The sequence below is a fragment of the Parambassis ranga genome, chromosome 4, assembly GCF_900634625.1.
Source record: "Parambassis ranga chromosome 4, fParRan2.1, whole genome shotgun sequence".
In the NCBI taxonomy this organism is placed as follows: Eukaryota; Metazoa; Chordata; class Actinopteri; family Ambassidae; genus Parambassis; species Parambassis ranga.
In genome coordinates this window covers 11,193,111-11,337,289 of record NC_041025.1, presented here as the reverse complement: position 1 = coordinate 11,337,289, position 144,179 = coordinate 11,193,111, and the positions used below count along the sequence as shown (strand labels likewise).

The 144,179-nt window shown below is 41.3% G+C and overlaps 5 protein-coding genes and 1 pseudogene across 8 annotated transcripts; 5 read left to right on the top strand and 1 right to left on the bottom strand.

Annotated features, from left to right (window-relative positions):
• Window positions 1-4,521, top strand: part of LOC114434729 (AP-3 complex subunit delta-1-like) — a 17,700-nt pseudogene extending 13,179 nt beyond the window's left edge.
• Window positions 4,522-8,411: 3,890 nt separating this feature from the next.
• On the top strand, window positions 8,412-20,828 carry LOC114434151 (ubiquitin-conjugating enzyme E2 R2-like). 2 transcript variants are annotated; one of them, XM_028403123.1, is made up of 5 exons: window positions 8,412-8,748; window positions 17,178-17,264; window positions 17,451-17,548; window positions 18,293-18,427; window positions 18,520-20,828. In XM_028403123.1, exons 1-5 carry the CDS (start codon window positions 8,566-8,568, stop codon window positions 18,746-18,748), a joined length of 732 nt encoding a protein of 243 aa, XP_028258924.1. In that variant the 5' UTR covers window positions 8,412-8,565; the 3' UTR covers window positions 18,749-20,828. The 2 variants fall into 2 exon arrangements, with proteins under 2 accessions (XP_028258924.1, XP_028258925.1); XM_028403124.1 differs by lacking the exon at window positions 8,412-8,748 and adding an exon at window positions 16,624-16,693.
• Window positions 20,829-25,662: 4,834 nt separating this feature from the next.
• Window positions 25,663-31,611, top strand: LOC114434150 (C2 calcium-dependent domain-containing protein 4C). Its single transcript, XM_028403122.1, has 2 exons — window positions 25,663-25,779; window positions 26,477-31,611. The coding sequence occupies exon 2, from the start codon at window positions 26,526-26,528 to the stop codon at window positions 27,783-27,785; it is 1,260 nt and encodes a 419-aa protein (XP_028258923.1). The 5' UTR covers window positions 25,663-25,779; window positions 26,477-26,525; the 3' UTR covers window positions 27,786-31,611.
• A 33,720-nt stretch (window positions 31,612-65,331) lies between these two features.
• On the bottom strand, window positions 65,332-77,379 carry LOC114434049 (guanine nucleotide-binding protein subunit alpha-11-like). The gene is made up of 8 exons (XM_028402891.1): window positions 77,128-77,379; window positions 76,666-76,842; window positions 73,128-73,312; window positions 72,677-72,831; window positions 71,544-71,672; window positions 70,715-70,844; window positions 69,793-69,946; window positions 65,332-67,667 (listed from the first exon to the last, which is right to left on the bottom strand). Exons 2-8 carry the CDS (start codon window positions 76,814-76,816, stop codon window positions 67,462-67,464), a joined length of 1,110 nt encoding a protein of 369 aa, XP_028258692.1. The 5' UTR covers window positions 76,817-76,842; window positions 77,128-77,379; the 3' UTR covers window positions 65,332-67,461.
• Window positions 77,380-83,469: 6,090 nt separating this feature from the next.
• On the top strand, window positions 83,470-104,970 carry LOC114435068 (guanine nucleotide-binding protein subunit alpha-11). Of its 2 annotated transcripts, none has more exons than XM_028404593.1 (7): window positions 83,470-83,605; window positions 95,658-95,842; window positions 96,318-96,472; window positions 97,515-97,643; window positions 100,164-100,293; window positions 101,650-101,803; window positions 102,160-104,970. In XM_028404593.1, the coding sequence occupies exons 1-7, from the start codon at window positions 83,470-83,472 to the stop codon at window positions 102,348-102,350; spliced, it is 1,080 nt and encodes a 359-aa protein (XP_028260394.1). In that variant the 3' UTR covers window positions 102,351-104,970. The 2 variants fall into 2 exon arrangements, with proteins under 2 accessions (XP_028260394.1, XP_028260395.1); XM_028404594.1 differs by lacking the exon at window positions 97,515-97,643 and adding an exon at window positions 96,845-96,973 and having other exon boundaries at window positions 102,160-102,350.
• Window positions 104,971-108,014: 3,044 nt separating this feature from the next.
• Window positions 108,015-143,230, top strand: tle5 (TLE family member 5, transcriptional modulator). 2 transcript variants are annotated; one of them, XM_028404371.1, is made up of 7 exons: window positions 108,015-108,931; window positions 125,851-125,939; window positions 129,478-129,541; window positions 132,924-132,968; window positions 138,464-138,526; window positions 139,247-139,321; window positions 140,221-143,230. In XM_028404371.1, the coding sequence occupies exons 1-7, from the start codon at window positions 108,905-108,907 to the stop codon at window positions 140,443-140,445; spliced, it is 588 nt and encodes a 195-aa protein (XP_028260172.1). In that variant the 5' UTR covers window positions 108,015-108,904; the 3' UTR covers window positions 140,446-143,230. The 2 variants fall into 2 exon arrangements, with proteins under 2 accessions (XP_028260172.1, XP_028260171.1); XM_028404370.1 differs by having other exon boundaries at window positions 108,018-108,931; window positions 140,218-143,230.
• The last annotated feature ends 949 nt before the right edge of the window (window positions 143,231-144,179 follow it).

The window sequence follows — 144,179 nt, the reverse complement described above, 5'->3', positions numbered from 1 at the left end:
TGATCAAGTATCAGTTTCCTCGTAGCTGACTGTGCCAAATACTTGATTTATTCATGAAATAGAATGGTGTAATCTCTGTATCCATTTTCATGAATAGTAGTAAGATGGAGAACCTGTTGACCCTCACCCCTCTCACCTCCTCGCACTCCTCTCCCCCCCTTGCTCTTCTAGGTTTCGGATCTGGATTTCTGGCTCTCAAATGCTCCAGTGCCCTCTAACACCCAGGTTGAGTCGCCCCCCCTCACTATCTTTGTTCTCCCCTCATCTCTCACTTCAGACATTAAGATTTCATAACATTGTGACTTTTCTTACCACATACATTAGGTTTGCCACACTTTGTGTCTTTATTGCTTTTTCTTCATCTTGCCAATCTTTTTGGCAGTTTCCTCTCTTCCACAGGTCACACAACACTCTTCTCTCTCATTCCCCCTTCCTATATTCTAGCATGTGTGTGTGCACAGTTTGTGTCTATTTGTCTCACAGTGCCAGGGGCTTGTGTCTGTCTTGAGGTCAAAGTGGATGTTGTTGTTTTTCTTGTGGAAAAACGAGCAGAGGTCGGCAGGTTCGCTGGAATCTGGCCCTGGAGTCATTTCCTTCTATTTGAATCATGTGTCTTCTGACAGCTTCCCTCATGGTCACGTGTGGTCGTGCTTGCCTTGTTTGATTCCTCAAGTATCAGAATCCAACACAGAGAGACGAAGAATTTGTTAGTTGTTTCAATCCTTTTCCAATCTAGAGCACGCTTATCTTCTAATCTAACAGCAGTAAGCAAGTGAAAGTGCCACACTAACCATACAAAACACCTTTTGACATTTAACACAGATGAGCAGAGACTTCCCACTCAATGCCGTCTTATCTGTTGAGGCACAGTTTCAGTTAAAACAGGTCTGTCAGGCATTTTAACTTCTGAGAATTTTTGTAATTATTCGAGCTGTCAGCCCCAGAGTAAAAACTGACCTAGAAACATGCCTCCACATGTCCACCTTTAACATGTGTGTTTGTGTTGTCTGTCACACTAACAAAACAGTTCTCAGAGTAGCATACTCAATGTTTCTGTCACTCAGACATTATAGAACAGGCTTTTCATCCAACCAGTACATATCAGCAACACACAAACATGAAACATTTGTGCTTTATCTGGTTAGTCTTGCATGCGTGTGGAGAAAAGGGCTCAGTAGGCTGCAGATTATTATGGATGACTTGAACTCACTAACTTCACTTACCACTATTGACACAGAAATGGCAAACAACACTGTCTTTGCCTTGCTTGTGTGTTTATATGGTAATGTGTTTGTGTGTCTGAACAGGAAGCCGTAACAGTAGCAGCAGCAGCAGAAGCAGCCCCTGAGCCCGAGGCACCATCTGGCGCAGCACCAGACTCAGAGCCTGACGAACCCAAAGACACAGAAATGGAGGAGACTGTGAGTCACTATTGACGATGCGATAATTGCAAAATAGAACGTTTGGCTGCACTGCTCGAGATTCCATTTCACAATGCCCTGACAAGATACAGCACAGTGTCAGCTCTCAATCTCACAAGTTTGTGTTAATGATGTACCATTGAGCTGCCAGTTATGGTGGAGGAACCTCTACTAGCCTCTCTGGAACGATTCAATTTCAGAATATTTGTGATTGTGTGTTGGAAGAAAGAATAATTTGTCTGTCATTTTGGTTTCAATGATCAGAAGTCCTCCAAACACAAGAAGAAGAAGCAGAAAAAGGAGAAGGAAGAGAAGAGAAGAAAAAGAAGAAGAAGCATCATCACCATCACCACCATAGTGATGGAGGTGGAGAGGAGTCTGTTCAGAATGGCACTGTGGAGGAGGAAGCCTCTGCCGGTCAGTGTTTTCAGCCTAACCACAGCCAGATTTGAATAAAAACATTTAGAGTGTAGACTTTCATTTTTTGTTTAAGTGTTGGTAAGGTTTGATCAGGCTGTGTATTATAAATTTTAAATATAAATTGTCACCCTGATGTCAATCTGCTTCATCTTTAGTAAAGGGGAAAAAAAGCCACAAATAACTGAATGCTACATGTATAATTTATTCTCAGTCTTAGCTTAGCCGTTAACAACACACACACACAACTGCTTCACTTGTTATGTATCAGCCAGGTAGAACAGCTCCTGTTGCCTGGTTAGCATACTGAGTGACAGAGAATGCCTGACGTGACCTGAGCTCCTCTCTGCTTTCAGCCTATGTCCAATTACTGGCCTGCTGGCTGAGAACTCCTACATCAAGATGGTAAGTGATGTTGCCTGCATAACTGATTTTTACCACTGGGATTGGAAAGTTCAGTTTTTGGCATCAGTTTAGGTCCCGTGGACATGATTTTCCCTGATTTAATTTATATAGCTAAAGCTGTATTCATCATTTTCAAAGGGACTGTTCCCATAGTTGAATTAGTTTAAAAAGATACTCAGATATCAACAGCACATTCTTTATCTACCTGAGTTATTGATGTTAAAAAATATAAAATGATTTGCACAAGAACTGACAAGAACCAGAGCTGACTGGTTACTAAACAGGAGAAACCTCTGACTGACAAAGTGAAGTGATTTGTTCACCCCGTTATTGCCAAAATCCCTAATTTTCCCTCCAGAGTGAATTCTGATTTTTCTTTGTTGAAAAATGTAAACATTTAGGTTGTCAATATATGTGTACCTACACATACAGATATCTCCCTTCTCTCTCTCTTCAAAGATGATGGAGGATATTGAACAGGTATTGGTTTTGTTAGTGGCAGAATATTTTTTTCTGTCCTAGATGTGTGTCTTCTGTCTGCCCTGGATGCTGTTTACGGTACTCCAGCTTCTGTAGCACAGCAATATGGTTGCAGTTTCTGAAATGATCCTGTTCTTGTGACTATCTCTTGTGTGTTTTGGTGTTTGGGGTTATTAATTGGATTTTCTCTGTACTCTGTGTGCCTTCTCCAATGAATCATTGCTCATTTATTAAAATGGAGTGGAGATTAAACAATTTGAGTTTTGTAATTCAGAGATTTAATAACTTTTTTTTTTTTTTTTTTTTTTTTAAATGATTTCCTCAGGTCTATGACATCCAGGGGAACCTGCAGGATGGCAGTCAGGTGGTGGTGTCTGTTATATTTGAAAACAAGTGTGACAGCTTCCTCAAATCCATGGAGTTTAATGTCCTGGACTCTCTGAACTCCAAGCTGCAGAGGCCAGAAGGCTCAGGTCCACATGATGGCCTCACTGTCCCCTTCCAACTTCCTCCTGGTCAGTGATGATGTGTAGAACGCAGCCCTTTAATAGATAATGCTTTACCAAAACAGATTGAACAGCACTTAGACGTAGGAAGGCTGACTACATACCTACACGGAATGATGACGACTTACAGTACACATCTCTGTTTATATAGGAGTGTCCAATGAAGCGCGATTTGTCTTCACTGTGCAGAGCATTGTAATGTCACAGAAACTGAAGGGAACCCTCACTTTCATTGTTAAGGTGAGTAGAAGAACATACAACGATTGATTGATTGTGCTGCATGTCTGTTCATAGTCACATCTAACTAGAAGGGAATCACTGAGGTGCCATACTACTTTGATTTATTTATTTTTTTCTGCTCTGCTGCATTCCTACAGAATGAGGACTCCTCCACCCATGAAAAAACTGGACTTCAAACTGCACTTTACCTGCACCTCCTACCTAATCACTACTCCTTGTTACGGTTTGTGATTTAAGTGTCACTTAAACAATCATTCAATGCTTCTCAGCTCTCAAGCTTAGTTTTCCACACTAATGTCAATGTGCCCATTAGTGTAGGAGAGTTTAAAACAGTTTAAAACAGTTTCATTTTCAGGCAGCATAAATGGCTGTTATTTATCATGTAGCTTTGGTAAGTGAAAGTTTAACTTGATGATGTCAAAGGATCTCTAAAATAATTTTGAAGCTCCCTCTGGAAACCTTGAAAACCTTTCAGTAAACCTGTGTTCAATCTGTGGTTTTTTCCAGTGATGCGTTTGCAAAGCTGCTGGAGTCGGGAGACCTGAAGGGCAGCTCTGTCAGACTGGAGGGAGTCAACATGCCTTTCCACCACCTACTGCCAGGATCTGCTTCCACCACCACATTCTCTGGTATGTATGCAGCAGGACATTTCATTTTTTGGGGGGGATGGCACACTTGTCCTAAAACTGTTCAGTGGTAATCACAGGACTTACATTTGGCTTAATGAGCCTGTTTCCTTGTTCGATTAGTTGTAGAGAGGATCGACTCCTGTGCCTCCATGTACAGCAGGTCTATCCAGGGTCACCATGTCTGTCTGCTGGTCAAAACTGTAGGTCAATTTCCTTGTTTTCTTCTGTTTCAAATATTCGTACTAGTTAAAAATATAAAACAATGAATTTACTCCCTTTTCTCAGTCTGGTCAGACCGTGTGCATTGACGCTAAATGTGACTAGCCACACTGCTTGGGAATGTGCTGGATGAGATCAAGCAGACCTTCTCTCAGTGCTGATTGTGTCTGACAGCTCCAGGATGCCCCCGAACCCTCCACGCCACCTCCCTTTACTGAAACACAACATAATCATGTTACAAAACACTGCGGCTGGCATTTCCAGTATTGCCCTATTTATTAGTCCTCTGTTTTGCAAGATTTCTTTCCTCTTCACCTTCTAACTGCAGTGCCCCAAACGTCATTGTTCTCTGCACTCTGAGCTCTGTGATCACTCCCTAACACGTAATGTTGTTTTGCAGACTCATTGTGTACTTCTCCCACAACGCACTTCATTTTTACTTCCTGGTTTTTCCAACCCTGACTCTGGCTCTGTACTGAACTCCTGTTTCCGGATGCCTCTGCTCCTTCCTGCGTACCTTCCATCCTCTTCTCTGTTGGCAACTCAGTCTGTGACAGTCATGTAATGTATGTTGACAACTGGACTATTTGCTGTTGATGGTTGAATTGTATTTTTATTGTTTTGAAGTTAATGTTTTTTTGTCTTTGGTTTGTTTTTGTTTGTTGTTATGTCTTTTTTTGTCTGAAGCCTGTCTGCGCCTTTGTCTCACCCTTTCTTTCCGCTCACTAAACATCAGCGTGCTGCTCACTTGTGTAGGCCTGAGAAGGACCTTGTGAGTTGTTTTTCAGACAGTTGCTAGCTGGGAAAAAATGGTCACTCTGACCCGGTGGCCTGGAGAAGACTAGGCCTGGGCAACTGCAGTGTCAGTAGAGCAGACATGAAACCAAAGCTACATATAAGGCATGGGTTTTAAACTTGTATCGAGGCCGGTGCCCTACTTGCCTTTTGGCAAGGCTCAGAGCAGATCTGCTGGTGTTAGTTAAACAGAATTCTTGTGTGGCGCTGCGGGTGATTTGTACAGTAGTTTAGGTGGTTTGCTCTGTGCCTTAGCCTTGCAGTCTGACCTACCCCAGCACTTGTAGAGCCCCTCCTCTTATCTGAGTTTATCTGTAATTCTGCTCTATCTCTGGGGAGCTGCAGTTTCAACCCCCCCAAGACTTTTAGCATATCGTTCCTCTCATGAATCAAAGAAGAACTTGACAAATACAATGAATGGAGACACTCTGGAAGCAGTAGACGTGTACAGTTTATGTGAGATTTCTATTTCACCACAGGACCGCTCTGTCAGGTCAAAGCCACCTTTATTCACCTCATTACTCACAGGTGGTTCGGTGTTGTATAGAAGATGTTATATTATTGTAATAAATGAAAGGACTATTTGTATGAAGCTTCTGTTGCAGAAGGCCCTCTTGGTCACCTTATTGACATAATTAGAGCTGCCCATGTTGCTTCACTCTCCTGTCTTGCTTTCCTTGACTAGCTAAAGGACACCACAGTTACTCTATCAACCTGTCCTCCATTTTTAAAACCAGCTGGTTGATATATCAGGTTGCTGAAGTTGTCTTCTCTGTAAGCAGACACTTTAACTGGTCGGTGACTCAAAGCTCACTCTGAATCAGTATTAGTGGCTAAAGAAACATCCAGTCTGTCAACACCAGTTTGCAGTTTTCATGTAAAACATAGCTCCACCTGTGCTGGCTGACACACAGCCAACATGTACACCTGGTGTTTCCTTTTCCCTTCAGAAACTGCCTTGCCACTTTTTTCTGTGCATTAATGTGTTATGAAGATCATGAAAGGTCTTTTGTTTTCCACTCAGAGGTACTTGATGTTTTCATTTGTCATCTCAAGTCACTACCCCCACCCCCCACCCCCCACCCCCACCCCCGTCCAGCGTAACTGAACCTTGTAGTAGCAAGATATAATACTGACTTGGTAGCGTCTCTGGTCATGTATTACTGGTAAGGCCCCCCACCCTTTACATCAGTCTGCAATTGTAGATAACAACTATGATAATGATGTCTGTCGCCTGAAGGTCACGTTTGCCATTCCCACTAGATCATATTCAGTCCAGTAGTAAAAGTCTGATCCGGAGGTGATCAGCTGCTTTTCAGGAATGTCAATAGAAAATAATGATGTATGTATTTCCTGTTCCTGAAAAGGACTGATCTCAGACAAACCAAGAAACAACACCCCCTTCATAGTCATACATTGTCCTGATTCTTGTGCATATTAGATAAAAAAAAACATTTGTATATTGCATGATTAGGAATGTATACTTTTTATTTCCCTATTTTCTGTTCCATGGACATGCTTAAACAAACAACAAAAAAAAAATCATTCCAGTTTGTCCTTTTCTTTCTTTTTTTTTTATTACGTTTAACTTGACCATTCTCTATTTTTGATGGTATTTGTTTTTATCTATTCTACGTTCACACAATTAAGAAGTGATATCATTGAATGTTTTAAATTATTAACCATAGGGGGAAGGAAGAGGGTTCTTCAGGTAATGGGGGGGCTCCGATTAATGTGTACACAGGTCACGTAAAGCAGTGTACTGAGAGGCAACCCGCTCTGTCTAATTCACTGTCGGTTCCAGTTGTCGTGAGTTATTTTACCAGGTTTGGCTGTGACATTATACTCTAGTATGACAGATTTTGAAAAAGGTCCTGTCTTTTATTTCTCCATATTCAAGCTGTACAATGTCATGTTTTAAAGGGGACAACATAAATTATCAACATTCCCAATAAAAAGAGGTCCACCCAAATTAAAAAATAAAGGCTGTAAGAAGCTGCTGTAGTGTTTTTTGTGTTACAGTAAATAAACACATAGGCAAAGTGTTTAAAATGTTTCCTGTGTGGGTGTATGAAATGAAAGAGAAGTAATTTGATGTAGGGAACCTTTTTTAACCCTTTTATATTCCTACAGGACATTGAACACACCACACAGTGAATAATTGCATCCATTATTGACAACAAAAACTGAATAAGTGCAGACTGAGTGAAGACCGGAAGTAAAACAAACTGTTTAACAAAATAAAACCGGAAACAACAGAAGATGCCAATATTATAAAATCGTAAGATCATGAGTAGTTAGCCTTAGCGTTCACATATTGGCATCAATCTTTTGGAAGTGAAGATGATTGATTAGATGACAGCACAGACTGTGTGGCACGCATGGATGCACGACAGCTGGTTGACAGGAGGCTGACAGGCTGCTGTCGCTTTCTTGTAGGTTTCTGGTCATATATAGTGCTGAATGTGTCTTTTTAAGACTTTCTCGTATGTTAGCACTTTACTATCGTAAAAGTATTACCTCATTCCAACAATTTAACATGTTTTTATTGTTATGCCCTCAAATCCTTCTCGCTCATACTCACTGATGCAAAATCAGCATTTGAAGAAAATGAAAAGAATGAGTTAATATGTGTTGATGTCAAACTTTCAAACTCTAATAGCGCACACTACAGTAATTCAATATGTGACCATCATGCAGCGTGTGGATGTAATCGAGAAGCAATCGAGACCACTATTGACTGACAGCGAGCAGCTGTTTCAGAGACTGTTTAGCGAACTAAGCTGCAGTTTTGGTTTAATTGTTTTATGTGTAACTTGTTGACTGAACGCACATTCGGCCCCCTCGTCCTCCTTTTATGTTTGACAGAACCCAAACCGAGACGAGGCTGGCTAGCTTTCCTTAGCACACATCCAAGCTACCTGGAGGAAAAGGAGTTTCCTGTGTAGCCTTTCAAAATAAGACTTCCACCACGGGCGTTAGCTTTTTATTTTATGTAAATTATGTAACTTATTTAAAACAAACAGACAAAAATAAACACACAGCTCAATAATAATGTAAGGAATGAATTTGAAAGTTTAATGTTATGAATACAGTGTTAGGTTGCGTGTTTTAAACACATGAAGCGAGGTAAATATTGATTTTAAAAGGTTTGACCGGAATTCCTAGAGAGAAAAGTGTCTGACTTGACAGCAGTAGGTTTAGATGGGTCGTTAGTAGCTGGGGCTCCCCGGGATTGTTCACAATAACAGAGGAAGGCGCACCAGCTCTGACCAAATAAGACCCAGTCGTGGTTAAGATCCTGTTTCGGAACCGTACAAACGGAAACCACCGTTAACGCGTTCCTGTGCGAAGGGCTTCTACTCAGCTATTGTTTGTACCAAGCTAGCTTTGTCCTTCGCAGTCACAGCCGTGGTGGGTTGCTGATATATTTATACAAATCGGTTGTGGAATATGGCTCAGCATGGACATCATGTAGCCAGTTCCCAAAAAGCACTAATGCTGGAGATGAAAAGTCTTCAAGATGAGCCAGTGGAAGGTTTCAAGATAACTTTAGTGGACGAGTCGGACATGTACAACTGGGAAGTAGCAATATTCGGACCCCCAAATACACACTACGAGGGTGGTTATTTTAAGGTGAGTAGCTAATGTTAGCTAGCAGACGATCTATTGTTCTTTTAGCTGGTTAGTTTAGCCTACATTCAAGTAATGTAGGTCATAAAGAACAGCCCAGAGATAATAACATCTGTCTTTTTGTAGCTGTTTTAACAACAGCAGGTAGTAGTTACTCACGTTAACTTTGCTAATGGGCAGTTTTCTGTCTGTGAATATGACAGCTCTTTGTTCAACTTTAAATCAACTCTACTCAGTCACAGTTTAATTCAGTGGTACATGCTAGTGGACACGAAACTTTTAATGGCTTGTTTTTCCTCAAAATCTAAATGGACTGAGGCACCTTCCATGTGTCACTTTGCTTTCGGACCACGTTTGAACACGATTACTTTTATGTTAACATTAAACAAAAGGTTGTTAGCAAATCCGCCTCCAGCATACTCTGTGTGTGGGGCAAACTCATCAATTAGCTAATTCAACCATTTTTCCTTTGCGCTTATCATCACAAATTTAGCATCCACATGTTCGAGCAAGTTTTCTGTTTGTTCAAATGTACCAATCAATAATGTGCTGTAGGCAGCCTCGCTTCTGAAATGTAATCAGTGGTTGAATTTGTTCAAGCGAGTTACTTCCTCTCCTGAGAGTAAAGATGTGTTGTTCCTGTTTATGCGGATTGGTTCTTCAAAAAAAAAAGTCTGCCATTTGACACAGACTCCACCAGCTTATCTTACTTACACAGTGTCCTGTGGCTCGGACCCTCGACGTGTAATGGCTTATTTCTTTTAATCCAAAAAGTTCACAACAGTGACCAACACAGTAGCTTTGTATTTGTTGCATAGCATGCATCCTTCTGTTGTTTTCTCACAAACCAGTATGAAGAAATCTGCTTCAGATGTTGCCTAACAGTGTGAGTATTGTTCCAAGTGCTGTACTAATGTGGTTATCAGCCTGTAGAGCACTATGATTAATTTACTTTGTCCAGCAAAGTCTAATAAACTCCTAGTGGCTCTGCCTCAGACTTGGCCTAGATGCTTATTTTATTGTGCATCAAATAACAGATAATGGGCCTTTTATTGAAGGGGACACAATAGTCCTGTTTTACTGTGGAAAAACAGAAATGGTATAGGTTAGGAGGAAGGAACTTTAATTCATAGCAATCACGGCAAATCAAATTCTAGCCTTTCACAGCGGCTCAGCTGAAACATATCTGTACCTGTGATTGGATTGTTCCACATGTTGTGGCCGCTCCATGTTTCTAACCCCTCTCTTCAGTTGTTGCTTTGTAAATTCCAGTTCTTGAGGGGCATGTTTTTTTCCCCTAGCCTGTGAACACAAGCACAGGGCACCGGCCCCAGCCACCGTACTGTGTGTCTGTGTGGGTGCTGTGTACAGGATTCCTTTGTCGGGCCAGGAATGCACAGCCTGACTGTGAAATCCACCACATGGTCGTGACTCATTGTTCTTGTACCGTGTTTCCATCCAACCGGTTTGCCAAAATCTAGCAAAAAGGGAAAAAAAGTAAACACCTGTTTTGAACATGCTACCTAAAACAAACTGGTGGTTATGACGTGCTGCGGACGCCCATTCAACTGAAACTGACGTCACGAGAAACCTAGCTGAGTCAGGTGTTTGTTTCACGCGGGTGTAGCTCTCATATCCCTGCAGGCACAAAGGGGACGGAGACATGTTGAAATGTTATTCAGGCAGGAATAGATAACTGTCCTGGTTCCACAGTGTAGAAGTAAACAAACATATACAGTATCCTGATAAATTAACCTTTGACCCACAGGTTTCACATGTTGACATTTCATTCACTGGCCAGGGAGAGATTTTCAGGCTGCCTGTCTACTGCTTTGTCATGTGAAGTACCCCCCAGGCTAAGAGCAGCTGATGATTATTATTTGTCAGATTGTCCAATAGGGGGACTTCTGTTAGACTTTATGGGATGCTTGCACAGTGTTTTGGCATTTTCAATTTCTGCATAACATCTACTTTATATAGTCATGTATGTTAATAAAAATATATGTTAATATTCAAGATGTTAGTATCTCATCACAAAGTTTTATTCTAATCAGTTTTACTTGTTGAGCAAAGGTTGAAAAAAAGACTGCTCCTAACAACTTCAACATGCTGTGATAACCCATTTCTAGATTAAGTGACTCAAAAGTAATTGCTGTACTTTCTGACAAGGACTGGTAGCTTCCACCTCTATGCAGACGCAACCAATAGGCTTTACCTTACATGGTGTTAAGTACAGACATGTATTTCCATTAGTGTGTTTGAAGCTGATGGTTAGTTTATTGCTTACTGGGTCAGAATTCAACTTCATGTCTGTTGCTGAAACTAAATGAATGACTTTCCACTTTGTTAGAGTTACCGTTTTTATGTATGGTGTAAGTAGGAGTATGAGTATCAAACACCCACTATGTTTGTTGTGGTTTTTATTCCTACATCCTGTACTTGTGCAGCTCCAAACTCAGCTTTTCAGAACTGTGTCTTTGCTTTGTCTGGGACTGAGACTGTCGGTTCACGTTTGACAACATCTGACCTCTTCCTGCTCTGCTTTGTGTCGAGCACAACCACAGATAGTGACCTACTGTGCACTATACATCCATGGTTATGAGGTAATCTTGCTGTGTTCAGAGAGGATTCTCATGGTGACGTACAGATTGTGCTGTGTGTGTAACCGGGCTGCACTGCTGTGTAAAAACCTGGATCTTTGATGGATGGCTGTGTCATCTGTGTCCCATGCAGTTATTATGTATATCTATTGTGTAAACTGGATCTTTGCAGCTTATATTGCGAAAGAAAATACCTTTCATATCTCAGTCAAGTGGTTTTCTCGACTGAGCCGATATGAACAAAGGGTGTTGCCCTTTGGTTTTGGCCCGGGCCTGCCTGTCTTTTTTAGCTTTTGACAATCAGTTGACAGACACCAGTTCTGTAAAGCAGCTGACTCTGTATTTGTGCCTGCCTGTCTTCCTTCTATCTCGGGTGCATGCTACGTAATCTGCACAGGCTCCACGCTAGTGTTGCAGCAATGGAGGGGAGGGTACAGGCAGAAGGACCCAACCCAGCTGCGGAGAGCTTGGCTGGGCAGGGCCTGTGTGAGCTGCCGGAGTCATGTTTCCCCCTCTGGCTGTGACACAGAGAAACAGGAGCGGAGCAGAGAGGGGAAAAGAAGAAGGAGCACGGGATCACAAGCAGGCACAGCTCTTCATAGAGTGGTCCCCCCCTTTGAAAGGGGAACCTGCTGTGAGCAGAAGTGAGTGTAGGGCCCCTTTAGATGGTTATAACCGACCGTGCCCTGAAGCCACAGCAGTGTGTTCCTTTCCTCCTCCTGTTTGTGTTAGGAAGACAAACAGGAAGTTGTTTTCCAGTGTATTAATCATACCTCCCAGACATGGTTCTGTTTGGAATGAGGTCAAATCACCTAATCAAGAATCGGTTTAAAACTCCAGTTTTTGGTTCTTTTCCCTCTGCTCTGTGCCCTTCTGCTGGTTGGAGAACCAAGCTAATGAGGCAGGGGCCTGTTGGGTATGAACAAGATAATCTCTGGGACCTGTGTGTGTGTGTAAGTGTTGTAGGTTAAGGAATTTGTTCCACACAAGGACCTTTTCCCCGTAATTCAGGCTGATTGTAGTGTGTGTGTGTGTGTGTGGGGCGGGGGGGGGGGGGGGGGGGGGGGGGTGTTAAGGTCTGTAGAGACGGTAAAGAGGTGCACAGGGAGAACGGAATGATTTGTTCTGTTCAGGGTCTTTGCATTGACCTGGTTTACTTTGCCTTGCTGTCATTTTCCACAGGGTGGGGTGCTGTTCTCTGTTCAAGGCAAGTTTTTTTAGGTCACAATTCAGGAAAGATTTTTTAATAGAAAGAGGAAACGAATCTTGCATTCTGCATTCTCGGTAACGAGAGAAATCTTTCAGGCGTCTTTTTGTGCATGCTTGGCAGGAAATTGGCTGCACTTTCATGTCTCCTGCTCAAATGAGTTCTTCAAAGTGGACCACCTTTTGACTGTGGATGCTGTTAATTCTGCGCTCAATCCAATTATGAGGCATGATCTGCAAAGCGGTAGTATGTTGCAACAAATGCACTGAGGTTAGCACTTTGTCATTGATCTTGTGTGTTAGCAGCTTTATGTGAGCAGACAAAGCGGAGAAGACATGGTTGCTGTTCTGACTAAATCTACATCACCACAGTTTTTCTTTACACAGGATTTTAAAATGAAACATTTTTGCACCATTTAAGCAATGAAGGGCCCTTCATAACATTTTGACTTTGACTTCAAAAGAGCTGCATGCAATGCAATTTCCCCATTGTGGGACTAATAAAGGTTTCTTAATGGATTAGGTCGCCTGTAATTGATTGTCCATATTCAATTAACCCTTGACGCTATAGTTGTGTGTGTCTTTAGGCCTTTATATGCAGCTTGTTCAAGGTAGGACTGGATCTTGCTTTGCACCTCTACCACTGCAGAAGACACCGAACTAGATACTAACATAACAGCACCCCTCTGTTAACGGAACTCCACGAATTTGGTTTGTAGAGGCAGTAAAGCTGGGGCCATTTTTGTGGCTTTCTTTGCTGTTTGTTAGGAAAGGGAATACAGGTAATTTGAGGTTTATCTCCTTGTTTTCCACCTCACCTTTCTGTGTAAAAGGTATTTTGAGGGGTCACAGGACACAAAGGCGTAACTGTCTGAGCGGCAGCCATGCTACATCACTCCTCTGATTATGCAATGTAGAGAAAGATTCTGAAGGCTAATGTTGGTGTTGCATTACATCGACTGTGTTGGTTTGGTGTGAACGAGCAAAGGTGGCACTAAGACTTTAACATGTATGTCTTCTTTGCAAGGCATGATCTGTGTGTGTGTGCTTTGTTTTTCATCTAGTAACGGACTATGTGATAGGAGTGTTATGAATCATAGAAGGAAATGTGGTGACTGGTAAGACCTGTTAAGGAGGGGGTTGGGGTGTCTGCATCGCCATGTCCAAACACTCGGTTTCTTGTTAAGTCTAGAGACCTAAACATATTTCATAGTAAAAAGAGGCACATCGTTTCAAAAATCTGCCCTAATATTACAAGTAGTGTGAACACTAGGAGTAAATACAGAAAAAGTCATACATGTTAAAGTAAAAGCCTAAATATGTGGATAATTGACAGAGACTCACATAACAGTCTATTCAAATGAACACCTTACAACACGATCTCTGGAAACTCAAAGGAGAAAGGTGATATTTGCCTTTTGAGACCCTGCAGCATCGTCCTTGCTCTTCCTCCATGTGTTTCTTCTCCTCTGTCTGTTTAGTGTTGATGAGATGGGCTGCTCACTGGTGCAGAGCAAACAAGCTAACAATGCAGCCTGACAGTGTTTAGGCCAACTCCATCACACTTCTTTACTCCATGTATCATCTTCTCCTCTTTCCCCCGGGTCCCTCCATCCATGGTTTGCTGATGCTGAGTGTGCAGGTCAAGGGCCTCAGTCCTGGTTTGAAATCTATAGTTGTAGGTGCTAAAGTGTAGAACTGTGTTACTACAGTTTAAAGCTTCATTGTGAAATCGTGGTCGTACCTTCTTACAAGGATCAATGCTCATGCGTAGCATATCCCCGCCGTCCTGCTTTGCTGTCTACTATCTTACAGACCCACAGGATGTGCTAAATAAGCAATTGTATGGACAGTGTTGAAGCTTAAACCTCCCAGCAACAGACAAAGTGTGATATATGTGGTTTTGTCTGTTTAATGAGACTGTGCCATTTTCCTGTCAGGGTTTTCTTCCATATCTGCTCATCTTGTTATGGATAGGTTTGGGTAAAGCTGGCTTAACGGCTCTTTGCCAAAACTGAAATTAAATTTAATGGGGCTTTGGGATTTTTGCCATTACTCTTTTCAGACATCCACAGCTTTGAAAAGCTCATTAAAAAGGTTTTTGATCCACACACTGTTTCATGGAAAAGACCTGGAAGAAAAACAAACTTAAAACCTGTTCACTCTCTGTTTTTGAGTTTAGTTAAGTTTTGGCATAACGGTACATTCTGTTGAGTGCCATCTTGCACTGAAATGTTTCCATCTTCCTGAATTGGACCAAATGTTTTTTTTGAATGCTAGTGAGAACTAGCGTGGCGGTCGTCGCTGGTCGTTGCCAGCTCAGTGATTAGGTTCCAAATTAAAACAGACATTTGAGTGTCTGTGGGCATGCTGTGGAATCAGAGGCAAATGAAGGGCTGTTTTACTCAAAAATGCACTCTAAGGTTTCATTTGCCCACTGCTCTGTCAGTGGGTTGATATCATCTTAATGCTTATATTGTTTTGTGAGAAAAACCAAGCACTGAGTACTGCTGCATGGCTTCCTCCACTCCCCCGCCCCCGGCTGGCTGCTATGAGCTGAGCTCCTGCCAGCCTGTAATGTGTACAATGTTGGCTTGAACCCTGCACTCTGATGGGCCACCAGCTTTCTGGCAGGGGCAGTCAAATCCAGAGATTTCGTGCCCCCGCCCCTCAGTGTCACTGTTCCCTCTCTGTTTCAGAGCAAGTTTGTTCTGTTTGTTGGAAATCAGGTTGAGTTTTCACAGTTTGACAAAGGCTGAATTTATCTGCAGGTCAGGATGTACTGACACACAGCACAGTGAATCATGAACAGATCACACTTTCAGTGTTCTTTTGCTGTATGCGCTCACTTTGTTATACAGTCAACGAGGGCTGAAAGCTTATACTACATATTCAACCTCCTTTATTCTAAATTAAATTCCTCATTCCTCCTCCCACTCCTCCACCACCACCCCGCTCCCATGCAGCAGATACCCCCCCCCCACCTCGTTTTTTCACCGTGGCAAGGACCAGCTGACCATGCCGAATCAGCAACTGTGTGTGTGTGTATATATGACAAGAGGATCAGCAGAAGGTTTCCTGCTGTGAGCGGTGTGTGCGTGTGTGTAATCAGTTCAGTCGGTGTGCACTCCCCCTGTCCGTGGCTCTCTCATGGCACGCCTCATGGAAAAGGGAGGAGGGGTCCTCCACACACAGAATGTACACTGTGTGAGTGTTGAGGTGTGGTTTCAATGTGAGTGCATAGAATAGGAGAACTCGGGTGTGAGTAGTGGATTGTCTTGGGTTGCAGTGACAGCTGGAGAGGACAAACACAATGTCTTTATACACCCCCCCTTCAGTCACCGATGTTTCTCTGAGCTCCACACACTGTGCAGCTGAACGCACTCCCTTCCTCCAACACCATATTACATTACACTGTCATTAGCTTGTCTGAGCTCAGCCACCTCAGTACAGTTTGCAGTGACTCCACAGCTACTATTTATAGGTACCTCTCAATCATTGTAGAAGCTGATCAGCATGCTTGTATAGATCTTCATTCAGCAGCTGCTTGTTGACATCGGTGCAGGAAATATAGGTCTTTGTTAAGAAAAGCTTTGGCAGCTGTGTGTGTATGTGTGCGTTTGTACAGGTAAGACTAGCATTGTGAGGGCAAGTTTGAGGAGTGAGAACAGTTTTTGATTTATTCAGTTTTAGGGAGAAATCAAGGAAAATGTTCACACATTTATGCGTTGGATTCAGGTTAGGGTGTGTGACTAGTGAAAGGATTACAGTGAATGCCCTGTCAAAAATGGACAGACAGATGTTTGTTTGTTTTCTCTGCACCATTGTACGGACTTGCATTCTGGAATCTGAAGTGATTTTTAAAGTCAGGTAGCATCATGTATTTTTCCCAGCTGTTCCTCTCTCTAATCCCAATACTACAAGATTTTAAAATAACAGCACAACCCATGCGACAGGGTATTAAGATTATCCTGCCAGAGGAACCTTCAGGAAGAAATGCACAACATCACATGATCTAGTGTGTGACTAGATGTAAACAACTTGAAACTTGGAGAGCAACAGCTTGCTGTTATGTTAGTTTGCAGAACACCACATGAGTCTGCATGATCAAATCACTGTTGTATCTTCAACAAGAGCTTGAGGTGAGATTTTAACTGTCACTTTCAATATGAATCAACTGTAGTTTCCTAGCCAGTATTAGCATCAAGTGCTAGAATATTTAATGTTGTTTGAACATTGCTCAAACCCCTCTTCTAAAGGCAGTTTTGAAAGTGTTGACAAAGACAAAGACAGACTTCTGATTTTTAGCTCCTAAATAATTTAATGTTAACAGGACAGATGAGTCAGAGAGCACTTGAGGGGGTTTAAGACCCTTCACATTAACAGATTATCTGAACATGGGTATGGATTGTCAGGCAAGGTTATTCAAGGATAATCGGCCCAAGACACTGTGTGTGCTCGGTTTAAGCTGAAGGATTCATCCTCTCTGTGTTGGACTAATCGGTGGAAATGGTTCCCAAACAGTAACCATTTGGAATGAAGGAGTCATCGCTTGTCTGTTGGCATAGCAGAAGAGTAAATATGCTGCCTGCCATGTTGCTAACACGTGTCTTCTCTCACCGACAGGCTCGGATCAAATTTCCCGTGGACTACCCGTACTCCCCTCCTTCTTTCCGCTTCCTCACCAAGATGTGGCACCCCAACATCTATGAAGTAAGATTAGCCAAGTTTAAAAGCATGAACAAAACTGGGTGAAGAAAATGTCCCCAAGGGAAATGTTTGTGCCAGATATTAAAGAATGACTTATAATGTGCCTAGATAATGAAATCACAATAAGATAAATTAAAAGTTTTTTGTATCTGAATTGTTTTGTCTGAACATATTCTCTCATGTTCCTAGAATGGGGATGTGTGTATTTCAATCCTGCACCCACCAGTGGACGATCCACAGAGCGGAGAGCTGCCTTCAGAGAGGTGGAATCCCACACAGAATGTCAGGTACAACCTTTGCTTGTCTGAAACATTCATCCAACCCGCTGCAGCTTTACATTTTTTAAGATTTCCCTTTGATGCACGATGCTACCTGAATAAAAGAAATATACAATTATGAGCTGCCTGTAGCTGCCCAGAGCCCTGGCCTTGCATTGGGATAGAGAGGAACTGTTGAGAGAGCTGGTGGGAGATCACTTATTATAAAAACAAGACAATTGTTTGGGGCTTTTTTCCTTTAACTGCCTACCAACATGCTGCAGTTTAGATTCCAAAAACAACCAAACATCATGTATAATTCATGCTCCCTTTATTTCAGATATTTATTTGACCCAGATTAAATTATTCAGCCCCTCCAGCTTTCCCTGTTTTCTCTCTCCTTGTTTGGACACCACCCTAACTGTCTTCAGTAATGGGGTCTCTGTAGCCCTCAAGCTGATAATGGCAACACCAACAAATATCAAAACAGCCTCGTATCATCAACTGTGGTTGAAAGCGCTTGTATAATGTAGTGAACAACCCCTTTTCTGCCAGGTTTAAAACAAGCCGGCTGCTTCACTTTCCCTCCTTCTCAGTCTCTTCCTGTCCACGTGTCTTTCCATCTCTGTACATCTCTTTGTCCTACACGCTCAATGTCTCTTGTCTCATCTTACCTCCATCTTTGCTTCACTACCCCTCCCATCTCTGTTTTCCTTCCTTCTCCTCATCTTGTATTGCTCCTCTCTATTTTAATCTCTCTCCACTCTCCCTCAGGACCATCCTGCTCAGCGTGATCTCTCTGCTGAACGAACCCAACACATTCTCTCCAGCCAATGTGGACGCATCCGTCATGTACCGCAAGTGGAGGGACAGCAAGGGCAAGGACAGAGAGTACATCGAGATCATCAGGTACCAAGAACCACACAACCCACACTCTTGACATTTCAAATGGAAGATCCAGCCCTGTGCCCTCACCTCCTTTGTCTCTCTTTTTTTAACAGGAAGCAGGTGCTGGCTACCAAAGCTGAAGCGGAGCGGGATGGTGTGAAGGTTCCCGTCACGTTGGACGAGTACTGTGTCCGCACACAGGTCCCACCCACAGACGACGGCTCCAACCTCCTATATGACGACTACTACGATGACGAAGAGCTGGAGGATGAAGACGACGACGAGGACAACAACGAGGACTGTTTCTATGACGAGGACGACTCGGGCACAGAGGACTCCTGACCTTCCCTCCCTGTGACGTTGCCCACCACCCCCCACACCTTGTTCTCACCCATACACAGACGTACACAGGCCTCCCCTTGTCTGTCATGGACTGAACTTTAAATCCACCTCCCTTCCTTTACTTAGCACAGCCCCCCCCCCCCCCCCCCCCCCCCCGTTTACCCTGAGTCACATGTGCAGTCACAGTATGCACACTAAAACCTGATGCATTGAAGAAAGCTACAGAGTTGCTTTTGTTTGCGTCGTACAAGTTCTCTTTTATTTCTTCAGTGGTTGTCTAAGGTGAGGTTACACACATGATACACACACATAGCAGGACAACTTAAAGGTGTAATTTGTGCTGCCTTTGTTTGGAAACTGGGCTCCCTCTTCTTCGCCCCCTTTCCCTTCCCCCACCACACACACACACACACACAGCAAGCAGAGAGCATGTAGAAATGTATGTGTACAATTTATACCTTTAAAGTTCTGCCGTTTTCACTGCATTTGCTGATAGTTGGTTTAAATTTTCTCAAAAGCCTTTGGCAACCACACAGTCATTGTTACACTTAATCTTTTAAAACTTGCCCAAAGGTTGGGCATGCCTTTTCTTTCTGTCGTCAGTAGGCAGAAAAGTAATGCCATAGGTTAGATCAGAACATAGTAAAAAAAAAAAGAGGAGAGAGTGTTTGCAAAGGAAGCTAATATTAGGGACATACTGGCATACTGTGTGTGTTTCAGAAAGTCATTTCTGCCTCTGAGCCATGCGTTTGACCTCTGGTTAGCAGGCCGCCATGTTTCACCTCTGACCTTTTAAGCCCCAGGGCTTGTGCTGCTCCACACAGGGAAGTTATCCATTTAAAAAAAAAATAAAATCGACACTCCCTTGTGCCTTCCCTCACTCTGATATTTCAGATTAGATGACTCATCCTAAGATGGCAGAAGGGAAATATTTCAGGCTCACCTTCACGCCTCAGGTGGGGCTACTGTGCAGATAGCAGCCTCCTGATGGAACAAGTTTCAGCTTATTTTACAGCACCACCTCTTTTCAGATGTGTCTGGGGTGTATAGATGACAAAAGCGAGATCCAGCAGCTGAACTAAAGAATGGAATGTAGATCAGAACCCCACAGACATCCTCTCCTGACTGCCACGCAGCCTTCATCGTACAGGCACATGCTACTAGTGGCCTGGATGCATTAAGAAACAGCTAGCTGAGCCTCCTGCTGCTCGTGAAACTAAATGCAATGTACTGTATTTAACAAAAACCTATGCAGTCAGTGCTTGAACTTAATATGCAGTGCTTTAAAACGTGGCAGTGAAACTGGGCTTTGCAAAGGTCTGACCTAAACTCCACACCAGCTGTTTATCTGCGAGGGCTCCTCGGTTAGAGATGGACATGTGTAGTCTTATCAGTCTTTGTGTTTCTCTCAGAGTAGCACAAGTTTCCTGGGCAGAAGAGAGATCGCCCCCTGCTGGCGTGTTGTCAGCATAGCCTGCAGCCATCTTGACTCGCCTGAATCATCGAACCCTGTTACCTCAGAGCAGATCCTGTAGCAGTGTGAGTGATTCAGAAGATTGAAAATGGCCTGATGAATTTGTAGACTGACTGGGCGTCTGCTGTCAGGGCCCCTCTCCTAACTGCCAGGAGTGCTCTGCTGCACACTCACAGGACACATTGCCACCATCCAGCAGTATTTCCGGTTAAATCCTTCATATCGCTGTAACCATGTTTCTGTTTGTGTGTGTGAATATCCGTTTATGAGATGTGCTGAAAAGTGTGGAGAAACGCAACACGGGGAAGGTACTGGGTTTGTCTTTGAGCATGAACAGGAGAATGTGGTTCTTCATTAGCATGCTGTTATGACGTGTTTGTGGTTTTAGATCTGCTATAAGGGTCTGGATTAAAGAGGAAGGTCCTCAATTTTATCTAAAACTGTTGCATTGTGACCTGGCTGAGGGTTGTTTTTTTCATTTTGGTGTAATGTTTTTATTTCCAAATTGTGGTGTGAGCTGCAATATTTTCTGTCCTATATGTATTGAGATTATTAAGAATGTTGATTGTTTAAAAAAAAAAACCCAGGGGTCTTCATGGATTACACGTACCAACAGAAAAAGAAAATTGACACCACACAGAAACATTTACATAGCTGTGAATGCTCTGCACCTGACTGATGTTCAACTACATCACATGTGAAACGGTCCTCCGCTTTCCTTTTGATGTTTGGAAGAATGGAATTCCCTTCTTTCTTTCTTTTTTCCCCCGATCTACTGTTTTATCATCTCTCCTCCCCGTTCGATTGGTGGGCTCTCTGAGGAGAAAATAATCCAGCCGTTAAGAAAACAACAAGAACCTCAGGAAAACACCAACCACCACCAACAAACAAACAATTAAACACATCCTGTTCCACACTGAATGAAGGTGACCTGGGGGAGTCTCACTTTTTGGCTTCGAAGGACTGGTTACAATCTCGAGCTTGATATGCACATGTGCGATCACTTGATTTTTTTTTTCTTGTTTATATTTTCTTTTTTTCTTATGGTTTGTAAATCTATTTAAAATCTGAAATAAAGCTCTTTATTAGATACTGGTGGATTCATTATAATTTTATTTTAGTGCTGTAGAGTTGATGCACTGCTGTGGGTCTCACTAGTTTTCTGTGTTTCTTACAGACACTGACCCCAGTGAGTGAGTGAGTGAATCTACGGGTGAGAGGGGGGGTACACCCTGGGCAGTTCACCAGTCATTCTTTATTCTGCCCTGTGATGTGATCTTTATTCTTTATTATTTAATAAAAACCTCCAAGAACTTTGCATTAAATCAGCTTATTAATAATTTATCAAGCAACAGTGACCAACTGCTTTGACTGAATATTGTTACTAGGTGTGGTGATCATTGATAAATATGGACCAATCAGCTTGCAGTACTTGAGGAGCTTTTGCTGCCCTAAGCAAACATGTTGCTGCTTTTCATAACTCTGACTACAGATGGAATGGATTATGGACACTGATGCTTTTGCCTATATGTCTTTCTAGTCTTGCTCTTTGCTGTATGTCAAAATGTGAGTAAATCCTGCATCAATGAAACCTCTTCTGATGAGCAGGAGGAAAACTGGGGGCTTATAAAGGCCACCTTCTGCTGGGCAGTAAAAGTTAGTGTATTTCAGATTTATCCTGCCGCCAAACTGTTATAATAAACTGACCACAGTTCCTATCATGATGGAGTCTGGTCTGATCAGTGTGATCATAGATCAGACCAGATAACCAGGGTGTTTGTTGGACAAGAATACACCCACATTCACAAAAGACTAGGAGCTGCCAAACAAATATCAATAACCTGAAAGAGAAATGCCAGGAAAGTAACTGATGTTCCGTATAATTAAGAGTCACTTCCTTCTACATCAACACCTACATTAAAAAGAATTTTCAGTGTCCTATCTCTCGCTCTCTCTCTGAGTGTTAAAAACATAGTTTGATATTTTGAAAATAAGTGTTCTATACATAATTTACCAATGATTAAAGTGTGTTAAATCAGAGTGGGGGTGTGTGATGAGATCAGAAAAGGATTTCCTGATGCTCTCCTCCAGTTCAATTACTGCTTAGTTCCTCTAGAGGGCAGCAGCAGTTTGTTCTATTTTGGCTCTTTGTCAGTGGTCTGCAGCAGCCTGAGTATTCACAGGTTTATGTGTCATTAATATATATTATAATTAGATATATTTTATACTTTGAATTTCCAACACCAAAAAGTGTCTTTGTGCTTCCTCAGCTCACACCCCGTGTGATTCTTCAGTTAATATGAAGTTTTGTTGGTGGTGCTCTCAACCCCTGAAACAGAATATAGGTATAGACAACCTTGTTCCTGTAAGAGTTATATGTTAATATTCTATATGGCTGCCTGCCTAATGAAAATGATCAATCGGATACATGCCATGAAAAAAATTTTTTCTTTCATACATTCAGATCCATATACAGCTTGCCTTTAGAGCACCTGTGAGGGCACTGTTATCCTTTTACAAGCCCCCTCCTTACTTCATACACACAAATATATACCATCTCTACTGCAGGGTCCATCAAATTTGTTTCCTGTGGCGACAGGTCTGACCTTTTGCCAATCCAAATGCCAGTTCAGTGGACCAGAAAAAGCAAGATGCTCAAACGGCCCTGGCATTTGCAGAATTGCCTCTCCCTCCAGGTTTCATTCCTACTTAGCACAGAAAGGATCTGTGCATGAAACTGGCTGCAGGATCGGAGCCAGATGTTACACACCCCCCATCCTCCCTCTCTCCCTCCTTCCCTCTCTCCCTCTCTCTCTCTTTTTGCTTTCACACTGTGACCGTGAAACAAGATGGCAACTGAGTCAGAGCTCTCTGTGACCTGCGGAAAGCTGGACAGCTGGAGGGGGAACAAGCAAGCTGGGCGAACTGTAACAGACCAGAGAGGTGAAAAAATGTGAGATGAGTGAGAGGAGAATACAGAGTTTGTTATTCGGGGGAGGGTGCGAGAAGGGGAATCCATATGTCAGTGTATGAGATGTCTCCAAGGCAACACAACTTGTGTGGAGGAAGGAAGAAAGATGGATGACGACAATAAAAGGGAGAGGGTTAAAAATGGACCTTATGACGTTTTCTCTTTGTGTCTCCATAACCAATGACCGTACACGCTAAGTGAAAATACACACACATGCAAACACAGACAGGTGGACCCGGAGGTGCCTCTTGCTGAGCTTTTGTGCAGCCTTGTTTCTCTGTATCAAGCCCAAGTTCTCTTCTCTTTCCAGGAAGCCACTCAGCAGGGAGGACGCACAGTCTGCATGTTAGTGCGTCCGTCTGTCCTCAGACAGAACAAGCGTGCATTGACTAGGGGTCTGTATCGGTCAATGAGGAAGTGTGTGTGTGTGTTTTTTTGTATAGTCAGCTTCAGCGTTCTTCACATTTTCACACACACACACACAGAGAGTTGTAGTGTCCGGCCTTTTAATGAGAGCAGAACAGACACATTAACCTTTCCTCAGAAGATTCTCAGAAGGCACTCGTGTATTGATCTCATTGCTTTGTGAGGAAGCTGTTAACAGTGTCAACATGGAGTGATGTGACATTCAGATTTTCACCAGCAGACAGTTTCCTTTTGGATAAACTTTTCACGATTAATGTTTGTGCCTTTTTATTCTCTGATAAACTACAGGGATCACAGTCATTCATACCTCTGATATCACACACTTTATGTTCTTTGCTGCGTTTTTGTTTTCATCTAACCATAGTTTAGTGTAAGCTCTATAAAAAAATATGTATTTTTTTCACATCTTCTGAGCCTTTATCATTAATTTCTGTCAATTTGTGGAAAGAATCGTCTGTCTCAGTAAAGTGACCATCTGGACAGTCGTGCTCTTTAAAAACCTGTTTTTCTTAAAGAGCGTCACAGTTTGCAATCCTGCTTGAGAGCTCTGCTGGCTCCAGATGACGGGCAGCAGTGGGTAAGGGTTCAAATGTGCCTCTGCAATCTATATGGTAAGTGGCTCGTTTCACAGGTTGATTACATCAGACAGTGACCTCTGGAAAGAACTCTGAAGGCAAGACGTGTAATTATCTCTGTTCGGCTCAGATGGGCGACATGGTTGATGTGCCATGCCGTCCTGATGTGTGTCCATGTCCAGCCATATAGGCTGAACAATAACATCCGGGGTCACGTGGCAGCTCCATCCTCCTCATGCGCATCATGTGACGAGGATGTGTTTGCATGTGGATGGGTAAATATTAGTTGTAGTGCCTCAGGCAGTAGAATGTGATGAATTATACTTCATGGTTTCACAAAATTACCAAAACGAAGAAGCAAATAAAGGAGCAGTCTGTAAGATCTACAGGTATAGATTGTGTAAGATACCAGATTGTCATTTCTGAGCTACTGAAGAAAAAAAACATGTGAGAAGACCAACGTCAATAGAAAGATGAAAAAAAAATGGAACCAGCTTATTTACTGTAAAAGCTCTGCCTGACGTAATCTGCAAGCTCCCAATTAGCCGTGACAAGGGGGGCAACACGATCCAGAGTGAGCCAGAGACAGGCAGCCCTGACACATCCAGGTCTGTTAATATCTCAGCTAACCACTTGTGGTAAAGCCGTCACCAGACACTGTCAGCAGCTAAAATCTGCACCTTCCCTGCAGGTCATGTCAGTGCTGTTACATCTCTGTGAACCTAATATCTGATAAAGCAGTGGTCCTACAGCCATCACCCTGCTGGTTACACAGCACTTGACTTAAAACCAGGCAATCTGGATAAATAAAGTGCTTTTTGTCCTGCAGATCAATGAAGTCAGTGGGGCCTGTCCTATTTTGGACAAATATATTTGTTGCCATAGCAAAGTTTCCAGGGAAACAGATTAGTTGGTTTAAACCTGAAAACAGACAGACACAAAAAAGAAGAGGGATAAATTAAAAAAAAAACCTGTAAATTGAATTTGACCACACAACATGCAGGTGCTTATGCTCCACATGTCATTGTCTGCTCTGCAGTGTGTGTTTTTCCTGGTCAAATACGCTCAGCCTGATATATAATGATTTACTGGCACACAAACGCTCAGAGCTGTGCTGCAAAACTTGGCCCTTTAAAAGAGGTTTGGGCTGAGGAACAAAGTGTCATGTCTCTCCTGGATTTTAATGATGCTCTGTTCTACCAGAACAATTTCTTGCACTGAAGAACGAAAGCAAAACTTTGACTGACTCTTTGTTATGTTTTTCCTTCACAGCACTGTTTGTCTGTGTCAGTGTCTGCTCGGGAGCCAACCTGTAAGATTCCTGTGCCTCCTCCCAGATGTAACCAGTGCGCTTCTTCTAGCTGGTTCTTCTGGTAAACACGGAAACGCACAGTTTGATCTTATTGGTCAGCCGCAGCTCTGTGCCGTCTATAAAACGCACTGCAGGAGCCCCCGAAGCGGAGAGACCGTCTGAGGGCGCAGAGCGGCAGCGCGGAGCGCAACAGGCTTATCCGAGAGGAGAGCACCTGTTACTGACGGAACAAATGCAAAGGAGTGAAACAAGGCGAGCTCTTTCCATAGTGCTGTGAGTATATGATTTGCGGGGTTGTGTGCATATTGCGTTGAAATTGAAAAGGTTTTGGAGACGGTGGATCGTGCGCAAAGGAGGGAACGTTTGCGCACCTGTTGAGCTGGATTTTCATTTGTAACTTTGTATAAAATCCGGTTTTTCAAGAAGCAGGAAGATAAGTAGTTGTTTAATAATTCATATGACAAATTAATTATATTTACATATTTATCTAAGCTGAGAGGCAGAATTAAGTCAGAGTTGTGTTAGTTTAAACACTAAAGGAGCTTGGCACATTATGTGTTTAATTATAAATAATATTACTGGAAATGTAAATGTAAAGGAGGAGAAAAGACAAGCAGAGTCTTTGCCTTGTGAGTCTGTCTTTTACTCTGTAAAGGATGTAATTCTTTATTTCACATCATGTCAATGTAATATAGATGAATTCTAAGTGATTTAGTGTCATCTTTCAGTTTTCAGATGAACTGAAGCACGTCTGTCCCAGTGATTTTCCTCTTTTACATCTTTAATAAAATACTAACAGTAAAGCAAAGATTCACTTTTCTGTAAATTCTGTAAGCACTTGTGGATTAATCAGATTGCATTTGAGTGCTCGCAAGACTCAGGTGATATTTTTATCCCTCTTGTCTCTGTGGAGTGTCTCTTCTCTGATCACTTACCCTCCTCCCCCACCCGTGTGTGTTATTAATTGCAGACGCACCTGACTGCACCTACTCTGCATATCCCGCTGTCTGCTGGCTGCCATGTGGGTTCTGGATAAGATCCGTGGGTCGGTGGAAACCAGCGTGCTGCGTCAGGGTGAGAATGGAGACAAGAAAGTTGTCGCCCCAGCATACAGCAATGTCCTCACCCCTGACAAGATCCCAGACTTCTTTATTCCTCCGAAGCTGGTCAGCTGTCCCCCAGAACCTGAGGTTCCCAATGTGAAGCCCAAAGAGGGGCTGCAGCCATCCACATCCGAGCAAACTATCGGCAGTGGGAAGAAGATTAGCAGCCCAAGAAGCCCGCGTCTGGTGGCAAAGATTGCAGGAGACACAAAGAACCTGCTGAGAGCAGCAAACCGCCACATCATTCAGATAGAGAGTGCTGATGATGTTGTGGCAGGAGACACAAATGCAGACCCCCAGTCACAGACGGCGATGTCCTTGCCTTATGTTCCCAAGACTCAGACGTCTTATGGCTTTGCAACCTTAAAGGAAAGCCCGCACACTCGCCGCAAAGAGTCACTGTTCCACTGCGAGCTTACCAGTCCCATCACTTCCCCAAACACACAGAGGAAGACTCCGGGCAAAAGCAGCGAAGTAGGAAACCATCTGAATCCAGCTGACTACAACACCTCTCACATGAACCCTTATCGATATTTTAGTGGAGGAGAGAGTGACACTTGCTCCTCAGCTGAGTCCTCACCCTTCTCTTCTCCTCTGCTCTCCCGCTCTGCATCTTTACTCAAGATCTTCACACATGAGACGCAGGCCAAAGTTGTGAAAGCCAAGCGGACGTTTGCCCGCCACAGCTCCCTGTCCACCGACGAGTGCAGCTCAGCTGAGCCCAGCCCCAACATCCAGCGACGCCTCAATGTCCCCTCTCTCCACAGCGGCGCCGGGGCCTCTGTCCAGGGTCTCCACCGGGAGCACACCATCAACCTGCACAAAGGTGGAACAGTGAGAATCAGCGCCAACTATGACTCCAGCACCTCCCGCCTGCTCATCCGAATTCTGGTAGCAGAAAGTCTTTATGACAAACACTTTGACATCAAGAGCATCAACTGCTGCGTGTCCGTCTACCTGAACCCAGGCAAGCTGCAGAAGCAAAGGAGCAACATCATCAAAAACAGCCGCAACCCGGTCTTTAACGAGGACTTCTTCTTTGACTCCATAAGCTCCATTCAGGTGAAGAACCTCTCACTTAAGTTCAAGGTGGTGAACAAGGGCACTAGTCTCAAGAGGGATACACTGCTGGGAGAGCGAGAGGTGCCTCTGACCAAGCTGCTCTCGGGGCTTTAAAGCCTGGAGCTGAAAACCAAGGATACTGATTGACACATAAATTAGATGTTTGCACTGGTTTCTATCAATTCATTTATTCCAATGACCAAAAACAGCGACCATAAACAAAACACAGAAGAAATCAAATGGAAAGAAGAGAGTTTTCAATGTGGGATCTGAAAAAGATGCAAACTCCTGAAAACCAATCTCCTAATATTCATAGACAGATGAAGGAGTCATGGTGGTGAAGGTTTGTCTGGCTCCTTCTCCCCATAACTGCTCATTAAACCAAGCCGGGCCTGACAGCAGCAGCTGAGCATGACAGATGAAAGGTTTTCTTTCTGGACACATCTCCTGGCTAACTTCCTCAGCCAGGTCTGGTTCAAAGGTTGGACGACACCTGTGCTTTCAGCCCGTTTCCACGTCCTCGCCTGCACACTTGGTTTTATCATTGTAATCTGACAGAAATTCATGGCAGCACGTGATGCAATTGTACATGGGCTAACACCATGTGCCAAGCACAGAGATGCTTTTGTAAACCAGCGAAGGCTTTGAAGTGGCACTACATCCTGATGTGCAAATGACCCTTTGATCCCAGTTGCCATGGCCTGCATCCTACAGGGGAGGGCCAGGGACAAACAGAGCGCCCACATTAACATGCACATCAAAAATAGAATTATAATATGATTGATAATGGAGGTCATCTTCAATCAGATTGCAATAATATGATTAAAGATTACAGTTAACAGGTCATTAAAGAACATGTATGACCTGCAACGAAGGTTCCTGTCTGTAACATTGTTCTTCAAGGATTCGATTCAAAGACCGAATGATCCCTTCTGTTGTTTCATTTTTCTTCACCAAACAAAAGCCACAAAGGTGGTTATCTCTGTTAGCAAGCTACTTACAAGACCTCCAGTCCCAACCCTGGCGTTTGGGCTGCTGTATTCTCAACATGGACTGACGCTCTCTTAGGATCACGCTGGGTTATCTTACCTCTTTTTCCTTCAGCAGTCCTGGCACACACTGCCACATTCTGCAACCCAGCAGAGATAAGCTCACCCTGCACACATTGAACATGCATGTTGGCAGTGTGTGTGTAATTACTCGCACTGCCAGAAGGGGGAGTCAATTGTCCTGCACTGTAGCTTTAAAAAAAATTGTTGAAAATCTTTGTTTGAGCCTTATTTTCAAGTAAAGTAGCAAAACTGTGGAGTTAAACTGAAAATAGTCTTAATGCATATGCAGAAAAAAAAAGCATTTTAAACATAAAGAGAAATGTCTTGCAATTTTTACAGAGTGCACAGTGGGGTTTGTATTTTAATATCTTCGGAAGCTCCCAGAGTTAATGACTGTGAAGCAACATGAGGAAACTTTCTTTTCTTTTTTTGGTGTTTGCAGTGCAGATGAGAACATTCCCTCATATATTTAATTCACTGTGCAGGGATTCCAGCTGCAGCCTGTCACCAGGGCCCCTTCGGTGTGAGCACCTTGATTAAATCTTGTGCAGCTGAACAACAGACTCCCACCAAATAGGCACAGCGAAGTCTTCAGCCTACATTCATTCCACTCTGTTGACTTTCCTTCCTCGGAGGGAAACAGCTGAAGTATAAAAAAATGTAAAGAATCATTTTAACATTTTAATCCAGACAAACAAATCTACTTGTCACTTAATACTGTTAGCAGCATGACAAGAGACAAGATGATTAAAAGTCACATTATTTCACATAAAAAAGTCAATTTATGCAACCAGGCTTTTTGCCTTATAGTCACAGTATTGTGAAGCTATTGTGTGCATGTGAATGTATTAACTGTCTCGTATGAGGAGATTACAGTACCAGCTGCATGGCGTGAACATGGCACTGGTGTCTGCATGACGTGCTCGACGTTTAATGAAGCCCTAAAGCCTTACCGAGTGAGTGGAAGATAAAGAGCGTGTGTGTGTGTGAGCATGATTTGTTTCCCCAACTTGTTAATTTTCTATGTAGTATTTTGTAAAAAAAAAAAAGACTTTCAATAGTTTTTAAACATGTGTGAGATTTGTACGGTGGGTAGTAGTTTCCATACATTTGTCAGTGAAATGCTAATTATGCACCAGCGAGTGAGAAGAGCTCACGAAGGACGTTTCAACTTTAATGAAGCCCGAGGGGGAGAAAGAAAGCAGAAATGTCAAGGAAGAAAAATAGAAAACAAGCCGAAGATGAGGAAAACAATATTATGTGTTTTAACGGGCACAGCAGCTCTCTTCTTTTTGTTCTGTCTACTCTGCTGTCCTTCTGAGGAATTAGAAGAAATTGCATGTGATTGCAGCCTCGAGTGCTCGGTCAGACGAGAGAGACTTCAGACAGAGAGAAGGAAGTCAGAGACATCAGAGTGATGCAAATTACTGAGGTTTCTCACACACTGCCCCAAAGCTTCAGTTCAATTGTTGGACGATTACATTCACCTGGTGTTTGTAGCTCACTTGTGGCAGCGCTGTTGATGTGCTCTCTATACTTTATATACAGTGATGCTGCTGGTTGGTTTGTCATGGCGTGGAAGTCAGTGATCTGTTGTAATCCCTGCTATAGAGTGCCTGCTCGTATTGTATTTTTTATACTGGATCCAACCTGTTGTTACTGGATACTTTCTAGCATGGATAAATTACTGTATAAAAGTGGTGTCAGATGATTGTGCAGTTGTGGTACTTCTTGTGCTCTAGATGAGGATTTGCTGCACACAAATGTTTATAATAATGCACCAGATGTCTCCTGCAGATTGAGTCTTATTTTTAATAACTCTTTGTTTTTATGTGGACGTCGTTTAATAGAACTGAGCTGCAAAGACTTCTTCTGCTCTGTCAAACTGTGGCCTTGTCTTAAGTTCATATTCTGTAAATGGTGAAACGTTTATTTTCCTTACTGATTAACAGCAGAAAAGGGCGACTGTTGGTGATTCAAAAAAACTAAACTACATAACTAAAGCTACAAGATGTATCTCACATGTTAATGATACAGGAGGCGGGTGCTAAACACATAAACACTGGTGGGTTGAGGAGGTCATGAGTGAAAATTTCCCTAGATCTTTAAAATGTTTAAAATGTAAGGAATAAATTAATCATTAATGTTCTTTAGCTGGGCTTTACCACACCCACAGAAATATAACAATTGTTAGCATTGTAGGAATCCTGTAAATCCACTTGGATTCAGTGGCTGAACAGTGGAGTTCAGCCATTTATCTTTTGACAATGTAAACACTGCAGTCATTTCTATCTTCCAAAAAAGTTCTGTGTGTTTCTTTAATCGTGCTCTGAAGTTGTGATTTAAATGTTGGCCATGAGAACCATGAGTTTGCACCAACGTGTGACCGCAGGCTAGTCTCCAGCTGCCAGGATATCCTGGAGTGAGTGCTAACTTGTGTTTGATCTACCGGGAAATTAAGCAGAATTAACTTACTATCATTAACGTTCCCATTATCGAGCCTGCTGTGTGGTGGAAATCAGTCTTTATATATCTGCACTCAATACCTGTTTAATTAGATACAGCCAGAGGAGCCTGAGAGATAACATTTAAAAGGAGGAAAGCATCAATACTTAAGTGTGTGTGTGTGTAAGAGAGAAAGATGTCAGCTGGACAGCTAGTTTTATTCTTAATTAATTTGGTTTTATATATATTGTACAATGAAAGCATACACAGACATGTTGTATATATATATACTGGTGTTTCTTAAGTCTTCCTGTCTTGACAGGTTCACAAAGTTAAACTGAAAGTGCCGGTCCATTACTTGACTCTGAATTCTTGGATTTCCTCTCCAGCCGTACATAAACTATGGAGCTGGGGTCCATGTGCAGTCGTGTTGTGTTTCTAGCCTGTGCAAGTTTTTATACTGTGATGCTTCAGCCACTGACAGCTGTTTACTGTGTTAATGAATGTGAAGACAACAATTAAAGGTATACATTTAGCGGAGTCTCTGGTTATTGGTTATTGATTTATTCATGCACTCTGAACGATAAATCATAAAAGCTGGAAATTTGCCCCACATGCGTTCTGCCTCTCACATAGGGGATTAGAATGGGTCGAGCATTCTAATTACTCGATTCACCGCAGTAATGTGACACTCTTGTTCCCGCAGACTAACTCCAAGTCATTGTCCATGACGTTAACCCACTTAAAATATCACATTTAACAGAGTTTTCAGGTCTGCTGTTCTTCTCACCCCCTGCCCCCTTTCCTGCCCTGAGTTAGCATTGACATCATACACCGATAAAAAAGTCACATGTCTCATCACTGCTGTGCTGTCTTTAATTGGCACGGCAAAAAATACTACTGCACCATCTCCATTAGTCTCAGGGAGGAGTCGGTGTTGGAGATGCCTGTTTGGAGAGGAAGTGCGTGGGAGGCGGGAGGAGACAAGAGCTGTTACACACACCGGTAATAACTGCTGCCAGTGTCACATTTCTGCTCCTCTGCCTGCTTAATTCTCACTTTTACAGTTACAGTTACTTCTCCTCCTAAAACACTTCTGTGAAATCAGCCTGTCCAGTTAGGAAGCAACACTGATTGTGAATCAGTTTCAGCTGCTTTTGTGCAAATGGAACAGACAACAGGTGGAAATGAGAGGCAGTTATTAAGACAGCCCCTATAAAGGAGAGGTTCTGCAGGTGCTGACCTCAGACCATTTCTCTGCTCTCATCCTTTCTGCCTGATGTTTGATCACTTTTGCATTTTGTCAGTGCTCTCACCCCTAGAGGTAGCATGAGGCGGTGTCTACAACCCACACAAGCTGCTCAGGTGGTGCAGCTCCTCATCAGGAGGAGCACTGCCAGAGCCCTGCAACATGACCTCCAGCAGGCCACTAATATGCCTCAAACTGTCAGAAACAGACTCCATGAGGGTGGTATGAGGGCCCGACGTCCACAAGTGGGACTTGTGCTCACAGCCTGCAGGGTAATTGGCATTTGCCAGAGAACATTTTTGTGTTATTTTTTTCTCAAAATATTCAACTATATAATGAATGAAGATTTTCAACTGGAATATTTCATTCATTGAGATCTGGGATGTGTTATTTTAGTGTTCCCTTTATTTTTTGAGCAGTGTATATATATATATATATATATATATATATATATATATATATATATATATATATATATATATATATATATATATATTTCATCGATAACCTGTCCAACCTGGCAACTCACCGTGACGCGCAATGCCCCCTGGGAAGAATAGCTAATAGCGTAGCTAGCTAATTTGTCGCTTAGCTTGGACAGTTAACGGTCAATTAATGAATAAATACTTCTAAAAAGACGTGATGATATTGATAACAAAAACAGAAACACGTCGCATTGCAGAAAGTCTCGACGTTTTGTCACTACTGTTGTGATAGCAGAAAACTTCTAATTTTATCTTCTTATTAATGGTGAAATGTTCGGACAGCCGTGAAGTTCGTTTGGGAGTTTATTAACCAGCCAGCTTCATCTGATTCTTACTGGAATACAACTAAACTACAGCCCGGTAAGGCAGCTGTATACTTATATATTTTAATTCTTTTGGTTGCATTGTGTTACGTGATGGAATTCGCGTGTGTTTTATATTAAATGTGGGACATATGGATGTTTTTCCTAATGCATGCTATGCTGGAAAATATGTTACAGACAAATTCACTGAACTAAAGCACTGAATGTGAAACGTTTGGGTAGCAGGTGTCATGTGATTAAGTCTGAATATTACAGGAGCGTGTGTTCTGTGTAGACTGGAGGCACAGCCTTTGCAGTTGCACCAGTGGTTGATGAATGGGACAGCGCAGTCTGTGGAAGACTTCCTGTTTATCACGCTCCTGTTGTTGTAATGTCTCTGTAGGTCAGTATTGGCAAACCTGGCTCTCCTCTTAGTGCACTAGTAGTTGGTATAAATAGTATTTCAATGTGCACACAATGCTTTTGTAAATGGCAGGTTTATGATGTAACAGGTTGAAAGGTTAGCAGCTCGTCTCTGTTGTCTAAACCTGTGAGATGAATACTTCCCTCTTTTTTTTTTTTCTGGTCAGAACAGGTGATAAGCCACCACAACACGCTCATTTATTAAGCTGGTGAAACAGCAGTGTAAGCACTTTTTTGCACTCTCCTTCACCACCTCATTTAACAAATTGAGTTACCTCAAATAACATTTCCACTGGTTATTATTCAGACTGCCACACAAGCAACTGACTCACACAACCTCTCATCCTCTTTCCTATCACCACTGTCTCTAATTTATCACAACAAACAAACAAGAAACACTATTTGGTTTCCTTTCCCAGCTGTGCATAAGATGCTGCATTCACCCAGTTACCATGACGGGAAGGAAAATGTTTTCCAATATCCTTTATCTGCCATTGTTCATTTCCATCCTCTGCCGAATGTCTCTCACAGCTTGAAAATTGATTTATAATGCTGTCTTCTCCTGAGTAGGGGAGGGGGTTTGGCAGAAACACGGTGTGTGTCTGGGAATAGGTGCATGGGGTGCTTGGTGTGAGATGGCAGCAGCTATGAAAACCTATACTCTCGGGGGCAAATTTGATTGGGGCAATTTTTATCCATGGCTTGCATGACTTGAAGGAGGAAAGGTTTAGGGCTGTTATTGGCTTCGGGATTACTATGGCAACCACAGAGGCGATTGCTCTCGGATTAAAGAAATGAGGCGAGAGTGTGTGTGTGTCTCCTTGGAGGATGGTATTGTTGTTTAAATCTTTATCTGGTATAATTATTCCTCACTCTCTTTTCCAGTTCAGCAAAACACTTCAAACATAAATTTAGTGTGATCTTTAATTTGTGGTCTTAGTAATGTTTGTAATGTAATGCAACATGTGAACCATCATGTTTGTATCAGTGGTTTGGTAAAAGCATACAAATGTTATGAGAAAGAGACACAACCTCCAACCTCATAGCGTATGCAGAGGTGCTTTAACCTCGCAAACACTACCTTTATGTGTTGTTTGGGACAAACCAGGATTTTATCCTGGGGGAAAATAATTTTTTCACTACTGTTGATTAGAACTGAAGTTAACCCTCATGGACTGTTCGCAAACACTACCCTAATGTGTTGTTCGGGGACCAAAACGTCCCCTAACTTTAACGGTTTTAAAAATATATCAGATAAATATTTTTTTGAAATTTTTTTGCATAGACCTTTTAATTAACTTCAGTTCTAATCAACAGTAGTGAAAAAATATTTTCCCCCAGGATTTTAACCCTTTAATCACCAATTTTATAAGGGGTGGTGCCGAAAATTGAAAAAAAAAAACACACAAAATGGCTCATTTTTAATAGAAAAGGTGAATGTGGACTGGATTCTTTTTAACCTTTATTACAGTCTTGGTCATGTCAAACATCAGTAAAAAAATGGACTTTATTGCATTATTAGTTTTTGCACAGCACTGGATTTTCTTTTTTTCTCCCATTTTGTCCCATATACATTATAAACACACTTTTTTTGACTGCACAGCCATGGCACTACATAATCATGCATTCTTGATTGTTGGTGGTTTACCCTGTTGGTAGGAGGTAACATTTGTGATTTTTACAGTTAACAACTTAATGACCATATGGTCATTAAGTTGTTAACTGTAAAAATCACAAATCTGATATATTTTTAAAACCGTTAAAGTTAGGGGACGTTTTTGTCCCGAACAACACATAAGGGGGTAAAATTTGCCCACAGTGTACTGTTGACCTATGAAAAATTTTAAAATCATATTAACAAAATGTATGTAAAATTAAGCTTGTTGAGCAAAAATGTTTCAATTTGTTCACATATTGACAAAGTTATGGCCAAAATAAACAGAAAAATTTCTCTCAGAGGACAAAAATGTCCCGAACAGTGCATGAGGGTTAAAACAGCACTCACCTGTCCCACTGTGAGCATTTCCACCTGTCAGACATGGGAGTAGCTGCTAATAACATTAACAGTGGCAAATGGAACAAAGCCTCATTAGTGCAATTTGTTACATCTGTGTTCTTCCTGCTGTGAAGGTCAACATGCTTTTTATCAGAACAGCTGCTGGTGTTTGAGGAGCAGTGCTGGTGGAAAAAGCAGACCCTTGTTCTGTATGTGCCTTTTTTTTCTTTATCCCTTTATTTTTCTAGTTTGTGATTGCTGAAATAATGCTGTTTGTGTTTCCTCTGCCCTCCCCATGCCTCATCTCTTCTCACCTGCTCTTCCCTGACCTTTATCTTTCATCCCTTATCCATGTCCCCTTCTCCGTCTATGGAGGTAAACATATAATCAGTAAATGAACTAGTGTAGCGCCTGTTTGGAGAATCACTCATCCAGACAGCCAGCACCGGTACACACTAGTATGTGTAAAGTAGGAATTATCTGCAAAAACGTATCCAACTTATCCAAATATCTGTCCCTTTTCAATGGAGCGGTCCATTCATGTTATCATCCATCCAAGTGGCTGCAGCTGCTACAGCGATCGCCTGACTCACCTTTGGTCAGACTCCGTTAGTAAATAAGTAAATACCTTCTGAAGTCACAGGGGTATTTAAGATGATGAGGATGATGAAGTCCTGCTTTTCAAAGGACTTCGCATGCAACACTGCACTTGTGGGGAAACTTTCCTTGATTTTATTGGTAGAAGAAATCTATTTTGTTTTAATGATGCTTCCTCTTGCTTTCTTTGCTTCTGTGTATGTTACTCAGTCTTACTTAAATGCTTTGTGGTGCGAAGTGTGTTGCTCTCAGTGTGTGAGAAAGGTACCAGCTTGCTGTTACTTCAGTCGACTATAAAATGCACTTACTAAAAGGCTCTTACTGAAAACGAATTGGTGTTCCTGGAGAGTCATGGATTGATTGTTTTTATTTATTTATTTTTACTCAGGTTTTTATGATGGTGGAAACGATGTTGGTGTCGTTAGGAAGTGTTGCCAGTGGAAACACAGTTTTGTTATACATCCTTTAAATCCATCCATGCATTTCTGTACCAGCTTTGTCATGTACTGCAGGGTTACAGCGGGCTGGAACCTATCACAGCTGTCAATGGGCTAGACACAGGGTACACCTTGGACAGGTCTCCAGTCTATTGCAGGGCTAACGCAGAGACAGACAGACAACCACTGACAGACGAACTCACACCTACAGCCAATTTAGAGTCCCCGGTTAACCTAACCTGCACATCTTTGGTGTGTGGGAGGAAGCTCGAGTACCCAAAGAAAACCCATGCAAGGAGAATATCTTGTGCTGAAACATAAGATATTAAAACATAAGATATTAGTTTGGTTTAAATGGTGTCAACAATTCTAGTAATCTATAAATCATTTGGAGAAGAATGTTAATATTTAACACTTTTTACAATCTGTTTTTACTTCACCTTTGGTGAAGGTTCATGAAGTATATTTTTTTTTTCTCTCTCTGTCTTTTTGTGAAAAGGAAGCTCCGTGTTGCTGACTTGTTCATGCTAGGTTATGCTAAATCACACCGTAAATAAAAAAAACAGGCTGTTTAAAGTGTTACTGATTGTTGCACTGATTAACACATTGATTGGCCTGTAGCAGCTGTTGGCTACAGTAATGGTGGCAGGTTGGGAATTGCTGATGGCCTTTACATAACTGAAGGCCCCCCAGTGATCTTCGTCTTTAAACCTGTGTAAACCAAAGTCTACCTTGAGCTGGCTTGTTTTCATTAGCTGTATGTTTAGAAGTATGTGATCAATCTGTCCTCTTCATTGACCCTTTACTAAACCATTGATTGCCCAATTACAGCTTAGCAACTGTAACTAGACATGTTATGTCCACGGTGATTGACGCACGTCCATTGGTCTAACAGTGCTGTGTTACAGTGATCAATGGTAAACCATATAAATACCTTGTATTCTGGCAGTCGGAATCAAGAAATAGGACCACAGACAAAGTCTGAAGAAAGGCGGCTTCAAAATAATGAATCTCCAGCTGGTTAAAATCAGCCGTGGCAGCCAGTTTTACCTGTTAGTTTTAATTGTTACGATGGTATTAGGCTACATCTACACAGAGATTAAATTATTTTTGTTTCTAAAGTGTTTCAATAAATGTGCGTGTCCACTCATATAACCACTGAAAACGCTGTAGTATGTGCCAGGCCTGTTAGTGGCGCTGTAACATTACCACAGACACACGCCAATAAGAAGAATACATAGAGCCTGCGCACAAAACCTTTGCCACCATAGTTGTTGTTGTTGTGGTCAGACTGAGTGCATGCAGTTAAGGAAGGGGTGGGTCTGTGGCGTCGTCGTTTCAGGAAAGTTGCATTTATCCTTTACGGATACACCTAAACTTGTGTCCGTGTGGACAAGGCCTTAGAAGGCATGTGTTAAAATTGTGAAACTTGGCTGGTAGGTGAAAGGTGGAAAATGTAACTGGAGACTAAATTCACAGTCTAAAAGACCAAGCCTAATCACATACAGTTTGTTTTCACGCTGTTACATTGCCTTATTGCTCACCTCTCTCAGATGTCCAATCACTTTGTTTTCTGACTGTTCTTAGAAAGGTTTTATCTCGCACAATCCTGTACATGTGTGCCTCAAAGCTTTTTCTTTCAAAAGAAACTGGCAACTACAGCACCATTGTCCTCACTAGCTGGTTGTGCATGACCTTCTCCATATGCAATATATCTTCTGTGCTGTTTTCTGCTCATCTATGTAGTCCCAGATACTCGATGGCATTTAAATATTAGAAAACAATATAAAACTGACTTAGTCTAAACAACTACCATTGAGCTAGCCTAAGTGACACATTTTTTTGCATTAAGGGGAAATGCTGTATAGACTTTCTGTAATATAGGAAGCTTGTTTAAAATGGATCACTTGAAGTCTTGACAGAAACAAAAAACTATAGGGTGCAGGCTTAGCTGAGGAGGGTGTGTGCCTTCTCGTCAGTCAGAAATAAATAAAAACTAGGATAAACTCACTGAGAAGTGTGTTATCTCTTTACTACATAAAAGTCAGGAGTATTTCTGCTGTATTTATTACACTACAGCCAGCACCAGTAATGATCTGTGGCTGTTCCTTTGTTGGCTCGACCTCCGGTGACCCTGTCAGCGTCTGCTCCTGGTGAACCCAACCTGTAAAATGGGAAAATCTGCACCAGCGTACCAGATCTACTGCTGTGATCACAAGAGACACTTTAGCTCTAAACTCTGTTAGGGTGAAAACTGCAGCCAGCCATGCTGTCAGACCAAAGTTAGTGTGTCAATGTTACCATGGCAACTGAGGGGATGTTTGTCACAGGTGAGGGGGAAAGGAAGGTTGTTTTTTTGAACATCAAGTGGTCAGTAGTGCGGAGTCAATTGAGGCACAGTCATTTCAGCAATGGAGCTCAGATGATGCAGAAAGAGATCTCTTCAAACTGAACCATAGTATAATACCTATAATTGCAAGTCTTAACTACTAGTGATTAATTGGCAGATCATATCTTTGATTAAAATATTGAATATGCCAAGTTCTCAAAACTCATGGTAAGTGAGATCAATCAATTTGTTTGATTTAGTGATTTTCAAGAATTGACTAAGCAAAACAGTCAATCTTCTATTGACTGAGAGAGTAAGCAGTGGGTAATGAATTTCTAAGATAAACATCAGCATTCGATGTGGCTCTCCTACACTTTCATCTACCGAAGCATCGTTGTAGTAATAAAAAGATGCTATGAAAATAATGCAGCACGTGTTCTTTATTTTTCACTTGGAAATAAAAGACAGGAAATGCCCTCCTCTCTGACACCCATGTTGATTTTTATTATGGAAATAAAATTGCCACATCTTCCCCTTTTGCAAAGAAAAAATAACAATAAACTGGATGAAAGGAAATGAAACTCATCATCAGCACTCTGTAGACAAAGTGACAGCTATTTTACTTCTCAATCCCTCCTATTAGGATGATAGTGAGGGAAATGCTGCACTGTTTGTTCTCTGCCAAAGCAGCAAATTATTCATCTCTCCCAACAGAGGGACAACATCCTGACAAGATGTCCTTATCAACAAAAACACATGACACAGTGTCATGTGTGAAACTCCTGTTCTCACCATCAACCTTTTACCATATGTCTCTCTTCAAACCCACACCTCTCCCTGTCACAGCTTCATAGGTAAAAACATCACATATGGCTGCGTGATTGATGCTTTGAGTCTTGACCATGAGCCGCCCACAAGCTGAGATGAAAGAGGCTCTTTGTTTGCATCTGATTGCACAGAATGTTCAAAGACAAAAGCTGCTGTACAGACCAAATTGTGCAATCAACTAATTTTTAAAATTTGTCTGACACAGTCAGCAGGAGATCATTGACGTCAGTGTTTTATGAAGTCCTTGCTGTCGGGCAGAAATACACTCCAATAAATGAATGAATGTTTAAGATGATATCACACGATCAAAAAAACACTCAAATGTTTAAAACCATACTTTAACAATCTCATGATGGTACAGTGAATTAATTAAAATCCAGCAAGGCTGATTATCTTTCAGGCTAACTGTAATAGCATACTAGCTCTCTGGAATTTCCTCTCCTTGAGTGTGAGTCTATAAATCTATAAGATTTTAGACTAATTGTTTGAATGTCAAACAGTGAAAGCTATACTTAACTGAATGTTCTGTGGTGTATGGAACAAAAGTGCAGTGATAGAAATGAGCAATGTGTTCCATTTGGCATCCTCATTGATTTCACATTAACATATTTTTTAGCAATATATAGCTGCCTGTCCTGAGGTTGAGCATTGACGCTTACATTTGTGTTGATCTGCTGTTCATGGCCTGAGTAAACATCCAGGGGAGTCTGGCAGCTAAGAGGCTTTAGTGCTCTTTTATGAACAAACCTGTACGGTTTGTTTACTATCCAGAATGCACTTGAAGATCTGACTTTTAGCAGACAGCCTCAATTTCCTGTTCAGGAGAAGTCAGCAGCAGCAGCAGCTTGCTCGCTCCGCTGCGAGCGTTGTTTGTTGTCCAGATTAATCAGTCCTGATAAGAGGAGGAGAATAAAAAATTATGTGCGTGTGTGTGTTACGGATTAGACGGCATACCTTGAAGTTGCCATGGTGACTGGTAGGCAGCAGACACCTGTGAATTAACATTAGTGCTGCAGCTCCAGGATCTTAATTAGAGACGCAGGGAAAGAGCAGGGCGGCTGAGCAACTCAGCGCGTTATCCTGGCCCTTTATCCACACGCTGCTTCCATAAAATCAAAGAGAATTAGCTTTTTGAATGAACAGGTGTCAGACTCAACAAGAGAAGGATGTAGAGGGAGATGGAATGAATGATGGAAGGAAACCTGTTCCTTAGGACAAAAGTAGGTCCTGGCTGCTGTTTCCATATAGCAGAATTGTTTCTTTATTCTTTAAAATGCGAAACCTCCTTCTGGCTTTGAGAAAACTGCAAAAGGAATCATATGTAATATGAAGGATTCTGTGTAGATTAAAAAATGGATTAAGAATAATCTATAGCTGTTGCAACAATCACACTGGTAGTGAAAACCAATGAATCCACAGATATAAATATTATATTCTTGCAAATGGAACATTTGTTCAAGTACTCTAAGAAATGAAAACACCTTAAATACCTTATTTTATGTAGTATTATATCTATATATATATATATATATATCAGATGAGGCTTTATTTATAGTACACTTTTCAGACATTCTGAAATGTCAAAATGGTCGCATCACAAACGGCTTCAAAACAATGGTACTGGAAAAACTCAATTATTAAACTAAAATATTTGTGTGCTCTGTCTTATGTCTGAATTGATCTCAGATTAAAATGATTCTGTGCAGATACTCTAATAATATGTATTTATTGTATTTATCCTTTTAAAATGCTGCTACTACAACTCAATTTCCCTACAGGGATTAATAAAGTTAATCTCAATATCTTTTTGGATGCTGAGAAATTCAACCTGGTTAAGGAAGGTAAATCCTGAAATGTACCATTCATATTCTTTCCCTAAAGGTGAGCTTAATCCCTGCTGAGTGTGCAAAGCCCTTTTTTAAAATTACTTTAACTTAAAACTAATTTCACAAATTGCTCATTTATTCATTCACTTCACAGTCCTGCTGATCCCATTATTGATCCCAGGGCTTTACAATTTTTTCTCATTCACCTCTCAAAAGCTTTCAGTTGCTAGAAGAAAATACTGCGACTGTCACTGTTCTTCTCAGTGTTACTCATACTTAATGTCTGCTCTCCTTCTTCATGATGATCTTTGTGGGACTTTAAAGATCTTCCCGACCTTGGCCACATGTAGATAGCTATAGACAGGTCCACTTAAGCAACAGCTGAGTGGGTGATTATAGTGAGAGTAGAGAAGTACTTCATCTGGTGTAGACAGCAAGTCGAGTCATGAGGAGTGAGAACAATGTGACTTTATGGATTTACAAATGAGCAAACGACTAATTGTCTTTATTACATTTTTCTATTACTGTATTAATAATTACTTGCGTTGAGTGGCAGGAATGTTAGACTGGTGCCTCTTAGTTTGCCAGCTCTTTTAATGAGCAAGCAGTGGAGAGTTTTTAAATTGACACGAAAGCTCCTGCAGAGAAGCTTTTTCCTGGAAACTCTGGAGGGTGCTTATTAAGACAGTTTATTCTCATAACAAAGTAGAGAGGCATGTTTTGCAAACAACAAAGTTAAGCTTTTTAAAATTTTTACAAATATTGCTTTTTAGATTTATGGTATGTAAATGTGCAGTACTTTCCTGATAAAATTCTGCATCACTAAATGTTGAGTACAGTAGTTGTTTTCCCACAACTGCAAAGTTTGAATGGTGTCTTGGGTTTATCCTGCATTGAGGAATTTGCCCTCCAAAAGAACCTTCTTCAAGAGGCAAAGGCAAAGGAAAATTATCAGTAACAAATAGACACGGCACTAATGTACTGATTACATTAACTGGGCCTTTAAAGCTGAGCGTTTGTAGTTAGCGGATCAGAAAATGTGAATGCCGCCTCCTCGTCCTGATGTAAAAGAGGTGCGTGTCTTATTTGATTTCTTACTTCATCTTCTTTGTACTAAAGAAAGAAGAACAGTTGTGAAAAACATTCACAGGTGAATGCATTTTAAGAAAGGTTTTTAAGGTGCCAGTTTTTTTCAGAACAATAAAGATGGAATGTCTACCAATAGATGATCCATGCACATTCCACCGCTTTAACTTGGAGTTAGACACTCATGCAATAAATACGTGCAAACAGCAGGTGTCCTGTTAGCAAATAGTTTCTTGGTTTTCAATCCCTCTTCATAGTAGAACCAACTACTGTATGCGGAAACTATGCTTCCAGCAAATGAAAAAAATACGAGCTGAATTAAATTAGTGTCTGTTAAAACCTGTCCTGATGCTGCCTTTGACAGTGTTTATGTTAAAAAGGCTTCACCTCAGTCCTCAGCGTTGGCAAGTGTTTGGTGTTACTGCTTGGCTGAAATGAGCCAAAAAAAGATGAGGTATTGTAACTAATTGAGGTCCAGTAATTATATAATGCCAAGCCCAGATGTTGAGCGTGATTACCACAACAAAGACTATAATGGAGGCAACGTTAGTGAATAGATCCTTCAGAAAATCTGATATACCTTCATCATCTGCAATTGTCACACACAATGTATGACGTATTTATGTGAACAGACAGGGACACAGTCCATAGAAAACATTGTTTTTGCTGAGAAATACAATCTGAGGTGAAGCAAGAGGACAGAAATACAGTGTTAGACTGTGATGAGTGGATGCATTTGTTTGTCCCACCCAGTGCAAGGGTGGATAAACCAGTTTAAACTCAGTCCAGCCATTTCCTGGCTGCTTTGTACCTCCTGTTCCCTCCCTGGTTAAATGCCGTCTCTGACTTCTAAGAAGGATGCACCCGTCATCAGACTAACCAAACACCCACTCATCTGTTGACAGATGGGCAATCCCTACAGATTAAATGAACCACCGTACATTCACTTCAAAGTGACAGGTGCTTACTGACATATTTCCTTTTTTATTAATCACATAAACTCATAACAAATAACTCTCAACCAGTGGATTTCCATTTTACTGTGTACTCTGTAAAAATTCCTGAAAAGACATTTATTGTGATATTAAGGGAGTAACCTCTCCTTTCCTAAACTAATAGATACTGGAGTCTTAGCTCTTTCTGTTTCTCTTTTTAAGTGACAATACAGATTAAAATTAACTACTAACTGGCTTTCATTGTACAGGCAGCTTTAGCATTAGTGGCATGTTCTAGTGCTGTCTACTACTTTTAGCCCATATACAGACTACACAAAAGTCAGACATTGTTTCTGCTCTGTGGACAGATATGTGATATAAAACTGTTTTTAAACGAAAGGTTGAAAATTATGCCCAGGTCAATCTGCAGTCCACAGCTTTTGTTTACACTGAGCATTCATTAATGTCGCTGCAGGACTGAAGCGTTCCCCTCCCCTGTGTTCTAACACACATTAAAGCAGTAAATGTGTGCTTGAAAATTGTAAAAAAACCTGATGTATGTAGGTGCGCTTTTTTCTCCTGGAAGTGCTCAGAGCTCAATTCTTCCAAGATTGCGTACTATTTTTTTCCTTCATATGACGTATTGTCCTATTAACGTCATGGTCACGGCAGTTTCTGTGCTCTAGCTGTTGAAACCCTGCCAACAACATGGGTGTCTGTGATGTCACCTATAGGTTTCTGAAGCTCAAGCTCCTTTCAAGTAGCACAATGGGTGCCTGTCAAGAGAATATAAAAGAAAGCTCTGCTCCATATTCATTGTCGTTTCAGTCAGCAGGAGTCAATTATGCTCACTTGTATGTGGGTGATGAGGTGTACAGTACATGTCACGGAAACTTTTTTCCTTAATGCATCACCGGATGAGCTTGTTACAGCTGACAAAAATCATGGGGCAAACAGAGATTATGGTGGACTGCACTTTATTGATCTGCCTGCTTACAAAATTACAGTGCATATGGCAGTATCAATGTGAGGTAAGGGCAATAAATAACTTTAAATAGCTTTAACATTTGTCTTTTTGACCAGTCAGATGTTTTATTTCGGTTAACTTCAGGCAAGCTCAGAATGCCCATCAGAAACTGGATTGTATAACAAACAGTTAGAGAACTCCACCTTTCCTCCAGCTATCAGGAAAATGAGCAGCCTTTTTGCTCTGAGTACATTCGCTCATTCACACTGGGCTGAAGGCAGAGGGGCTTAAACGTATTGATTGGTGACAGAGCTCTGAGAGGCACAGATGGGCACCAGACCTCCGGCTGCATTTGGGGATTGAATGTGATTGTGATGGTAGTGATAGTCTCAGCTCGCTGTGTCTAATTTCTTTTTTGATTACAAAAGCCTGAAATTGTGCTCCATCTTTTTTTTTTTTAAATGATGGACTGGCGATCAAGGTCTTTGCCTGTCTTCTGTATAAGTAAATTATTGCACACAATAATTAATGTCTCTATTTGGGGTTTTGCATATTTATTGCCAGCATCAGTGGTTATTCTCAGATGGTCTAATTGCCTGTTGCCGTCTGTCGTGTGCCCTCATCATTTCAGGCAGCATGAAATTAACCTGAAGGAGAAAAAGGAGCGCAGAGACATGAGGAATAGTTAGAAACATGATTACTTTCTCAATAGCATGTGAAAGACGGTGCTGCTTGCTGTTAATGTACAAAAGCTGCAATTGCATTATAATGTCCACAAAAAAATGAACACATGCAGAAACAAATCGCATCACATTCTGGCAGCATGTTGGATCAGACAAGAATTCCATAAGTGATTTTGATCATCTTTGACTGTACACTGTTACTTTAAAGCAGAGTGCTAAAAAGAATGTGGTTTCATTGAAGTGCCATTGACTAAGGTACTTACCTATTTTTGTTACACAGTACTACTGTTGTTATGAAAACTGAGTCAAATTGCAGGAACAAAATCCTTGGCACGTGACTGGATAAACCACATGCCTGTCACCATCTGACAAGGGCGAGTTTCAAACTTCTTATCTCCTAAAACACTCCCCCAGCTGCCAGGATTTCCTTAAGATGTGAAGTTGTCTGCGACACTGATGCAGCAGGCCATTAGGGGTTATCAGCCTTTTGAACCTGTTAGCTGCTCGTTATCGTCTTGCATTTGTGTGTGTGTGCAAGCGTCTCTTTTGGAACTTGTCACCCTGGTAACTAGGGCTGTGCGATTTGACGATAAATGATCGTGAAGGATTTGAACGTATCGGCGATCTACCAGAACGGACAGATCGTTTTATCGTCCATAGAGCACGTTCTATTAATTGCAGTTCTATGTTCGCGCAGACGCATGAGTTTTTTTCACTCGGCCAACTCTCAGTGCGCTTAATGTGAACACGACCAACCAATGACAGCCTCCCTGTTAGGAAGCTACGGCTGAAAACGAAAAGAGAACAGAGGAACTGGTCCCTAAAACCAACTCCACCTTTATGTTCGGTACTGTTTCTGCCGGCAGCAGCGGCGTGTCTTCTAAGCCTGTGTGCGTGTGTGTCTGTGTGTGTGCGCGACGTGTGTCGCAGTGGAAGGGCCGCGTGTATTATAATGCTACGAACGCGTACGCGCCCACCTCTCACCATTACCAGCTCGTTATATTCAGGTTCGCTGCTGTTGTGCCGTCAGCACCTGTGTGTGTGTGTGTGTGTGTGTGTGTGCAGTGGGAGGGCTGCATGTGTACATCAGATGCAGAGGCAACAGCTAATGACGTCACCAAAACAATAACGCAGGCATTTGATGAAGAGGCTCCAACTTTATTTTGTTCTGTAATTGTTATTTACATTTTCATGTTTATTGAAAACTAACACTGAGTGCACGTTATCAGAGTTGTTGTTTGCCTTTAAAATCTACTGACAGTTTTTGAGAGGTGACAGAGTAGGCTACCTGACGTCATTTACACAGAAACATGCAAATTAGTGTCAATGTAAAAACAAATCGTGATAAAATCAAGATCGTGATTTTATCATTAAAGAATCGTGATATAAAATTTTTGCCATATCGCCCACCCCTACTGGTAACCCAAGAAATGGAGATGTTTGCCTTGATGATTTATATAATACAAATATGTTATTTTTTTCTACACTTCACCAAGTTAAAAACAAAGAGGGTACCAGAATTAAAGTAAACAGCATTTGCCTTGAATAAAAGCAAGCAGACCACTGTTAAGAACTTTTTTTGACTGTACACCCTAATTTGAAAAGCCTGGTTTGCTCTCTTACTGCTTTTTCTTGCTCTCCTCCTCTCCTTACCCTCTCTCTCCTCTAGCCTCATTTGGTCACAGGGCCCCTGGGTGCAGATTTAGCAGAGAGATGAGAGGATTAGCTTTAGATTTGGTTTGCCTTTTCTCTGCAGAGCTGAGGGCCATGCAATCCTATAAAGCAGACAGACAAGGGAGTATTGATTCCTTTTGCGACCTGGCTTAATAAATCTGTCATTTTACTCTGCTTTAGCTCTCAAACTATGCCACACAGCAGAAGCTTTTTCAAAGTTTAAAAGTGATGCATAATGCACCTAGTTAGTGATGTGCTGTGCCTTCCATAATTACAAGTGCCATTAATAAAAATGAGACAAAAAGACTGTGGCGGCTGAGTAACACAGATAATGAGCTCTACTTCATTTTGGCTTTTCATTTTTTTAATTTCTCTTTTTTCTCTGAAGCGGCTCCTCAAACATGTTTGCATGGTGTGTAATAAATGTTCTTAAAAGGTCATGCTTTGTGGTACCCTTGCAAAGCTAATTAAGCTCTACAATTTAGTTGAAGAGTATATTACCAAATTGTGTCTCAGCATTTTCAGATAAAAACCCTTGTTCAAGCCCACTGCATACTGCTGTCTTAAATATGAAACAGAATACATGTTTCTTATTGTTCTCTCATATAATTTCTAAAATGCCAAAATAAGGAAGCTGGTTTTAAAGCTTAAAGCATTATAAGTGCCATTAGATCATAATACGTCTTGTGTGGTTCCTTAGGCTTCTTTATTATTGATCTCTATTTGGAAAAAAGTAAGAACCCTGTTCTCAATATCACCTCTGTCTTTCAGTTGCTTGACATTTCAGAATATTTCATCTGATGCTCATGATGTTCACAAAGTCCTTGCTTCACATTGATGTGCCATGACGACAGCACAATCCTGCTATTATTACTTTTGCTGGATCTGTTTGTTCTGACATTTTCTGCCAAGAGTAATTCACAAAGCCTTAAAAGTCTTCTTTTAAGTCTAGGAGATGATAAATTCTGTCCAGAAACTTTTTCCCCACTGAGACTGTCTCAATACCTGACAGTGCATGTGTTAAACATGTTGATTACATATATCAAGTCATTAACGTCTTCTAACAACTTCTTCCTCTTACATCGTTGTTTACTGCCTGTTAGAAATACTGTGTGGTCTTCTGAAGACTTAAGGTCATACTCAATGTATTTGTGACCTCCATTCTATGTTTGATGTACACTCTACAGCTAGAGCACCAAGGTAAAAAACCCTCAGGACTGAAGACAAATAATAGGAGCATGTGAGCTCACATATTGAACATGAAATATCAGAGGAGCTTGGGGCTGAGTTTTAATTACATTTACTAAAGGGAAACATGTATCCGCCTAATCCAGTCTAGATCTTTTAATCTCCATAGAAAACATGGCAGCATTGTAAATAACTTTTTCTCACTGTGTTCATTTCTTCGTCTTTTATTTGTCTTTTTCTTTTTAACTCCAACTCCAACTTGGTTTGTTGTGAATGAGCCCTGGTGCAGTGAACCTCCCTGTCTGTTCCCAAATAATGTAAATATTCTGCGTTTCTTATACAGGAAATATGCTTTCATCATCTGCAAATATGTAAAGTCTGTCAAATGAAATGTTTTTTTAGAGGGTAATTTGATCCTTCATGTGGATGTCCACATACCGACCAATTTGGAGATTTAAAACCGTATTATAACTTTTGCAACTTTTGTTGTTTTAAGTTTTGTAGGTGAGAATTTGGTCTATCAGCTTTATCCAGTCGGACCATAAAGGTGAAGACTAGCTTGAGCCTCCTTCTCAGTGAACTTGATGTTGGCCCATGTAGACATTAATTGAGAGTGAACCAGATAGACAGTAGACACGATGAATGTCTGCTGGCAATTTTTCTTTAGAATCTAACGCTCATCTCTCCCAGGTCCTAAGTTGCCCTCATGCAGAGCTTTATCTCTCTGCTTTCTCAACCTTATCCTTCCTTTTTTGCTATATATCACTCCATCTCTTCTTCCAATCCCCTCTTTAATTTCACCTCTGGTCTACACACACACACACAGAGAGCTATCTCAAATGTGCTTGCTGGGTCATGGCTGGAGGGTATTGTGAATGGTGATGAAATGACATCATACCCTCATTTGCTGTTGATGGTTGCCATGGTGACATTGTGTTAAACTTATAGCTAAACATAATAACACCATTTGCCAGAGCTGAACCTGTTTTATAAAACATGAGCAAAAATGTCAAGAAATAACCCCCAGGTGGCTTTAAGTGTGTGTTGCCACACAGTACTTAAACAACTTTATTTATTATTATTATTATTATTATTATTATTATTATTATTATTATTATTATTATTATTATTATTATTATTATTATTATTATTATTTTTGCGTATAACATTAACCAGCCTGCCATTTAGCTGTAGCTTCACTTTGCCATTAGAAACACACAAAACAGAACTATGTACTTTACCAAAATTTTATTTTCACTTGCTGACTTGCACAGTTGATCTGTACATCCAGAAGTGTGATCATTTCTAAGTGAAAATCAAATTTGCAGTTAATTCTGCAGAATTTGTTCAATGCGGAAAATACAACATGCAGTCGTTGAACTGGCTTCTGAGATCTTACATGCTTCCTACACTACCTTGCAGTACAAAATGTTGTATTGGCTGCAGCTAGCATGCTAACTTCAACAGTTTTAATACACAAACTGTCTGATGCATAACTGTGTAGCTGTTACTCACTTTTGAACATTTTAAACTTTTATTGTGCTGGATTTTCTATACACCTTTTTTATTGAGTGTGGTTGTTTTTGTAACTCTGGCCAGATATCTATAATGACAAAATGTGGTATTATTATTTATTCACCACATTAAACTCTTTGTCTTTACACACTGTCACCATCATAATGGACTATTTTCCATTCATACTGGCTTCATGATGTCTTTATCTTCTTCTACTGACAGCTTTGGAAGTTGAGGTTTAAACCCACTATGGTAAGAAGCAGCTTTACTGTCCTTCCTGAAGCAGCTTTCAATGTCCATCCTTGGAACTTAAGTCTAAATATTCCCCTTCATTACAGTCTGAAGCCCTTGATTCAGTCAGCCTCGGCTCTGTAGTCTCTTAAAGTCTTGTTTCCCAACATTTCACAACCTTGCGGTTCCCTGCTGTTGTCTTTGTGGCAGACAGTTTCCCCATGCTTCACTGCCTGTCTGATAAGAGGGAGAAAGAGTGAGACAGAGGAGAGGGAGGTCCAGAGAGGTACAAAAAGATGAAGGTAGAGGGGGAGACTGAGAAGAAGAGACAATGGACAGAGAAAGGCAGACAGGCGGTGTTATTTCATGGGAGTGAGAAGGAGTGGGTGGACAGGCTTTGAAGGAAGTGGGCGGAAGGTGGAGGGGGCAGGAAGCCCAAAGCTTCATCATGCCCTATGTTTTATTACCTATTTTATTCATCCAGGGTGATAACTTTCCTCCTCCTATGAATTAGGAAGTGCATATCATCATCTGAATTCACTGGCTATGTCGGGCCCTGGTGTCTTTTTCCAACTTTAAAAGTTAGAATGATATCAGTCTTTTAGTCATCTGAGCCCAACAAAGGGTCAGTATTTGCATTGTTATGGCTCTTTTGATTAAGAGGGATGAGCCCGGAGCTGCTCTTCTCTCCATTACCTGTCTAATTATACCTCCAATGATGAAGGAGAGCAGGGCAAACCTTGTTATCTCTAAAAGCCTAATATCATTCTGGTTTGGAGCAGCAGCTGCTGACTGGGAGCAAACGGGCAGGGAAGGTAAGGAATGACAATACGTTTGTGGCAGAATACAAAAAACATAAATAATTCTTACATAAACATAAAAATATTTAATGTATTTGACTAATCTAGTATGCATACATATCTACATACACATATCTGCTGCACATAATTCATCACAATGTGGAGCAGGTTGATCGCCAGTGGAAATATTCCTTAGTTTCAAATCCTTAAAGAGTCAAGGAGGTCTGAAGGGTCCACACATGACTGCATGTAGATTTATACAGTATACGGCTTGCTTGTTGTCTCCTTGGTACCTTGCAAATGAGGTGTCATTTGTGTTTCAACAACAGAGCTTGAATTTGGCACTACTGTAAGTTTTAATGCCAATCATTTATAAGAATGGTGCCTCACAAGTGTATTAGCTGCAGAAAATGTATAAGCCTCCTTATCCTGGGGATTTTTCTCCCCGCTGACTTTTCAGACCCCAGCAGCTGCAGTAATTGCAGAGTTTTAAAGACAATAAAACTCTATGGTTGAATAAGCTGCTCTGTTAAAATTACACACTAATGGAATACTTTAATATTACAATCCCCTCTGGACGGATGTAATTGATTTTTGTGCAGTGCTTCAGAAAAAAAACATTGTGGAACCTAAAAAGTTTAAATCAATAAAACACTTAAGCTTTACATTTGGTTCAGAGTTTTTGAAATAATTAAGATTATGGTACAGTGTTATGAAAAAAAGAATCTGGTACAGTGTTACAGTAATACATTTATGCAAAATGTTTGTTACACATGAATGTGTTTTGACATGTTCTCGTTCTTGTCACATTAAAAGCCCACTGATCCAATCAAAGCTGTGATATCTGGCTTAATTGGCCCACAGAGGTTTGTTATAGTGCTCATATGGAGAGGGACAGAAAACAGAGGAGTCTATCTGATGCTCTGCTGCCAGGTAAACTCTCTAAGTCCTTTGCCTCTGGCAAAGTTAGCAGGAAAATGCTGGGTGGATGGTGAAAGACGGGTACCTTGGTGGTTGCTCATGGATTTTAGGGATTACATTTCACCCCAAGTATCTCTGCAGTTGTGCCTGTTTCTAATGTCCATCCCTACATGTACCTTGGCTCATTTTGCACTGTGCTGTAAGCTGGGATTTCTGTTTTTGCTGCAGAGAAGTAGTTTTGCAGATAAGCTGACAGCTGTATCCCAGAGCACTAGATAGTCAGTGTCAGAAGAAACATGACCTGGAGCTCATTGTTCAACATTTGTAAAACAAAGACTGTCATAATTTATCAACCAACGACCCCAGTTACGCTCAGTTAATTAAAATGTTGGCTGGCAGCATAAAGGCATGAGTAGAGTCACAGGGAGAAAGTTGTGTTATGAATATGAATGAAATAATGTGCAGGTGCTTTTTAAAATGCACATCCACAGAAAACCTGTTTCCAAGATGAGGATGACAGAAAATTTGGCATTATATTTTGCTTTGCTGTAATATTGTGTACCTAGAATTCACATGAAATTACATACAAAAAACACAATGAGACAATGGGCACATCCCTGCAGGTAACCCAGAGCTGCCGGGAAAATGTTATTATAGTGTTGTTTGGCATGGTAAGTGCTCCATAATGACTTGTTGTGAAAGGTCGATAGTGCATTTAAATGTCTACCCAGCCCCCTCTGCTCACCACTTATCAGAAATCTCAGTCTTCCTCCCCACATCACTCATTCTTTTCTCCATTTCAGCCTGTCTTTGTGTTGTGTCTTAATGCCTCACTTCTGCTGGTTTTAGCTGGAATTAGCATGTCCATCAAGTAGAGCGAGCTGGACTTACTTTTATTATATAAGGAATGCTACTCAAAGGAAAAGTTGAGTATTGCTATAGACTTATTCTGTTTGTTTCAGAGAGGTAGATGACAGGATTGTTACCACTTTTAAGTTTGCATCGAGTTAAGGTAGGAGGTTGATTAACAAGGATTAAAGGCCTGCTTCTCATTATTTACTTAAATGTCATCATTATCTAAACCAATGTCCCAGCTGTCAAAGTGGGATTTTTGACATACCTGATGTTTTTTAAACCTTAAACAAGTTGTTTATATAGGTAGAAGCACAAAACAGAAAGCAAGAAGTAAACACTCTTGATCCTGCACCATTCCTACCTTTCTGTTTTCTAGTCTTTATTTATGAAATTGATAACTAAAATCTCTCTTTTAACCTTGTATGTCTCTGCCTTAGGTTTTACCTAGTAGAGTAAATTCGCATCTGCTTGTAACTTTTTGTTTGCATTGCATTAAACACAGGGCTGGACTGGGAACAAAACAGGGCCCTGGCTTTTTTGGCCATGGCGGTCCACCATGATTATGGGAACGTCTTTCTTCTCCTCTTCCTCCTCCTCCTCTGAATCAACCTGAATAGCTACTTCCCCCTCACTGTGTTACTACTCTGTTGTACATTAAAGCTGAGAGATTTCATTGGACTAACCCAATATCCTTCAAGAAGATCAACCATTGGGCCACGTTACGTGTCTCAAATACTGTCCCAGCTGATAAAAAATATTTATATTGTACTTTTTTGATTAAATTATGACAGCCCTGGCCAAGAAATGTGCATCGGCCCACCGGGCATTGCCCGGTACGCCAGATGGCCTGTCCATGCCCGATTAAACATGTTCATTGTGTCTGAACACTTTCCCAACCTCACTAACATCAGCTTTATATCATTTCAGTTCATTTTAGAGGCAGTTTTATGAGAATTCATACACTGTGACAACAAAGCAGGGTGCATTGACTGCCTGGGGAGTCAAATTAAGTTTTTAACATTTGTTTCCAATAAACAAAATGAGATACATTATGCTAATCGTGAGCTTTAGAGGATATAATGTCTACAGACGAAAATTACAATTGTAGTCAAAGATGGAGAGTGACACTCATTCATGCATTGAGTAGCAATATAACATCATTAATTTTTCAAAAGTAATCCCCAACATGGAACACAGTTGACAGCTGAACAGCTGCAGTTAAATGTTGTGTTAACTTGTTCAGGGCTCCATCACAGGTGTTGCTATTTTATACTTTTAGCGATTTTTTTCTGTCATGTTTAATGTTAATATTAATAAGCAGCCAGAGTCTAATATATGGGAAACACTGTGGTCTGCTATAAAGGTCGGGTGCTGAACATATAGCCTGGCACAATTTTGTATTTTATAACTTCAGGAAGAGATTCGGTTTTTCCCCTGGGTCTTGTTTGTTTGCAAAGATACGAAAATCTGATTCCTGGGCGTGAGTTTAAACACTTGATGTGACACAGGTAATCACCCCATCTGTCTCCCAACAGAAACCCTTTAATTAAAATAGTTATAACAGGTTTTGACTGTGTCTTTTATGTGAGGCTTAGATGTAAATGATTTGTATATATCTGGGTGTCTGAGTTCATTGATGGGTCGCAGCCTCTCCTCAGTGTGATAGCAACCTCATCACAGCTCTCATTCAAAAAGAAAAGGTCAGACAGATCCACCTCGTCTAATCAAACAGCCATTAGTATACAATATGTAAATCGGCCACACAGCTCTGCACGTACCTTGATGCATACAGGTTACAGCCTCTCTGTCACAACCCTTTAATTCAGCCACATATACACACACTTCTGTGGGGCTGAGTTGCAGTGAACTTTCTTCATAGGTAATTACACCCTTATATTCATCTATCTCTGTAATTATAGCAGCCACCCTGCAATGTACTGCTGAGCTTAGAACTATGAATCACCGAATCAAATGTTTTCACTTCCCCTGTGGAGCAGGGATCATGAATTTATTTAATATTTTTTAGATGGAGCAGGTAAAAATATCAGTGGTGGTAATAGATTATGACACGCAACCCTGAGGTCCTGAAAGGTGGCTTACTCTGATCTTATTTTAACCAAGATCATTTTTTTAAATTCTGAATTTTGTGCAGACAAACAATTGGGAAAAAAAAACACTATGCTACACATTTATATTACAAATGTTATATCAGATCTCACAGTATACACTGTAGCTCTCTGCACCAGTGACACATATGACTGCAATTCGATGCACATGCCTGTAACTAAGAAAAGAAAAATAAAGCCACCTAAAGCCAGCTGAGCCAACAAAGAATAAACAGGTGTACACTTACAGAAAATGCAGTTTAACTGCTCTGAGGGAGGCACATTTAGCAACAAATTACAGTGAGCATCTGTGGTGTTATGATATTCTCAGAGCAACAAAAGGACTCAAGACAGAAGCAGATGACATTTTTTAACAGTGTTGTATTTGTATTACCCAAAGTTCCACACAACTAAATGTGAGTAAACTAAAAAAACTGACACGATTAGCAGTAAACAAGTTCAGCAGATGAGTTTATTTTACTCTTTCCTATTAAAAAGACACGACAACCAAGACTTGGTCAAAAATCCAGTGTATCAACACAAAGCACTGTATTTCTCAGAGTAATCAGAGGCATACAGTGTAGGCTTTAATCAGTATATAGTCTCTCCTATGATTGACAGTTCATATAATTGCAAACAATACATCTGTTTTAACTTCTTTTGTGTGTACAAATACCATTAGATAAGAACAATATAACTGAATACAAATTTGATGTAATAATTGCTTCCTGGCACAGCATTATCACCCTTCCTTTAAAAGCTTTTTTATTTGTTTAAGCGAACTGACAAAGATATTAAGCACTTGTAAAAAGGTTTTTCCATTATTTAGCTAACAAATTTACTTTATGGTGCTTATCACAAAACTGACAAATTGAATGTGTCATCAGTGGTTTTTACTGAATTTCAAATAATACAATCTTATTATAATTATTATATACTATCTATATGATATTTTCATCTCCACTGTTGTGGTTGAAGAAGTAGACAAAAGCTTGACTTGGCTTAGAGGCGTGAGTGTGTGGTGGCACTGCTTATTAGCTTTTGATTCACCTCGTGAGTAAGTCTGCATCACCCTGTGTAGGTGGCCAGCATGAATGAAGCTTTGTCATTGTGTTCATATTCTAATGTAATACTCATACTAACACTTTCTTACTGTGCAGAGTCTGTTGCAGAATCATTGTTGTTTATACTTCCTTATTCAGACACTGACAAAAACTCATGACTGACAAAAGATGATAAGGAAAGATGTAAGCAGATAAACAGGTAAAGAAAGACTGGAAGTAAAAGCAGTAAAAATAGGGCAGGAAGAACAGAGTGCCAGAAAGAGAAATGATTGACATAAAATGCTGTTGCTGTGCCGCCTGGGCCCAATTAGAACGTCATTACGGAATCACTATAATGACGCATCATTTAGCGTGCTGCACTGCTGCTCTGACTGGTGAAGTCGTACCAGACCAGGGCGCTATTATTCTCCTTCCTCCTGCAGCGGTGGACGCAGACAAAGAACAAGAACAAAGGCTGTGTGTGTGGGTGCAACTTATTATTCTGAAGGCCGACGTGCAGCTAAGATTAAGAGCCCACCCTCGGGTCCAGAAAAAAAGGTGATACAGGGCTGATAATTTCGGTTCTTTGATGTAGTGCTGTGCATGTAGGGGGATCTGAACAGTTCACATAATCTGTGCTCTATGGGGCTTTTTAAAACAAAAAAACTGGTCTTTGTACTGCATGGGCCAAACCTTACAGACACAGCTATTACATGAGTTTTGATTGATTTTCTGTTTTGCCATTTGCAGGTAAGAGGTAAAATGTAATGACACCCCTAAACAGCAAGAAGTGTGAAGAATACACAATACAAGTTTGCCCTCAAAGGGAAGGGAAGTCAACTGAGGTTTTTTAGGGTTGAAATGAGAAAAAAACTACTTAAAGAGATGATATGTTCCACAGCTGGTTCTCATTAAAAATGAAAGCCCTCAGCTCTGCTTACATTAGGCTGATAGTGTACATTTAGGAGGCTTTTTGAATCTGCTCCACGAGGAGCCAGGGCATTATGCCTTGGCTCAGTGCAATAATGTGATTCTTATAAAGATAGTTACCCGGGGATCCAAAGTTTGTTGCTCTCTGGCTCTTTCTGGCTCCCAGGTGGTAGAATATGCTGGTAGAAACATTGGACACTGCATACACACCATCTGTCTGTGTAATTCTCATTACACTCCTCAGACAGGAGCCGCAGAACTCCTGCAAACTCCCAGCAGCTTCAAGGCTAAACAAGCAGCCGCATGCTGTGGCTGGCTCGCAGAAATAACACAGAGTGGATGAGTAACTGACTTGCTAACAAATTCATGGGGTTTATACTTCCCCGCCTTTTGTCCATTTTGGCCTTTTGGTTTTAATCTGAGTTATCTGAGTTATATCATTTCTGTTTCAGGTCACTGCCTGGAGCTGAAATGTTCAAAATGTCATCCCACTATTATGCTCATGTGATGTCTTGCGGTAAGTGAAGGTGTACTCACACTTCATCCAGACCAATGGAGATCAACCAAAACAGACAAGCCTGAGGTCACAACATAATTGGACATCTCCCCTGTGATACATGTTTGAGAAGTCAACTTACAAAATGATGCCGTGGTTATACCGATTTACTAATCAAAGATTTTCTCTGTGAACTAGACATTGATAGACATGGAGATCTACAAAGTCGAATCTACAGAGGCCAGACTAATTCTTTGTATAGAATAGAAGAAGAAACGTTAGGATGGCTTGACAGGCTAGGATTTCTAGACAAAATTTTGAAAAGCTCCCTGATGCTCCGGGTTTGTTCTTATGTTGTTTTGTTGGCATTCAGTGCTCTTCTGTCAAATTAAATGATTTTTTATGGTTGCATCTTGTCACACTTTTATGTAGTCACACTGAGAAGACCTCCAGAGTTTGATTTAATTAAATCAGACGTGCCAAGTGTGAACACACCTTTAAATGAAGTGATTGATCCTATTCCCAGCGCCTGTGCACTGAATGTTTAATCTGCCGGTTTAATCTTACAAATATTACATACGACCACATCTGACAATCAAATTAATTAATAACACATACAAAGTGAAGCGTGAAATGATGTGGTTTGCTGGGGCCTGGCAGCATCCTGGCTAAATAACTCTGCAGTAGTACACCGTCTTTACCAGCAGTTATTTAAATATGACACTATACATTTTTGCCAACACTTTACCTTTACCAGACCTGTTTGTTCAAACCAGGTTCACACACATTTAGTCTACATTCAAGTAAAATATTGCCACTACATGGTTACTATCCTCTATGCTGCTCGCTGTTCAGTTCTGTTAGTGTGTGACAACACAACAGTTAACGGAAAAAAGCTCTTTAACTTATTTTGTTCAACAGTTTAGGGTATTAGCAAAAATGTAAAATACTTCAAGAAGTCACACAAATTCCAGGAAACAGTGCCACTGTCTAGCAACCCTTTAGTAAGGAGCTATAACAGAATGTTTAAACTTTTTTTCCACCCTTGGTCAGTCTATGCTATTTTCTAGCTGTAATCCAATAGAAAGCATCATCTTTCGCCAACATGGAAACAACATGGAAAAATGTTTCTTTCAATACCAGCACAGCTTTTTCAGATTCAGGCATAATTAGATTCCTGGTGAGAATGTTAACAAAAAAAGTCTGTTTGTTCACTTTTGATAAGCCTCCCAAATAAAATATAGATATAGATAAAAACTAGTTCGGGGGAGTCTGCACCATACAAACCTATCTGCAGCAGACAAAAAGAGCAGCCAGAATCTCCTTATCAGGCAGTGCGTGATACCAGACAAACCCAAAACATGAGAAACTGAGCGACTGCTCTGGGTCTTTTTGAGACTGACATTAGAAGAATGTAAGCCTAATCAACTTTAGGGAAAAGAACATCAGCTAAAAAGCCCTGTGGAAGTGGCTTAATTGTGCTAATTACTACAAATAAGTATGATGTCGTGTATCTCCAAAGAGGAACAAACTGAGTGCAGAATTATGAGTTATTACAAATTTATTAAGGTTTAAGAAGTAATCAGGTCATGATCATATTAAAACTGAAAGGTAACAGTGAAAGGAAAATGTGAACAGGTCTAATTGTTAGATTTACATTTCCCCTTAAAATGTTTTATCTTTTCTTTTTATATTAATGAATTAAGCAACATACAGAATGCATCAGTGAAAGTTAGTTATTTATATATGTGAAAGTCTTCACTCAAGAGGGGTCAGCATCTCTCTCCTCCTCAGCCTGTAATTGTCCACCACAGACAGGCAAAATGAGAGAGCTGAGAGAGCCGGTGTTATCTGCATTTTCTACATGCACCGCTGAATGCCATAATTGCTTGTATCACATTTCAGGAGCTCTCATACACGGAGAGGTTTCACTTCTCTTTGACAGCTTTGCCATTCAGATACACACGTGTGTCTCACATGGGCAAAATTACACTAACATATTCGCATCGGACCATGTATACTGTACAAAAACACATGCATTCACACATCCTAAGACTACCTGCCAGCTGGGCTGCTGCATCTTTTTATCACTTCTCTCAGCGATACTCTCGGCACCACAGCTGAACGTGTTTCCAGGCAGCCAGGGGATTTACTTCCTAACAGTATGGTATGATAATTAATTAGCAGAGACTGCTTGAAATTGGTCATTTGTAACCTTTAGCAACTGAAACCTTAGTGTTCCACAGAGGAACACAAGCAATACCATTAATATTATTTAATCAATTGGCCATTTGAATTTCCCCTGAATAGCACATTTCTTATGATAGCTTAGCAACTGTAACTAGGTGTCGGATTTCAGGCATTTTACAAAGAATAGATCAACCACTGTTTATCTGCTTTAAAGGAATAGTGCTTGACATTTACATATAAATGAAGGTCTGTTATACATTCAAACCTTTGCAGGGTTTTCACAATGCTGATTAGGTCTATCAGTGCCCAGTGAATCTGCTGGAGTTTTTGATGTGCCTGCATTCACATTCCAATGATGGTGTGTTGGGTGATATATAAAAAAATATGAATAAGAAAATGCAATTTCTTAGATGAAAACATGGTGATGATTAGATGCCCATAACACATGAGGAAAAAAAATATTCTTTGTAATTATATAAGGGTTGGTTAACATCAGCTCGTCTCGGCACATCACAGGATGCCCCTGGTGAAAGGAAATACCCTGCATGAAAGACTCACTGACAAAGGATTTTAAACCAAATACCTTGTTTTTCTTTATTAAGATTAAGATTTACTTTGTTAATCCCTGTAGGGAAATTAATGGCGTTATTGCTAAATATGCAAATTAGACTTTAAATAATTCATCCAACACCGTTGTTTGCCAATGCCGAAGATAGAAACAACCACATCAATAAAGGTAGAGCAGGCAACACCTACTAGAGAGTTTGTGATGGTCACAGCTTTGTGTTTACAAATAGTTGCAAAATTCAGTTTTCAAAATTCAGGAAGCAGTTTAAAGACAACAATCCAACCATTACATGGGTTACCAATGTATGTCCTCGATCACTCACAATAAGAAAAGCCACACCAATGGTAAGCTAGCTAGGTCATATGTTCAGAAAATAGGTGATGTGTCTCTGACATTTCTCCTGGTTGCTTTTTAAATTCCAAGCTGTCAGTGTGCTCTTTGCCCATAATTGTATGGTGTGAACTCATGTGTAAGCATCTTCACTGTTATTAATCTTACTGGAAGAAGGTGGAGACAAAATTTCTCCACTGTGGCTTTAAGCTATGGTAAACAGCCCACTGCCTACAGTTTACTTCTAAGGTCCAGAAACACCATATTTACCAACTTTATTATTTTTAATGCTTATGTTATAAAGGTCTTACTCATGATCCAGTAAGGATTTAGTGAAGTTAACACAACAGCACATTGAGACAAACTTATCTATGATGCTGTTATGTTTCCAGAAACAGCTATTTGAGATGATTATTTAAGTTGATTCAAATCAACAAGTCATACCTCAGTGTAGACAACCTGACAGTCATTGTCTGTAAATAACACAACAAGGACTCAGTGATCGAAAACATTACTGCAGTGTGAGGCAGCAAAAAGCTTGAAGCATGGAGGCAGGGACTGGACTGTACCACACATCTGTCCTTTACAGACATTGTAGTTACAAAGCCTTTGTTTATATCATCTCAAAATTAAAATTAATGTGCATCAAAAACACAAAACACAATTTCATATGCTTCCTTCTCTGCTCACCTCACACTCTCCTCCACCACAGTTCCAGACAAACCTAGTTACTCCTTCAGATTACTACAACTAGGAGCTTTTAAAGCATTTCAGAGACTGAACTGCTGCTCTAAACCAGACCAGACAATGAATGCCCTCGGGGACAGGAGTGGGCCACAGAGACAAAAGCTCTCCATTTGGAAGCACCAAGCTGCTGACCTGATGTGGATCTCATATCTCGCCAGCGTCTCCCCAGGCTACAAATATATGTGTGTGTACTTCTCCATTTGATTTGGTGTCAGCGGTCAGGGACAATAATGTAGTAAACAGTGCATCGCTCACGGAGAATCTGGCCAATGGTACAAAAAGAACTTTTTGTAACTTTACTGTTAAGTATTTTTGTGTAAGAAGGAGGCAGTGAGAGGGACTTTAGATGTGTTCTGTGTGTACATAATTAATAACTGTGTGTGTGTGTGTGTGTGTGTGTGTGTTTGATGCTGCTTTGCCCCAAGGGAGATAAGAGCAGATGATGAGCAGGCTCCCTGTTCTTTTTGACTTGTGTTCCATTAGATGAAGTGATCAGAGTGGCGCCATGCAGAGTAACAAAGAAAAGACACAAAAGGCTCTCATGATGCACAAAGATATCATAGCAGCAACTAAACTCTGCTGTGTCTTATTTGAAAATACATTAGAAATTCCTCAGCTGTTAGAAACTGCTGAGTAACTACGCTCTAATTACTTAAATGATCACAAAGTTTTCAGTATGAACCAAATATCTAAAATACTTTCAGATGTGAGGGTTCAGGAGACAGTTACCAGGTTAGTTTGAGTCTTAAATGATTATTTGTCTAACCTGTCCTTCAGCTGCAAGCAAAACTTCAGCAAACTTCTAAACTTCAGTTTAGACTCAAAAGTATTACTCTGAATCAGCCTTCATTATCATTCACCACACTACATCACTGACTTTACTCTTGTCTATGACTCTTTTTATAAACTGGCCTTCCTGCATTAGATTGTGTCTGTGCTCTGTCTGTTTTTGACTGATTTGATTCAAATGTATTATCTTAATGGATAGAAATGCTTTTTGTTTGGATTGTCCAAATTATTTGCTTCTTATATTTTCATTTTCTCTGTGTGCACTTTGTACCTTTACTTTGAAAAGTGCTATGCAAATAAAGGTTATTATTATTATTTTATAGGTTGAGTTATATATTTTTGATGTGTTTAGGTCTCTTATGAAGCAACCTTTGTCACAATCCAGACTGGCGCTCTATAAATACATTTTTTTCTAAAAGACTGTGCTCTTATAAAAACATCTTACTGTTCTGTTTTCCACATGTTCATGTGAAATAATAATATAAAAACACATGATTCTCTATATTTTAAATACAATATAGTTGATCTGTGATCATAAAATTTTGCAACACAAGATGGAATAGAGTTAATGTAGCATCAGTCACATGAGAAAAAGGCGTAAACATAAACACGGCTGTTTTCTGTTAGCTAAAAGATTAATATTAAGAGAAGATCTGCAAAATGTAGTTTTTAACCTGCTGTATGAACCTCTTACCACGTTTGTGCTTCCACTTACTACTTACCTTGCCTTTAAAAAAGACATCCCTGTGTTGTCATAAAAAAACAGGACCTCATCTTTATCAATAGAGACCAAAACCAATATATACACGGCTGCAAACATTTCAACATGGAGGCTTTTGGTTAGGCTACAGCAACATTTATTTTCTTACAAATTGTACAGAATTAGAAAAAGTTACCTGACACCTGGTGGTTTGATGTTTTTTCACATGCTCCCCCTTGGTCATAAAAAAGTTTATAAAAAGGCAGTTCCTCATGTCTTTCGGTGCATGTTTTTAGGCTGCGACTTCAGTGGAGACCCCACTGCTGCAATTCATCTTCATCTTAATTGGGAACATTTTGTGTTGCTCACTCATCCACATTAATAAAACACAGCCCTATAGCAGCTGCTTTAAAACCCATTATATGAGCATGAAGGAGCTCGGTCCAGGTGTTCCTGAGCAGAAAACACTTTTACACATATTTATGGTTTGTTGTTTTCTGCTGCTGTGATGTCATCTGTTACTATCACTAACATACATGGGATAGACTTGTTTTAGCTTTTATTGCAGAGTGAAAGTCTTGGTTTTTAGTTCTGACTGAGTGTCCTTGCTAGGTCAGGTCAGGCTCTGGTAGGATTTATCGATGCAGAGTATTCAGACCGGCTCAGTGTGTGTGGAACAGCACACAGCAAGGGAGAAGCAGGCTACAAAGGACCAGCTGCTGTTGCAAATGCTGGGGCTGTTTTGGGAAAGCGAGTGGTGATTCATGCTGGCAAATTGATTCATTTCTTGTGCTGATAAGCACCTTTTTTTGGTATCCTTATGCTGCAATGCCTTTGTAAAGAGGCGCCGGAAAACACAGTGAGCTGGAAACAGGATGGGTACAGAATATAACAGCAACATCTTATAATATGCAGTGGTGGGATCCAGGTCAGCATCACAAACTGCAGCTTCAACAATCACCACACAGCCAGAGCTTTTGAACTTCACTCTCCTGCTTTGTGTTGAGTTGCATTATTTTTTACAGGTGTTTACAATATTGTGGCTGTTTTTACACCCTAATCTAGAAGGTGATTGTTGAGATTGGAGCGGTGTGAAAATCTGTATGTACAGCACATGTTTGATAAATGCAGCAGGTGTCGTTTCTTCTTTGAGGAAAGCTTTGGCCTGCTCTTATCAGAAAGAAGCAGTCCATAGCAACAAACCAGGTAGTAAAATGGGTTTTAAAAAGCCCACCAGCTAGCTGCACTGCTCTGCTTTGCTCACCTGTGCTTGAAGCTGCTGGACTTCTCACCCACTAGTCAGCGCGCAGGGGAGGCAAACACGTGTAAGGTTTGGATCAGTGCCGCAGCAGGGGTCTCCAGCGGAGTAGCTGAAAACAGATATGTCCTCTGAGATTTACATAAATAAATCTCTCATTATCAGCAAAGGGTACAGAGGCCTGGCCTCCCACCTGCCGTTAAATCCCTTCGCCCTCAGCAGAGCCAATTTTTGGCGATTTTTTTTTTTAGTGACTCACACCACACTCCTGTGAAAATCAATAATTTTAAATGTCAGCCCAGCATTCATTGCAAAACTAATGTGAGCCTATGCAGAGGATTTAAATCAGTAATGTCAGCTTCCTCTCTGTAAAAACAAAACTTGTGTTTTTTTTTTCTTAAACTAAGTATGGTGACGATAAAACAATAGATTACTCAGCATAAGAAACCTTTCGTAGGGAGGGACTGAGCGACATCATGATTGACAGCTTAGAACAGCTAAATAATTCAGGCTATACTGTAGAATTAACCCTTAACCTGAGTGAAGCAATACGTTTGTCACAAAGGACCGTCTGAGTCACTCATAGAGTGAATAGAGCAGGCAACTTTATAAAATACTTGACAGGTCATAGGTTGACCCATCTCGCCTATCACGTCTAGGGGGAGAAAAACCCATGCCTGTAGACTTCTGCAGGCATCATGCATTCTGTAGGCCATACCTGGTCCATTTATCTCGCAAGAAAAACAATGATTATAAATTAAATATATTACTCATATTGATAAGGTTGCTGTGCGTCCACACCTACATTCACATATAGGCTATGGCCAATTTAGAGACCTGACAGGCTTGTCTTTGCTGACCAAGGACCATTCATTCATTTACTTACCGTACTATGTATGATGTGACTTTTCTCAGTCGAGGTTTCAGACACACTTTTGTCTGCCTTGAACAAAGATGCACAGATACACACTAACATTCTTGTATGCATAGATACACTGGCAAGCTCTGCCTGCCTGCCTGTCTCTCTCATTCACACATACACACACTTGAGAATGTCAAGTAGTCACCAGGATCACAGTCTCTCTGTCCTGTAGTGTGCTGCTCAGACAGCCAGTTGCAGCCACTGTGTGTTCTTTAGTGTGTATAAATGTTTGTGTGTATTGGAGTGAAATTTTCTCAGTAAGGCATCTCATGGCACAACTTTCGGATTATTATTTGTGATGGAAATACGTGTCAAACCTTCTGTACAATGTACTTTGTGTTGTCAGTCAAAGAAAAGTGTAACACTGTTACTAATGAAAAGCTACCGCTTCTGTCAGGTAGATGTAGTAATAAGACATTTATCTGTCTTTGTGAGGCTGTCAAACAGGTTAAAGTTTGGACCTTTGTGTCTGTGACACCTGTGCTCACTTAAGAATCTTTTCAGTCTGCTCTCAGACACACACTGTTTTATGGAAATGAGTGCAGCGTGTATGTGTCACTCCTATATCCAGCAGCGTTTTTTTTAATTTGCAAACTGCGGGTAACAGCAAGTGTGCGATTGCTGCCTGTGAGACCTTATTTGTCTTGGTGACAGAGCCTCACAGTGCAGCGGTGAGACAACACAACCCGCAGACAGACGAGGAGAGACTCTCTCTAATCATATCTGCCAAGTAGACAAACAAAGAGCAAGCCAAGGACTGGTGTGTTCAAAAGTTGTTTTAATATTAACTAGAAAAAAATATTTTCCCACTTCCCCCACCCAAGCACAAAGTCATTTACTGTCACCGTGTGAGAGGAGGCTTCCCAATGCCAAAAAGCAGCTCACTAGCAAACACACTCTCTAGTCACAGTTTATGTGCTGTTGGTCAACAATAATAAAAAGTACAGCAGTTACAAATCGATCAAAAGCAGTAGTCATCAGTAAAATGACAGTAATATTACACATTTATGTTCAAAGACATTGTAAAGTTTTAGTAATATAGCTACCATATTTGAATGCAAAGTGTTATGCTCTATGTTTTAATCAGAGCTCGGAACACATTTACAAAACAGCAGCCAAAACCACCACTACTAACTAATCTTAGCTTCACATCAAGGTCACTTCATTTAATGACTCTTGATGTTATACATTCAGCACACTCACACCACTGATCAATATCAAAATATTCCCAATAACAAAATTAGTGTTTTCATTTTTCTAAGATGAAACTTGCAGTATGAACTAGATGACTAACTCTGAGTTCAGTTACTCGTGATCTTTTAAAATTGTGATCGAACATATTCTGTCATCTGTATCGTTATATATTAACGGAAAAGTAGAATAAATGTTAGTAGGATAGTTGTATGTTTGACACATTACAAAACCGACCTCCATTACACTATGTTGTTGTAACTATGTGTAAGGCATGTTTTTCATCTCCAAATGTCTTGAGACTGCAAAGACCTCAGGAACAGCCCATTTAATGCCACTGTGCTGGAGCCCAGTCTAACTAGCTGTCACACTTTCTCTCAGAAACATCCACAGAAATCCCACTTGTTGTTCTGTGCTTTAGTAACGAGCACTGAGCCTCATAATAATTTATTAATGTCTTGTCTTCGCAGCATTTGTGGCCTGCAGCAGCCCCACCTCTGTTCTGAATGGTGAAGGACCGCTGGCCATCTCCAGTAGATTTATATCATAAAAAGTATATCTGCTGTTATTTTCTATGTATTTATAAGGGGGAGCTGAATTTGGCCTTTTGTTCAGTTAACTGAGGTTATTTTGTTTTTTATTTTTATAGTTGGGCATAAGTGGACTGTGAAAAGAGGTGAATTTCTGGCTTTGTTTCTTTTGACTCATTGCTCACATCGGCTGGCTGTTGCAGATACAAATTTACTGTTCCATGGTCTTTGTTGTTCTTTTAAACACAGCCTGTGTATTTCCACAAATAAAGTAGGAAGATCTATAATTAATAATTTAACACTGAGCCAGAGGACAGAACAGATCATTTAGTAAAACCTTCAGTGTCACTGGAGGCAAATGTAAGAATGTTACAGCACTGTGAGATGGCAGCTGCACAGACTTTCTGCCAGTTAATTGATTGAGAGGATGTGCTAAATGCAGATAATATGAAAGAAATATTGCCACTGTGAGATAATAGTAATCAATAGGGATTTTGGCACGCTGACAGGAGGGCAGCAACAATCTAGGACTTTGTGGTGGTGTCTAATAGTACAGACTGCAGCAGTCTACAGTATACAGCTATATACATCTTTTAATAGAAACCTTCTGTGTTTACTGTTGGTGATTTTTTAGTGTGAGCTTCCAATGCACCTGGTAGACACACCTAAAGCACTCAAAATGTGTGTGACAGGCTCACCCATGCGGGGCCCCATCTCCACTTGTAAAAGTCATTACTCTGTTTATGGCAGCATAGCACTTCATAGCATCTCTGCTCGTTCTTCAATTATGGATCAATTTAGTCACTGTATGACCCAAACACTTCTTCATCTTTAAAAAAAAACATCAAAACTGTGAAAAAAAGCCACTAGCTGAGAGAAATGAGGGTGATTACTGGGTGCTCGTTCTGTGGTCAACAATCACACAGTCTTCCACACTCCCTAAACAATCCTCTATATGAGAGGAAGAGGAGAGAATGAAATAGTCATAACGGCAGAGGTGAGAGAAAAGTATCTCTCTTCATCTGGTTCTTTATTACCACCTGATGAAGGAGAGGAGGAGGAGGAGGGAAGGGCAGGCCTGGAATCACAGTTTGTCCTTCACTCGTACAGTAAATAATCCAATGAGACACAAGGTGCATTATCGTCCTCCTGGTTTTCAGGAATCGTTCAGATAACTCCATAGTCCCTGAGAGACTTGAGCAGCACTGTGTCCTTGACATCACTGAACACTGTGCGGATGTTGTTGGTGTCTGTGGCACAGGTGAAGTGTGGGTACAGAGTCTTCCGCTCCTCCCTCTTCTCATGGTTGATGGCCTGCTGCTCGTACAGCTTGCGAATGAAGTTCTTGGCTTCGACGGGATCTTGACTCTTGCCTGTTACAAAGGGGAGGTGAAGGATGGAAATGGACAAAGGAAAATATGAATGTGGGTCAATTAAAATGGCTGACAGAAGATAAATAAAGACAGATGGACAGAAGGAAGGAAATTTTATATGAGCATGACATAATGCTACCCGAAGAATCAGAGCAGTAAATGAAAGTAAATCTATTATAGTATACTGCATGTTGCCTTGTAAAATTAATGTCACAGTAGAATGACCAAAGAGGACTATACACAGTTTTAATCGAGTTTACATTTTCAGTGATAAACTTCCTCTTTTCAGGTCATCAGGGTGGTTTGGTGTTCCTGTCTGATTAAAACATAGAGCATCAGAGGCCTGAGAAGGAGTCCAACAATGAGGCGCAGCCAATAGTTGTTTTAATTTAATTATTATTCAGTGAAACAAAATGCTTAGAGAGGTTCTTGGTAAAAATAAAAATCTGTTTGGCTTGTTTTTAGGTGTTGTAGTTGTTTTGGGTTGTTTGTTATTTATTTACATACATAAAGCTCACTGGACTACATGTATTACATGAAACAGATATGGATGAAAACTACAATCGGACTTATTGCTAGAAGCTGTGGTTCTTTTTCAGACCTTCAGTAAAAAGGCCAAATATTTTCAGTGTACACTGAAATTAAATAGCATCTGCAACAACAGAAAATTAATCTGCAATTACCAAATGACTGTAGATTGATTATTAAATTGTTTAATCATTTGTCATTTTTATTTGCATTTTTTGTATTATTGATAGCAGCGAGTGACCTGGAAGAATAATTAATTAAAAGTAATAGTTTTATGGTAGCCCTAAGTTAAAAAGCTGCAAATAATATATTAAAAAAAATTGTAAGCAATTATAAAGAATTGTTTGATTGTGATAAAATTGCTTTTAATCTTTACAGTCTAGTCTAGTCTTGAACAAGACAGCAGGTCTATTTAATATCTACAGCCTTTAGATGTAGATGGAGTAAGACGTGTCTCCACGCAGGAACACTCGAGCATTACAAGCAAATAGCAGCCAGTGGTGGGAGCTGCTCACAGTTGTCATTAAGGTTAAATTGACATCAAGGAGATTGACCCTGTGTGAGTCATTATTTTACCCTGCTAATGCTAGTGGTAAAACACAGTGGGCACACTACAGATACACACGTGTGCAGATTATTCGCTTGCAGTTACTAATTCCCCCTCTGCATGCACACAGATACACACTCCACATGTTTACACCTGGGGGTATTGGGGTGGGGGTGCAAAGCTTGCGGGAAGCACAGTATCTGTCTGCAGTTGCCATGGGTAACGGAGTGAGAGAGGGTGGCAGTGGTGGGAGGTTTGGTGGGGTGGGGGATGATGCTCTACAGTCTTTCACACCAGCAGAGCTAAAGGCTGCAGTTTCATCATTAAGCACACTACCTGAAGTGACTCATTTGTAACTCATTTGTAACTCAGGAAGGAAGGAAGGAATGAAGGAAGGAATGAAGGTGTTGACAGCATTGGAGGGAAAGTTTTCAGGCAACACAATATTATATGTATTTTTTGAAAATGATACGTTTCTTTCTGGTGCAGTAGGATGTAATGAGATGACAGAAATTGGCTGGAGCTAAACAACATCACAACTCTCATATGTCGGCTATGATTGTGTCTACACTGTGATGAGAAAAAACTGCAGACAACTAGCTGCAATTGTGCTGGTTGATGGCAGACAAACACGTAGCTAAAGAAGATCAGCCTCCAGTTGTAATTTCTTGTTTGAATGTTAGAACCTCTACTAGCATGCACATACATGTCTGGACTCACAGCTACAAACCTGTTGAATTTGATCTAAAGTTTTCTGCAGGTTTGTAATCTTTAATCTATATTGTCACCTGTGGCTCTTTGAGGCTAAAATCAAAATGTGCTACACAGCAGGAGCTACCAGGCTGTTTGAAGGTGGTTGCCAACCTTGTTTCTAATGCTGGAATTTTCCTTCTAAGAGCTCTTTCAGAGGAGATAAAACCTAATACTTAGTAAAAGTTGAGTTATAGGCCCTGCAATCTAGAGCTTGTGCTGACTGGCTAAACATAACATTGTTTTTCCTTTCTGTTCAAAATCTCTACAAACAAAAACAAACATGCAGGGTCAGCTGACCTGTGAAACTAGGGAAGTGTCTCTGCAGGTCAGACGTTTTGATCTTGTCCTCTAGGATGTCCGTCTTGTTGAGGAAGAGGATGATGGAGGTGCTGTGAAACCAAGGAGAATGGATGGTGGTGTAGAACAGAGCCAGACTCTCCTGCATGCGGTTCTAAAGAAAAAAGTTCAGAGAGTCGGATATTGTGGAGGCAGCAAGCATAACACAGTGTGATGAGTTGATTTTACCCAAGAATGATGAGTTTAAAGTGACAACTGTGGATGAAGCAGTCTTTAATAGGAAAGAAGGGGAGTTTATGGGAGGTGGTAGTTGTACCACTGAGGAGGTTATACTGTTCTGGCTGATCAAAAAGTGGCTGATAGAGATAAATGGCTTAGTTACAGGATGAGAGGAAGGAAGAAGGCGATCGGATGCCAAGAAAGGCTTTCTTGTGCAAGAGTGAGACCTGCTGGTGGTATGAGGAAATGACAGTTACTGTGGCACTAGGAGGAAAGCCCCCTGTACTGTACCTCGAGCTGCTTTAATCAATTTAAATACATACTAAAATTTACTTCACTTATATTACAGCTTTATTTGTTTATTAAATAAACAATATGTAGCAGCAACACAGCAGTGAGTTGTCTTGACTTAGTCTTACTGACTTCATCTTCAAAAGTCAACTTTTGCTCAGATGCCCAAATAATTCTCTAAAAAGCATCTTGCTGATCCAAAATACAATGCAATGGCTCCTTTGAGTCTTGTTCCAGTAAAATACAGAATAGATTATAAAATTATTAATGATGTTATTGATATTCTTCATCTCAGTCCCATCTGTAAGACCTAATAATACCATTCACTTTGGGGTCACTTACTATGTTGCAGACATATGTTGATTAATTTATCACTTGGAGAGATTGATTATTAAGTCATGTGTGCTCTTACAATGGTCTCTTTCTCCTCCAGGACCTGGTCGTACTCGCTCAGGGAAGCCAAGAAGATGAGGGAGGTGACATTTTCAAAGCAGTGGATCCACTTCCGGCGCTCTGACTTCTGACCGCCAACATCCACAATTCTGAAAACAAGATGAAAGGTGAGTTAGAGGAATTTGTTGCACTCATTATGTTAAGGGTTTCTGGCTCAACCACCAGCATTAAGGCAGAACAATTACAGGCTTTACTAACAAGAATTACAAAAGTCCCTGAGTTACCTGGTCTGAAAAATGTATGCTGAGATTTTTATTCTAGTTCCATCTTTTATCATCTAATCTTAGCTGATTCAGTTGTCATCAAAACTCAGTGTGCTAAGGTCGAAAAATAACATTATCTATTGTCCTGTTGCTTACAGACGGCTCTGATAAGCTGGGTAAGAAGTGGAAATGTTCCCCACACTCAACAACATGCTTTTAAATCATATCTAGATATTCATTACTGGTTGATTCACAAATGATTTTTTTTGCCATTAAATGATGTAGATGACACTTTACTGTTTTAACAGCTATTATCTCATTTGAGAACACAGTGTTCCTCGTAAAGTGAACTTTGGATCTCTGTAGTCCGCTTAGCAGACAGAAAATAAAACACACAAAGCAACACCTCACTTCCTAGCAGGTGCTCTGTAGAGAGGCAATCAGAAATGTGATCCTGTTGCGTCCAAACAGGCGTGAGCAGACAAAGCCTCTCTGAGAGTCAATAGTATTTTTTTCACAGCGCAGTGAATACTGTGGGTATTGGATTTGTCCCTGTGAGAGGTTGGTAATGTGAGGATTGGCCACCTTAGCGTGATGGTCTTGATGGTGAAGGAATAGTCGTGGATACCCGTGGTGGGGAATCGAACTCGCAGCACATCCTGTTCTGTGGGGATATATTCCGGGGCGGAGATGCGGTCCAGATTCATCATGTAGCTGAAAGACAGAAAGAAGGAGAAAGTTTTACAGCAGTTTTTGACACTGCAAGAGACCTCTAGTAAAACATATTGCTTCTGTTTGCTTCTGTTGCATCCTTGACTGTGTAGAGCAAACTGAAGTGATACAAGATGTATGATGAATTAGTGATGATGAAGAAAAAAAAACTGATTAAAATTACAAGAAGGGAGCGCATTGAGTCCACATCAGCTTGTGTACAGATGACGGCTTTATGGCTTGTGTTGATACAAGCTGTCATTAGCAAACGTTGACTGGCCGTCCCTTATCGTGCCCAAACCCCCATGATCGAGCAGCCAGGTAAACACAGACCAGAGCAGAAATAGAAAAGAGAGAAAACAGAGGCCAGGCTTTGTTCCGTGACACTTGAGACATTCTCAGCACGAGGCTCGCACCTAGTGTGTTACTTTAAATCTCTTCATGTAGTTTTATGCCACCTGTTTTAAAGTATGGCAGCTAGTCTTGCAGAACAGGCTTCTTATTCAATATAGTTAGACAGTAATTACCAGTCTCTCTGTGGAGCTCTTTGTGAACAAAGTCATCACACAATCTGTTGATTACCTTCTAGATTAATACACACTGCCATGATATGTAAAAAAACAACAATAAAAAAATGTTTTCCCAGAACCAGGGAATAACCTAGGGATGTTCATGAAGTCATGGTGGCCACACCTAGGGAGGCTGCTCCTTCTGACAACTGCTGGACTAAGTGTGTAAATATTTAAGATTTTTCTAAATGAATGTATTTAACCAATCACCTATCAAATGTAGGTTTTTGTTAGGTATTCAGATCTTTTGGAATAATGGAAAAAACATGGCATGAATGGTATATATACTATATAAATTTTAGTCTTCATCATTGACTCCTGTGTTGTGATATCATGCTTGGCAACCTGCCGTGACTTGTGTTTCATCATGTGATACCCTGTGTTTCCCAGCCCTGACAGAGGGTGTGGCACAGCTTCGACTTCCAGTACAACACTTACTATTCTGTGGAGTCAAGGAGCTGGTACTCGCTTCGACGGCTATAACAGACCCGCATTCCCGAGTCTGCCCAGAGGCGGCGGATTGCATCAACATATCCACGTTCCAACTTGGTGATTTGCACCGTGTCTACGTCCTGCAGCCACTTGGCATACATCTGAAAAGACAGCCAGAGAAGATTAGTGTGTGGGGATAACACTGAATGTGACTATTACAGGCATTTGAAACCAGAGGAGTACATTCTGCTACACATTCTCTGTCTAATTAGGACCTAATGGTGATACCACCGGCTATTTATAGACTATAGGCTAGCTGCCTATAGTGCGTTTGATGAGTCTTCACCACAACTCCAGAGTGCACTTGATCTGATGCCTGAACACCTGTTTTGACAGCTGTGTTTATGAACGAGTGTTCATGTGTAACTGGCCGTTCATGCTGGTTATGTTAGTCTACCTCATTATCTGGGTTGGAGTAAGGGATTCTGAGCGTGGTCATGGCTGTTGTCATGGCCTTGATGGCAGTAAAGATGTTCTGAAAGATACATTTGGAGAAGCCCCTCCTGTCCTCCTCTGAGAAGCCTCTCCCATGGATGATCCTCATCTGTCGAATGAAGGTGGTTTTTCCACTCTCACCCGTTCCTGAGGCAACAAACGGGAGATACAATGATTAACAAAATCCTTAAACACTAAACACTGTATATATTCATGATGTTCATGGGTTTGGGACTATATTCAGACCACAGTTCAGAGACAGTTGGATTGTTGTGGGATTGTTGTGGTAGGGGGTATTGCTGGTCTTAGAGTTGGAGCACACACTAATTACATACCTTGCCCATGGGGCCACACTAACATATTTCTCTTCTGTGTCTAGAGATACAGGAGTGCTTAAAGTGCCAGCACTCCTGTTATTGTGTAATGAGTACATTCTGAATTCTGACAGCATAAATCACTCAACTCATCTAGGATTTCTAGCTGGTTCTTAGTTTCTTGAATTCCCAGCAAAATCCCTGGATACTTCTCTTCTGTCTACTTTTAGTGTGTGTCACACAAACAAAGCACCTTTGCATCACCAGGCTCTGTATCCAGGTGTCCCTCGGGCTTTCTATGCTTTGGTGTGGGCAGCACGGAAGGTTGAGTAGGGCTTGACTTTCAAAGCTCTGTTGTGCCATCATCTGACTCTGTCCTTGTTCTCTTTGTGCCCTTTTGGAGCCAGGCTAACATTACTGTAAGGTTAGTGTAACATTTAGACTGAACACAAATGAAGATGTGTACTACTGAAGGAACTGACAGCAGTTTAAAACTGAAGAAATCAGAAATCCAGTGATAGATTTCTATCACTGATGGTCATTTCAAACAGAAAATCATTACAGTGGCAACCCATAACAAAGCCATAATTCTTTCTTAAACTACATAGTTTAGTTGGTTAAATCTTTGGACAAAAAAGACTTAAGATTCAGATGTTTTCCTAAAACTGGACATTGTGAATACAAGTATATAATAAATAATATTTAAAACTTATTATTAGTCAACACATTCACTGTAAGAGCTTTAAAAATAGATTATATGCCAGTGATGTTTTTGTCATAAAGTGGGCATAACAACCTACACATTCAGCTTAAAGGAGCAGATAAACATTTGTGTTAAAAAGAAATTAAAATCTCAGCTGTTTTTCTCAATACAAAACCTGCATAATGCAGAAGAAAATAATAAATAGACGTTGAGTCATCAAATAGCTTTTTTTTTTTAGCTTCAAAACTAAAAACACAAAAATGTGGTTTTACGGTAAAGAGGGTCAGGAAGCTGCTGCAATTGTTTCTCAGCTATGTCTGTGGTTACACAATGAAAAGCTAAGAGTGCTTAAAGGAAATCTAGTTAACCACAACAAAAGAGCAAAGTGACTGACAGGTGCTACTGAAGTGGATGCTCTTCATGCAGATATTTTAGTCAATGGGGAGGAAAGTACCTCTTAAAATCTTGATTTATGTTCTTAGTTTATTGTCAATATTCTTGCCATGTTATACTCTCCTTTATTTTATTATACTATATTTATAGCACTGTAATCTGTGCTGTATCTCATGACATGTTCCTGTTTGTGTATTGTTACAGTACAGACAGGAGGACAGGCTGCAGTTTAACACCACTTCAGATTTTTGATCCTTTGATGTGTTTCATTCTTTCTGCAGGAGGAAATCTAAACTCTTTACTCTGCCAAACACTTTCCTGTCATTTCACAAGCGCTGTTCCGGTACAACAACATTTGTTTTCTGTAACTCTACACAGTAATACAGGAAGACTTGGAAATAATATTATTGTTTATGTGTCCCTTACATCACTGTAGGGATTCCCCACGTCCTAACACATCCTGTGTTTTTATCAGTTTAGTTTGCTGTTATCGGAAGGACAGCAAACGTCTAGTTGTAAATATACGTTATCACTCCAGGAAACCAGCAGCACAGCTATTATTCCAAGATGTTGTTGTTTATTACTTTTACTTATTAAACACAAACGGCTTAATTAAGTGGTCACTGGAGATTATGGAGCACAGCTTTTCCTAAATGATTAAAATGCATTTATGTAAAATGCAGTTTATGTAGTAAAGATACTAAATATTCCATCTATTCAATATAACAATCATCCTCCTATGTAACTGTATTATATTATAATTAGTATGATAGAGATATTACCTTGAAATTCTGCCTTTCTGAATCACTCTCCTGAATTTCAGGCTTGGTAGGGTGTGTCTAGGCCGCAACTATCATTTATTACTTAAGTGATTCATTTGCCTATTGGACATTGAGATCCATCGACATGATATCAGTGGCTGGTATATCTGTGTCAGCCAACACAGATATACCAGCACTGCTAATGTATGTTGTACGGTTACATGATATAATAAAATAGATGTATCAGGACTGTGGGAATCCCTGCAGATGTATGCGGGCCTACATCAGTATAGATGATGTCATAACATCTTTATTACTGAAGGAGCTCTCAGCACTGCCCGCAAGGCACGTAGCAAAGTAAGGCAGGGGTTGTTGTTATTCATGTTTGTCAAGAGTTCACATTCTGTACATGCAGTAGATAGACACCACACAGGATGTTATATTCTGTGTTTATGTGTACTTCCTTCATCTCAGGCTGGATTTACCTTTGAATTTAACTTTCTTATTATTTTATATTATAAAAATATGCAGGTAGCAACAGCTCTTTTTACACAACCTCTGCAGTTGTTTTGGTTTTCTGGTGCATATGATACATGGGTGCTCTGATATCCATGCTGAAGCTTGCATTCAACTCTCATGATTATATTTGTCTACACGTAGGCATGTGGAAAGTATGACAGTACCACAAATGGGCAGACTATAGCACAGATTATAGTCTTCATTTAGTTACCAAATGGGAAATATGTTGCTGGGAAGTTGATAAATGACTAAAAATTATGTTAATTTAGTGTAATTTAGTAGGACAGATAAAAGTTTGCAATTTTTCAACTAGATCGCCTTATTTTGTTTGGTCAACTGAAATATTAGCTTTTAAATCCAGCTCAAGTATCCACCGTTAGAGCTCATTAATATCCTGTTCCTGGAATCTCTCCATGTGTGTCTGCATGAAAGCATCCAAGTAAACACACTGCTGCTCCCCGTCAGGTCCTGAGCTGACAAACCAGCAGCTATATAGGCCTGTAGGTTTCTGGGCTACTCCTCTGGCCGTGCAGTTTTCAGGTTTAACCAATGTGGATCATTCTTCACATACTCACATGGTGACACATGCCTTACATAGTTGTGTCACTGTGCTGTAGGCCACCAAACAGGCCTGGCTGTTTAATTTGTATGAAGGGTGTTTCTTATAGTGTCTTATCAGATTCCACTGTCATGTATTGGCTGTATCTGCTTTAGAATTGAATCGACTTTATGGATTTCTTTGTGTTTGTGTCATTAAAATGGAGCAGTGTGTGGTGCTCTGGGTGTGTGCACTGTGCAGCTACTACTGACCCAGTAGGAGGATTTTAATCTCTCTTCTCTCCTTCTTTTTCTGCTTCTTGAGGATCCTCTTGATTTCTTTGTCCACAGCAATGGTCTTTTTCTCCTCCTCGGACAGGCAGCACACACAGCTGCGGCGACACCACCTCCAACAGCCCGCCATGGCTAAAAACCACACAAATCTGTAAACTGTTCAGAGATAATCAGCTTTAATGAGACGATAAGGGACTTGACAGTCAACTCAAGCAGACCAGTGTCCATTTAAGGGCTATTTATTTAACTTCCTAAGTGACACATCTGAGATTTCATTATGTGGTCAGGTTTTAAATATACTAATAGTAATAGGCAGACTTTATTTATATTACTCATATAATCATTATCCACTTTGGCTGCTGTGTCAATACATGTTTGTTCAAAAGGAGTTTGGACATTACACACAGACAGAACGTACAGTAAATAGGTGTATCTGCTTACCTCCAATCAGTGTGTCACACTCCCAGCAGGTACGGACTCAGGCTCTCACGGTCCATGTTTCCACAGTGTCCACTCTCACTCCAACTTGCGGCTAACAGCTAACACCTCCTCCCGCCGAGGCGTCATTCATCCAGCTCGGGTACGCAGTTTGAACACAGTTATTTCCCCAGCTGATACAGAACAACCTGCCGCCCGTGAGAGTCCGCCGCGCCTTCACAGGAATGTGCTGCCGCCGTTCAAAACACTGTAACTGGAATGCGCTCACGGCGACGCTGCGGCAAGACAGCGGAAAGGCACCGCGGCCGCGCCGGAAGTGTGGCTGCAGTGCCCAAAAAAGTAAAAGCTCCGAGTTTGTCGTGTGCAAAATACTCACTGCTTGTGTTAGTAATGCTTTTTCATTTTGAAGTGACGTGTGCTTTTTGGCATTTGTGCTTTTTGGCATGAGGTAACGTACAGTACTGCTTCACTGAGTCATGTCTGGCACTAACTACAAATCTCTCACTGTTAAAGAAAAGGAAACAATTCTAAGATTAAATCTGTGTAACAATGGATTGTATTATAGTGTTTAAAGTATGTTATTTTATTTGTTAGGATTAGTATCTAATACTCATTATATATATATATATATATATATATATATATATATATGTGTGTGTGTGTGTGTGTATATCATGTGTTTTTCCACATATTGGAAACTTACTAAGTGTAGCCTACTTTTGTTTTAAACAAAAATAGTAACCAATTTTGCAAAAAAAAGTCAAAATTAATATCATTATTTTGATTGACTTATTTTTTCCAATGAGATGATCAACAGTCATTTCATTTAATCATCAAGTTTACAGTATTTATTTGTATTTTTACTGTTGTGTAAGTTGCCAACAACTCCTGTCTCGGTTGTGACGTGACTGATTACACTGTGACTAAAGGTGCAACAGGCTTAAGTCCACAGTGTGCACAGCAGCAACACCTTCCTGCCCAGACAGTATATGGTTTATTGTTGATACTGACCACACCTTGGGTATATTGTTCCAAAGTAAACAAGCAGGTCACAAGTCTCGCAGCTGGGTTGGTGCCATGACACACATACAACGTGAGTACATTATACTGTGTAACTGTGTGAGATATGTAAAAAACCAGGATGTGTTGGCCACATTTTAAATAAGCTACAATGGCATCATGTGGCCATTTCACCACCTGAAGCCTTGGTCAGTGTCAGTATAAGGTACAGTATGTCAGCAGGATTAAACTAAAGTAAACCTAAATTTTATTATATATTTTTTTAAAATTAAACTCATAAATCTACAAAGGATTCGAAGGCCTTATCATGGGATAGTCTTACTTTGAAAAGATTGCACCGGAAGTTAACTATATTTCCATGTGTCTGGCTTGACAGTGTTAATGGGTGCGCTGCGCCCGCAGATAAAGTTTCGGCTGCTTCAGAGTCTCTCCTTGCTTCATTTAGGAGCATGAATAAAATCCTAGACTTACAAATTAGAATGTAACTTCCCTTCCTTGTTGTCTACTTTTTGTCAGATGAAGTTTATTTCCTCAGTATACATTTTCATTTTAAAAAGTATAATAAAAATACAATGCTACTATAAATTATATACTCATCATCAGTACAAGTAATAGGCCACTACACACACATCCAAAACCCCCGCAGGAACTACATGTAATATCAGAGTGATTTCTCACAGTGCAGCAAGTTTTCCAAGCACACCTGAAGTGTACAGCGGGTATTTTGTCACACCTCCTTGGCTGCTATTTGGATGTCAATCTTTTGTCTCAGCTGGTTGGACCGGTTTGTACAGGCTTTCATGGTTTCAGATATTGAGATCACCTGAGCTCTGCATTGCCATGGGAACAAGGTGAGGTGAAAGAGCAAAAGAGGTGTATATGAAAGGAGCGTATCAGTGATGTACAGTACAGTGTGGGGAACAATGGCTTAACATAATACAGGCTAGTTATTTTTGCAGTCAGTTGAACTTCTACAGACACACCATCTCCCCTGAGATTCATGTAATATTTTCTTTTATGGATGACATTTGAGTAGAGCTGCTAAAACAACAGGACATAGAAGGTGTGCTTACTGTGCTAAAAATATAATGTGTTTTGTTGAGGACATGTAATTGTATTCCTTTATTACAATAAAAACTTCCATTAACACTTTTTTAAATTAATATAAATACAGTATATGTAATTATAGCCATATATTTATATATTTTACAGCTTGGGAAGATTGAGTTAGCCTACCTATGTTTTGTTTTTCAAGATAATACATGAGCAGAAAAAATAAACAAAGCAAGAAATTGGGGGGGTGGGGGGCACGCGTAACGCAGATTTCTGGTTACTGTCAGTCCACCCCGACTGACAGTAACCAGAAATCTGCGTCATGCTTCCAGGTACAAGGAAGTCAGACATCTGTAGTGATCACCTGCTGGGACAGGTGAATCCAGTTCTCTTAATGATACAGCATGTTGTACAGTTAGGTGTTAGTTGTTTGATGAACACATGCGGCAGCAGTAACAGAGACTTTGTCCCCCCTGTCACTGGCTGCTGTGGGAAAACAGAAGACAATCAATGATTAATCTGACAACAGCCATCAGACGCTGTGACACATTGGAGACGATGGAGCACCGCATGCAACTTCCTTTCATGTTCACATCACTCCTAGCTGCTGGTTCGTGCAAACAGCAGGGGTGATCATTTAAATACAAGTGTTCAAACATGGAGAAGGAACATTTAAGATCTAGATGCTGATTTCTCTGCAAGCCTCTCATATTTTTAACCGGCCTCTGATTGTGTACAAATTAAGACAGGGACCCACACAAAGCAACAAAATCTTTCTGTGTGCATTTATGCAACACTAAAAGAAGCATTTTATCAGTAATACATTTGACAGGTGATGTAATAAAATGACAGTGAATGAACAAAGCTGCCTTCATGTCATAGGTGGAGGCTTTGGCTGCTGCTGCAGTGAGATATGAGGAGGCAGGTCAAGCTGTAATGTCATGAGTCACGTCGGAAGATTTTCCTGATCATACTGAGCATACCAGGTCCGTTACACATTCCATTCCATTCCATTCTCTGGCAGCTGAATGTTACAAGATCAAATATTAGAAACACAGAAACTCAAATATTTAGTCTAACTACACTTTAGTAAGTGTTCATAAAGGATTCAAACTTTTAGGGGGTGTTTAAGTGGCATCAGCCGCACCATGCTCTTCCTCTGCTTAAATGTGATCAAGTTATTCATGTGAATTTACGCACTATTTTAGAATAATTGTATTGCTAATACGGGTAGAAAACACTGTTTTTCACAAATGGTTCCTTATTGTTATGATTTTAACGTTTCTCTTGCAACTACACACGTGTCCACAAGGTGTCACTAGGTTCAGTGTTATCCAGCTCACTTACACTGAAGCCTTGAGGAAGCTTGGACGTGGTTCCACTTGTAAAATACAGTTTGCAGTATAACTGAGTGGATTCATTTATCTTAGCATCAGCAGCAGGAGCTCCAGGATGTTTATGATATGGAGTGGTCAGCAGATGGATGAGGATTTGGTGACAGCACACAGTGGTGGAGGAAGCACTCAATTCTTTAACTTACGACAATTCGAAAACACTCAGTAACAAGTAAAACACAGTACCACCAAACTCAGTCTGTGTGCTGCTGATAATTGCTATACAATGGATTATTACTTCTGACACCTTCACGTGCCAGCAGGGTGTAAATAGTGAACAGAGGTAGAGCTTGTTCTACTGATTATTGTGTCATGTGGTTAAATAAATATAGTGTCACTGTATATGTTTTTAAGCTGTTAAGCACACACAGCGCAGTATTCCCCTTTGAAAGTGGGAATGTCGATACTTGGTAACTTGACACCGCCCATGGCAACAACAGACTTTTTGTCCATGCACAAGTTTTATTATCTTGTCCCAGCATTGAAATATTTATACTTGATCTCTGCAGGAAGATGAGAAGCTGTAGCAGCTAAGAGTTAAAAATTCTGGCACTGACACCAGTTTACCTGTTGTATCATATGAGCAGTTTTGATAGAGTTATTGTGTACTTTATGGAAGTGAGTGTTTTTCCACCACCTCAAAGAAGAACAATCAGCCGCACTCTAATGGTTGAAAGTAAGGGTGTATTGGTAACAGGAATAGAGAAATTAACAGTGAGAGTCATAGTACTGAAGGCCATCCATGTCTTTCTACACAGCTATTGTATTAACTGATAATGCTATATGAACTTATTCATATAGCATGTTTTATACAAGTTACCAATGACGATAAGGAGACTGATTGTACAGTGTGTGTTTTTCTTTTGCCAGCTCTACAACATTTATGAATTATTGTATTATTTAAACAATGAGCTCAATCCTAATCATCTTTTTACATCATTCACCACATAGGATTCAAGTTTGTAGTATAACCCTCCAAAAAGGCACATGATTAGTAATGATTACACCACCTTGTCTGACAATGATGAGTACGACTCAAGTCTCATGTATATTTTTTTATGGATTGTTTATATAAAAAAGAATTAATTATCCAGTTTACTTATTCTGTGTCCTATATGTCACATGATCCGTGTTTGAAATCATGAGACGCTGACTTTTCTTAAGAAGAGACGAACAGGACCACTTCAAATAGTGACAGTGACTCTGCTTCTTTTGGTGGTAAAGTGTTCTTTTTGGAGATCTGAAAGTCAAAACACTTACGAGCATATAAAAAAAAGAAGGTTTTACAAAAACAAAACAAACAAAGTGAAGTTTTTGTGTAAAATGTAATTAAGGTATAAAACCTGTGCACATTGCATGGAATGTAATGTCAGATGGTTAGTAGCCTATAATGCACACTGTTACAACTTATTATCTCATACAATAAAAACACAGGAGATAGGCAAAAAGACTTTTCAGAACTGTGTCCTATTCGAGTACACTTCTTGAGTAAATATACTTAAGCTGTTTCCACTGCTTGCTGGCAGGTGTTTGCATATTTTCCTGAATGAACCTGTGGAGCAGGGATGAGCCGGTGCAGACAGCTCTGTGGGTGTGCTGCTGCTCTCTGACAGCAGATGGGCGTTGCCCGGCCAGTCAAATGTCAGTTGCCTTCACTGACACGCCTCCAAAAGGATGACTTCCACTCAAGCAAACTTGGGACGTTAACCGTCCAGGAAAGACCCGCCCTAACCGCCCACACGCTCTATTTTGACTCGTTCTGCCGCTTGGCAATCAACCTGTATCCCATGTGACGTCAGAAGCAGCGCCACACCGGGGCTGAGGAGTGGGTGACGAGGAGCGATCAACACCACCAGGAAAAATACCAGGAGCGATAAAATGCACGGACGACAGCGGTCCGCATTTGACTGTCAGTGAGGCGTTTCAGCACTTGGAGGGCTCGATGTTAGCGCGGGGTTTTGGAGAGCAGTAGGTTCATGGAGTGAAGGTCCTCTGTCAATTGGAGCTGTCTGGTTTTTAGCCAGTTGGCTGCAATTCCAGGGATGGCTCGCTGAGCTAACCTAGCTAGCTAACCGTTAGCCTACCCATTTAGCTATTCTGGTCAGTGTGTGCCTTCGTCTGCAAGGGATACCTGCTCTCAGCGCGTACTTAAATCGGATTTCTTGTCGTTTATCGAGGATCTGAAACAGTAAGCCAGCCTATGTGGATGGACAGTTTTGACTGCGGCTTATTGTCACTGCGCGGGCGTAACTTACACAGTGTTGGTTTCGGGGCGGCTAGGCTTGTACTCGGCCGGGCAACCAGCAGAGGGATTGTACCAATGTGGCCGTGGCAGCCAGCTGTGTCCCACTGTCTCCGGGACCGAAGTCATTAACGTGGTATCATTTTTTTTGACAAGGCTGAGCGACAAAGAACCTTTAAAGTGTTGACACACCGAAAGTCCATTAACTTGTCACGGTAGCTTGGTTACAACGTTAGCAGCATTTAGCCTACAAGCTAGTGAGTGGTTAACGTATCCAAACTAATTTGGAAAGTGCATCACATAAAATGGTTTTTAGCATATTTGGTGATCACCTAAGTTCCTTGCAGACATTGCAAAATGTGCGTGATCAGCTCACAGTCCCTGTAGCCTGAGGATTTACTTAATATTTTGACTAACGATAAGCTGTCAAATATTTAACACCTGACAGCAGCTTTGCCATAGAAAGGGAGGCCAGGCTCTGCACCAGGCAGCAAGACTATCAAGCTCGATTTTCAGGGTCTGGATATAACTTGCTGAAAACGGACTGCTTCACTGAAGGTGTTTTATTTATTTGATACTTTGTGTGAGGTGTAGCCCGGCGCCCCCTGTCAGACGGGCTTTTCAGCTCATGCAGTGATGACTTTAGACTCCATGATGGCTTGTTGCCTGAGTGAGGAGGCGAAGGAGTCCAAACGAATCAACGCCGAGATCGAGAAGCAACTCCGGCGAGACAAGAGAGATGCAAGAAGGGAGCTGAAGCTACTTCTGCTGGGTAAGCCTGCATGATCTAACAGTGGCAGGGCTTTTTTCCACTATGCTCAAACCGCACCACAAAAAAACGATTAGTGCACAAGTAGTTGTGATTTTATTGCACAGGTTTTGCATGCAAAATACAGCACCCACAATTGTCCATGCCACATTACCCAGGTCACCACAGGATTTACCTGTGATGTGATATGCAAACCGACATTCCGATCTGTTCCAGTCTAACAGTGTGGTGGCTAACTGCAGCAGCTGAGCCAGGAATTTAAACAATTTAGTATTTATTAGGTGAACAGTTCATTTCATCATAACCTTAAACCGAGATTTGTGGGTGACAACTCTTCTTTGTCTGCAGGGGCTAAGGTAAAAGTCCTTTGACATTGACTGTGGGATTGATGAAAAGTTTGTAAACCAGTAACACAACCACTCACATAACAGAGGAAAGAGATTACCTCCAGAACCTGATGATGTTCATCTACTAGCATGTACCTGCTTTGATTGTTGAGGGTATTTGTCTTCATTGCAGCCAATTTAGACTTGATTTAGGCTTTTGGGTAACGTCACAAATTCACAAAATAACATCCATATAGACAAGAGAAGTGTGTGTATTAAAGTTAAAGAAATTTGAATTATATAGATTATGCAGCTCCCTCTTGTTGATGCCATTGCTTTTAGTCAGCTTCCACATCACCATAGTTCCTTTAAATATGGTTTATATATGAAAGAGAGCTGGTTTTTAATTAAGTCTGCTAGAAAGATGGCACTCTCTCTGGGTGTCTGGGTTGGGAAGAGACCTTCACAGAGGTGGCCTGCACTGGGATATAACTTTTCTCCAGAGAGTTAGTAGGGCCATGTACAGACTAAATTTAACGTTTAAAGCAGAGTAGCACAGCCATTGTTCCCTTTTGATCTTGCTTGCAACATGAAAGTGACAGTATAGTTTTGGTTACACAACAGCATCATAATACCTGTCGGGGATTTAGCGTCACACTAGCTGATACTTTAGAAACCCTGTGGTTTGTCATCATAGTTGGCTGAATACACACTTCCTGGTTTTAAGGATGCTGCCACTTAGCTGCATCAACATCCAACACCGAAAGGCATAACAGCTTAAAAGAAATGATTTAAAAAAAAATGTAGTGTTACTGTCAGAACTCGAGCAAAGTTTCTTGTAAAGTATTATGTGTGTGTGGTGAATGGGTAGCAAGATCCATTGTAACCTAGTAACCTTGGTCTACAAAAATATGTCTGAAGAATAGCTCTGAACCCTAACTCCTTATTTTTTTCTCTCATTTGACATATGAAAGGTAAATAGGAGCTCATGTAGTGTTAATTGTCTTTGCACACTGACTTTGAATGTTTGTCCTCTTCTCATGAGCTAATTGACTTCAATTCAGTTTTACTTATATAGCGCATTTTACAATCAGAAATTGTCTCAAAGTGCTTCACAGAAACCCAGAGCGTGAGACCCAAAGCCTGAACCCCCTTAAGAGCACTGTGGCAAGGAAAAACTCCCTTCAACTATAACTTCATAGATGTGCTGTATATCCTTATGAAGTACACAGAAGGCTACTGTCAGAAGGTTAAATGATTAAAATTGAGGTGGATAATGTGAATGAGGAATAACACATCACACAGACAGAGAGGGGAAGTTACAAGAAAACAGCAGTTTTTCAGGTAATGGGAGTTCGAAATGTAAGATGTGGGGCAGTAATGAAATCCAAGGCAGGAACCACCAGTGGAGTCAGCCATGGGGTAGGAGAGAGTGAAGGGGCAAGTAACGGTGACAGTGGGGAAGACCACACTGAAACTGCAGGTTTAGTAAACACACAAATGACATTGGTTATTTGACAGACATGTTGCCAAACAATGATTATAAATACAAAAAGAGTTGCTGGCAGAGAGACGTGTGGATATTGTCCAGCTTTTCCTGCTAACAGATTAGATGGTAGGACGGTGACTCATTAAAAGATATTGATTTGGAAGACATGCTCTTTCCATTGCTGCAAACCCAAGTTTCTCACTTGTTTTTTTTTTGTTTTGTCTGAGCTTATGGTGGGAGTCTGTTGTGATATTACGTAAGCCTGAGTAAAGGAAGCTAAGCTATCAAGCTACAGTGCCAGGTTTGTGTGCACTCTGGTTGTCTCGCTTCATTTGGAAGCCTTTTATGGTTCTTTCATCCTTATATAGACCCCGACAGTAACTTTTTATTATGTTTTGGCTGCATGTGTATTAAGCCTTGAATCTTTCTCTCTAATGGTATGTGCCTTTTTTGAATTATTGTAGAATTTTAAATGTTGTGATGAATAACAAAAGCTTAAACACATTTTTGCAAACAAGTGCTTCTGGTAGAACAGAAACAAAAACTGACACACATTTGTTAATTACTCTAATGTTAAATTGCATAGAAAACTTTTCCTTTGAACTTGAAATTTGGGTTAATACAGCATGAAATGCTTATTTGTTACCTAAAAAGAGTATTTTGTCTGATGTTTTATAGGAAGGCAATTATCCAAGCTGTTTATCAGCTACAGGCCGTCTTTCCTCTGTGGTGTGGTTATCTAGTACATGGTGGAAAAGCCTGGGTCAGAGGAGTGCTCTGCCGCCTGCTCTGTTGCTAATGAAAGTCACAAGTAATTAAATGTGTACAGCCGGAGCTCAGGGAGCTGCTGTAACAACACCAGTTTGTGAGCCTTCTTCAGTAAATAGGAGCTTTTTTTTAATGTCGGATCGACTGTTGTAGATCATTTTTACATATAATTACAATGTCGGATAGGTGCACATGTTTCCTGGGCTCCTTCAGTGATTGGGTTGGACTATTAACAGGGTTGTTCATTTCTTCATCGGTTTTCATAAAAAACACATCTTTTCTGGTTATTGTAAAGTTTTGTGTTCTTATGATATGCTTTTGTCAGAATCACAGCTGTGCCTTGTAAAAGGTAAAGCTATGGGGTGTGTGTGTGTGTGTGTGTTGATGTCTAACAGCTCGATTATGTTCACCAGTTAGTCACCAACACTGTCCGTCTGCCATTTGGTGCTCATGAGGTTATGTTCACTGGTGCTCAAATCCAACATTCAACATTCTGTACACCTGATAAGCTAAGGCACAAGGCAGTGCAGGATATTTACCTGAATTCATAATTGAAATGGGAGTCAGGATACTGTGTATGTGTGTGTATATATGTGTACATATATAGACATATATGTGTGTGTATTGTATATGATACACTCACTGAGCACACACTTCATCTGTCAATGCACGCACCGCTCAAACAGGTCGGTAGTACCTGGGTTAATATGTATTTGTTTTTTGGCAACACCCAAGGATGTCTCATGCATACAGCCTACCTTCGCCTATTGTGGTTCTCTTAGTGTGTCTTACAGTAAGCCAAGCAGATAAGTTCTACGTTAGCCGTATTTATTTGTATCCCTGTTAGCTGCTGCCAAGGTAACAACAGGCATGGCGGGATTTTTAGAAATAACGAAATTGCAGACAGTACAGATGAGCACCCACACACAGATGATAAAATGGCTTAAAAGAGACTTGAAAGAGAGTGTGTGTTTGCACACACACACACACACACACACACACACACGTACACGTGGTAGAGTTGTGGGCCATTGCAGGGATGCCCTCTGGCATCCCTGTTATCCTCATAGACACAATAGCACTGCTGAAGGCAGAGTTGGCAGATGCTTTCCTGGATCCTCACTCCCACAACTGTATGTCTAACAGCACTGACTGACAGTCAGCCAAGGTTGATAATGCTAATCATCACCCACGTGAGCTTATTCCCAGCCTGACCTGGCACACTGGTGTGATGGTGCCAACAAACTCATTGTTATTGTAGCCATATTCATACTGAAGTGGTATTCTACCCCATGTGGAAGTCACATGTACCTATAGTTCCATTACACCTAGATGCAAATTGTATTTTAACAGCTCACAGCTTTCAACCTGGCTGTACATCACAACTTTAAGTGGGATACTGACTCTTACCTAGAATAAGAATGATTTAATGTTACATTAATTGTGACTGCATTGTAACATCATTTTAATAACTGATCATTTTACCTTCTCTCTTGATTAATTGGTTGGTCTATGAATTGTTAATGTCACATAGTTTCTTCAGGCCCATTGTGAGATCTTTCACATGCCCTTTTTTATTAGAACAGCTGCCCAAAACATTAAAGTCTGATAAGGTTTCTTTTACTACGTAAAAGCAGCATAAGTACATTTTCACAAACAACCTGTTGCTTACTGTTTACATTTGCACTGTAGTGTATTTCTAAAACTGGGTCTGGATGTAGATTGTTTTTTTTTAATTAAGAAGATTGCAGCAGATTGCAGCTTGCAGCTTATTATTAAGACTTGATGTATCCTTCCACCCAGGAAAATGTGTCCATAGAAAAGGACACAAAGATAATTTATCAATCCCTGTCTTCTCATCTTTGAAAAGATGTGTTTGTCCCCATGTTACATTATTGCTTTATTACACTAAGCAGTGCATGGGACAGATTAGCATCTGGCTGCCAGAAGAAGGTAATGCATTAACTGCTACTTAAAATGAAGTCATCAAATGTAAAGGGTCATTTAGGTTGTATCATCCACTTTTTAACCATTTTGTTTTTTTGTTAATTTATTTTAAGTGTTTCAATAGTCATAATTGTGTCTGTATGGAATAGAACCACTGCTCCTTACGTCCCGATTTTCAAAAGCAAACAAAAACAAGACTGTTCGGTCCTTTTTGTGCATGTACCGACCCAAATGTTTTTTTTTCGCCAGAGGTGTATGTATTCAATCTTAAGCGCTTGCACAGGCTGGATGAAAAATTGAGTTTCACAGTGTGGTATGAAGGCAAGACAGGTAGGTGTTTGTAGTTCTGCACTGTTTGTCTGGTTGGCTCTGTTGGTTAAGCAAACTGATGTTGACACACCCAGAGTTTCGGCAGTTATGTGGCAGTCAGGCCTGTGAATGACTGCCCAGTGCTTCTTATGTCACCGCCTGTCTGTCATCTCATGCTGATGATGGATTAAAACCTTCTAACATGACCTTCTATTTTCTTAATTTTTAGATGTATAGTTTCAGTATACATACATACATAGATGACTGGCTGTTTGAGTTCAGACAGAGAAACAAACTAAGCAGCTGTGTTGTGGCACCTGCACAAAGAGTCAGTTTCAGTTTGTCGACTGACTGTGACAAACTAATAACTTGATGTTAATAGGATTTGAATGACATATAAGAAGCCCTTTGTTTCATTAATTGTATGACTTGGTGGATGTGTGCGTGCATACATTCACGTTATAACAATCAGACTGGACAAAGGCAAAAGTTCTTTTGCATGATTACATAGCAACACATCAGTGGTGGGCAGGTTTCCAACAAAGTCTTGGACTAGGAAGAAGGAAGTGAAGTTGAAGACTGATCACAGTTACTTGAGGGATCGCAAACTACAAAACCCTGCCCAGTGGGAAACACTGCTGTTCTAACACAACAAGCATTTTGATTAAATGGGAACCAAAATAGGCAGAATGATTAAATTGACATCTAAGTCCTTTAGAAGGAAAAGTATGCTGGGAATTTTCTCAAAACTCCAATCGAAATCCTGTGCCTGCTGCTCCCCCCCTCTCTGTCTCATTCTTTCTTTCAGCCAAGTTCTAGATGTGCACTTACAGTCTTCTTGTTCCATGCAGACACATTTCAAACATCCAGATTCAGCACAGGAGCTACATGGGTCCCCATACTCCCACCCATTCCTTTCAGTAACTCTCGTATTAAGAAGGCATGTAAAAAATGACGGTGATCTGAAGTGAGCACATGAAGATGAACTGTGGCGTAACATTGGATGGTAGAGGAAAGGGCTGGCAGGTGTAAAATATGTGTCTCCCATAAGTTTCTTTGCTGTAGAGATTTTAGATTATCTAACTTTCTAAGGATTATATATAAAATATAATAATAAAACCAGAATTGAGCAGATAGAGTAATGATATCCTTTTAAGAAACTACCATATTTTCGCGACTATAAGGTGCACCTAAAAGCCTAAAATTTTCTCAAAAATCAGCCGTGCGCCTAATAATCCTGTGCGCCTTATGTATGGGTTGAGTACCTGAATACGTAGACTATGTACGCTGGCAGCACGGTATTGATATGCACCACGGTGCATGAGAAGTCGGCTTTCACTGTTGTTCTCAGTTGCCATGGTAATGGACAGAAACTTCTGCCTATAATCATTTTTAAGAGAAAGACGCTGCCAAAAGAAAAGTTTCCAACAAGAGTCATCGTGAAAGCCAATCTAAAGGGCTGGATGGACAAGGAGAAAATGAGAGTGCCTCAGGGAGGTTTATGTAAAGAGACCGGATGGTTTTTTTCTCGCATCACCGTCCCTGCTGATCTGAGACTCCATGCGCACACTCGTCTCACCGCCAGTGTAAAAAAAACAGGTGAAGCAGATGAATTCAGAGCTTGCTGTAATCCCGGGAGGGTTAACAAAAGAACTCCGCTGGACATTGGCATCAACAGGGCATTAAAAGTAACGTTGCGAGCGGCGTGGGAGTGATGGATGGCAGCCGGCAAGCTTTCTAAACAGCCAGCCGGCAACGACAGTGACAATGACTCTGACAGTGAGAGGGAAGCTGTTTATTGTACATTGTTGTAATAAAGTTCGACTAAACTCGCTGTTTTGCTTCCGTTACCCTATTTGGGTAGAATGTATGTTTTAGCGTAGCATGCGCCTTCTAATACAGTGCGTCTTATGTATGTGTTGAGTACATAAATAGACCCTGTAATTGAGACTGCGCCTTATCATGCGGTGTGCCTCATGGTCGTGAAAATACAGTAATTAAATTAAACAGATTTTATCCCAATTTTTTTTTCTTTTAATTGATAGTATCTGTTTATTACTCCACACTTATTGCAGCTGTTCAGGTAACCAATGGCAAAAAGGAGTTGACATGTGGAGGGATTTCCTCCACACACACACACACCTTCCTGCAGAGGGTGTGTGAAAAGGAGCCGCTAAGGATACAGTAACTCTTAGCAGCTGCACGCAGTGTCTGCGATCTACTATAGAAAACCACTGTTGAATGAAGTAGACTGCACTGAAAGCAAACTCATGCAACATTTCAATTAAATAATCAAGTACCCCCAGGATGTGTGTTTAAGTACATTTGTACATTTCCAACTTGGAACCACTAAAGCAAGTTAGACGGTGGATTCTTGGTTTCAAACGGTGTTAACTCTTCACTTGCATATTGTGCACGTATGATGAATAAAGATATGCAGCTGTAGAAAATTCTCTTTAAAATCTCAATACAAGACACATATTCACCTAGAAAAAATAACCTAACTGCATTTAATAAAAATAAATAAAAGTTGATTGCTGACTGAAAAAATATAAATGCGGATGCTGGGATATACAGTGCTGTGCTGTGTTTACATTTAATTGATAAAGCCACTTCAATGCGACAGTAGAGTAGCTCAGTTGCTTTTCTGCGGTAAGTCTTTTTTAAAGCAATCAGTTGACTTGAATTGAATTCATGTTGTGCCTCCATGGAAGGCCAGTTTAAACCTGCAAAATTAGAGGTCTAGCTCTTATAAATCTCAGGAGAGTTTTAGATAAGTAGAAATCTTTTGTGAGAAGGGTATCCATAACTGTGTAAATGTAAAACAACTTTTAAAAAAACCCATCTTCTACAAACTACCTTTGACCCAGGAAATAAAATTCAGATCTTTGGTAGAAGTACAGGTAATGCTTGGGCAAACGACAGTTGTTCAGTTTATGCAGTCAGTCCTTCTTCACTAAGCTGAAGCTTCCTGTTTGATCTGCATGGAGAAGTTTTAAGGAATCATTTACTCAAAGTTATTATCTCCACCACTTTGTCACACTTTGCTTGTTCTTCCTTTGTCTCTTGTCTTTTTGACTCTCTTTTCTTTTCAATGTGGATGCCAAACTCCGCATTAAGGTATTAGACTTGGCCTTCACCTGCCTGACCCAGTGAAATGTATCTGGTTCTGTATTTTCCAGTTCTTTTAGAGTTAATGGTTATTCACCTGAATGACTAATACCCCGATGCAGGTGAAATAAAGTGATTTCTGCTACAGTTAATGGTCGCAGTAGTGTTGTGTCTTGGCTTGTCCTCACCTCAGCCCCTTTGACTTCTCTGTTGGGGGTTTTAACAACTGCTGAAACCCCTAGAGTAGGTGCTTCTACTTAGTCAGAAATCAGCTCTCTTTTCATCAGCACACATCTTCTCCTGCATGTTCACCTGTGAACAGTTGCCAGTTGACTACTTTGCTGTTTAGCTACTGCACATTAAACAGAATCCAAACAGGCTAAACAGTCTGGCCCTTACTCATCAATACCACTAATAAAATCCCTATAGGAAAGTCTCACCACACAGCAGCCATCCTGGCAATGCCCCCAGGCAGTTATTTCAGCTTAACAAGACCATGCCCCTGTTTACACGAAGGGGAAGGAGCCCTAATTACAGGACCAGGGCATAAAACTGCATATATAAAACCACCAGGCAAAGCTGGATAAAAAAGGCACTTAAAGTTGTTTAAATGTTAAGGCACAATAAGATTTGAAAACCCTTTTTCCATCGACTAAGTGTGTCCATGTGTACATTATTTTAAAATAAAGCTACTTTTATCATTTATTGTTATTATATAATCACACATATTGGTATTTGCTTACTTGTATGGTCAATAAAACACTGTAGCAGCAAGGAAAAGATATGCAAGTCTCTTAGCTGTATTTCCGTCAGTGCAAAATAAGCTGAGCTGACATAGCCGATAGCCGAAATGTTTCAGTAAAAAAAGATGCAAAGTATAGTTCAATTTAATTCACTGAGGAAACATTAAAATAAAAGATGGACTGGGGCTTATTTTTAGCTTTTAGCAGAGTACCACAGACAGCCTGCAGTGAGTAAGAGTCTCACTGTGCCTGCCTGCTTGCCTCTCTTGCTATGTCTAGTCTTGTGCAGACAAACGCCTTAATTTATTAATTTTCCCGAGACAAACTTATTAATATATATGCTCAAGGTGTGTAGTTTTGATGCCGTTAAAGTCAGCTCTGGAGCAGACTCACTTGTTTATCTGGCATCGCACACTGTTCCTCTGGCCTCCTGACATCAGTCACTGTAGAGCAGAGACCATGTAGCTCATCTAACAGATCATCATACAGTTGTTGTTATATTTATATATATATATATATATATATATATATATATATATATATATATATCTTTTTGAAATTATACCTAAACATCATCTCTGCCTGAGGGCAGACTATGTGACAATGGCTCAGGTAGGCTGTCACATAGAACCTTGTGGTACAAAGTGGGATTACACAAGGCTGCAAACGGTAGTTAACGGGGTTAACGTAAAGCTTATTGACTAATGTGTTATTTCTGGTTCAATTCTGACTGGGGCCTCTCTGTTGGGAGTTTGCACGGGTACTCTAGCTTTCTCCTACATTCTAAAGACGTGCTTGTTCGGTCAGTTGGAGAATCTATATTGCCCATGAGTGTGAATGGTTTGTCTGTGTATGTTGCCCTGTGATGGACTGGTGACCTGTCCAGGGTGTACACAGGTTCTCATCTTTAGATAGTTGGGATAGGCTCCAGCCTGGTATGGCCATTATTTTTATATGTGTTTTGGCTGAAAGAAAGGATGTTGTGGGATTTAAAAACCTTGTTGTAAAAAGTTGCATGTTTGTCTGATCTCGACAGTTACACACTGAAGCCTATCAGCTGGTGCGGTCTGCCATGTATTTAGAAGTCCAGGGCAGGAGTTGCCATGGGAACTAGCATTGCCCCCTCAGGAGTAGCTCCAGCAAGTGTACAGTTGTTGTTTTTTTTTCTGTCCGTGAGAAATGCTTCTGCTGGGTTTTCCAGTTAGGCAGGAGAACAGTGCTATCTGTTGAATTAAGCTGATCATGCCTGCAGGACATGCCCCTCTCATCTGGATGTCTGTGTTTGGAGAATTCAAATTCACATGAATACACACATGCTTAAAAAGCCAACACAGCTCATGTATGCCTTCCCTTTTCACAGCCTTTGTTTTTCAGCTTGTCTTTATTAAAGTTTATTAAAGTCACTTCAGGAGCACCGAGTATGGAAAAGGAGAGCAGGGAACATGTACACTCAGGATTTTTCTTTCTCTGTCCCTCACTACCCTGTAACGTCCCTCTCTTCTGTTCAGCTCTTTAGTCAAAGAGAAAGTGAACTCTCCACTGCTGTGTCTTGACAATTGCTATTTATGTCCGTCTGTCAAAGACATACTCTGTCTGAAGGGGAAACTCCAATGTTGCCTGACCTGCCTTCCACAGTGAAAGATCCCGTCTGGTTAGAGGGCAGGCAGTGCTCAGGGCACTCTTTCACTGTACACTCAACTATACTCTTCAGTCAGCAAGAGTCAAACTTGTGTCTTGTCACCTTTGGGCGACATTTTGTTTCACTCTGCCTGAGGAATACCAGCTGTACTTCAAAATCTGTCACTACAGTTATTTTTTGGTAGTGGAGCTGTAAAGATTATGAGCATTTGTATTTTTTTTTTTTACAACCACCTAATAGTACCAACTCCCTCTTAAAGTACTGTAAGAGATTTAGCAGAACCTATAGACTACTGAATGGCTGCTATCATGGCTTTCTAAATGGCAGTGTTTGTCATTACACCATTTTTGTCTGTTGCTTTGGCCCTAATTTATAGTTCAGCAGGAATAAGTCCTTAACATGGTTTCCATTTTTGCACTTGTGATTCCCCTTTCCAGGAGGTTCTTGTATTTGAAATTATATTTATTTAAGAAAAACATCGAAATCTTTGGCAAGTATGAAACAAGACATTCAAAGAAAACTGTCAGTTGGAGCCCTAGTTGAGTTAAGTACAACAAAAACGAGTGAAAAGTACAGACCAGAGAGAGTATGTGTAGCTAAAACTGCAATGACTCAGCCCAGAGTGTTGGGAAAAGTGAGATTGAGAGATGAGTGGTGAAGAGCGCAAGCATGGTTGTTGAGGAAGAAAATAGGTTGTGGAATGGGGGTGGAAGAGAGAGTATTGCTCTGGTTATGGTGAACATAGATGTTGATTTTCGCTTAGTCTGCTGCCTGCCTTGTCGTTTTAAATATTCCTCTTTGGTTGATGACCACAGTGTACATAGTTCTGATGGTTTCATCTTGACTCTGTTGTCTGCCAGGCCTGGAGTGGTAGTTTGCTCACAAAATATGTCCAAAAGATGCAGAACCTGCTGGGGACAGTCCAGTGGAGAACTTTTGTGTGAGAGCATGAGAGTACTGTGGGGTTATGTGTCATTTTCTGGCCTGTGACAATTTGTGTAGTTATGTACGTGAGTTTGCATGATGACTGATGCAAAGTTGGGGAATTGAACTCAATGTACCCAGGATTTGCTTAGCTGAGGTGAGCCATGCAGCCCTCATGTGGTGACCACTGCCAAAACAATCATGATATTGCAAGATTACATTGCACATCCAAAGACACTAGAACCAAGATAACAAGACAATGGTTAGACCACAATTATACCAAAAAAACATCTGTCTTTTTTTTGTTTTTGTCTTACCTAGTGTCTCTTAAACTCACAATTCTTGATCACCAGAGTGACATAGAGTACGGCCTGCATTGGTTTAACAGAGCATGGTTTGGCATTGAGGTCTGGATTATCGCCTGGGGTCATGACAATGTAGATTTCCACTCGGTGTTATGTTTTAGTACCAGAGTGTAGGTGGACAGACGAGGTCAGCCTGTTGCAAACACAGACCAGTTTATTACCACAAAAATATGAATTATGTATAAAAAAAAAAAAAAAAAAAAAAAAAAAAGCTTGCCTCTTTGGCTAACTGTGAATAGCTTAGCACCACCAAGGTCTTTTTATTCTACTGCTCATTTACAACAGACATTTTTTTATTAAGTACATTGTGATTTTCTTTGTAAAATTTTTTTTTTTCGTGGGCCACAGCAAGTATAGTGAGGAAGACTTCATGTATGCATTTTTTCACCTGTTTCAGTGGTTGGCTAACCACCATTGCCCTGTCTTGCTTTCAGGCACTGGAGAGAGTGGCAAGAGCACTTTCATCAAGCAGATGAGAATAATTCATGGATCAGGCTACACAGATGAGGATAAGAAGGGCTTCACCAAACTGGTCTACCAGAACATTTTCACCTCAATGCAGGCCATGATCCGTGCAACAGAGACCCTCAAGATCCCCTTCAAGTACGAACAGAACAAGGTGTGTACCGTCGAGAGTGAAAATGTTGTTCACTGTTAATGGATTCAGTCTTCACCAACACAGCCCAGATAAAACAGGTTTTAGTCAGCATAACTCTTTAATAAAATGCCTACAGATGTTTGTCTTAAGTTGTTGATTTATTCATAAATGTGTTTTAATGAATGATGTCTCATGAGTCAGCATTGAACGGAGCTTTGAAAGTTTAAATTGTCACATATTCTACTTTGAAATGCCAGACCACTAACTGCACTTGATTACTCACTTCCATACTTGTGTGTCTGTTATTTTTATGCAAACTGCACATTTATATACGCTGTTAGAGGTGGAGCTGCAGTATAAAATGTTTTTGATAATACCATGGCCTTTCTAAACTCACCTCAGTATCATTCACTTACTTTAAAGAAATTTAAAATTGTATTTATTTCAGACAGTGACACGCCGTTAATAGTGTCCCTTTCTGCTTTCTTCTTTTAAGAACAATGCCCTGCTGGTGCGTGACGTGGACGTGGAGAAGGTTACTTCATTTGATCAGCCATACATTAGTGCGATAAAGATGCTGTGGGCCGACCCTGGCATCCAGGAGGCGTATGATCGCAGGAGAGAGTATCAGCTCTCAGACTCAACCAAATAGTATGTATTTCATTTGTTATTCTACTTGAATGACCGAGTATGTTTGTGTATAATTGTTTAGACAGTCTTGGTGCTTAAATACACCTGACTGGAGGAGGAGCAGATGAGGTCAAACAAGGAAAAAAACATGTTTACAGTTTTATAAGTTATTGCTAATGTTATCAATTGTCAACTTCTGTTAATCAATTTTAGTCTGCTATGTTTCTTTAAACAGAGTTAACACTTGGGGAAAAATAGAAAGTAATGCATGGTGTATTACACAGTAAAACAGTAGCTTATTTGTTTTTTGTGTGCACCACTGGCCTTGTACTCTTGAGACAGTTGGTTTGCCTTCATATATTCTGTCACATATTCCCTCCTCCTCCTTCGCAGTTACCTTAGTGATTTAGAACGAATAGCATCACCAGTGTACGTGCCCACTCAGCAGGATGTGCTGCGGGTTCGAGTGCCTACCACCGGCATCATTGAGTACCCGTTTGACCTGGAGAATATTATCTTCAGGTACTGGTGTCAAGAGCTGCCAACGATGTCACTGGTTGGCTAGCTGGACAACAGTTGGTCAGCCAGTTGGAAACTGTCGATGCTGCTATTTCCATCTACCCTGTGCTGCACACCGGGGGCTCGGCACTTTTAACATGTCCCTGATGGTATGCTCTCAAAGGACCCTCTTCAAAAACAGGCCCCAGCTTTCCTGTCAAGATTGAGCCATTTTTATTTACTTTTAGGCTATCTTCTCTGGAGTGCTAAATCATCCATGTGGAGTCAAGTAAAATGTCCACAGTGACCACTTTGACAGGGGCAGAAGTTAAATCTGTGGGCTATTTTGTCTTTGGGAGCTGCCATCAAGGATGAAGCTGAATTTCTAAGAGAACATTTGGGGAGTAGTGCTATGAAATGTCACGTAATCCCCTCATAACTCTTGGGAATGGTCTTCTTTGGTCGTTACATCTGGACTGATGCACTTGCTTTTGGAGGGGGTGTGCTTTATCTGCTGTTATGCTTCACTTTCCTTTCTGTCTTTTGTTGTGCGTCCTGTCTCTAGCTATCTAAGTGATCTGGATCGTATCGCTGAGCAGTCCTATCTACCAACTCAACAGGATGTGCTTAGGGTTCGAATCCCAACCACTGGGATCATAGAATACCCTTTCGACTTGCAAAGCATCATTTTCAGGTAGAAGACCTACACTGCTTTGACTAACTGCAATTTTGCTCTCCATTCCCCTGAAATCTGTGTCAAATGCTTAACATGTTTTTTTGTCCCCATTCGTCCATATAAACCCATCGTTACAGATTACAGTGTACATTAACTTTTACCGTTAGATTCTAAGGTGATTCGCACAAAATTCATCCCCTTTCATTTATATTTCATTTGACAGCACACTGGTTATGACAGAATAGCCACTCAATTGTATTTGTGTAGGGCAGCCAAACAAACTTACATTGTACTCTTGATTTGGGTGTGGCCAGTATCTTATTTCATGCTGCATACGGCACAGCTCATCTGCCTCTATTCAAGCAGTGCTCAAACATTGTTTTTTCTGCATTGACTAAAGGAAAATATTTCAACCAGTACTGTAATATGCCATGGAGGCTCCATACTACTCTACCATAGATTTTTAAACTTGATACCCCAGGGGAAAAAAACAACTTATGTTAGTGAGAGAATATTAATCTGTTGCCTTTTTCAGTGGAATTACCCACGTAAAAGAAAAAAACCTGCATATGCATGTGGGAGATATTATTTTGATCATTCAGTCCGAATAAACAGGAAATGGGATGCAAAAGAGCAGGGGAATGACACAGAATAACTGGTAATCGATATACATCTGTGTTATAACTGCAGTCTAATTTGGTGTAATGAAAGGCAGTCTAGATGAGTCATTGTAACATAATAAAAACAGTGTTATACTGTAGAGTCTTACCTATTTTATCTGTTAAGCTCAGAGATGCAGCCTTCAGGACACTACACACTCACTGGCTTTGGACCAGCCACAATTGTGTAGAGCAGCTTCCCTTCCTTCTCTTGCAAAAGATGAGGAGATAGAGATGGACCCAGGGAACAAGAGTGATTACAGAAGAGTGCAAATCGATAGGAAGCCATCATGTCAGCCCCCTCCTACGCTTGGCAAGGCTAGAAATAACTCTGCTTGCAATGAGGCTGTGTTGAAGTGGTTCCCAGCAGCCCTGCTGCAGCTAGCCAATAGGCTCTGCTCTGCATGGCTGTGCAGCTGATGGTGAATCACTGCATGCTCTCAGTGACATCAGTATTGTGCGATGAGACTCAAAAGCTTAATATGAAATGGCAATGAATGTGAGGTGTCCAGTTTTAATGAGAGAAGAGTGCGATAATTGAGCTGTACGAGAAAGTGTTGTCACGTTCCTGTAATTAAACATGGAGTACACTCGATGCCGGATGAGAAGTTTGCCTAGCTAAGTATGTGGATAGTAACAATCACATGTGAGATTATACTGCTGCTGCTTGCAGTTGGCAAGCTTGAAGCTGCAACAAGGAAGCCTTTCATAGACAAGCATCTCCATTAGGCTTGCTTCCTTCTCTTTTAATTGGCTTTTGAAGTCACAGAAAATGTCATTTCACTTGGTTTATCCAGCATAGGAGAGCTTATGGAACTAAGTAGGTCACTCATCCTTGCTAGAGGAAAGAAAAGGAGGTCGTCTGATGTGAAGGAGTTTTATTTTAAGTTGTCTTCTGGAGGACTCCATTTATCAATGCTGTCTCTACTGATGGCAGACGCACCAAGTTCACCTTTGTCTGATCAATGTTTCACCGTGTGGATGTCAAATGATATAGAATATAACTTGAAATCTTCTACACAACTGCAACTCAGAAGTTTAAAACAGTCACCCTCATTTTGTCATTTCTGCCCCGTTCAGTTTTCTTCTAAAATTAATCAAAGTTACACATTAAAACGGAAGAAATGGAAAACCAGTTTATCCTTCATGCAGGTCTAAGAATTAATAACCACGTAAAATGTCTATCTGATCTGCTTTTTTCATCTTCCTACATTGTTTCCTCTTGGTTCCCCTCCTTAACTGCTGCTGCTCACATTTTGCATCTTGCTTCACTTGGAAATATTTTAAGTCTACATCTGAATGTTCACATTGGAATGGCATTGTTTGTATGCTCATACATGCATTCTGTTTTTTTTTTGTTTGTTTGTTTCATTTTTAAAAAAAAAAAAAAAAAGCTTCGCTCTGTCCTCCTTGCTTCTCATTGATTCTCATTTCACAATTCATCTGTCTATAGTCACAGTGCAAACGGGCTGTTTGGCTTAAACTACACTAGACTCATTGGATATTATTTTTGAGGCAAACTTCTGTAGTAAACACATGATTTAAAATACACCGTAATCTCGATGTGACATAAAAAAATTCAAATTTGGTGACATTTTCAAGCTGGAGGCCCCTTTGCACTGCTAAATGTTCTTGGAAAAATCATTCCTAACCTAAAGTGACCCAGATTGTAGTCTGAAGCACTTCTTGGTTCCCTCTATACTCTGTTATGAAATAATTAATAATTGAAAATAAATGTGATTAAATTTAACTAAAGTGAAATTTTGAGCTAGTGATTAAAGTGCATGCCCCCCTCTTGTCAGTGAGTGACTGATTTTAAGCTAATTGTCTTTTTTATGTAACACTTCTGCCCTTCATCTCTTCCCATCATGCTCCTCAGAATGGTGGATGTAGGGGGTCAGAGGTCAGAAAGGAGGAAGTGGATCCACTGCTTTGAGAACGTCACCTCCATCATGTTCCTGGTGGCACTCAGTGAGTACGATCAGGTCCTGGTGGAGTCGGACAATGAGGTAAGACACCAATGGTTCAGATGATGAATTTTTAACTAACATTTTCAAACTGTATTTATATTGAATGTCTAAATTATGTTATATATATACTTGAAATCAATAACATGTTCACACTGAACAAGATGGTTCTGTTTACTTGGGTTGACTTCTTGCATTCACTCTGGCTTTTTTTAATGTGTAGATAGAACTTGGTTTGAGTTCTATCTACAGGGAGAACTTTTTTCTTTTTTCTTCTTTTTTTAAGATAAGAGGAAATGGAGCATTCAGACAGGCATCATTTGGGCTAGCTCTATATGTACACAATTATTATTGATTATTGGCAAATCTCACATGAAACTGAATAACAGTCTTGTGTCTGTTTACTTCTGAGATATTTTGACCATGTTGCTGGCTTTGGCTCCTCTGACCGTTTAGATAGAATTATCCCTAATAAAGCTAATGTGATCAGCCACTGCATGCCCTCTGCTCCTCTCCGACAACAAACCCTTTCTCTGACCTGGTCATATGATGACTGGGCTTCAATACACCAGACCCAGCTGCCAGCTTGACTCATTACATCTTCTGTACATCCAGTACAGTTTCATGGTCAAGAGTTTATCAGGGTGGGTGTGGTGCCCTGAATGAACAGACGACAACATATGTTCATTTTTGCCATCTGACACATTTCCTGCTTTTAATATGTGTTTGGTAAGAAGTAGTAGGCCACAGCAGACTATTCAAATGTCATTTCTTAACCAAGACAACCCTCAGCAGAATTTAAGCTTTACAGTGTGCAGAGATTATCCTGTTGTGATGACAGACTCCAGTCTGAGACTTTGACCCTTCAGTGCAGTCAGAGCCTGACGGGATTGTTTTCAAACATCTTTGATTTCATCGGATCAAGTCTGGCCAAGACTAAACTGTAGGAGTGGTGCTGGCAAGCAGATGTTAGATAGCAGCGTTCATTCTTAAGTAGTTTAGGTGAGTCTTGCCACACACTCATATGTTGTATATGTGGAACTTGTCTGGATTAATGAACACAACAGTGCGGTTAATGTCAACTTTGAAGCTGATGGAGAAACTCTATTGGTTCTCATCAGTTCTCAGTACCTCTTAACACCATCCAGCTGCAGGCTATTAGAGACAAGATAAAAGTTATGCATCAGGGAAAAAGTCAGATCACAGCTAAGCTTCTCTATGAAGGTAAGCAACAACATAAGAAAAGAAAATTATAAAAAAAAGATTGACTAAATTAATGCTAATTACTTCTTTATGAGGCTAGAATTAATGAACCTTGGGTAATATTACTTGAGTGAATGTTTGTACGTTTATGTATATGTGATTATTTTTCCATTTGTCCTCCTTTGTTTCCGGTAGAATCGTATGGAGGAGAGTAAAGCTCTGTTCAGGACCATTATTACATATCCCTGGTTCCAAAACTCCTCTGTCATCCTGTTCCTCAACAAGAAGGACTTGTTGGAGGAGAAGATCATGTACTCTCACCTGGTGGACTACTTCCCAGAGTTTGATGGTAATTGTTCTCCACTTAATAGTTTGTAGGATTTTTTTGATTACCCCTTTTACCTTAGAAGCAAGTAAATCATCATCTAAATCATTTATAAATGAAACAGTTTTTATAAACTATAAACTCACAGTCAGTGTAATTTTTTAGGATAGAGTGACACCTTGTGGTTAAAGGCTGTACTGCAATAGATACCTATATCATGACCATTCATAACAAAGTCCAATCACACCTTCCACAACAGTCATAAGTCAAATACATCACCTACACCTAAAGTTTTTATTGTGATTAACTGATAGAATTGACTAAACTAGAATTAACTGTAAGTTCAGACATTAACATGTCATGCCCTGTCCCTGTCCCAGGTCCCCAGCGGGATGCCCAGGCAGGCCGGGAGTTCATCTTGAAGATGTTTGTGGACTTGAACCCAGACAGTGACAAGATAATCTACTCCCATTTCACCTGCGCCACCGACACGGAGAACATCCGCTTCGTCTTTGCAGCCGTCAAAGATACCATTTTGCAGCTCAACCTCAAAGAATACAACTTGGTGTGAAGGAAAACGAGGGAGAGGGAGAGAGCAAGCAAGACACCTGCAGCCCCCCCACACACAGACACAAATTGCAGAATCCACTTCTAGATATGCATGAAACATAACACTGCTCAAGGAGATGAGTATTAGATGCTTCATACAAACCGTACAAACAGTATCCATGTTTGGTCCCTTTTTTCCCACTCTGTTGGTTTTGAAGGAGTGGCTGTCTGTATTGCAGTTCTTTAAATTGCTCCCCTTGCATAATTACACTTAAAACACACTAAAAGATAACACTCCCTCCATTGGTCCCCCTCTGCAGGGGTTTTGGTCTGCTCCTTTTGCACCTCTTGGCATGACTCACATTTTTATTTCTTTACACTACATTATCACTTGTGCTTGTGTGTTGGAGGTGGGTAGAGGGCCTTCTCTTTGTAGACTACACTTGGACAAAGGGCTCTCTCCCGTACTTATTTAACCTGTGCATGCTACACACTACAGCATGAGGGCGCAAGGCCAGGCTGCAGTGCCTGGACTCTGCTTGTCTGCAGAGGGGATACCTAACTTGCAGTGATAGGAATATATAAACAGGCAGTGTGGGGGTGCAGTTAGGTACTTTGTTCTCCTGCGTCTTGAATTGTGTATTTGATGATTTTGTTTAGCCGGCCCCAAATCGGAGCGCAGAAGCTCTGTTGAATGTAAATAAAGTTTTCATGCTGCTCACACAGAGTGAGGGCTGCACAGAGACAAAGACATGCTCTCTGTTGAAGTTGGATGCTTTTTCTTGGTTATATTATTACTGCTGTGGTTCTCAACTTAAAATTGACTACACAAACCTTTACAGAAGACGCCACTTTTCCCTCTACACTGCCCCTCCTTTTAAAATGTTCACGACAGCACTACCAGTATTTACATACAGTACATCAGCTCCTCTGTAATTTTGAATCACATTGCCAAATTCAAACCACCCATGTTTTTACTGTAAATATAATTTTACGTAGCCAGTATCCTCTTCAGAAACTACAGAGAAAAAAAAAACAATCGGAAACGTTCATTGCCAAAATCAGATTTCTCTTGTCGGTTTATTCAGATGTCAACAACATAACTCACTGTGTGACATTTCTTTGTCTAATCACACATGTAATAACAGTACTGTGATTTCTTTTTTTCTTTGATGGTGAGAGTAATTTTCCTGTGCACAAAGTGTGAATGATGACACCAGATTAGTACAGTGCAATAGTCAGTTGTTGATGACAAAGCTTTTTGCGCTGCCGGTTCGCTTCAGTTGGTCCATCCAAACGGCTTCTCTCTGTAATCACCTTTATTCTCCAGCCAACATTTGATAAGTGGTCACAGATAGTGAAGACAGTAAATAGTTCTTTTTTTTGTATGTCTAATTTATCAATCGGATCTACATGTTGTTGATACAGTAAACGTCCTCCCTAGTTCCAGCTCAAATTTTTTCCAACCTTGTGGATGGGAGGAGATTTTATACTGCTGTAAAATATCAAAACTATTTTATGGACAAGTGTTCTATCTTTCTAATGATACTTCATATATTTAGTTGTCGCAGTTCTGTTTTGAAATGCCTGACAAAGGAAAACTGTTTCCGGTTCAGGTTTGTGCTTTATGCAAATAGGAAAATGACAAAAAATACTTAATTGTTAAATATTTACTGTTCAAGGATGCTTGCTTTTTTTTTTTTTTGGAAGTTTTTACAGATATGCGTTGGCTCTTGGTACCAATCCCATATCGTGCGTCTTGCCTGATAGTTGTGTAAATATTCCATTAAGCTGAGAGTTGACAGATGGCTATTTTTGTCTTCACAATGTAATTCAGGTAAGTTTTCATAACTTTTTCATCACAAGGGCTACTCCTAGCAGCTTTGGTAGAAATGAAAGGACTCTATGGATGGCATAGAGAAAAAAGGTGCAATTAATTAACTTCGGGGAAGGGAGTGGGGCGGGGAGGGGGGTCTGAATGAAGTGTGTGTTGACATCCTGTTGAGAGTGATGGCCGCAGGTTCAGTGAAGGGTGGGGTGGGGATGCAGCAGTCCAGAGAGGCCTACACAACATTCCTGAAGGACGTCTGGTGGCTGTTTGGCTCTTATTCAGCTTTTTTGCCTTTTAGAGGAGAACGGCCAAGTGGTGTTTCCTGAGGTGCAGAAGCACTTTTTATTTTTAGTGTCCAAGCTGTTGCACCTTACCGCACTGTTGCTCCTCCTATGACCTGACCTTTTTGGCTTCATTATAGTTTCCACTGTGTGCTTATGCATATTTGCCTCTTCATTGGTAGTGATCCCATGTTTGACTTTGACAGTGTTGTGAGTCAGAAATAAAAGGGAGTGCTGGGACAGTTTGACCTTTATGTGCACATTGAATGAGCTGGAATTGTCAGATTAAACATCAAAGAAATTTTCTGTACACTCTGATATGCTTCCACTGTACTGGGGGATAGTTTGGTAGAAGGTGTGTGTCAGATTTCCTACGCTTTAGGGGGAATCTGTACACTGCGATGCAAAGTGCCATTTGTTATGATGGTGTTAAAGAGCTCAGACATAGTTTTACTTTGGTTGCAGTTTTGTTTTCGGTAAAATTTTGGTGCTTCAGCAAACATTTAAAGGCCTTTTTTGTCCCATGTGACCCCAATACAATTTCAAAGATGGCACAAATATATATATTTTGATGTGAGGAAGAATAAGCTAAGAGCTTAGAGAGGAATTTTGTGTTCTGCTGCACTGCTGGGATACCTCGGTGATGTCCGTTTTAACATTCTCAGCATGGCTTTCAGGGCGTCTGCTCGGCTCTGCCTGAACTGTGGCTCACTACCTGAACAGCAGGCATGTGCTCTCTTACACATTTCCTTATAGATGAGTTACTGTCCTGCAGACTGACTTGATTCAGCTTCTATTGCTTGGTCTTTGTTCAGAGTCAAATGGCCACGCTGAGCTATCAGAAGAGCTTGGTGTTTAGAAGTTTTTGTTTCATTCCACACAGAATGCATTTTTTTTAAATCCAGTACAAAATACTGTGCCAGGCAAAAGACAGGAAAGATGATTTTAAAAAATATTGTTAGAACCGAACCCAGATCTCTGAGGTAAAACTTTTGATTCATGTTTATTTCTTTTCCAGATGAAGCTTTAGCCTCAGTATTAATGTATTTATTGAAACTTTTGCCAAGTGAAGGTACTGAATTTGTGTTTCGGTGGTAATGATGGCGAGCGAGCGAATGTGCTGTGAGTTTACGTACGCCATTCTCCACGCTCTCTCTCTTCTTCTTTATTTGACCGGACTGTGTATTCTCTCTCTCTGGGTCGAAGGCACTGAAACTGCACCACTGCAATGGGCTTGCATTCATGCAACTTTAGATGTCCATTCAAGCGCGCTCGTTGGTACTCTGAGGTCGCTGTGTGTGTGTATGTGTGTGTGTACATGTCGATGGCTATCGCTTATGCTTGAGCTCCATTGTGGTTAGAGGGATGGACATACAGTGATATTAAAAGCTATCTTTGCATTGTGTTTTCTCTTTGGAAGGTTGACACACCTTAAGACATGTATTTAGGACCACTTAAGATGACAGATGTTTTTTTTTTTTTTTTTAAAGAGTTAACTTTGTGTAGTGGTGTACAAATTGAAAGTAATGTATTTTTTTGTTTGATTTTTTTTCTTTTTTTCTTTTTTAAGTATACCAAATGTAAATTCTGTACAATGAGTGTGCCAATCCCCTTTCTTTGTAAAGCCAGATTCTTAACAAGTGCCAATGTTGTGAAAAATCAGAGGGCCTGTGAATTTCATGGTCCAGTTTTTAAAACAAACACTAAGTATGATTAATTAACAAAAAAAGGACAATTTTATTCTATATTTAAGATTAATGATGAACTGCTGTTTTTAAGATAAGTGTCATTTTAAGTGCATGTGTTTGTCAGGTAGGGGAGGGAGTGGGCGGGTGAGATATTCTATTCATGCAATGCCCTTGAGAAAAGGGTCCTAATGGTTATTGATTTACAGTATTTTAGCCATATTTCTCTTTTTGTATGTTTCATTTCAACCACTGTTGCCTGAACCTCATTCAAACATGAAAATGATTTTTACATAGCCTTCTCCTTTAAATGTTTTAAATTGGAATAAAATATGTTCCTATACTCTCTTATTGCATCCTTGTACAGTCCTTGTATAATTTCTGAATGCATTCACCACATTATTGAACTGTTGGTTTTATACATCACATACACTATACATGTGCAGTAAATATTAAATTAACTCAAATGTGGCTGGTTTAATAATGTGCTTTAAGTGGAACTAATTTTACAGGATAACAGGAGCTGCACCAACAAAGAAGAGCTCATGGAGCACACCAGCTATCAGGAAGGTGAGTTTATGTTCTGCAGCTACATACACATGTGATGTGATTCATTTTACTGTTTACAATAGTCGTTCTAAAAACAAGGTCAGCACTCCTCAGCAACACATTTTTAGGTATTTACCTGAGAATATTTCAGTGTAATGTCTTTAAAACGTGCATTAGATCATTCTAATATAATGATACTGTCACTGATACACAACCCATACATGACTGTGTGCTCACAGATGTGCCCTGTCCTCCCGCATGCATCCATGATTTTCAGATGAATTTCACACGTGGATTAATCGGCTCACAGCACAGTTGTGCTTCACTTGAATCAATCTTCTCTGAACTCAGACCCTTCCAGCATCTATACAGTGCTGCTTGCCTGTTTGTGAGCACTTCAGAATATTCTGTACTAATCAAAATGAAATGTAATGTTACTGTTATTGCAGCACAAGGGTTCACACAGCAGACTGTGACGGTTCACATACTGTTAATATAATCACATTGGATCATTATCCTGACTGAATACATGACAACGTGAAACGTTTCATTTGTTTGAGTAGGTTCTCTTTTTCCACTGTCAGTAGATGTTTTGGGTCATACTTATGCAGAAATATAAAAATTAAATATAAAAAGGCTTCACAAACTTCTGAGCAGCACTGTGCTACTGAGAATCTGTGATGTTTTTATTTAATGTTTATGTCACTGATCTGGTGCCAATTAACCTCATTAGCTGTTAGCTGTTTCAGCCGGTGTGTGTGTGTGTGTGTGTTTTAGCATTACACAACAATCCAACAGTTTTTAGAGGTGTTGCTGACATCTGATTTAAAATTAACATGGCCTATACAGAAATTTATGTTTTTCAATGTGACAACAGGAAGTTCTTTAGTTCAACATTTGTGATTGGTTGCTTATTAATATTATTATTAATATTATCATTGTTGTTGTTGTTGTTGTTATGCTAAATGACGCACACACACCAACCAGCCCCACCATGAGCACTGAGCCACATGCTGTGGGTGGATATACTAGGCAGGAAGTGGACCAGATTATTATCCACAGAGTTGATGTGTGAGGAGTGAATTTGGACCAGATGGACGGAGAACTGGGTCAGAGGATTTCCGGAAGACTCCAGCCCAACTTGTGGAAAGAGTCCACAGGTCGTGATTTTTCGTGGGACCTCCCCACGCACCTCCTCCTGCCGCGCGGGCGCTCGCGTGCTGCTGACCTGTCCACGTGAGGCGCTCGCTGCTCAGACATCAGCTGCTGCTGCTGCTGTGGTGTAGATCCGCGCCGTGTAGAGCGGCTCCCCCCGGCTCTTCTACACGCCGTGTTTCTGTGTGGGGCGTTCAGCTCGGCAGCGTCTCGCCTCTCCACCACCAGCTCCTGGAATGGACTGACTTTCTGGCTTCACTTACCGCAAACAAATCCACTCTCATTTCACAGCCTCAGGTTCAGACAGGAGAAACGTTCACAGCTTCAACTCGGAAAAAGATTTCAGTTTCGAGTCCAGTTGTATCCTGTCAGGTTTTTGTCCTTACACCAATTTGTTGCCGTTGGACTAAAAGCGGAGATTCAACTTAAGCGAACCCGCAGACATTTTGTTATTTCTGGGTGTTACACCGGAGGTTTTTCTTCACTTTTTCATCAGCGTGCTCGCAGCTGGCTGAAGGAACTGGAAGCTTTGAAGACGACAGAAGGAGACATTACGCTAGCTACATCCAAACACCTCAGTGTGTGTGTGCGCGCGCGCTAGTGTGTGTGTGTGTGTAAGATCTTGTGTGTATGTGTGTGTGTGTGTGTGTGTGCATAACGTTATTAATTTACATGCGTTGAGCTCGCACCGCTGCCGCTTGTGCGTTGAGGCGGAAAGCTTTGCAACAGCGATGAATCATTTTGACTGACAGCTTTTGAAGAATTAGCTAGCTTAGCCCGAGAGGAGCCAGGCACTGATGGTGGTTTCCTGTTCACACACACAGTAAATACGGGGTCGGGACAGGTACCGCTGAATGCGGATATCACGGCGACTCTTTACCTCGCGTTTATTCGGCTTCATTTTTAGATTTTTGAGGGGGGCAGATCCCGCTAGCTACTGTTAGCTAGTCATCCTGCTAACGCTGGACAGCTCCTGTGTTAGGCTGGGCAAGCTGTGGACAAAGGACCAGAGGAAAACATAAACACCGGCCACACAGTTAATTTGGAAAAGGAAGGCAACAAACAAGGAACTGACATGATGTTTCCACAATCAAGACACTCAGTAAGTGATTCTTTTTCTTTTCTTTTTCTTTTTTATATAATGTGACATTTGTGCAGCAAATTAGGTACCGAGTGTTTTTTTTCTTGGCAGGTTTAGTTAGGAGGAGAAATGATTTATGCAACTTGTTTTTAGTGTAATGTTTTATCACAGACAGGACATTTATGGGACAGAGGGAAAGTGCTGTAAAGTTCTAGTAAGTTCTGCAGAAGATGTGCGGTTGGAAATATCAGAAAATATTCTGAATTTGCACTGGAAGCTGTTAAACTTTGTTCCAGGTGATGTCAATGAAGTCATCTTCAAATGCATGGTGTGTCGATTAAGTCTCATTTATTTTACAAACGATATTTAAAAAAAAAAATAGAAAAAAATGGTGTCCATACAAAATGCACCTGGCAGGCTGACAGGAAAATGCGCACATCTCCTCTGTTCCCCCTAAATCTCAGGTTTCCATGGTAACAGAAACTCAGACCAGGCCATGCATTCATCAGTGATGAGGTCTCCCAGCCCATTGGTCATACATGCATGTTTAGTAACTAGCAGAACTGTGTCACTTGGTGCAGTAGAAGTGCCCAGCAGTAATTCTATTAGTTGTGGGTTTCTGATTAAATTGTTGTTGTTTTTGGTTGGTGTCTAGTCTGAAATTAATATTATTAAGAAACCTGCCTGCTCTGAGATATGGTGTTTCCCCCCTCTTAGTTTTGGTTGATCATTTTGGGTATCTAGTGCAAGTATCAATCAGGCACACCAGCAGGTAGACTGTTTTGTTATTGGGGACTGTGCCCTTTGTGTCTCTCTGGAAATGTGTTGTTTCCACCACTAGTTCTTTGAGCAGCAGAAAGGGTAAGTGTTGTTTGCTGGAGCTGGAACCTGAATGTCTTGTGACATGAATGGTTTGCCCTTTGGCACTCAGTCTGTGGTTGACTGATTGTGCTGCTGCTGCTTCTGCTGCTGATGCAGATGATGGTGATGATTATGTGAGTCCCCAGACCTGAAAACAGGATGTAAGGATTTGGGAACCTCTGGTAGCAGCCTAGCTTGTCAGATCAATAAAATCCCATAAAGGTGTTAAAGACCAGTAAGTTAAAATGCAGATGTTTGTGTCTGAAAATCCAGTTTGGAAAAAACTTCATTATCATTGATCATAAATAGTTTTACAGATATCATTCATTTTACTCTGAGTTTTATCTCAGTGGCTGCAGTAGTTTAGTACTTGTTTAGATCTGACGCCTTGTTATCTACGTTAGAGTAGTTTTAGCATGAGGTTGGACCAATTATTCAGATTGTAAAATACGCCCTATTTGTGGATTTGTGGAGTGTAGAACAGCAGGTGAAAATGATCGGTGAGAAGTTAGATCAGTTTTACTTAATGAAAATGAAGGGGAATGATGATTCGTCAAATAAACAATGCAGTGATTGAAAACGAAGCAACCGGGTGTGAATAATATCTGTGGAAAAGGTTGTGACGGTGCTTGTTTCTTTGTCTTCAAAAGCAGGTTACAAACAAAAACCCATGTCATGGTTGGTGCAGCTCCATGCAAATGATGACAGAGACTCGTAGACTGCTCACTCTTTGAGCGAGAAGCTGTGATCTTTTGTTTTCTCCTGCGTGTCTTCACTTTTATTCTTCACAACAGGAACCCCTTTGTGGTTGCAGTGTATGGATTATGGATTATCAGAGTTTATTAATTGTGATGTTAGAGTATATTAGTTACTTGAACTCTACATTCCAAGGATTTGTCCCTTTCAACATTTAAGCAACGTTTCTTAGAATATTTTCTGTCATCTCTAAAAATGCATATCACATAACCATTCTCTGCGAATCACAGGAACAATAGTGTCCCACAGACATGCTGTGTTGTCACAACATTGTGCCTTGAACTTTGTCCCTCTTTGTCCCTCTTGCTCTCATCCATCACAGTCCCTTTGATTATATGTTTGAACATAAATCTAAGATGGGGGCAGCTTTTTTAAATGTCTCTTTTTTTAAGATGTCCTAAAAGATTTGAGTCATATGGATGCAAGGCATGAACGTAGCAAATGTTTTAAGATGTAGTGGTGGTGGACATCTTACAGCCCTTCTTTCAAACAGTCACCTCCTGATGGGGTGAGAACTCAGTCACCTTTTTCCAAGGTGAGAGCAGCTGGGCCACTCCACTCCTGCCCGTCTGCCTGTCTGCGAAGTTATTTTTTCTAATCCAATTGAGTGCCCTTATGCTGCTTGATTGGAGTATTAAGACCCAGCGCACAGGATTAAAAATGGGTTTTGGGAATTTAACATGTCTCTTCACAGGAGCTGCAGCTGGTCCAGTCTTAACTGACTACAGCCATTCATTTCCAACTGCCTCCACTGTGGCTTTCCTCGTTCTGTTCATACATACATGTCCTCCCCTCCTTGAAATCTTGGCTCTTTTCAGCAGCTGCTGCTGCTGTCACAGGGTCCAAGGATGGGGAGAATGTGTGACACCCATATAGATATGAGTGTCACAGATAAGGAGCTGGAGGATGAGAGAGTAACAGCACAGCTGCATAACGACAGATGATGGGTCTCTCAAACGTACTCACCCTCCTCTAGATCTGCTTTCTCATTTATTCTCCTTTTCTCACATATGTAGAAATGTTAGCTTTAAAGTTCCTTCTTGGCGTATGATGTGAACAAAAGCTTTACAATTCCACAGTGGATGTACACAATCAAGGATCATCTTTTGTCAGCTTTGCCCCTTTGATAGCAGCAGAGAACCCACAGAGGAAACTATGTACATGATGGTGGTGATGTGCGGTTACATTGCATTAAAATAATGATACAGCGTTTCCTGTTGCCTTTACTGAGATGCTTTAAGCAGTTTATTTTGTTAATGTGAATGTGAAAGGCCTAATGGCAGAGGACAATCTGCTTTTAGATTTTATATATACACAAGAGATGGATTTTCTTTCTCATCCTGGGAAGTTTTTTACTGTTTGTCCACTGCTCTTAGTGCTCTAGATGGGTTTAAATTACACTGGATTGTTTTGGTCGTATAGATGCATATTATCTATAGAACTGATCAGGTGTGGCCTTATACCGTATTTACACAGGAGTTGGCATACATGCTTGGAAGCCTTGGTGTAGATGGCAGTCAATTCCTTTCCTATCTTTCTATTACATCTATACTCATAGAGCCTGAAATTTTCCTATTGGACACAAAAGCCAGATAGTAGTGGGTCTTTCTATCCAGTGTAAAAGAGAGGTTTCCAAGTATTAACAGGGATCCCTTTTTTTTATTTATTATTATTATTATTATTATTATTTAAACAGGCACATTTTTAATCCCCTGTTGCAGGTTACGGGCACAGTTCATTGGTTTAAGAGGGAAAAAGCCCTCATTTGATCGTGGCACTGTGCCTGACCCAGTTGACAGCATTTGCCATATTGTTTGGGTGTTGATTAATCCTAATGCAGCTTCAACAAAGCTGGCTGTGGTGTGAAAGTGGAGCAACAGAAAGGCCTGGTGCCAAAGCCAGAGAGTACTGCAAGTAATATGGAGGTGAAATCTCTCAAGTCTCCCCTGAGCCCATGCTCAACTGTAGAAATGGCCACAGGTTGCAGACACACACACACACACACACACACACACACACACACACACACACTACCACCTCCTCCTCCTCCTCCTTGTCTCCCTTTATCATGCGTTTCCTCCCAGATCTGATGTAGTGGTGGGAGGGTCAGGGGCAGAGGGTGCACAGGCATTATTAAGCCCACTTGAATTAACAGAACAGCCCCCAGCCTTTTCTCTAAAGCCTCCAGCTGGGGGGAGCTTAATCCCCACGGTCCCCTGTCTTGCCCATTAAACAAACTCCCCCCACCCCTGCTCCATCGCTCTGCTGCACACACACACATTTCTCACTCACAGACACACACAGGGAAGTGTGTGTGTCTGTGAGTGAGTGAGAGAGAAAGAGCTACAAGCCTGGCTGTGTGTGTCTTTTGATGGGGGAGTACTGGACACTGCTGGTAATTATTGCTCTAGTACATGCATAGGAATAAAAGGATTTTTCCCTTACAACATCAACAACAAGAACACACATACACACAGACATTCTTACCAGCCTCAAGAGTCTTATCTGCTTTTTGTATGTGGGGAACAAATTGAATGTGGGGCTTGACACACGCAGGCCAGCAGATGTCTGGGTCGCTAAGGTTAGGCCAGCTGATTAGCATGACAAACATGGACCTGCATACCCCCCACCCCTCCCAAACACCACCACCCTGCAGGAGGCCCTACTTTTGAGTGGCCGAGTTGAGGCCACGGGTCACAGGTGATGTTGATTTTTGTGAAGGGCCACAGTGGATGATTGTCAAAATGCTTTTGGGTTGGTTTAAAGGGGAGGGGTGTAGACTGGTGCAGCCTTTCTCTTGTTGATCACACAGACACACTGACTTAACTTTAAGTAGGCAGAAAAGGTGCATGTGAATGCCCATTCAAATGCTCACTTGTACTTCTATCAGCTGGCTACATGTAGCAAGCTTGTATGCCCATAAAACTGTCCACAATGGTGACCTACGCAACTTTTCTACTTCATTCCTAAAAACAGATAACACAAAAGCAATAAGAAGAAGCCAGCAGCTTTCCTGTGTGCTTTGTATTCATTTGTTGTAAACAGTGCACACACACACACACACCTTATATGGAAGAATAATTTTGTGTGCATGTACACAACACCAGGACATGTCTTTAAAACACATGGGATTCACTGCACTGGGTTGTTGTAGGATTGCAGTATTCAAGCTTAAAGCAAACATGGGAGTATAATCATGTCTGATTTTTTTTTTTGGTTTAGTATAAACATGCAAGGGCATCATGTGGGGATCACCTGAGCTGGATTATAGCTCAACCTAGCGCTTTTCTTTGTAAAATATCAGCCAACACTTAGGACAGAAGTATTGACCAAATACATGAATTTGTATATTGTCTTGGTCTCAATATTCACTACTGATTCCTGCCAAAGCTCAAAAAATGGTAACTAGGGCTGCTCTAAAATTATTTGTAGGACATAAAATTTTCTAGGCTGCATAGCAATTAGGGAAGCTAAAGGAAGTGACCCCTAAAATGCTGCAACCCAATTCTTAAGTATGATTGCTAAGAGAATAAACTGCTTCCCTTTGGAGTTCACAGTGTACACCAGAGCAGCATCTGACTTGATACTGACAGACAATGTCATTATTTTGAACTTGCCTAAAATTGATTTTCTCTTGTAATTATAAAGATTTATTTTAACACTGCATTGCCTGAAATATTATTGAAAACAAGTCAGACTGTATCTGATCTTCTTTGTCAGCTCGGCCCGCTTTGCTTTACACAAAGAGCTGCAGCAAACCAGAAAGAACATGAATATAAATAAAAACAGATGTCGGCTGAGTGGTACCAAATCTGCAGAGCCGTGTGTGTGTGTGTATGTGCCTCTGCTGCATTTATGGAAGCAGCATGCATGCTGTCATTTTACAAATTCATGAGTAATTGACAGCTTAGTTTGTGTGGGATGGCCTTTTTTGTATACATTTAAGATTGTGTTTGTGTGCATTTGTGTGTGCGTGCATGCCTGAAAGATGTTCTGTGTGAATACAAAAAAAATTTAATTGGCAGTTAGTTGGCATGTCATGTTCAGATAGAGTCAAAGGGCTCATCAGGTAGTGTGCATGTGCATATGCATTTTGTACGGGTGAAGTTGGATTTGGAGTGAAGAACAGCGTCAGTATTCAGCAGTGCCCTTCTACAAAGAGAATGTAGGAGGTGGGAAGAGAGAAGGTGGTTGGTGGAGTAGCCCTTCCCCAGAGCAGACGGAGCGATGGGCTGGAACAAAGCGGCTCGATGGGAGGCGGCATGATTGGCTCGGCTTGGCCACGGCCCATAGAATTGCCATCATACACGACAATGCACCAGTCCAGACAAGAGAATTAGCTGCTCAGTTCATAGGCCAAAGAGCATTAAAGGCCACAATTGAAACAATATAATGCTTCATCCCTACTAAGATCCCCTTTTAGTCACCATGAAAATTCCCAGCAAACCTCAATTGCTGGAGGGGAAATTGAGGACAGACCACAATCAAACTATACTGGTTGCTGGTGTGTTGTATTCAGAATACAGGTTGGCAGGTGTTATCCCTGTCCTGCTGTGACAGAGCTGGCATCCTGCTGTTCCTGAGTAAACACCAGTACCTGTCAGTTACGTCGTTGGTATTTGCGACAGGACGTCCTGTCAGTGTTACACAAGCTAAGGACATTTACACATAGAAGATAGAGCTTTGTTTTAAATAGTGCTAGGGTTTACCTTAAGCTGGATCCATACTCCACAAGAACAGAGAACTCCCTTCCCCCTGCCGACGTTACACCCACAAAATGACATCATTTTTCTCTTGGACCGCCCGTTGTGCAGTGCTCTCGGACACATTCCCTGGGCAGAACTTTTTCTCTCAAGGCTGTGCGTCAACCATGTTGTGATTGGTCGGAATTTATTTTGGGCGTGATGAATGTGGAGAAGCGCAAGAGCTTCTTCAGGTACAGAACACACAGACAGGAGGAGGAAGTACAACGGAGAAACACAGCGCACAGAGGACAGTGTCTGTCCAAAAGGTGGCGATAAAAACTAATCCCAGTATTGAACCTCACATTCACAGAATTAAACTCACACAGACCAGAGGTCTGCTACAGTCAGCTACACTGATCTTCTATCTATTGTCATGCTGTACGCCATCTTCCCTGAGCATTATCAGCTCGTTAGGCCAGGTAACCACGACTGTGCGCACAACCTTTGTCAACCTTTTGTGTGTGACGTGCGCTGCATAGGAGGGCCATATGAGGGAGTTCTGCACACACATGTCTTGCGGAGTATGGTACCTCCGTGCCGAGACAAACTTTTTTTTTACTCTTACCACCCGTGGAGCGAGTTCTCTGTTCTCTGTTCTCGTGGAGTATGGAACAGCCTTTAGTGTTGAAATGCTTTCTTGGGACTTTCATAACAATGTCTCACAACAGATGGCTCCTGATGGATGTGTTCTTATAAAATCTGTGTATTGGAGTGGTCAGATAAGATAAGGATGAAAAATGAGACAAAACTTCTGTATGCCCTCCTGATTCTTGTTTCTCTTCTCATGCAGTCCGACAGATCTGTTTCACTGAAAGACTGCTGCATACTGCAGCCACAGGGTGCACAGCAGTATGGTAACGACATTCAATAGCAGAAGATGTCAATGACTGATCATCAGCTTGATGTGTCATGGCTCTTACAGGTGAAGGTGAAGCATCTTTAAATGCTTTAACCAACCTTTTTTTGGACACAAAGATACTGTCAGTCTAAACATGGCATCATGATTCAACACTCAAAATGAATGGATCGAAATTTGAGCAGCTGTTCATATAAAAGAACAAAGTGCAGGCCCCTCAGAAAAGAATATAAAATAGAAGTTCCCTAGTGTCCCCACCATGCTTTTATTGTCCACTTACTTGTTGCAAACAGAGGGACTAATCTTTCTTTCCTCCCTCCCCGTCTTTCCTCTTTCGCTGACGGTTGTAAGTAATAACCTTGGTTTTTACAAGCAGGCATCAATCATCTGCACAACCGTACTGGGTGTAATCTTAAAGCCCCCCTTCTGCGCGCCTGGCTTTAATCTCAGCCATGGTCTCCAAACCCACAGTCATGTCGGCCTTACCACTTTCCCCACTCTTGACAAATTGCCCACTTCCCTTGGCTTTGCAATCTCTTTACTCTTTTACTGTGTGTGTGTGTGTGTGTGTGTCTGTGTTTGTGCGGCATCAGTGTTTGCAGGGCAGTGTGCCTCAACTGTCATGTTTGTGTGTTTGTGTGTACTGTGTGCTTGGCTGGCCTTGCTCATGGGGTCAAGATAGTTCTGCAGAGGGTGGGAAGCCAAGCCATGCCAAGCCTATGTTTGCAAGGGCACTTCACTCGAAGTGATAAAAGTAGAATAATCCCCTTTAAAGCATCTTAACGAGGTCAAATCTGTTGGGCAGCAAGAGGGAGGTGTGTGTGTGTGTGTGTTGTGGGGATAACGGTGCAGAAATGGGGGTAAGCCTCCGCTTGGTTTGTGAGAGATAATAATCAAAATCAAATTCCTGGCCGAAACAGGATTAGGCTCTCCCCGCGCTCTAAAGCCCCTGTCCAGAGCGGCTGAAGACACAATCCTATTCCTCTGCCTCTCCTCTCGCACACATAGCTAACATAGCAAGGCTTTCCTTTTGGCCCAGACTGAGCTGGCTGTGGTGAGCTTGGATGCAGGCCAGTTAGCCCTGTCCCTCTTTCAGATCACTGGGCTCATATGCTTTAGACCGAACACTAATCCGGGATATTTAGATGGAATTGTTTGGTTGGAGCTATTCTTAGATGGAGGATGCGATCTTGTTTGGGGCTGGTGTATTAGCAAAAGGCTTAAGCCCTCAGTGTCTGGCTCGGTGAATCATGTCATGATGGATATTTGCTGAAAGGTTTGCCCAAATGTTAGACACAGACTCCATGTGTTTTGTACACCAGTGCACAGATCAGATTTGACTGGGGAACCCTCTCTGTAGAAAGTTTCACGCAGAAAAAAATGGGCTTTGGACACCTCCTATTGTTATGTTGTGGTAAAGTCATTATTTTAGCCCTGTTTTGGTGTCTTATGTCTTTGTGCCGCTTAAGGCATGTAAGGATGCCCCTGTTCTTTAGTGTTGTTCTCTAAAGGTGGTCATTGGTGCTATTAATGTACCCCTTCTGTAAGAGTGTGTGAAATATTTAGCTTGAGGACATTAGCCTGTATTTCTGTAGCATCTTAATGTTTCACACAGCTAGCTATCTATTCAAGGTGCAAATGCCTCTGCCCAGGGATATGGATAAGTTGTCATAGTCATAACATGAGCAGACTAGTTTGGCAGTTTTGTCAAGTTCAACCTACTAATGGGGGTGTCAGACTTTCTCAGTTAGGGACAATATGTGCCATACAAATCAAAAACCATCAGATGGTGATGCTGACCACATGTCCTAAGAATCTGACCTCTTTTTGAGAAGACAGTGTGAGTCAATGCTGATTGTACAGTCCTGTAGAACAGACTCTTCAGGGAGGTTTTAAAATAGTATAACAGGAACACCTATGCAGTCACATTCACAGCCAGGCACACATAAAACACAACACTGACATTTAGCCCAGCAGTGCACTCTTCACTGTGCAGTGGACTGGTCCTTTCTCAAAGCTTGAGCACATATTGTCTTCAGAAGGGACTTTTGTGGTAATTGTAACCATCCATCCATCCATCTTCTACCGCTTATCCGGGGCCGGGTCGCGGGGGCAGCAGTCTAAGCAGGGACACCCAGACTTCCCTCTCACCAGACACTTCCTCCAGCTCCTCTGGGGGAATCCCGAGGCGTTCCCAGGCCAGCCGAGAGACATAGTCTCTCCACCGCGTCCTGGGTCTTCCCCGGGGCCTCCTCCCAGTGGGACATGCCCGGAACACCTCCCCAGGGAGGCGTCCAGGAGGCATCCGAACCAGATGCCCGAGCCACCTCAGCTGGCTCCTCTCGATGTGGAGGAGCAGCGGCTCTACTCCGAGCTCCTCTCGGGTGACTGAGCTTCTCACCCTATCTCTAAGGGAGCGCCCAGCCACCCTTCGAAGGAAACTCATTTCGGCCGCCTGTATTCGCGATCTCATTCTTTCGGTCACTACCCAAAGCTCATGACCATAGGTGAGGGTAGAGGAGGGTGTTGCAGAGGCGTGTCAGCCAAGACAGCCCCACAACATCCAGAGACTTAAGGTACCCAGGGCGAATCTCGTCCACCCCCGGTGCCTTGCCGCCGGGGAGCTTTTTGACTACCTCGGCAACTTCAGCACAGGTGATGAATGAGTCCACCACTGAGTCATCAGCCTCCGCTTCCATAATGGAAGGCGTGTTGGTGGGATTGAGGAGACCCTCAAAGTACTCTTTCCACCGTCCAACCACCCCCTCAGTCGAGGTCAACAGCTCCCCACCTCCACTGAATACAGTGTTGGCAGAGTACTGCTTCCCCCTCCTGAGGCGCCGGACGGTTTGCCAGAATCTCTTTGAGGCTGACCGATAGTCCTCCTCCATGGCCTCCCCGAACTCCTCCCAGGCCCAAGTTTTTGCCTCTACAACTGCCCTTGCTGCAGCACGCTTGGCCTGCCGATACCTATCAGCTGCTTCAGGAGTCCCACAAGCCAACCAGGCCCGATAGGACTCCTTCTTCAGCTTGACGGCATCCCTGACCTCCGGTGTCCACCACCGGGTCCGGGGATTGCCGCCACGACAGGCACCAGAGGCCTTGCGGCCGCAGCTTCGGACAGCTGCATCGACAATGGAGGTGGAAAACATAGTCCACTCCGACTCAATGTCTCCAGCCTCCCTCGGAATCTGGGTGAAGCTCTCCCGGAGGTGGGAGTTGAAGATCTCCCTAGCGGAGGGTTCGGCCAAACGCTCCCAGCAGACCCGCACAGTACGTTTGGGCCTGCCGGGCCCGTCCAGCCTCTTCCCCCGCCAACGGATCCAACTCACCACCAGGTAGTGATCAGTTGACAGCTCAGCCCCTCTCTTCACCCGAGTGTCCAAAACACAAGGTCGAAGGTCAGCTGACACGATTACAAAATCGATCATTGACCTCCGGCCTGGGGTGTCCTGGTGCCAGGTGCACCGATGGACAACCTTGTGCTCGAACATGGTGTTCGTTATGGACAAACCATGCCCAGCACAGAAGTCCAATAACAAAACACCACTCGGGTTCAGATCGGGGAGGCCGTTCCTCCCAATCACGCCTCTCCAGGTGTTACTGTCACTGCCCACGTGGGCGTTGAAGTCTCCCAGCAAGATGACAGAGTCCCCGGTTGGGGTGCCATCCAGCACCCCTCCCAGAGACTGTAAGAAGGTCAAGTACTCTACACTGCTGTTCGGCGCATACGCCGAAACCACAGTGAGAGACCTCTCCCCAACCCGGAGGCGCAGGGAGGCGACCCTCTCACATACTGGGGAAAACTCCAACACATGGCAGCTAAGCTGTGGGGCTATAAGCAAGCCCACACCAGCCCGCCGCCTCTCACCATGGGCAACTCCAGAATAGAAGAGAGTCCAACCCCTCTCAAGGAGTTGAGTTCCAGAACCCAAGCTGTGCGTGGAGGCGAGCCCGACTATATCTAGTCGGTACCGCTCGGCCTCCCGCACAAGCTCAGGCTCCTTCCCCCCCAGCGAGGTGACATTCCATGTCCCCAGAGCCAGTTTCTGTGTCCGGTGATCAGGTCGCCGAGGCCCCCGCCTTCGACTGCCACCCAATCCACTCTGCACCGGCCCCTTACGGTTCCTCCCACCGGTGGTGGGCCCATGGGAGGTCGGCCCCACGTCGCTCCTTCGGGCTAAGCCCGGCCGGGCCCCGTGGGGAAAGGCCCGGCCACCAGGCGCTCGCATTCGAGCCCCAACCCCGGGCCTGGCTCCAGGGTGGGGCCCCGGCTGCGCCATACCGGGCGACGTCACGGTCCTTGGTTTTATTTGCCTCATAAGGGGGTTTTTGGACCGCTCTTAGTCTGGCCCATCACCCAGGACCTGTTTGCCTTGGGAGACCCTGCTGGGGGCATTAAGCCCCCGACAACATAGCTCCTAGGATCATCTGGGCACTCAAACCCCTCCACCACAGTAAGGTGGCGGTCCATGGAGGGGGGTAATTGTAACTTTTATGGTAAATATTATCCATTATTATTAGGCACTGTTGATATCTGCAAGTATCCAAATGTAAGTGTACCCACGCCTGAAAGTAAGTGGTATTGTGCACCCCTTGTATTTATGTGAAACCACACACATACTGTGCTCAAACCTGGTCTTTAATTTACCCCTACAATTTGTAATCTTTCCAACAAAGTCAGCTGAAAAAAGGCTAATGATTGTTTTGCTTTCAACAGGAACACTTTTCTTTTCAGTCATTTAGGAAAAGCGTTATCCTTGAATAATAATGTGTTTGCGTCTCTCCTCTTCACTCAAACTGAACAGTGGGAAACTGTGATGGACGAAGCGGATGGCTCAAATGGCATCCTTGAGACTGTTGCCATGGAGCAAACAGACAACCTGGCATTGAGAAATAGGCCAACTGTTCGTCAGTGTGGATCTTCTGCTTTCATTTAGAAGTGGGAGTGAGATAACATCCAGTCATTAGTGAGTGATTACAATGCCAAGGCTCCATCCCTGCCCCCAACACACACGCACACACCACACACAAACACACTCCAACTGAGATGTAAACAGTCAGGCAGTGCTCCAGGAAATACAATCCCCACACTGCCGCTACCCTCAGGCAGGATTTATACTGAGGAGGATGTTTTCCAATGTATCCTGCTGGTATTGTGAGTGTGTGTGTGTGTGTGTGTGTGTGTGTGTGTTGTGTGTGTGTGCACATGCACACACGCTCTTTTTTTTTTTCTTTCTGTGTGCTTGTGTATGTACCCTGCTTGTTGCTTGTGTGTCTAAATGCTCTACTGTATTCATGTATTGTTGGTGTGTCTAATCACTGTAGTGTGATCTGTGTGTTAAGCTGAGCCCCCCTCCGTAATCTCCATCCCTTCACATCGCTTTTGTTGAATGATCTACGGAGCAGAAACAGCCTAAGTCTGATTCTTATTTAAAATAGACATTATGGTTCACAGTAGATTTCACATGGATTGGACCAGATGATGAGGCCAGGAACATGTGGGTGTGTGTGTGTGTGTGGGGAGTGACGATGAGTGGGCTGTGGGTTGGCGGGAGGGGAATGGGGGTGGGGCAGCAATTTCCTGAAACGATGAATCCCATTTATTCGCTGAAGACTGTCTCAATTGCCACACCAGCGCACAAAGCTTTTTAATGCTTTAATTACGTCTCAAAGGAGCAGGGCAGAATCAAATTAGAGATTGTCCTACATTTAGGTACTCTGTGTGTGTGTGTGCACTATGCAAATTTTACATCCAAGGGAGTGTGTGTGTGTGGGCTGTTGTGTATCCCTGTGTATGATTCATGGCAGTGAATATTTGTTCCTCTGGCAGCCAAGCATCATACATAGAGTCTTATCACACCCCACACACAGATGTGCACACACAAAACTCTCTCCCTCGCACACACACACACACACACACACACACACACACACACACACACACACACACACACACACACACACACACACAGGCTTTCTTACACACTCTTGCTCATCTTTCTCTTTCACAGCAGTCTAGGCTTTTCGTCTGTAGCATAAACAAAAGCATACGCACACACACACATTAGCCTTGCCTTTCTACTGCACAAACATATTCGCTCACGCAGCATGCAGGCACCTTTTTTTTTGTCACAGCAGATGGCATGTGTCACAATATTACGGCAGTATTTCATTAACATTATGGGCATCCATCTGTTGTGGGCTCTCAGGCCCCTGTGGAGCACCTTGTTTTGGTCACTGACAGAGAAATAGATAATAAACATTGTTAGCAGTGTATATTGCAGAGGATTTGGAGGGGCCCACATACTCTGGCTGTGTAGCAGCAAAAGAATTGGGGACTGTGAGAATTTACTTTGCTGGATGTTTAATCCAGTGTTTAGGCCATTTGGATGATTTTGATACAAAACATACTGGAACCTGTTCTCTAAATGTGTTCCAAACTACTTTAATGACTTTGTCCCAGCTCTCTTCCAAACCGGTTGGCAGCATTTTGTGCTATAATGTGCATTGACTTTGCCTACAATTTTTCTTACCAGCCAAAACTCCTTTTTTGCTTTTCTGATTTGTCATAGAAATCTGTGAAACATTTTCAAGTACAAAGTAAAGTGTGACATTTATCTTCTTCCAGATGTTGACCACTGCTTAGAGCTAACTACTACTTTTGCCCTCTTTGGCAAGCACTAATCCCTTATTAAAATTCCCCTGTTTCTTATAATCTTCCTTTGAGTTGAATGTTGCTGTCAGTGATTTATTCCTAACTGTAAGTGCAGAGTAAATGGAATTTGTAAAAAGTACCAATGACAGCTGATAAATACAAAGACAGGTTGAACAACCAATCATAAATAAGAACAAGAAGCACCCTTTGGAAGTCATGGAAGATTTAGAGCCAAAGAAGGGCTGATAAGCAGCAGGCGCACTGTTTTTTTTTTTTGTTAAAAAAGTAATTCACTTTCCTAAAGGCTACAGAAGTTAATTATGCCACCAAGTGTAATTTAGCCTGTTAACAAATTACTTGTTAAATGCAAGGCTAAATGAAGATGCAAGTCAGTCACAGTTGTTTTGTGTAATTTGCTCAACCAAGCCACTATAATGTGGCCTGTTGTGTGTCTCAGTTAGTAACAAATTTGCATTATCATGTTTCACAGGTTCATCATCACACAATTATACATGATTAAAATTAAAAGCTGATGGCTGGTAGCCACTTGGAAAACGCATTGTTTTGTCAAATTATAATATGCTTAATTAAAAATGTTTTTGTGACACATCCAGCATTGTTGAATAAGGCTTGAACTACTCTGTTTTGGGAAAGACAGAAAATCTTTTTTAATGGAAGTCTTAATCTGCTCCTTATGGCCTTGTTTTTTGCTCCCTTTCTTGCTTCCTATTGCTTTTTGATGTCTTTGTCTTGTTTGGTTTCCTCTGCCTCAACTACCTGGGGCAATTGACTCAGAGAAACTTTGGTATTTTAAACGTTTGCATGCTGCACTTCATGCAGAGGAAATCAGATCTTGAGCAACAACTCTGCCCTCTGGCACAGAGGGCAACCTGTACATAGACACATATTCACATACACAAAAGCAAACACACATAGTGCAATGTGAGTTGCATGGCTGCTTGTAGCCTTGTGTTGACACAGGCTTTGTGTGGCACAGACCCATATAGCTGAGCTGTTGTTTGCTGAGTTTGGTCAATGCCATACTGGCTGGAGAGATAATAGAAAAGGTTATTCTGCTTTACAATTGCAGCCTCTGTCTCCAAGCGGCGTTCTGGGTTGTGTGGATTGGGGGTTGGATTGTGTGTGTGGTGGTGGCATGATAATGTTAGCACTTTGCATGATATTTTGAAAGTCTAATGTGGACGCCGTAGTTGTCACTGTTTTATGGCACTCTTTTTTTTGCTGTAGCTGTTTGTACTTTCTCCAACTTAACAGATTCTGAGTTCTCTATATGTGCCATGATATAAACTTGATTTCTACTGGTCTTTAAGTGTCAATGGTTTAACCCTGGGAAGCTTTAGTAAGAATTAATCCCCAACCCATAACCATGTTAGCCAGGTACTGCCTACTGAGCCGCAAAGCAAAAAAAAGATTTCAGCCTTTGAAGTAAGCAGGTCTGTTTCTCCAGCCTGAAGCAATCCTGTTGCTTAGCATATTCTGTAGCCACGGTTCTGTGAATGTAAAGCAGCCTATTTGTAGTTTAAAATGAGGCAGAGCGACTTGTCGTGGGGTGCAGGTTACAAAGCGACAGGTCATTCCTAACAGCAGTGGGCTAGCTTCCCGTAAGTGCTGCAATCAGATTTCTGATGTTTTTTTTATGCCTGCTCAGTCGTAGTGGGAAAATGTCGATTTTTTTTTTTCTTCCCCCACCTGACCCATTATACAGCATGCTGAGAAATAATGAGATTTTGTTCCTATTTGGGTTTGATGCTTGCTGTGCTCTAACACACAACCAGTCCATGCACTGCTGCCTGGGGAATGTAGTGTGGGCAGAATCACAAAAAGGGCTAATAGCAACACCCAGGCTAGGTGAAGAACGATGGTGTAGCTTGCTTTGTACAACCCTGACAATGTCTATTTTACATGGCGTAGGTGGCATTTGCACAGTTTTATCCGAAGTTCTTTTTATTTTCATTTACAGCATTGCAGGCTAGAATATAGAATTAACTGCTCGACTAATACTACTACATAGAACCAAAATAGGTCATAGTAATGCTGTCAGTTTAGACGATTCGCTCTCTTGTAGGTCTACTGTTTACCTTAGATTTTCCATTACATAGGCTTTTATGAAGCTATTGTATTTCTACAAACTATGTTGTTTATGTAATATGCAATTAAGAGTACAGCAACAGAATACACAAAGAGAACGGTTTAAAGGTGAAAACCAATATTGTATAGTTTTGTCTGTAATCTGTATGTCAGACAAAATAATTATGATTTATTATATTGATGTGTTGAAGAATACAGCAGCTGTAAAAACAGTCCTAGCCAAGTTCTCTGTAATAATATTTATAAAAGTGTATTGCTGTCATTATTCATACAAGAAAGATTTATTCTAGCAGCCTGATAGGTTTGCATGTTGTCACCCAAACTGATGTTGGACTAACAATAAGGAATCCTGAAATAATAGCGCACACTGAATTATAAGTTTGACTCACTCATGTGTCATAAATCAATAGGCTGTTATTGCTCACGGCATGTGCTATTGTTCGTAATAGCTCTGGGTAATAACTCTTAAGGTTGCCTCAGCACTGTAAAGATGCTCCTGGTGCCAGAACAAGGATAGATTGAGTCTGGGTTATGTCTATAGAAGGTTAAATAGGGGTGTGTTGAAATCTATTTATGGCTAATTATGGCTGTGTGTGCGTTAGACTTTGTGTGCAGGCGTATAATTTCACAGTGATAGAGTATATAACAGAGCGCTGCATGTGCAGGGATTTGAAATTTTGGCAGTGACAATGTGTGTGCATGTTACTCTGTACACTTTAAGCTTTGATTCTACACAGCCTTTCGTACATTTGGCCCCTCATATGTGGAAACATAGTTGGCAACAAATTCTTTAGTAATGCTGTACTCGTTGGACTGTGGCAAATTGAAAACCGCTTGATTTCATGTTCATGTTTTTAATTATTTCTCCCACTCTGCTCTCTTTCACCCCACCTCATCTTTGCTGCGTTTTCTCTTTCCACTTGGTTTTGACTGTAATTTTTTTTCTCTTTGGCAGGCCTCATCGCAGCAGCTGAAATTCACAACCTCTGACTCCTGTGACAGGATCAAGGATGAGTTCCAGTTTCTTCAAGCACAGTACCACAGGTGCAAACACTAATACACATTCAAAATCACACAAACGACAAAGAGAACCAGCTACAAACGACAGCCTGATAAGTATAGTGTTGTAAGAGTTATATCCCTAGGCTGTGTTTGTATTACCTGTATATACTATGTTAAACAACTAAATGGAGTGAGGCTGCAATAACACACCATTCCCAGGAATGGGTTTTAATGTAGATGTATGTTTTTTCCAGCACTGTTTTGTCACAGCTTGTTAATAAACACCAACACTGAACCTAGACAGTAAAATAACACTGCTACAAATCTATACTCACTTCACTAAACTAAGCACTACCTAGTTTGCTGGAATCCTTCAACAAATTATTTAGGAATAAATGTTTGCAGAAAAACACAGTGAACGTGCAGTAGCTGTGGGTAGTGTGATCAGATTGAGACGTCTGTCTGAATCTCTTACCACACTGAACACTAAAGAAACATTCTTCATTGACTCATACCTAAATCAATCTCGTTTACCCTCGGCTATTGATCTTCCTTTAGTGCTTAAATACAGCAACTGTTCTAGAAGTCTGAGGTACTTTCAACGTCCAACCTTCACAGATCTGTTTGGTAGCCGTAATAAAAAGGGGGGCAGGGGGGATGCCACAGGGCCTGCATCTCAGCAAGAAATCCTCTCTTTGTGAGAGTGGAGTCTTTGAAGCCTGCCTTCCTTCCTGAGGAGGTTGGTTTGTTCCTCTGTACCTGTACTCCCAGAACCTTCCAGAGGCTTGCCTCTGCCGGTTACAGAGACAGGCAAAGGCAGATGAAAGCCCGACATATCGTGCAAAATCCCCGCTCTGGTCTGTTCGCTCTTGTTTGCAGAGGATTCTGATGCTGCAATAACACCCCCTGTGTCTTCTTCCTTGTCTTTGGTTTTTGTAATTCCCACAACGGTGAGCAGCACCATTTAACCCCCTTCAGAGAGTCAGGGCGCCGTTGAAAGAATACCTTTTTTGTCTGAGCATACAGAACATGCATACCGTTCCTATTGACTCAGGAGGGAGGCTGGGATGTGGTGGGGGGCTTGGGGAGACACAGACAAGGCTTTGTAGCAATCTACTGATGCGCTGCGCTTGTCTGTTGCTGAAGACTTTAAAAGGCAAATGTACTGCAGGCATTCCCCAGGGTATAGTACCAAGTATTGTAGCTGTCGTTGTCTTCCTTTACGCACCCCTCTACGCCACCCTCATTCCCCCACCTCTTCTCCCCCTCCCCTCGCTCACATGCATAAATAGATCAGGGAATACATAAATCAAAATAAAGATGACAGCAGGAGCGATTTAGAGACGGAAGAATCGGCAATAAAACTCCATCAAAGTGTCGTTTGAGAACAGCGGTGCAGGCCCGGGGGCTGCTGAGCACCAATCATTTCAGGCACAGAGCCAATCCCAGGTAGGATGGCAGTGGGGACGCCTGTTGTCATGGCAACCCACCACATAGCCTACGCATGTACACAGGGATAGCAGGAAGGGTTTTAAGTAGGTGGGAAGGGGGGGGGGGTGTTTTGGATAAGTGGAGGCTGCTGTTATGTACATAGGAACAGGCAACAGCATAAAATTGCCCATCAGCTCCCATCAATAGAATACACCCCATCCTCCATGTGCCTTCTAACCTATGTAGTTTACAGACGTGTGTCTACACCAGGACACTACACACCTCAGTGATGTATTTGAGCTTTATCCACACTGCAACAAGTGCTTGCCAGTTTCACATCTTCTACTAGGGGCTGAGACTACCTGTGGGTAATCTCCTTTCAGTGGTTCACTTTTCCTTTACACGCTGTATGCACATTAGATTTTTTGTATGCAACAATATGACATGGGGGAGTGTTTTAGCAGCCAGTCATTATATTGGTTACATCCAAGTGTTTTTTTTAAAAGCACCTTGTGTATTAGGCTCAGCATGATTTAAAATCTCATTTTTAATTTTAATTTACCATGATTGAGGATAATTTCAAAACAGAATAATTGCACATGTGGTCATAGTTAGGTCAGTCTCTGAGGTAGTAAGAGCCTCTCCTAGGACATCTGTGATGGTAATTGATCACAGTGCATGCGTCAGAACAAACTGGAATGCTGCTATGAAGCTGTTAACTTTATTTGCATTTGGGTAGAGGTTCTGTGTAGTGACTGTGGTTGGGAGCACTACAAAAGACTCGATGAGACATGAGGGATGTTTACGTGTTACACAAAACAAAGATATTATATTTCAGAGTGCTTTGTGCAGCGTTTTTATGTTGTAGTTTATAAATTAGGTGACAAGATGGTCCTTCTCTTACTGCAGATGAGCCACGTTAAACTCCTTGTCTTCACTTTGAGGAATTCTTCTTGATTCTTGATTCATTGGTTCTTGATTCTTTGTTTTCCGCTCTTGTAAGAATTGATTGACAGGCGAACTCAATGATGTTTCCTACCTTAAAATAGTGAATCATGTCTCCAGTTGTTCTGTGGTGAGATAAAATAGATAAAGTGAACATAGGCCCAAGCTGGGCTCACTGTGGAACTGCTGTTTAAATATCCATAATGTTCAATATTACTGAATCTTAAAGTTAGAGCAAAGATGAACACTCAACCAAAAACTGAATCTTCCAGCACTGCAGCTGCTGCAATAATTATAGAAGAAGCACGACACTGCGTATGAGTAAGCTCACATTATTGGCTGGGTGTAACACTGTGTTCAGTCTGCCAGTTAAGACAGCGATGAAGAGTCAGCCAGCGCTCGCTATAATCGAGCTGTCATTCCTGCAGACAGCTGAGAAGAACATCCCAGCATAAATGTACACACACCATCAAACAGGTTACAGATTTATCCTAAATCTGAACCCACTCACCGTGTGTCTGTGCCTATTTTTATGAGTCGTGCTCAGTCCTCACATCAGATCATGCCTTCTGAGACTGGCACGTTGAAACTGGCTGCTTCAATCAAAATCAAAAAGGGCTTCTTCTTTTTTTTTTTACCTCTGCCATTTTTATTTGACAATGAGGTTGACTTGTTGACACATCCTCCTTTGTCCTGTCGCCTCGCGTGACATCAGTGCTGACATGATTACAGCTAATGGCTGTCACAGCCACTGGGTCACAGGCAACACGATAACACTATTTTTAGACTTTTTACTTGGCTGTCTCTTCTCAGATTTAGAAAGCAGCCATTTTGGGGCTCGCCTCTGGAGTTCAGAACAACTTTGACCTCTTCCTGTCGAAGAGGCAGCTAGTAGAAGTGAGGATGATGATGGTGGTAATGATGATGATAAAGGTGGAGGAGGAGGCGATAATGATATAGATGATCATGGTGGCACAAATAATGAGAACGGAGGTGGTGCTGATGATGATGAAGGTGGAGGTTGGAGTGATGATGAAAGTGATGACAGAGCCGCTGGTGAAACTGGAGGTAATGATGATGAAGGAGGCAGAAGTCACCTGGTGTCAGCACTTTAGAAGGAAGACTGTCGAGCTGAATAACAAGTTCTGACTCTGTGCTTCCTTCCTTTGGCTCTCTCTCTCTCTCTCTCTCTCTCTCTCTCCAGTTTGAAGCTCGAGTGTGACAAGTTGGCCAGCGAGAAGTCAGAAATGCAGCGTCATTATATCATGGTGAGTCAAGCTGTGTGTGTGTGTCTGACAAAATGTCCTCAGCTACTTTTGTTACTATTGTTCTTTTTTTACAGATTATGTTCGGTGGTCTTTAGTTTTCACACCCTTTTTTGTTTTTTGTTGCCTTTTTTCACTGTGCCTCCCTCCCTCATGTTGTTTTAATGGCTGTTCTTAAAAGGATGATTCTGGTTTATAACATCTTGGCCCACAGTTTTAAAGGTTTGGCAGTCTGTTCTATGCACTCACAAACACAGTACTCACTGAGATAAATGCTGAGATCATGCAGTAACAAACATTCAGCAAAAATAATAGGGGCGGGTGTAATGTTGATTTTGAATTGATGACCCCTTCAAAAAATGATCAACCCTGATCAAAGGTTGATCTGTCATCTGGCTGTTTTAATGTTCACTCATCAGAACCATTTCAGAATGGACAGAGAAAGAGGTATCGGATACTAAGAAGTGTTCATTCACATGTGTTTGTCAATCTTTGTTTTTTGAAATTATTATGACACTGGGATGTCTGACCATAAATTTCTTATTGTGAACCTGACTTTAATGCTAAGATTTTCTATTTTCTTTTGACAAATGTTCTAGTCCAGATGGTATGTATAAGAGTTTTTGCACAAACAAAGAATCGCATCCTCCTGATGCAGACATCTGTTCAGAAAAGGCTAAATCTATCGTGGTTAGTTCAATGGCATCACAGTGCCTTAAATGTAAGGCCATAGTTGAAACAGATCTGGAATTATTCCTCCATTGTTCACTTCCTTTTTGTTTCTGGAGTTACTGTATGTGCGACTGCTCTTTCCCAACCCCCATTCGTTTCCTTGGTTTCCCCCTTCTGCCTCTGCCTCTCTTCACACATACACATATACACACATCAAACCCGCACACACATGCCTGCTCTCTGCTCCACCTCGGGACTAATCTCATTGTTGCTGGCCGTAGCCGTGTAGCCGTCTGATGTTTTGCCTCTAATTGATCCTCTGACTGGCTTTAATCTCATCTAATCTGCGCCGCCGCACTGCTCTTTCCACCTCTCTCCTCCACACACATACTTCTTGTGTGTGTCTTTCAGGCAGGCATGAGTACACACAGTTTCAGTCAGGCACTGTCAGCCTTACAGCAGCTGTATATATTACACACATTTTTCAACACAAAAATGCAATCATGCAAAAGCTAATAAAAAAATCCATGAAGTCATATTTACTGTATTTTGCACTATGCACATGTGGAGGTTATTGTTAATTGTGCAGATTACAGATAATAGTGGACTTTTCCATGGTTTTCAGAAACCCAGCCTCCCTAATGACCTAAGTCTGCCTGATTTCGTTGATAATCAGGAAGGTTTCATAGCCTCGAGCCTTGATGTTATCAACACAAGCAATCAAAGGAATATGGAAGGTTTTATTGTTAACAGTATATGAAGTGAAATACAGCTTGCAGCTGTTTTTTCTAGCACTATTAGACACATTTGTCTATTTTCTTTCTAAAAACAATGCTGTCCCTCCCCTTGACTCCTTTGTGGTACCAAATCAAAGCACTGAAAGAAACCAGATAAAGCTGCATATATGCAAACAGCAATCAAAAGTCTGATGTAAGGACGTTTATCTCGGTTTGTCTGTTTAAATGTTTTGCACTAGATTATACACATAAAAGGCACCAAACACTGTTGTGTAATGCAGGGAAAAAAGAAAGCAAGACAATCGCACAGTCTCTTGTGTAATGGAGGACAGAGATTGTCAGAGCTATGAAAACCCCTCGTAACATGTCTTTAGTTAATGTCACATGCACAGCCAGGGACACAACAGTGTCAGTGTCTACAGTTAAAAGTCCACATACTGTCACAGTGACATCTCACCAATTAATACAGGTCTGACATCTGCTTGGTACAGAATTGCTGGCTCTGCTACTAATGTGTGCAGTGCTGATGAGCTGCCATTTTTGTTGACCTTTTTAGATGCACTCTATTACTACGCATAAACAGACCCAAAACTTGCAATAATATGACAGGATCCGACCTGGACCTGGATGACTGTGTAAAACTTGGATCTGTATAGATCAGGTAGTAACCATAAAGACCTTCAAATTAGGTTTTAATTAAACTGTTTAAGGACAGACAAACGTGTGAATTATCTTCATTTATTTCCATCTCCCAGCTTACCTCAAAATGTTGCCATAAAATTGAACTATGAAAGCAATATTGCTGAAACCATATACACCTTCACTCTGTCTTAAATGCACACACAACCAGCCATGCACATGCACACACACAGCATGCACATACACGCGCCCACGTTCAATCGCACTTCCACTCCATCAGTGGCAGGCCCAGTCTTGTATCCCCACAATGACCTCCCCCCCTCCTCCTCTAATAGCATATCAGGTTGCCCCACTCCCCCAGCCAGCGGCAGCACCTCCATTTCCCCAGCGCCGTAATTACTTTAGGGAGCTTCCGCGTGGGCACACAGCTACAGAGAAAAATACTGCGCACATGCACGTGCGTTCACATACAAGATACTGTTAGTGTGAGGTTGAACAGAAAGCAACAGTGTGTGTGTGTGCGCGCATGAGAGCAAACGAGTGACATAAATGTGTGTGTGTGTGTGTGTGTGTGAGAGAGAGAGAGAGATCTGTGTGTTGTTTGTTTTCCAGTGACAGAGCCAGTCCCCCTGCAGACAGAGTGGGTGATTAACAGGGTTGACGCCTAGAAGGTGGCCCTCTCATTAACACTGAATACACACACACACAACAGAGGCTCTTTCTTGCCTCTCTCTTTTCTGTCTCAGTATCTGTTTGCAGAAAGGTGCCTCCTCTTTACTTTGTGTGTGTGTGCATGTTTGTCAAAGAGAATACGTTTGTTGAATCCAAATCCGGGATCTTGAGAGGCATTAATATGTCAAACATGTGTTATGATTATTAGAAGGTAGAGCGTGTTGAAGGACAGCTTTGTTTCTTTTGATTCTTTGATTTGATTTTCTGTATTTTAACTTCATTATTGTTCCCCACATTTACAGTTTGTAGCAAGCACTGCTATAAAAAGCCTTTTAAATAAATAGAATGTAATGTAAAATACATGAAAAATATTTCACTTTACAAACAACGTGTATAAAACTTGTTTGCGTGTGTTTCACTTTCTGCATCTGTACACAGCTTGTATGATGTATGGTCATTCTAGCTTAAGAAGCTTTTGGAAAACAAGCTAAAGACTGAAAAAATACCATTTCCCTTTAGAGTGTAATCTAAATGCACATTAACTTCGAACATGATTTGTCACACAGTTAGTCAGGGTAATAAATTGATGTCCTGTGCAGAAGATTTTCTGGAACAGTTTGATACCTGTGTTGTTATAGCTTGTTTTTTTCTCTGTCTCATTTCAGTACTATGAGATGTCCTACGGGCTCAATATTGAGATGCACAAACAGGTACGTCTACACTTTTGAAGCATCACTCTTCTATTCCTATCACATAGTATTTTAAACTGTTGTATGGCCATAGGACATTGCTTGTGCAAAGAAAATTGAACACAGGGGGACGCCTTTTCTGCTTGCCGGGCAGGATGGACTCTGAAACTGAGGGGCAGCGTGTTTATGAAGCTAGGGAAGAAAAATAAACACTTCAATCCACCATCTGTGCGTTAGAGGTGTTGATGTAGCAGTTACTGCAAACAGGACTTTTGTCTGTATCCTTTTGTGCGCTAGTGCAGAGATTCTATAAAACAAATTATATATAAAAATTACATTTTCCACATTTCTATGCCCAAAAACATGCTGACCTGTCTGCAGTTGTGTCAGGAAACTGTCTCTTTGTCATAAAGTCATCATCTGTCATTAATCTAGAAAACAGAGTTGTTTCTTTTTTCTTCACATCAGCAGTGAAGACGGCTTCATTTTATCCTCATTGATTGGACAAAGTTTCAAGGACAAGTTTATTGTATTGTAGTCTGTCGTCTTGTCGCCTTTGTCACAGCCATTAAAACCTTGAAGGTGCCAGTTTGAATTCAAATTAAAATTCGATTTTCCTCTCAAAACCTCCAAGGGGAGGGAAAAAAACAGAAGAAACCACCTTATATCTTGCTGCTGTCTTCATGCAGACACAACTCCTGTGCACCTGCTACCACAAAAATCACTAAAGTATCTCGTCAGAGACCTTTGAATTGTTGTCTGATTTCAGCCTGTAAATGACATTTCTGAGGAGTAACATTATTGCCTTTTTATTGTGGTTTATTGTTTATTGATTGATTAGTCCTCTCCCTTCTTAATAGTACAGATTCAGTGAAGACGATGCAGTTAGAGCCAGGAAGGTGTTAGGAAACAGAAATAAAAAGAAGGCAGGGAGGGGTGAGAGGCTGATGTTCATATATCAGTTTGTGTGGCTGAAGCTGGAGGAGTAATTTATGCTCAGTCTGTAGGAGGGAGAGAGCGATGGGCCTCCAAAGGGCCAGCCCTTATCAGTGACCTTGTCTGGCGCTGCCCGTCCGCACACGCACATGCACACAGACGGGCAACCTGTCTTATGATTGACGGCGTGCTCTGACAACCATATTGGAAAGAGGAGTGTGTGTGCTTTGACAAATGGACACACGCACAGAGAAGTCGAAGCTTCCATGATTTAAAGACTCACATATATGCACCCACACAAACTCTGAGGTTAGAGGCAGAAGAAGGGCACCATGATGCATCATCCCCACACACACGCACACACTGTGTGAAGTTTATCACATCTTTTTTGTTTTATCACACAGGGATGAATTCACAGGCACAAGTGGTGGTGTGTGTTTGTGTCCTTTCTTTGTGTGTATATACATTTACTCATGTCATTTAGTATTTGCTGTATGCATCTTTTTTTAAATGTCAGTGTGTGGGTTGAGCCTGTCAGCACAAGCTTTATTGTGTGTGTGTGTGTGTGTGTACTTAGCCTCCTCAATCAGTGTATATGGCCGTATTTTCTCCTTTGTGTGTCTTACTGACACATGTTCATGAGCGTTATTTTTGTTCTCCTGTTATTCTGTGTGTGTGGGTATATGAGACTGTATGTGTGCATGCTTTCTTTGTGCACAACGTGAGTGGGTGCGGAAAGTCGCTAGTTCCATTAGAGAGTTGAAATTGAAGGGGATGTGTGGAAACGAGTGTCGAGGAGCATTCATGTCTAGGCTTATTGTGCAGAGCTCCCCTCTCTCCTGCTGCTCCTCCTCCGCTCCTCCCCCTCCTCCTCTCTCCACCTCTGTCTCCATTTCCCTCTCTTTCTTTCTCTCTTGCACTCTTACACATTCAATTGCTCCCTCTTGATCACTCTGTCCTACTCAATTCAAAAAATGCCTCTCCACTCTATCCGCACCCTCTCTCTCTCTCTCTCTCTCTCTCTCTCTCTCTCTCTCTCTCTGTGAGGAGAGAAGTGAGGTGGAGTTGTGGATTAAACATGTTGGGAATGAATGATGCTGTTGCTGGGTCTTTTGTTAGTCTGTAGTCTGTTGTTCTGTTCTCTTTGTATGTTTAGTGGGGACCTTTTCTGAAGCTGTGCTCTTGTGTGCATTTTGTAATTATACCGTGTAGACGCTTTGACACATTCGCTATAAAAAGCATGTTCATATTGAACAATATGAACAAAAAAAGCCATACCAAACACATGTTTAGGGACATGTGCCCCTAAAGTAACTCTTGTTTAGTGATTGATTTATAATTGATGTCTATTGAGACATGCTGAAACTCAGGGTTGTCACTGTTTTGGTGGCTCCTGATTCCACTGAACTCTGGGTTTAATCTAAATACTGGAAAAGTGGTGGAGTACATGTGGAGCTGTTATTACTGACACTTTTTTCTGATATGCGATTAAGTTGGAGTTGCTTCCACTACCTAATGTAGTGTTGAAGTAAGTACAGCACCATTCAGTCTGCTGTTTTAGAGCATAGAATGTGTTACTACTGGGAGAGTAGTCCCCAGTAGCAAAATGTCAACAATTGAAAACCCATTGTCTTTGAATGCTTCAACACTAAAAAAGTAAAGAAGAAAAAAAGAGGCAAACTATGGCAAAAAATGTCAGAAAGCAGCAAATGTTATTTCACAAAAGTTAGGCTGTACTCTTACAGGTTTTTGCATTATAAAGAACTCGATTAAATTCCCCTCCCCTGATGGTCAGATTTGTGATTCAGATTCAGCTGTGGAACTCAGAAGGGCAGAGCTGGCTGCTACTTTTTGATTTAGAATCTTTTGAGAAAAATAAATCTATAGTCAGTGTAGTTCTGTCAGGAAGCAATTCTGCAACTCACGCAGTGACAAAACCAGGACACTGAGGAAGTCTGTGCAATGTCACGTTTGTTTAGGCTGTCTTTCACACTTCCTTGCAACACATTTTAAATCATCTTGCTTCCTCAGAGTTGATACAATTTAAAAATGCAATAGATTATAGTAATTGAAATCAAAATATATATCCATACATTCAGTCTATAGTAAATACTTAATGTTTTAGTCCAGCCTCCATTTCGGATTGTATGTAGGTTTTTTTTGTTAGAGAATAAGTGCTCCAATTGCACTCGAGAACTGCTAAAAAGAAGCAGAATAAAATGTAAAGTGAGGACACAAGAGAGAAAGCAGCATTCAGAGGAGAAGATGATAGAGAGCACTGATAAAAGGAGAGACAGAAGCTGGGTCGGGGAAAAAAAACGACAGACGGAATAAAGGGCACTGAAAAAGAGGAACAGTCATAGTTAGCATGGCGTGAGTCCCGCAGAGACATTTTAGAGAGACATTTTAGAGATGTGAGGGAGATTGTACGTGTAATGATGAGCGGATAGGAGTGAAGCGCTTGATGGGAAACTGTGCTCTGCATGCCTAATGACTGTTAGGAGGGCCCCTCTCTCCTCATCGCGCCACGAATTAGACTCTAACACAATTACTGCTGCTTTGCATATCTCAGACGGATTGGATGATTACCAACCAAATGTGATAATAGACCCGCATGTGAGAAAGATAGAGAATGTTCATGGCGTGAAAGAGAACAGTGTGTGTGTGTGTGTGTTTGTGTGCTTGCACCGGTAATTGTTACTTTTGTGTGTGTCTCTGTAATTGCGTCCAAGATTTTTGAGAAGAGTATTAAGTACTAGCAACTTAATTAATGAAGTGAATAAAGGGATTCTGATATGTCTGATGTATGTGTGTGAGGTGAGATATAGCTGCCCCAGTTTGGGAAGGTCATAGCAGACGTTTCCCATACTGATGAGATGGTGGTTGGAATCGCTGAATGACAATCTACATTTAATGAGGGTTTAAAGGATGAGTGGTGATAGTCTGTTTTTCATGGTCAACAAAAAAATGCAGTCTGGAAGCTGCAACGGTAATCTGCTAGAATCATGTTCAGTATTTTGTTTTCCTGTATCATCATAAAAATCACTATTGCAGATTTCCTTGAAATATTGTATTTTTGATAGTCAACAAAACACGTAGTGTAGGGACACTGTGTGTGTGGTAGGGACCATGTTCTCAAGGTCCAAGATGCCAACTTCTTCTAAGAAGGAATATGAATATATACGGCCACTTAATTTATACAATTTTAACTCCAAAGTTAGTCCACAAATGTTTGTTTGTGTCTTTTATGTTGTTTATTATTTATGTCCCATCTGACATCATGAATGCAGGTCAATGACTCTACGTGGCCAGCAGTGGCTCAGTGGTAGAGCAGGGTTGTCCAATAACCGGAACCCCAGCTCCTCCCTAGTCATTGTTGTGTGTCCTTGGGCAAGGCACTTTACTTTTGAATCGGCGGTGGTCGGAAAGGCCGTAGGCGCACCTTGGCAGCCACGTCTCCGTCAGTCTCCCCCAGGGGAGCTGTGGCTACATCTGTAGCTTACCACTGCCACTGTGTGAATGTGGTGTGAAAGAATAATGCATCTCAATGTAAGCGCTTTGAGTGCCTGCCCAACAGAGCAGAAAAGCGCAATATAAGACCAATGCATTATTAGTATTAATATTATTATTACTGTGTTTTGCTATTATTTTTTTAACAGTCAACAAAGAATGCTAAAATGACCATTTCAACACTGTTACATTACTGCCAATTCCGATCTGAAGTACCTGACTCCCGCAGAGTCATTTTACCCATGAGTGAGTCAATGCCAGTGGCACCCTTTTCTGCTGAAGTAAAAAAAAAAAAAACAGGTGTTAGTGGGATAATATAGTTTTTTTTTTGTCCAGAATAAAACAATATCCAGTATATAATACTGTATCAGTCACAACCTTGTTTTAATACTTAAGAACTATTAGTATGTTGACATTACTGTGTTTAACTTTGTACTGGTTTTCTGCATCTAGCACCTGAGCTTGTCCTACTGTCGCATGCTCAAACTGCCACCTGTGGAAAAGGGTGTGGGGGGAGTTACATAGTTAGACAGGCTGTCATTCAGTCACTGCTTGCACACATCCACATAGTACAGAGAAGAGGTCTAATTATGCACCTTAAGTGAAACCACCTGTTTACATGCACTGATGACAGCCAGGCAGAACTTGGATTCACATTGGTTTCTGTGTGGTGACAGAGCAGACTGTGTGTGCGTGTGTGTGTTGGTGTAAGTAAGACACTAGTAACACTGCTGCACTGGATGACAGTGCGTCATTGTAATGAACCTTTGCACTGTATTTTATTGTGAATCACACACACTTACTGCTCACTACCAAATTGTGTGGTCACCTGCAGAGACCCGCACTGTTTACTCGTCGTTGTTTTTTTTTTAGGCTTTAGAACAAAAATTATGCATTTATGGTTCATTCTTAAAGGTTAAAGTTATTAAGGGATGATACAGACACATTAGGGAAGACACAAATATTGAGTGATCAGGTGACACGTTGATTTTCATAGGATTTGTTGACTGTAACCAAAACAAAGAACAATAGCAACATTATCCGTCATCTTATTCATTTTCCTTCTACAGGCTGAGATAGTGAAGAGACTGAATGGGATTTGTGCACAAGTCCTCCCCTACCTGTCTCAGGAGGTAAGCGCACACACACGAAATACAAAAACCTCACTAACCCTCTGACCCTCAGAACTATTCTTTACATCCTGGAATGAGATCACCCTCATTCCCGCCTCATTACCTCTCCACCTCTGTGACCCTGTGCTCGGCATCCCTCTTCCCTCTTTCCATCATTCTTCATCACTCACTTCCTGTCTTCCTTTCCACCTCACTTTCACCCTGCCCCCACCTTGATTCGCCACTGCCATATTCAGCCTGCCCCCCTCCCCCTCCTTCCTCCCTCCCTCTTTTCCATCCCGCTTCTCATTTCCTCTATACATGTGTCTGTTTGTGTGTGCTGTGTGTGTGTCAGTGTAATAAATGGTTGTGTGATTCAGATAAGCCATGCTCTTATCTGCCCACCAGGGGGTTGACCTCCACCCATTACGACACACCAGCCAACCATCCATTCACCACTGTCGCACAAAGGTTTTGTGTGTTTGTGTGTGTGTGCATATATGTGTGTGTGTGTGTATGACCAGATGAATGGCTAAATGGCCAGAGAGGGAGGGGGGGGGGGGGTGCATCACCAGAGAGGGTTGTAGGGTCTCTGCTGGGACTATTGATATTGATCTAACCTCTCCACCTCTCTCCCCCCCAAACTCTCCACCCTCTTGTTTCTGTCCTGCTTTTATTGTCTTTCTCACTTTCCTCCTCTCGCCCCCCCCCTTCCTCCCTCACCCACCATCTCGTCTTCAGCACCAGCAGCAGGTCCTGGCGGCCATAGAGAGGGCCAAGCAGGTCACCCCTCCAGAGATGAACTCCATCATAAGGGTATGATGTTCCAGCCCCCAGCCCTGCCCAAGGGTCTGATGATGGCTAGAAAAGTGCACATATTGATCTGTATGATCAATTCTATTTTTTACTTAAATGACACCTTTTTATGGGTTTGTTGTTTGAGGGGAAAATAACTTTGGTGCCAGTTAAAAGACTGTGCTTTAGCCAGCTAACCCCAATCCTTTGTTTCAGCCACATTAGCCCGCTACTCTTTATCAAACTCCGCCCTCTGCTAGCTAGCTGAGCTACTCCATCATTTCACCAGAAGTTAAGTATAGCCTAGCCTAGCCACTCCATCATGTTGCTATGAGTCTGGTCTTAGCTAGCCTAGCCCCTCAATCACCATGATGCATGATTCACAGAGATGCGCTGCTTTTATCTTTGTGTCTGCTGCTTGAGATACAGAGGATGCCGGGGTGCACAGGTTACCCTGCGTTAAGGGCCGGGGCCAGTTTCCTCACTACAGAGATTCATGTGAATCATAGTGAACATGAAATATATATAGAGAGTGATGAAAGTTCAAACACTTGGATTAATTAATTCTCTTGAATAAAATAAAATGTATGTTGTTTGTTTCAGACCAGTCCTTCCTTCCTTTGTAAGACTGTGCTCAGTCTCCCCCTTGTTTTCTTGTGGTTATATATATTGAACATTATAAATAAGTTATGTGTGCAGCAGACTTTCCATCTGCAGCTGAGCGTGTGTTTTAGCTATGATATGTGTGTTCCATCAATCCTATTGTTCCTAAACTATTAGCACCATGCCTCGGGGGTTATATATTAAACATAGCTTGCAGATTTATACTGCGTCTGTGTGTTACACTGTTTTGCAGTGATTTGTGTGCCATATCTGTCCTGCTGTGACTAAGTTGTGTCTGGTTGTCTTCCATGCAGCAGCAGCTTCAGGCTCACCAGCTGTCTCAGCTCCAGGGCCTGGCCCTACCCATGACCCCCCTGCCGCTGGGCCTGAGCCAGCCGACCCTCCCTGCTGTCACCACCTCTTCTGGTCTCTTCTCCCTCTCATCCCTGCTGGCCTCCCAAGCCCTGCTGGCCAAGGAGGAGAAAGCATCACGTGATGGCGTCGACAGCCACCGTGAGGAGGACGGAGACAAGTCTGATTAGACGGCGTCCCTATTCAGCTCTGACTATATCCAGAGACCTGAATCCCCAGATCCTAGCCTCCTTGGTCTTCAGCCTCTCTCCTGGTTTCCCTCTTGTTGACCTTACCTAACATGGGCTTCAGTCCCATCACCACAGCTCCAGCTTCAGACCACTAATAGTCCCTTTATTGGGAGCACTTTGGCACCTGCCACCTGATCTCATATTTACCACACTTCTATAGCCGCTTTTTTCTTTTCATGAGACGGTCTTGTTTGTATCTTGCTCCTCCTCTGTCTCATTTTTAAGTGATATGTGATTTTCCAGTTTTTTTTTAATCTTTCTATTTCTGTTACTTCCTTCCTGCCTTCCTGTTGCTCTGTCTCTCACTTCTTATCCCTGTTTAGTTTCAGTTTTTTCTCTCCTCCTCCCACTCTCCCCCAGCCTCTCGCCTCTGTTCTGCGCACGTCCTTGTTGGGCAGGACTGATCTTTGAGACTGAATGCACCGTTCTGTAGGTGTTGAAACAGACGAACTGTTAAACACAGGGATTCTTTGGCAAGCTGTAAAACTTGTCAGACATAACGCAGGATTCCTTCACACTTAAATCTCTCAAGATGAAGATCTCGCAGCAGATCAGCAGTGTTGATATTTCATGGCATTTCAGATTGCATGCAGGCTAGAAGTGGACTGACTTTAAACAGTGAATTGTTTCAGATTAGATGAATTTTTAAGTTGACAATGCCCCTAAAGCTTCACTCACATCTTGTCCAAAATACTCTGCCTCTAGAGCAGGATCATTGTAATAAGAAGACATCTCCAGATTTTGTGTGTAATCCTAAATCTATACAGAGAAAGTAAAAGCACCTTCTTAGAGCAATCTTCTCACTGAGAGCTGTCAGACTAGATAGCAAACCCCCTGACTGAACCACAGCCCTCTGGAGGGGGGGAATGTTGGATAAATCCACCCGGCACCTTAACTGAAAGGCCTCGTTAAACTGAGCTGACGTAGCACAATGTGCAACACCCTACACCCTCCCTCCCACCTTTTCTCATCTTTAATGTGCACTAATATTAGAGCCAACATAGAGGAAAGTGTGTGCATGTTGTGTGTTTGACAGCAGAGGGCAGCGTGTGTCTTTGAAGAATCCTCCGCACCGGGTTCAGGCTTAAGCAGAAGAAAGGACAGGGCGATGATTACAGGCTGTGTGTCACACAAGGCAAATGGCTTATTTATCCTTTTTTGAGTGTACAAACTTAATATACAGACACTAGAATGGTGACATTAATGTCTGCATGCGGTCAGTTCCAGTCACTGTTGTGGTCCAGGTCTTCATAAACAGTCTGCTTTGGTCTATAAAGGCTCTGTTTCACACTTCGGTGTTTTACAGAGCTGCTCTCTCTCTCTCCTATAAAAACCAAGAACACACAAGCTCCCTGTAGATTTAAATAATGTACAGATGATGGTTCACCGTGCACATACAGGTTTGTCACATATCAGTCTAGAACTAACACTGGGAAAACTCCAAGACCAAACACAGAATGAGGTTTGCTGCCTGAAATCTTTTCACATGACTCATTTCTCTGTAATTTTTGAGCAAAATGGCTTCTCACATGTTAATATTTGAGGGTTTCTCAACCTTCATAGTGAGATGTCCGTGTTTGTTTGGGTACCTTGGATCCTTTTGCAGGTTACAGCCACATTAACTGGGATGCAGTTTAACAGATACAGTTTACAATTCCAGGATTTTTTTTTTTTTACATATATCTGACTCCAGCGATAATCAGACATCTAACCTTAGCAGTGTAAGACCACAAACACTGATCAGCATGTTTGTGTGATTGTTTGATCTGAAGACAGTCTGTGTGTAAAGTTAGTTTTTATATTTCCTTTGCTTCCCTTAGTGTAGCAACACTCTCATTTATTTGGTCTCTGGCATGATGATAAAGCACATTTTACTGTGAAAGTCACCTTATGACATATGCTCATAAAATGGAGGGTTCACGTTTTACACATAAAAATACATGAGGAACCTTCACAATTAAAACCTCCCGCAGATGATAAACAGCTGACAGCAGTGGCTGTATGACTCCATCACTGATGCCCATTGTTGTGTATGTATGTGAATACAAATACATCGGTGTGTATAAACAGTTGTACAGATCCAGTTGATGAACCAGATAAAATGCTGTTGTAACTACACCTGAAGCTAACATGCTAATCTGCTTGTGAATTAAGCTCGCAGCACGTCGTCCTCCCATCTAGCCTCAAACCGTATGTATCTAGTTACATACTGTACTTGTCGTAGTGAAATGCAGAGCGTGAAGACACACACACACACACACACACACATATCAATGCATGTCTGTGGGGGGACTGAGATTGATTTCTTTCTAGTGGAGACAGTTTTTTGTAAAAGATGGATGTTTGATCCGAACTTTCTGTGATCAATGCACTTGTTTTCTTTAAATATTAATCAATATGAGCTAGAAGGAGAATCATAAAACTGACGTTACAAACAAACAAATAAAATTCTATGTATTTGTTTCAGTAGTTGGAGGCGCTGGCCTCTGTATACAGTTATACATAGAAAGCTTTATATGTGTATATGGCTGCATCTTCTCTTGTCTGTCCTGGATTATTCTTGTGCTGTTGTTACAAAACTGATGTGACACCAGGGGGGAAACTGCAGTACATTGACCTTTGACCTCTTTTATCACCCCCCCCCCCCCCACTCCCCACCCCTGCCCTTTACACCTACTTCCCCTCTATGTCATCTCGCATCCCAAACTTTCTGCCCTCATAGCGTGAAGCATTGTAAGCGTTTTGAGCTTTGTAAAGTTCTTTTTTTTTAAAATACTTATTTTGTGTATAATATAAAACCTAAAAAAAAGTGTGTACTTTGACAAAAAATGTTTTGTGTCTGAAATCATAGCTTCATTTAAACAAACAAACAAAAAATAAACTATAAAAAAAACATTTACTATAAATAATATGAAATGTTCTGCAGTAAGGAAGGACTTCTGGTGCCTTACAAATAAAGTCAATCAAACCATAACAAACTTCACTGTTTCTTTTTTTTAGTTATCTGACAAACTACCTTCTGTGTCTTGTAACAGCATTTTTGGGGTGGTTTCTAAGAGACACACCTGCGCTCTTGAAGAAATTTATTGGGGTAATTGTCCAAGCAGGAGGCGTTAGATTATAGGGTGAGCAGCGCTGCTTTTGCATGTTTTAACTCAGTTAGGTTTTTACTTGTTAACTTTAGTTTAATATCTTACACCTGTGCCTCTCAGGCTTTGTTTCCTGTTTATCTGGAGACATGAGTGTCAACTTACACAACCTGCAGGTGGGAAAATATGCTGAGGTTGGTGGTTGGTTACAGTGAAAGTTCTTAGACAACGCACGCTATGAAATAATATAAGCTTTTTATTTTATGATATGATAACTGCTGGACCGACCTTCACTGCTGTCCTGAGAGATATTGGCATCAGCCCGTAAGGAGCATTGACAGACATGTGAGCTGACACTGTCTTAGTGCCAAATAATGACTTCATCACGTCAGTGTGGTGTAGTGGAAATCTTAAAGTATACTGTATATATCTAAAACTGACAAAATCAGCAAATAATTAATGGAAAAATGATGAAGGATTGTAGTAAGAATTAAAACTAAACCACAAGTCTTGATTTGAGCCGGCGTCACAGTTTACAGCAGATGATGTTTTCTTGTAGCTGTGAGTAGGTGCTCCAGGACCAGA

Coding starts and splice junctions, on each gene's coding strand:
- LOC114434151 (XM_028403123.1), top strand. CDS start 8,566: ATGGCTCAGCATGGACATCATGTAGCCAGTTCCCAAAAAGCACTAATG. Junction 17,265..17,450: donor GGCACCCCAACATCTATGAA/GTAAGATTAGCC, acceptor TCATGTTCCTAG/AATGGGGATGTGTGTATTTC. Junction 18,428..18,519: donor GAGTACATCGAGATCATCAG/GTACCAAGAACC, acceptor TTTTTTTAACAG/GAAGCAGGTGCTGGCTACCA.
- LOC114434150 (XM_028403122.1), top strand. CDS start 26,526: ATGTGGGTTCTGGATAAGATCCGTGGGTCGGTGGAAACCAGCGTGCTG.
- LOC114434049 (XM_028402891.1), bottom strand. CDS start 76,816: ATGGCGGGCTGTTGGAGGTGGTGTCGCCGCAGCTGTGTGTGCTGCCTG. Junction 69,947..70,714: donor TGGAGGAGAAAGAGACCATT/GTAAGAGCACAC, acceptor TTTTTTCTTTAG/AACCGCATGCAGGAGAGTCT. Junction 67,668..69,792: donor ACACTTCCCTAGTTTCACAG/GTCAGCTGACCC, acceptor CCTTTGTAACAG/GCAAGAGTCAAGATCCCGTC.
- LOC114435068 (XM_028404593.1), top strand. CDS start 83,470: ATGACTTTAGACTCCATGATGGCTTGTTGCCTGAGTGAGGAGGCGAAG. Junction 100,294..101,649: donor TGGTGGAGTCGGACAATGAG/GTAAGACACCAA, acceptor TGTTTCCGGTAG/AATCGTATGGAGGAGAGTAA. Junction 101,804..102,159: donor CTACTTCCCAGAGTTTGATG/GTAATTGTTCTC, acceptor TCCCTGTCCCAG/GTCCCCAGCGGGATGCCCAG.
- tle5 (XM_028404370.1), top strand. CDS start 108,905: ATGATGTTTCCACAATCAAGACACTCA. Junction 132,969..138,463: donor ATATTGAGATGCACAAACAG/GTACGTCTACAC, acceptor TTCCTTCTACAG/GCTGAGATAGTGAAGAGACT. Junction 139,322..140,217: donor AGATGAACTCCATCATAAGG/GTATGATGTTCC, acceptor TCTTCCATGCAG/CAGCAGCTTCAGGCTCACCA.